Source organism: Ahaetulla prasina, chromosome 1 (assembly GCF_028640845.1).
Source record: "Ahaetulla prasina isolate Xishuangbanna chromosome 1, ASM2864084v1, whole genome shotgun sequence".
Taxonomy (NCBI): domain Eukaryota; kingdom Metazoa; phylum Chordata; class Lepidosauria; order Squamata; family Colubridae; genus Ahaetulla; species Ahaetulla prasina.
Window position 1 is genome coordinate 316696298 of NC_080539.1, and position 144179 is coordinate 316840476.

Consider the following 144179-nt stretch of genomic DNA (forward strand, 5'->3'; position numbering starts at 1 on the left):
CATATCTAAATGGTTATCCACTAGGACTCCAAGATCCCTCTCACAGATACTACTATTGAGCAAGGTACCACATATATGGTACTGGTGCATTTTGTTTTTTTGACCTAAATGTAGAACCTTACTTTTTTCACTGTTGAATTTCATTTTGTTAGATAGCGCCCAATGTTCAAGTCTGTCAAGATCTTTCTGTAACTTGAGCCTATCTTCTGGAGTGTTGGCTATTCCTGCCAGCTTGGTGTCATCTGCAAATTTGATGAGTTCCCCATCTATCCCCTCGTCCAAGTCATTGATGAAGATGTTGAAGAGTACTGGGCCTAAAACAGAGCCTTGGGGTACTCCACTGCATACTTCCCTCCATGTGGATGTAGTTCCGTTGAGGACTACACGTTGAGTGCGGTTGGTCAGCCAGTTACGAATCCATCTGGTGGTGGTGCTGTCTAACCCATATTTTTCTACTTTATCTAGTAGTAGGTTATGGTCTATTTTATCAAATACTTTACTGAAGTCCAAGTAAATTATATCGACAGCAGTCCTCTGGTCTACTAATTTTGTCATTTTGTCAAAGAATGCGATAAGATTAGTCTGGCATGATCTGTTTCTGACAAACCCATGTTGGCTTTTGGTTATTACTTTGTTTGCTTCTAGGTGTTTGGTGATTCGTTGCTTGATTATCTTTTCCAGAATCTTCCCCGGTATTGAGGTCAGACTGATAGGTCTGTAGTTTCCTGGATCTGTTTTTTTCCTTTTTTGAAGATGGGAACTACATCAGCTCTTTTCCAGTCCTCTGGCAGCTCCCCTGTGCTCCAGGATCTTTGAAAGATATAGTTCAGTGGTTCTGAGATCACGTCTGCCAGTTCCTTCAGAACCTTGGGGTGTAATCCATCCGGTCCTGGTGATTTGAACTCGTCTAGGGTAGATAGGTGTTCACTTACCATTTTCTTCCCTATTTTAACTTGTGTTTCTAATCTGTTTTTTGTAGTGCTGTTTTTGATAGGTTGGATTGTTTTTTCCTTTTGTGTAAAGACATATATATAATATAATTTGTGTGGATTCCATACTTCATGGTTAATCATCCAAACTATGGGACTATTCTTCATATACTGGGGGGAGAGTCCATACCTCCCATTAGAACAAGCTTGTTCTACACTCTTGTTTCTACTGTCTGGTTTTTAAAAATGGTGCAACTCTTCTGTGTCTTGTTCACTATAGAACAGAGTTTATTAATATTGTGATGAAATTTATCATCAGTGGATCAATAATTTTTCCCCATTGCATGTTGTTTTTCTCTTTCCCCCATTGTTTCCCATATATATTCATGGTAATCCACACTAATAGAAAAATTGCAGAAATCTGATGGTGTACAGAGGTTAAAATTCTCTAACACATATTTTTGTCCTCTTTAATACTAACCTAACGGCCAGAGGTTAATGCCCCATCAATGAGAATTTCATCCATAATGTATTTTCCAACACTGAGTGAAAAATATACTTCTTTTTTTTTTGCATAACAGTGATGAAAGAGCTTTCTTGGTCTTGGATCCTTTCCAATAATTGATACCTTGAATAGAACCAACAATATTTCTTATTATCTTGTTATATGAGTTTTGTAATTTTCTTCCAATATTATAACAGTAACTCAAACAGTGCTAAAGAATTTTCTAGTTCTCAAATCTTACTAGGGTCCTTTCAATAAGACATGGAATAACCAAAAAACCAAAAAGCTCTGACAGGTGATTTGTTTGATTTAGAGGATATTGCAGAAATTATCCTCTAAAACAGTGCCTCCCCCCACTTTTGCAGTTTGGTGGCCCAGCTGGGGGAGGAGAGAGGAATTGGGCAGCACGAGTGGTGGGCCAGCATGCACACACACACACACACACACACACACACACACACACACACACACACACAAAGAGCCCTTGACAAGTGGTAGCCAGTGCACCAGAGGTGGTATTCAGCAGGTTCTGACCATCCTGGAGAACAGGTAGTGGAAATTTTGAGTAGTTTGGAGAACCGGTAAATACCATCTCTGACTGGCCCCGCCTCCATCTATTCTCTGCCTCCCAATTCCCAGCTGATCAGGAGGAAATGGGGATTTTGCAGTAACATTCCCCTGGAGTGGGGTGGAAATGGAGATTTTACAGTATCCTTCCCCTGCCACACCCACCAAGCCGTGCCATGCCCACCAAGCCACACCCACAGAATTGGTAGTAAAAAATTTTTTTATCCCACCACTGCAGTGCGCATGCATGCAGCTCAACTTGCACAAGCAGTGGGCTTGCACGCACATTCATGAATGCCCAATGACCTGTCTCTTGCACAAGTTGACCTCCATGTGCACTCACATGCTCCGGACAGCCACCTATGCAGCCCAATTCCAAATAGGCCATAGGCCAGTAGTGGGTCGTGGTTGCGGGGAGGTTTGGAGACCCCTGCTCTAAAACATATACCAGCCTTCCCCATTCTCAGTGCCATGCAGATATCTGTTCTTCAACTGCCACAATGGACCTTGTGGAAATGGGAAGCACTGCAGATGAAGAGTTCTGCCGTGTCCTTTTGGTATGCCTTTGACTAAGAAATTAGATGGCCACCTATGTCTTCTGGGATAGATTATTTGATTGCAAATGGAGAAATATTGTATTTTGAAGGTTCTGCAAGCTTTAGATCCTGTCCCTAAACCATATTGAGAGGTCACTGAATCTGTGGCTAGATATCTTCACCCTATTATCACACTCTGCATAACATTAGAAAATGCAAAATCTCAAAAATTTCCAACCAAGGTAAGGTAGCACTTGCGGCAACTCGTCTTACAAGCAGCGCTCCTGTGATGGAGTTAGCAAGATCATCTGCAAAGCTGTTTATTACTAACCCTCAAACTCATTTCAAATATGGTACTATATTATTTGCAGAATGGAAAATAAGACTTTCTAGTATTAGACCCAAGACCCAGCTAATGATGTAGAAATGACACTCCCCCCCCCCACCCTCGCTTGTTTAAATCTAAAGCAGATTAAAAACACTTTTGGGTGAAAAAAGAATGAAAAGTTGTTTAGACTGGATGAAGAGCAGGGATTTGCACATTAAATATATGGATAATATCTCTCAAAGGCAACAACTGCAGTTTTTTTATTCCCTTGAATATTTTATACAGATGCTGCACAAGGATGTACTGTAGACTAATGCAATTTTTACCTAAGTTACGTAAGCATAAATCAGCCAGGACTCCAGAATTGTTTCAGCAATAGGAACATTTCATCAACATATTCTTTATTGCATCAAACCTTTATGTAAGAATCATCACAAAACATGAAGTCAGGGTATATACTTCCCAATCTAGTACCTCCAATCAATGAATGAAAAGTTTGAGTTGATGAAGTTACAACACAGGAACAAAAGTCTGTTATGCTGGGGCAAAAGAGGTAGAAACAGAAACGTGCCATGTTGGGTAAGGCAGTCATAAAACACTTGAATGGAAATAAATGTAGACATATTAAAATTTACATTTCATTTAAAGCAAAATTTGAAGCAAATTGGATCTGTGGGTTTATTTAAAAAATGTTTCTAAAAGTTTAATGAAACTTGAAGTAATGTAATGTTTTCTCTTCAATATTTTTTATTGTTCTTTTTAAATGGGTGGATCAAGCTGTACATTTTTTTTTAAAAAAAACTGCTTTGATAACATCTCTCTCTGGCCATTTCCTTGGCAAGATTGGATATTTTTCTGGCAATGAAACATCTGAAAACCCAAAACACTTTGTGGTTGTTCTGTTCCTTCTGCTGGACTAATCCCTCTTCTCTGAGGATTTTTCCACATGGCTTCTTTCAGCTCTCTGCCTGCTCCGCTGAAAAGGAAACTGTCTTTAAAAATGCCTTTCCTACTTTCAGGGCCTTCCTTTGCTTTGGTCATTTTTGATGGTCTAGTGTTCATTTACCGGAGACTCTGGTTGAATTCCCATACTTCTTTACTCCTTCTGGACTAGTAAAAAGAAAAAAAGAAAAGTTTCACCATTTACCCCATAGAAGGGATAGAAATGAACGAGGTAGGATTCTGGTCAATTTTACCTGGTTTTAAAGAAACACAACCAAGTAAGGTTTATCCTTGCTTTGTTTCATCAATGAACATATCTAGAAAGAAAAATCAACATTTCACTGTTCCTTAAATTTTCTTGTTTTTTACATTTATTTTTGTTGCTTTTAAAATAATAACTGGAGAAAATGGAACAAAAGGAACAAAACACAAAGCTATATACATTATCAAAAAATACATAACAAGTGTGTAAAAAATAAGTGGAAAATGTATCAGAAAAAAATAAACAATGGAATATAATATGTTGTGGAAAATGCTGCTGGTCCAAGCAATATTGTTAACAAATGATGTAGTTGTAAATATTGTCATTGAGTTACATGTGATAGATTATATTTATATCTTAGCACAAGTGACAAAATATTGTTGATATATAGCTTCTTTCCTATTATAATCTGATAAGCATCTCTCACTCCCTTTCTTCCTTCTGCTAAGTGTTAAACATGGTAGAACTCCAAAAATCAGATTTCTCCAGAACCAAGAAGAATATATATATATTTAAGATTGAAGGATTTGTTAGAAACGTTAGAAAATTGTTTTAAAAGATGCCAGTCAGAGAAGGTAAAACTACATCCATGGTCTTATTTCCAATGATATTACAAAAGAGGGAGAACACGGTGCATTTCTGATTTAACAGGACTGTATTACAATTTGTAATCGCTGAGGGAGGAAAAGGAGTTAAATCAAGGAGGCAAACAACTCAGGCAAACCTATGAACTTAATGTAACAGGCCTGAAAAGCAGATGCTGCTTTGAAGGTCTGGGAAGGTGCCTATATTCCTACCATACTTAAGTGGACCCCCTCATCCTAGACTAATCAGACTAGTACTTACCAAATATACACAACAGAAAATCTTTTGTCTGGAACCTCCAATGTATTAATCAGATTAATAGCTGACTAGTTATAATTATTATATAAACATTATCCCTGATGGTGATTGCCTTTTTCTTGTTACCTGGGATTACAGCTGACAGTTCATTTCACCTGCTTTTCCAAAGATGCTTCAAGGCAGTGGGATTGTGTGTTGTACAAGGACAATCCTCTTACATGGACGAGGAAGAGAGATTCTATATAAATGCTAAATAGAGCATTTCCTTACTTCCTTTACAGCTGAGGTGGGACCCTTCTATCTATTCATTTCATAATTCTAAAAATCAAATCCTTAAAATCAAATCCTGAAATTTAGTGCTAAATCACAGAAAAACATGCTTTCTCTTACTCATCTGTGGCTGAAAAACCAGAAAAAACGTAAAACCTTCAGAAAAAGCTTAATAATTTATTGTCTCAACCGCACTTCTCAAAATACTTGTTCATTACATTACTGTAATCTTTAACTTGCAGGGGGAGGGGAGTACAGCCTCCAACCATCAAAAATCCCCCTCCCCAAGTTTATATTTTTCATAAAAATCATGCTACAATTCTGAATTCAACAGAAGTCATTGATAAAGGATGTACTTCAAAACATATGCATAGTGCTAAAAAAAACTAAGTAATGAAATAGCATTACTCCAGACACTCACTATTTTTAAATCAAAAGTTCAAATTATAAAGAAAAATACAGGCTGGGAAAGCATCTTATCTACCTAAACCTTGAGGAGAGACAGAGAGACAACAGGAGAGAGAGAGAGAGAGAGAGAGAGAGAGAGAGAGAGAGAGAGAGAGAGAGAGGTAAAAAAGTATAAATATAATTTGGATACATGAAAAGAGTAAGTAAAAAGGAATATTAGGACAGATCAAATTTCCTGTCCCTTATCCATCTCTTGTCATTTGCCCTTCTGGTCAAAACTGCTCATTGGTGAACAGAGTTATGGTCATCTCCGACATTGAGTTTACCTACAGTGGAACTCTGTGGTAAATAACATACAGACTTCAATCCTTCCAAGTAAGCCTGGGAGAAAACAAATCTGCCTGAAATATTTGCCTGAAACCCTGAGAGAACCTTGCCAGATAGTATAGTAATGCTGAACTGAAAGGGCAGCTGTCTGTTTCACTTCCCATCAACCAGTAGACTATGCCACTACATCTGGGCTATAAAAGTCCAGATATCACCAGATGAAAGCCAGAGTTAGAGGGCGAAGTATATTTTCATTGCAACCTATAGTTGTATGGATTTTTACAGACCTGTTCATCCTCTAACACATATAATGTTTTCAGGGCAAGATGAACACTCAAGATGGAGTACAACTCCATTTATATTATGTGCTACTGCAGCATCTATATTTTTCAACAGACATATTCATCTTATTCCTTCTCTTTTTACCCATTTTGACAATCACAGCCATCTGGGATGTGCTGAGCTGCTTCAGTCTTTTTCTGCTTGCGGAAGAAATGATACACTACAATAAACATTTCAGTGTGCGGATAGAGATATCACTATCAATACATGAAAAGATGGCTAGCAACTGAAGATGTTAAGATTTCTAAAGAGTATTTTTAACACTAAATTAAGGTGACTAACCCATCTCACACCACTTGGTGGCAACACTTCCATATTTGATTTATTGAATCTTGTCAGTATTGCTGCTGTTCTGATAACTGAAAAAAAAGAAGTGTGGGCCCAAGAATGAAGTGCTGTACCACTAATTACAGCAGATATCAAAGATGTCAATCCCATCATAATGATTAGTCTTCCACTTAACCATCAGTCTTTCCCTCACCCTTCGATCCACGAGAAATAAATAACGTCTTATAACATCATGCTGCCTGGAATATTTTAATAAGATCTTTTGCTTCCCACAGAAGCCTCATTGAAAGGTTTGTTAGGTCATCAACACATCAGAAATAGGGACTTCAAATATTTTCAAGGTATTTAATTCCTTCTTTTTATGCTGCAGCCAAGACAAAATGATTAATAAATTTGGTGAGACTAGTTTTTTGCTTTTGTTTTAATGCCTTAACTTCATACAGAATTTTTTGCAGAGCAATGGAGGAAAGACTGCTGTCCAACACTTTCATGACATTTTCATTGTATAAGGTCTCACTTCCAGGCCTTGCAGGAAGAAAAACATGTCAGTTGATGATAGTTAAAAAATCAGGAGAGTGCCATCGCCTTTTCAGACTAGTAAATGCTATTAAAAGGCAAACATTTTTGTGAGCTACAGTTTATTTCATCAGATGTATGAAGTGGTCAAATTGATGCAGGATTTAAAGTGAGATGGGGGGGGAAGAGAAAGACAAGAGGGCTATGCAGAGGAGGTATATTGCACTTGTGCTGGCAGAGGAGTCCTTCTGTGGATCCTATCCAGAGGTAGGTTTCAGCAGGTTCTGACCAGTTCTGGAGAACCAGTAGCAGAAATTTTGAGTAGTTTGGAGAACCGGTAGTAAAAATTCTGACTGGTCCCCCACCCATCTATTCTCTACCTCCCAAGTCCCAGCTGATTGGGAGGAAATGGGGATTTTGCAGTAACCTTCCCCTGGATTGGGGAAGGAATGGAGATTTTACAGTATCCTTCCCCTGCCATGCCCATCAAGCCATGCCACGCCCACCAAGCCACATCCACAGAACCGGTAGTAAAAAAATTTGAAACCCACCACTGGTCCTATCATCCCAATTATTCCAGCTGGGGGGTCCAGAAGGAAGGCCTTTTCTGCTGTTGTTCCTGCCTGCACTCTGAGACATCTCCCCGCCCCCGATGTGAGGTTGGCCCAACCCTCCTATCCTTTTGTAAGGACCTGGCTCTGCCATTGGCCTGGGTCCCCAATGGGGGAACAGCACAGTGGAGGTGGTTGATCAAATAACAACAGATCTCACTTCCCCACATTCTGGTTCTGCCCTCCCCACGTGTGCTTAGATTTTAATCTTTGGGTTTAATTTATTTATGTTTTAATGTAGATGTATTTTTATGGCTGTAAGCCATCCAGAATTACCTTATGGTAAGATGGGCGCCAATAAATTTTATAAATAAATAAATGCTGATTCTGGTTACGTGAGAGACAGTTACAACTGATATAACCTTATCAGTTAAAAACCCATTGTGTTTATTGAGAACTTTTGAGATTGCCTGAAATCTTGTGATGTCCGTGAGTTCAGCAATCTTTCCTTTAAAGATACTGTTAACGTTTTGTTTTCCCGGGGGATTACTTTGAAACCTACCATATAGTGTCCAGCGAGATTGAAATGCTTTGATAATACTTTATACTTTGAGTCCTGTTGTCAAACCTATATCCTTTAATTCTTGCATACAACATTTGTTCCCTTTGTCCTATGTGGAATCCAGAAGGGCATTCCTGACAGATGATGATAGGGAGTAAAATAGAGGAGAAGAATTGTGAAGCCACTTTTAATCTTATGTTCATATTTGTTGGGGCCTATAAAGTACTATTGGTGCAAATGATAGGGCAAAGTCAAAATATAGGCTCTTAACAGGGTTTGGTTCTCATTTCAATATCATTATCTTTTTTATTGTTGCTTGTGAACATCTGTTTCAGGTTGTGGGGTTGTCTGTATGCAAATATGGACCTGCTATCCCAGCCTGAGAAAGTACAGTGTCTTTGTTCAGTATGGATTATAGCATATTGATGATGCATTTGAGCTGAGGTGTGAAGAATGGGTGGCAACCATGGTCTTCTGTAATTCTGCTTTTGTGCTCATTCATTTAAAAGGTCTTATTAGCTTGTCTATTTGATCTCATAGGATAGTTAAGTTTCTTGCCTTAATTCCATCGGTTGAGCATCTCTGTCAAGGGGATCTGGAAAAAATGTAGTTGGGACATAAAACCTAGTTATCAGTAATAGATTTGGAGGTATGTTTTGGACAGAAGCTTTAATTATGCAAGGTGGTTTGTGAGTTTCCAGTGTAATGAAGGTTTATGTGTCTATTGTGTTGTTTCACTGTGACCTCTGTATATAGATCAAGTCTGAGATTGATGGTGTGATGGGAATTGATGAGGTCATGATGGAATTTGATGAGAGATTCTTTTCCACAGGTCCAGGTGATAAAAAAAATGTCATCAGTGACATTTGGGGTTTCAGAAATAAGAGTTGAGAATGCTTTTTCTGTGTCAACACATTATGAAATCACGTGTATACTTGTGTTGGTTACACAGAGATTTAAAAATAATAATCCAGGAAATAATACAATACCAGGTCTTAATTTTTAATTCTGAAAAAATAGGAGCATTGTGAATATTTTATCAAGTCTGAAAAACTGATCTTAATGGGTATTCTTGTTAAATATACTATTATCTTGTGAATGCTTCTTGATTCATTATTCTCATTAAAAACCATTGTAACCCATGTAACTTGGAACTCCTTTGGATTTTTTGTTGTCAGTTTACATGGAAACATAAATTGGATTGTTATATATTATAAAAATGTCCCTACATTTTTTGAAACAGAATTCATCTTTCAAAATGATAGCCTATTTATCAAAATGGAACATTGTTTTATCAGTTCAAAATTACATATATTGACTGCCTATTTGCTTTCACGTTCGCATCATTACTGATCTTACTTTTAAAATCCTAAATAGTTTGGGAAAATAATCTGAAATTTTCACCTATTTTAAATTTTTTGAAATCTATAGTTTTCAGAATTTTTTGTTTTGCTGTTTGCCATAATTAAAGATGACTGCCGAATTCTATCTATGTGACATAAAACTACATTATTCGTAAAATTGTAAAAATGTTTCCACATTTATCACACGAATTCAGACAGCTAATCTGTCTGATTAAAGACTTTTCATATGAAATGCACAACTGTAGTTTTCCACTATAAAAGCTAATCTGTTTTATATCAGTCATAAATTAAGATTGAAACATTCATTTGTTTTTATTTTAAATAAAAATCTCAATTTGAAAACAAATCAGGTTTTGGAACATGGTCATAGTGTATTCTCATTAATTGTACTTTCAACAAGCCAGCATTTCCTGGATTCAGCAATCATAGGAAACTATAATTAATTTTAGAGTGGAAATTTTTGATCCCTTCCTAGGTGGAAAACAAGGGAAGAAAGATGTGTGTAATACTGAAATTTTAGATTATTTCATGGTGGTAAGGTGACCAAGCATCCTGCTTTAGGGAGGACATCCTTCTTTTGTAAATTCTATCCTCTCTCGTAAAGTGTCCTCCTACATGTCCTCCTTTTCAATATTTGAAGACTAATCTGTAAATCTCCATATTCAATTGATGCCGAGCTGATCCATTGCATGTGACGTGACGTATTTGTATTTGACATGATGAATCGTCAAGGCTCGGTACAGTGCGGTGAGACACGATTATGAGACGCATGCGCTCCACACAGGAGAATTGTTTTGAGAGAGTGCGCCAGGTGCAAGAGTGCACCACGCGCAAGTGGCTTTGTTTACTTCTTACTGAAACACAACACGGCACACACGGACACATTAGACTCACTTCTTTCTCAGTGAATATTCAATCATACATAGGTGAGCACAATAATTCACATTTTATTAATTCATTACCTATTTAATAATTTCCAAATATGTATAATTTTATTTACAAGTTTATTCACTTATGTTATTGTTTCAGTTTTAATAATTAATTTTATTTATTCATAATGAATGTGCTTGCATCATTTGTGTAGCTCTAAATTTTATTTTTAATTTTAAATTTCATTTAGGGATGGAAAAATCAAAAAAGAGGAAATGCAATTTCAATGATAAATTGAATAAGGAATTTCCATTCCTCATATCAAAGAAGGATAACATTTTTTTCTGCAATATTTGCAGCGGAGAACTTTGTATTGCAGTTGGGGGCAGAGCAGCTATTATGAAACACTTGACCACCAAGAAACCTAAGTAATCATCAGATGCATCTGCTTCCAGTTATAAAGTAACAAGTTTTTTTACAACTTCAAATTATTCTGAAGATGAAAAACAGTTAGCTGCAATGGAGGGAACATTTGCATTTCATACCATAATTCACAATTGAAGTTTTTGTAGTATGGATTGTACAACTAAATTATTGAAAAGTTTCACGATGCTAAATTTTCATGCGCCAGGACAAAATGCGAGGCTATTATTAAATCAGTATTTAAAAATTACTGTGATAAAATACTTGCAGAAGACTTGGAAACTGCTGCATTATCTGATGCATCCAATCATAATGAAACTAAATTGTATCCAATACTAGTAAGATATTTTAATATTACCAAGGGCATTCAAGTAAAAATTTAAAATTTAGAATCCATTGAGGGTGAAACTGCTGAAATTTTGTCAAGCCATCTATTTGTTGTTGTTGTTAGTTGCGAAGTCGTGTCCGACCCATCGCGACCCTATGGACAACATTCCTCCAGGCCTTCCTGTCCTCTACCATCCTCTGGAGTCCATTTAAACTCATGCCTACTGCTTCAGTGACTCCATCCAGCCACCTCGTTCTCTGTCGTCCCTTTCTTCTTTTGCCCTCAATCTTTCCCAGCAGTAGGCTCTCCAGTGAGTCCTTCTTTCTCATTAGGTGGCCAAAGTATTTCAGTTTCATCTTCAGGATCTGGCCTTCTAAAGAGCAGTCAGGGTTGATCTCCTCTAGGACTGACTCATTTGTTCGCCTTGCAGTCCAAGGGACTCGCAGGGGTCTTCTCCAGCACCAGAGTTCAAAGGCCTCAATTCTTTGGTGCTCAGCCTTTCTTATGGTCCAACCTTCACAGCCATACATTGCAACTGGGAAAACCATAGCTTTGACTATACGCACTTTTGTTGGCAGGGTGATGTCTCTGCTTTTTAGTACGCTGTCTAGATTTGCCATAGCTTTCCTCCCCAGGAGCAAGCGTCTTTTAATTTCTTGGCTGCAGTCCCCATCTTCCGTGATCTTGGATCACCGCAGATTTTCATTTATGCCACACTTGGAATATTGCATCCAGTTTTGGTCGCCACGATGTAAAAAAGATGTTGAGACTCTAGAAAGAGTGCAGAGAAGAGCAACAAAGATGATTAGGGGACTGGAGGATAAAACATATGAAGAACGGTTGCAGGAACTGGGCATGTCTAGTTTAACAAAAAGAAGGACTAGGGGAGACATGATAGCTGTGTTCCAATATCTCAGGGGCTGCCACAAAGAAGAGGGAGTCGGGCTGTTCTCCAAAGCACCTGAGGGTAGAACAAGAAGCAATGGGTGAAACTGATCAAAGAAAGAAGCAACTTAGAACTAAGGAGAAATTTCCTGACAGTTAGAACAATTAATAAGTGGAACGACTTGCCTTCAGAAGTTGTGAATGCTCCAACACTGGAAATTTTTAAGAAAATGTTGGATAACCATCTGACTGAGATGGTGTAGGGTTTCCTGCCTGGGCAGGGGGTTGGACTAGAAGGCCTCCAAGGTCCCTTCCAACTCTGATGTTATGTTATGTTATGTTATGAAATCCAAAGTTGTTGCACTAACAGCTGATATTACAAACATCAATTTTGGTGGGCAAAGACGCAAAGGGGAGAATAATGTGTATGTAAAATTACAAGATTTACTCCAAAAGAAAATACTAGGAATAGGTTGTAATGCACATATTTTGTCAAATGCAATCAACACGGCGTCATGTGCCACACTTGATGTAGAAGTAATAATAACTACAATTTATTTGTATTTTAGTCATTTTACCGTTCATGCGGCTACTTTAAAACAATTTTGTGAAGAAGTGAATGTTCAATACAAAAAACTTTTAAGCTATTCAAAAGTTAGATGGCTTGCTCTAACATCTGCTATAGAGCATGTTCTGCAATTATTTGAGCCTCTCCATTCATATTTTTTAAGTTTAGACAAATGTCCTAAAATCCTGGAATCGTTTTTCAATAATGAAATATCTGAGATATTAATGTATTTTGTATATAATCAAGCATCTATTTTTCACAAAACGATTCAAAAGATTGAAGGTGAACACATTTCAGCTACAGAAGTTAGTCTTATTTTGAATGACTTTATCCTTCAATATAAAACTCGATTTGAAGAAAAAAATTTTTCCTTTAGTTATAAAAAGAAAATTGTCATATTTAGAGGAATAAAATCCGGGCATAACGGAAAAGTTTATCAAAGAAGTGCAGAATTTTTACCAAACATGTTTTCAATATCTTGAAGAATGGTGTGAAACAAACATCACAAGAAATAACAGTTTTCAGTGCTGTTTTTTGACTTCATCGCGAGTATATTGGACAGATATTGAATCTTGTGTTGAGTTTTTATCAAAAGAAATGCCAGACATTAAAATAGACAACAATTGTCTCTTTGAAGAAATTAGAAGACTGAATGTATTTTTAAATTCTGAAAAATTAATACAATGGGAAAATAAACATGTTGAAATTGACAAAAGAGAGGTGGAAATATTCAGCCATTTCAAAAATGAACATATTCCATGTGAAAAGTTATTTATTCTTGTTCAATTTACGTTGCGCTGCCCTGAAACTAATGCAGCAGTTGAAAGGGTTTTTTCAATTGCTAATGATTTTTGGAAAAGTGAGAAATCGAGATTGAAAGTTGATACTCTAGCTGCAGCACTTGCCATAAAATTCAATATGAAGGATATTTCTTGTTCAAATATTTCCAATATATTGTTAGAAGATGATACATTGACAAAAAATATTCATTCAATGGAAAAGTACTCATTTAAATAATAATAGGCATGTAAGCATAATTACAATATAAAATGTTATTGTTACAAATGTTTTTTATTATGCATTTATCATAGTGTATTCTGTAGTATTGTTGCAATGAATAAAATGTTTCTTTTATTTACAATATTTTTTTTCTTCAATTTATTTGTGTCCCCCTTCTCATTGTAAAAAAGTTGATCACCTTAATAATAGTGGGAAACCATATCTTACCATTTTATATGATTTGGGACTACATATCTAACATGTTACTTGAAAATACGCATAATGAAATCTGTCAAGTACAAACCTGAATTTGAAGATGCCAGGAACAGAGGAGAGCTTAACGCTAGGCAGCCACAAAGCACATTTTCTATACAATCCCCCAATCCCCCAAAGGAGGTTTTTTTGGGGGGGAGGGAAGTGGGGTGTAACAAGCCCATTCACATAAATGGGGAGGCTGAAAAGACTTGTAAAAAAAAAAAGAGAGATGGGGCAAAGGGAGAAAGGAAATGCCGAATCACTCCTCCCTTTCCATTTCTCTGCACCCTAAATCAGCCTCTTCAGATATTTTCCATCAAAGAAGTCTCTTGCAATTGTCTTCTTTGCCCACGCTTGTTCCATACCCAGAGTAAATTGGTGAATTCCTCTTTGTGGCTGGCAGCTTGGTAATTAAAGGAAATGCAGGCCAAGGGAAGGGGGAAGTGTGGAGGGAGGAAAATGAGGAAGCCAGGAAACCATTTGTATTGACACTTGTTTTAAAACTAAGGACATAATTACCCTGTTGTGATCCGGTGCTGCAGAGAAAGCATCTTGTTGGGAACTAATTAAAGAATTATCCAATGTTTAGCTTCTCATAGATAAAGAAGCAGAAGCTTTGAAGCAGAAGTGTTTGCAGTGAGCTTTTGAAAACTCTCTAAAGGATGGGCTTAAGTCAGTTAAGCTTTTTCCTTTGCCAATTAAACAGCTTTTGAACCTTTTTTTTTTTTTGAGAACTTATGATAGAAGCTGTCAGAGCTTCTGAAATGTGAGCAATTTATTTCTTAATCTCCAGGCGGTGACAAACCATAGCATAATGCTATTAGGGCTGAAACTAATAGGTAGGTCAGGCAGGGCTATAGATGCGCCCTTTTGCCCTGCAAATGAGGGTGAAACAAGCCTTCTGACTCAGGATGTCCTTCCACTTTGGGCTTTCTAAATCCATGGGCTTAGGTGGCAGCCTGGGAATCAGTCTCTGAATAGGAAGGATTTCCTCCCCCAATAGGAAAACAAAGGGTGGGAGACAAGCTTAGGCATTATATTCCTCCTGCAATGATAAGCCACAGTATTTTATTATTTGCAAAAGCTGGGATTAGATATCCTGCAAGGTATGACAGAACCCAGAGATGTCTCCAGGATCAGAAGCTCATCTTTCTCACAGTGTGATAGTGCTCAAAGGGTCCTTCCTTACTATCTTACTATGGCACATGCCTCTCCTGGCGATATCGTTATTCCACTATGCCTCCATGACATTCCTTCATTTCATTCTCAGCCCATGTGTCATCTTAAATTGACCTCAGTTCTACAGCCTTTGTGTTTTCCCGTTAAGCAACAGCAACAAACAGCCGTTTCAAGGAGATTCAAATCATAAAAACATAAACTGCCCTGATGGAACCCTGCCCCATTTGGTCCAGGTGTTTGTTCTTGCAACAACCGACCAGTTGCATATGAAGCCCACAAGTCTCCTAGCAGATGGCCTTCAGAGACAGCCACCTTACCATCAACACATTGTTTCCGATGGCTTCCACTAATTGGTTCAAACTTTTTTGAAGCCAACCAAGGTGGTAGCTAGCTGGCCTCCACATCTAGAGGTATCTGACAAAAGTGCACCCCAGTGAATTATGGGAGGTGAGGAAAGCCCAAGTGTCATAGCCCTGTTGGACCCTGGTTTGGAGGAAGAGGTGGAGGAGGAACTGGGATCATCAGATAAGAATGACACGTCTTCTCTGGAACATCAGGAGTGTCCAGGGGCTGAGGACGATGCTGTCCTAAGACCCTCCAGCATTGGGGGAAATGGTCGACCAGATGGAGAGCTGCCTGCCTTCATAAATTCAGAGGATCAGCTGCAGTGATGAGAGACAACAGATCCTCTCTGACAAGCAACAGCTGCCTCCCCCACCTGAGCTGCAGGCACAGAGAATGGAGTGAAGAGAAGCTCAGAGGAGGTCTGCGAGGCTGCTTGTGAGGAGACTGCCCTGCCCCACTCACAAGGAACACCTGATTCAGGGTAATTTAACCAAAAGCCAGGGGAGGTGAGTTTGTACAGAATTACCATTTGTCTCGACATACTCTCTCTTGACATTTAGAAACCTTCATTCATGGACTTTGACTGTGTTTTACCCTTTGGATTTGCATACATAGCTTTGCAGAATCTGACTCTGGATTGTGGCTTATGGACCTTGTTTTGCAAACTCTGCACCTGGTTTGTGGACTTAGACTTTCTTTCTATTTGGGGTCTTGGTTCTGATCAGTAGTGGACCTAGCTGGTGGGACTGGGTTCCATTGACTGTGGGTGGTTGTTTTGTGGGGAAAAGAGTGGAGTGGAAGTTTATCAACAGCCCTAGAGGGCTGTCTGTCATGATTTACCAATGCAATAAAAGACTTCATTGGTGCCTGCATCTGCCTACATGTCAGCCCTTGTTTCCAATTTCAAATCAATGCAGGCAGCCCCCACCCCCTCCAGTCCTTGGGTATTTTCTTCTATTATTTTTTTGGTTATCATTCCCCTGAAACACTGAGGACATCTGTGGAGAAAAAAAATATTTTCTATTTATAAAATTAAGATTAACATAGCAGTAAATATTTAATTCTATCCTGAGACTAAAAGAAGTATTACTAGATTTGATGGGACAAAATTACAGCATTTTCAAAGTTAGCCATATAAAAATGTCAAAGTTAAGGAAACTAAATGGGAACAACTTCCTCAATGCCAGAAAAAAGTATGCCGTAGAATAATCCTAATAATACTAAGGAAGTAATTTTAGTATAGTTATCAATGATGGAATAAAAACATGGCCGAGTATTTTAATTAGAATTCACAAAGAACAAAACATTAACACTCCCTTTGTGTTAACAATGAAAAGTGATCTCATAAATTACTAGCTGCCACTGTTTGCATCTTGCTTTTATGTGAATAGTTTGCTATTGCTACCTCTAATTAGGATATACTGTAGAATGGCTGCCTGCTAGCTCTGAGTGAGCAGTATTGCTGTAGCTTTTTGCCCTCATCTTTTTTTTTAGTTTTTTTTAGTTTAGTTTACTTTATTGTCATTGCACCTCATACAACTTGGCTTGTGTTGTGTGGGAAGAAAGGTAATAAAAAGGTCTTCTGTTTATTTTTTTCTCAAAACAAAAATCTAGCAGTATGGAAGGATGGATAGGTGGCGAGATATATGATATGATATAGATATTGATGACATAGAAATAGATGAAATATAGATATACAACAAATGCGTGTATAGTCAAAGCGATGGTTTTCCCAGTTGCAATGTATGGCTATGAAAGATGGACCATAAGAAAGGCTGAGCACCAAAGAATTGAGGCCTTTGAACTCTGGTGCTAGAGAAGACTCCTGAGAGTCCCTTGGACTGCAAGGCAATCAAATTGGTCAGCGCTAGAGGGGATCAACCCTGACTGCTCTTTAGAAGGCCAGATCCTGAAGATGGAACTCAAATACTTTGGCACCTAATGAGAAGGAAGGACTCCTTGGAGACGAGCCTAATGCTGGGAAAGATTGAGGGCAAAAGAAGAAAGGGACGACAGAGAACGAGGTAGCTGGATGGAGTCATTGAAGCAGTAAGCGTGAGTTTAAATCGACTCCAGAGGATGGTAGAGGACAGGAAGGCCTAAAGAATAGAATAGAATAGAATAGAATTTTTTTATTGGCCAAGTGTGATTGGACACACAAGGAATTTGTCTTGGTGCATATGCTCTCAGTGTACATAAAAGAAAAGATACGTTCATCAAGGTACAACATTTACAACACAATTGATGATCAATATATCAATATAAATCATAAGGATTGCCAGCAACAAGTTATAGTCATACAGTCATAAGTGGAAAGAGATTGGTGATGGGAACTATGAAACGATTAATAGTAGTGCAGATTCAGTAAATAGTCTGACAGTGTTGAGGGAATTATTTGTTTAGCAGAGTGATGGCCTTCGGGAAAAAACTGTTCTTGTGTCTAGTTGTTCTGGTGTGCAGTGCTCTATAGCGTCGTTTTGAGGGTAGGAGTTGAAACAGTTTATGTCCAGGATGCGAGGGATCTGCAAATATTTTCACGGCCCTCTTCTTGATTCGTGCAGTATACAGGTCCTCAATGGAAGGCAAGTTGGTAGCAATTATTTTTTCTGCAGTTCTAATTATCCTCTGAAGTCTGTGTTTTTCTTGTTGGGTTGCAGAACCGAACCAGACAGTTATAGAGGTGCAAATGACAGACTCAATAATTCCTCTGTAGAATTGGATAACTCCTTGGGCAGTTTGAGCTTACTGAGGAATGTTGTCCATGGGGTCGTGATGGGTCGGACATGACTTCGCAGCTAACAACATCAAGATATATATGATGTGGATATGTTTTGCATAATTGCATTCAGAGCCAATTCTAAGTTTGATGGGATGGTTCCCTTTCTTGTCCAAATGCTGGTTACAACCACTTTCATTCATGTGTTCAGAAAAGGAAAGTGATTTTACCAATGTATTACTGTAGCCCACAGGAAAGTCACTTTTCTTTTTCTGTTGTGGGCCTCAGTTTTTTTCAGGGTTAATTTGTTGAAGGCCTGAGGCCAAATGGAGAAGGTTGCATCAAGAACCAGACCCATCCTGAGCTCATATAGCCTGGATAGGTTACCACACGTTTGGCAAAATGACATGTCCTCATGCGCCCATCTGGGAGACATAGCCTTAAAGACAAATATTGTTCACTTTTTGAGTACCTCTTTATGAGCAGCAAATTAAAAATTAATAAGTTCAGCTCTGTGACTTTAATTAGCTGATTGGTATCCTCCTTCCTGTGCCTGAAATTGACAAGATCTTAATCAGTCATATCTTAAAGTCTTTTGCTTCCAGTTCTAACACATTCCTGAGATTTTTTTGGAGGGGGGGAATCCAATCTTTCTGATGCTGGAGACAGTAATTTCATATACATGTGGTCTAAGTACTTTTTTGTAGTTTTATCATAATTTTTGTCACAGATGCCAAGAAATTTAACAGTGTGTCCTCCCCCCCACACACACCCATTTGTACTCCTTTCTGTGTCCTCCTTTGCCTGTTCAAGTATCTAGTAACCATAAACCTGGATCATCAACATAACACTGGTGGGTATCCATCTGCCTATAAATCTTCCCTCATTATCTCCCAGATTCTCTGATTTAACTTTTTGGAAAGGGTTTGTTTAATTTAGCAAAAGAAAAAAGAAAAACAAAGAAACGGTTTTAAGTATAATCCACATTTCTAATAAAACCTTCGCCCATCATAGATGCTAAAAGTATTCTGTGGAAAATCAGTATGGTAGCTATACATTCTATCTCAATATAACACATTTCCCTTTTCTTTTTATGCTGTGCATCTTTCTGACCCTCTTCTTTCTCTCCTAAGCTTACAGTGCCAGAGAAGGGAGAAAATATTCTCAGCAATCTAAACTGAGCATATGTGGATGGATTTGAAAATAAAGCAAGGACTATATGAAATTAGGTACTGGGCTTTGAGTGACCCTAGATTTCCAGCTGGCCTTGTCTAGCATAGATGTATAAACTGCATCCTTGGTAAGTAAGGATTATTTCTGGCCCAGCACAAACTCCCCTTCTCAGGCATATGTGCCTGGGTATAACATCATGTAGAATTTGAGTGTCAATCTCGCATTGTCATGGCATCATCATGTGACATATCATGACTTTTCCCCCCTTCATTAAACCAAGCATGGGTGTGGCCAATATGTGATGCATCTGGCCCGCGGGCCGCAAGTTTGACACCCCTGATGTAGAATAAAGATTCTTTTTGGTCATGTCACAGACATAGTAAGCACTATGCCCCATTTTAGTATTGATTGATTGACTGACTGACTGACTGACTGATTGATTGTTCTTACAAATAACTCAAGGTAGCAAACATATTCAACACACTTTCCTCCTATTTTCTTCACAACATGAACCCTGTGAGGTAAGACTGGCCTTAACCCAGGTGGCTTTCATGATATATTCTTGTTATTAGGACTAAACTTTCACATGTTAGGTGTGTAACATGTGACCGGTTGTTATTTTCAAAATAATGTTAAAATGTTAAAACAATTACTTTACTTTTAAAAAATAAATAATAATAGTAAACAACATTTAAAATTCTATTACTATTCTTTTCTCGTCAGAACATTACTTGGTGATTTAATAAAGAGGATAAAATGGGCAGTAACTGCTCTAAGGAAGCATTTTGAAGTTGATACTACTAAACACCTATTGTTTTACTAGATCTGATCATTTCAAGCTATAAATTAGAAATTAGAAGTAGCAACATGAGGCTCTCCCAGGCACTGTCTCCAGAGAGATCAAGTCTAGACTTGCTTTAAACCATTGTTAAGTTCTGTTGGGATTGTGCAGTTCACAGACTTTTGTGACTGAATAACAGGGAAGATTGAACAACCCATCAAAATGTGCCACCTGGCAAGTTTGCTCATGATACCTTATAATTACTCTAATACTTGTTGATCCTCTTGGAAATACTAGATAGACCTCTCCAACCTCCTGTTCTTCAGATGTGTGCAGATTGCAGATCCAGTGCCTCTGAATGGTTAATATGAGAGATAGGAAAACACCCAGTGCAGAACTGCTTATTTACATAATTCCATTTGGTAAATCATCATTTGATGACAAAGGAGAACTAGGCAAAGATCTCTCTCTCTCTCTCTCTCTCTCCCCCTCCCTCCCTCCCACTCTCTACATGTCTCTGGCTTTCAGAGACTCTTTTCGTTCTTTCAGTGTTTTATAACTCTATTTAATGTTTCCAGGATTAATCCTGTATTAGCCTGATGGTATCTATACTATGCATTCTTTGCCAGCCTCATTTGCTAGCATAACTGATTTTTCTAAGGAATTTTATTGCATGATATGACCAAAATAAGATCACCTTAGTTTGGTAAACTTAACTTCCAGTGATATTTCAGGCTTGATGTCTAAACATTGCTAGTTATTTTTGCTGTCCAAGGTACACGCAGTAGCCACATCCAAACCCAAAATTCGAAGGAATCTAGTTTTTTAAAATGTGTTTTATTATCCAACTTTCACAGCTACGGATGATTAGAGGAAAAACAATAGCATTTACTATTCTGCATTTGGTATTAAACTGATGTCCTGGTTTTCAAGATCTTCTCCAGTTAATAATTGCAATATACCCTAGTGATATTCTGCATTTAATTTAGGGGCACAGTGTCTTCTGTTTGGTCAGGAAAATAAAGCCCTAAACTAATTACTTTGTTTTGATTCTCAATTTTTATCTTGATGTCACTACAGCCAACTATTATCTTTACTTTAATATTCTTGATATTTAAATGTAGTTCAGTTTTTCACTTTCTGCCTTGTCTTTTAGGATATTACTTTTTAATCTGTTTTACATCGTCTTCATTTTCTGTGAGTGACATGGTGCCATCTGCTTATCTTAGATAGTTAATACTTTTGCCACCAAATTTTATTCAGATTTTTACTAAATTAAGATTCCTGAAAACTGTCTAGATTACAACCTTGCCTCTTAACTTTTCCTTTTTTATTTATGTTATTACTGAGAATTTTATATAACATAAAAGACAAATTTAAAGGAAAGAAAAAAAATAATGCAGAAAAGAAAAAAGTATGAAATGACTTCTGACATTCTCTTCATCAGATAATTACAATCTTATAATCCCTTCTCCAACTTAGATGTTTTACAAATCGCTTCAGGACCTCATTTAATCCACATCTTTTTAAATCTTTAAACCCATAAATCATTGTCTCATTTTTTTCTTCTTCCAGAAAAAGTCCATATAAGATTTCCAGTCTTTTAGGAAAAAAATTGTTGTTGTTTTCTCTGATCAAACAGGTTACTTTGTTCTCAGCAGATTCTGATATTTTTACAATCCACTCTTCCACTGTGAGAATTTCATTGTTCTTCCATTGTTGAACTTGCTACAAAATTGGTCTGCCATGGTTCATTTGTAATACATTGTCCATAAATCCCAATTTTAAAAGTTCACATTTCTTACTTTATCTTTGTCTTTGTCCCACTCTATGTCTCCAAAAGTTGTTTCATAGTTGTTGTTGTTGATGTAAGCCAGGGGTGTCAAACTCGATTTCATTGAGGGCCGCATCAGGGTTGTGTTTGACCTCGGAGGCCAGGATGGGCATTGCCAGCTCAACGTCACTTGTGTCAAGGGTACCTGTGATGGCCCGAGCCCTCTTCTAGCGAAAACGGGCTTGTGAACTCCTCTTTCAGCTGTGACGGCCTGCTGCAACCCTCTGCCAGCAAAAATGGAGCTTGGGAGGGCCAAGGGCTCCATTTTTGCTGGCAGAGGCACCACAGGTATTCCTTTGCTGTTTCCAGGGGCCAGATCCAGTGGTGGGATTCAGCCAGTTTGCACCACTTCGGGAGTACCAGTTGTTAACTTTCTGAGTAGTTGGTGAACTGGTTGTTGAAAGAAATCATTAGGGCAGAGAACCGGTTGTTAAATTATTTGAATCCCACCACTGGCCAGAACTAAGCACTCCGCGGGCCGGATCTGGGCCCTGGGCCTTGAGTTTGACACTCCTGATGTAAGCAGTTGGATGGAAAGGCCATCAGTTTCAGGGGCTTTTCTGTTTGGGCAGCAGGGGTTTGGACTGGAAGACCTCACCTTCAGCTCTGTTTTTCTGTTATTCACTGCCTATGTAACCTCATCTTCCAATACATCTGGCTATGCTTTCGGATTTCTAGTTATGTAAAATTTCTAAATGTATTTCTTTCATCTATTTTGTTGTTTCTGATAATTAGTTCTTCCTATGGTTTACGGATTGTATGCTTCATATGCCAGTTTTGTTAATTGTATTCCAGTGCAAAACTTCCAGAGCTGACAATATCAAGAATTGCACTAGAAAGAACAATATAGCAGTGATCATTGTGCTGCTTCTTCAATTGGAGCTAATCCCCTCCGTGGGATGATGCCCCCCTTCCTTAATCCCAATCTGCATATAAATATCTCTGGATGCAACAACTCCCAGATAAACTAGTCACTCTCATCTCTCATTTTCCTCCAGAGAAATCTGAATCTACTGTATAAAAGCCCTTGGCTAGGATCAAGGACCAAAATCTCTTATCTCATAGCTGTATTGAGGAAATTTACCTCTGTGGGAACCCAGCAGAGGAACCAAATAAGATATTGGCATTAACTAGAGTTGTCAGCATGAGAGAATTGCTGTACTGAGATCTTTTAGTTTAGTTGGTGTAATATTTCTTATAGTCTGCAGCTTCTGCTTTGCTCTAAGAGAAGCATTATTCTGTCTTCTTTCACAGAGTTTTTAAGCAGTGAGAAATAGAAGACGATCTGCAGGAATGTGTAACTCTTCAGTCAGGGGACACTATAACCACATCTATTAAAATGCTGTGTGCTTACATCTTATTTATTCAACCAGATGCTCTCTAGGTAGAGTGATAGCTCATTTTGGGATTAAAACAATGAAAATATGGCATATAAACATTATAAATAAAATAAACTATCAGAACCTATATTAAGCAATCCCAATAAAGTGGCTAGCAAAATGGAATGGTTGTTCTATGTTCCTTGTATTTTAGCTTGTTCCTCAACTATTCGTTTCCCTTTAAGTGATTAGAATGCTTTTTTTTCTATCAGCAACTGCTTTCCTGGTTTCCCTTCTCTGTAAAACTTTTCATTCTTCTTTCTTCTCTCCTTTCTTATAATCCTCTCTGCCTATAAGTACCTCCCTATCTTGTTCTGCTCTTTAACCCAATATCCTACTCCTCGGGGGTCTCTGTTCGGCAACTCTCATTAAATGTTTCTTCATTCATCAGAAAGGAAGGGATTACAAGAGAGTAAGCCAGCACAGTGGAAAATACATAGAATAGAATAGAATAGAATAGAATAGAATAGAATAGAATAGAATAGAATAGAATAGAATTTTTTTGTTGGCCAAGTGTGATTGAACACACAAGGAATTGTCTTGGTGCATATGCTCTCAATGTACATAAAAGAAAAGATACATCCACCAAGAATCATAAGGTAGAACACTTATTGATAGTCATAGGGTTTATTTATTTATTTATTTATTTATTCAAATTTGTATACCGCCCTATCTCCCTAGGGACTCAGGGCAGTTCACAGGCAAGTAAAAATACATATAAATACAGAGTAAAATATCCACTAAAAACTTATTTGATGTAGCCAAATAATTAAAAGAACAATATATATAATAAAACCCATTAAAATCTAGATTTAAAAATCTAAAAATCTAATCCAGTCCTGCGCAAATGAATAGATGTGTTTTAAGCTCGCGGCGGAAGGTTCGGAGGTCCGGAAGTTGACGAAGTCCTGGGGGGAGTTCGTTCCAGAGGGTGGGAGCCCCCACCGAGAAGGCCCTTCCCCTGGGTGTCGCCAGACGGCACTGCCTAGCCGACGGCACCCTGAGGAGTCCCTCTCTGTGAGAGCGCACGGGTCGGTGAGAGGTATTCGGTAGCAGCAGGCGGGGAGCAGTAGGCGGGTTGACAGGAATGCAGTGGTGCTGGCAGTTCCAAGCCCACTGGCAATCAACTGATTGTTCCCCATTGTGTGGCTACTTACTCTCTGTAATTTCTTACTCTCCAAACTCTCTACTCTTCAAGATGGTGGTAAATGGGCTAGCCACAGAATAACATGTACTGCTCATAATGGCAATTATGTGAGTGGGGGAATGCTGTGAAGTTTGCAAACATATGCCTTGGTAGCCCAAATTATTTTTCAGGACTGTCATAACTTCCAATGTTTGCTGCACAGTAACATAAATCTATTGTATTTTTATTGCCACTTGTAAGATGTCTAGAATACTTAAGGGAGTGGCTGGTCTCGATATTTAAGTGAGCCATGATGGCGCAGTGGTTACAGTGCCGTACTGTATCTATCTGCAATTTGGCAGTCAGGAGAAGTAGCCTCTCACCGGGCTTAAGGTTGATTCAGCCTTCCATCCTTCCGAGGTGGGTAAAATGAGGACCCAAATTGTTGGGAGCAGTATGCTGGCTCTGTAAACCACTTAGAGAGGGCTGTAAAGCATTGTAAAGCAGTAAATAAGTCTAAGTGCTATTGCTATTTAGAAATAAATAATAAATTGCCTATCACAGTAGTTCAAAGCCACCTTTCCTGAAATTTTAGAAGTGTTGAGAGTGTAATGTCCCATATAGAAAAAAATTGGACTACGATAAAATCCACAGCTTAGTTTATTGAGTCCTGCAAGATTTTATTTCATTCTACAATTTTTTTAAATAACACAAACACAAGTGGATAGGATGGCAACATTCCACAGTATAGATCAGTATCCAGCTCACCTGCCAGCAACAATGACCAGCATGTAGCCTGGCAAAAGGTTTGCCCTCCTGAGAGACAGTTGGGGAGCCAGTCACAAAATAAGATTAAAAATGGGCGGCAAATTAATGCACTTTTCAAAGCAAGCAGTAGTAGAAATAGTTACACCAAAAAGCAATCATGCAGGAATAGAACACAGTATTATTATTTTTTTCAAAAATGACATTTCTGAATTTTGTTTTTCCGCAAGTTCCAACCTTATTGGAAACACAGGGAGCACAGAAGAGATAAAAGTATTTTTCATTGTGTTATTTCCAAAATGTGTGTTAAGTTTAAAAATACAAATGGACTCTTCATATTAAGAAAGTGAAAGTGACCTTTTTGGACCTTTTCCCCCAACTTTTTTCTATAGTAAATACAATTTTTTTAAAATGACTTTGTACAAGACTTCAGTCTGGTGTGATAATTATTGATTGCATTTAAATTGATTATTAAACTAATCCTAGAAAGCTGTAATCCTGACAATTTAACAATGGGTGCAATGTGACAAACTTTTTGTAGTTTGAAAGAATTATCTTGCCAGTCCATGAAATGTAGAATTGAACAGTAGCCCTAGATGTGACTCTAAATGTTTAGTCATCATAGTTTATTTATTTATAAATGCAATTAAATTATTTCACTCTTCACTTTTGCCCAAGCACACTTTTCAAGCCCAATGGCCAAGAGGTGCCTTGAGTCATGACAAGAAAAAGGCAATAAAAGTACCTTTGGCTCTTCGACTATAAATATCCAAATGAACATTTTTTCCTGCTGATCCAATAACTTTCATTTGAGCTCCCCTATGACAATTTCTTAACAGAGTACTTATTGAAAATGCACTCAGAACCATTAAAAGAAATGTTTTTGCAATAATCTGGAAGTTAATCACTCTGCATAAATAAAACACAATGAAACAAAAATAGGTACATAACATTTCACTACCACACTATAATCACAGCCAATTGATGATCACACTAGTTTTTCAAGTTCTAAATTGCTTAGGCAGTTGAAGGGCTCAGCTACGATTGATAGATTTTTCCCCAAGTATAAAAAAAAAAAGCTGACACCTTTTACAAAAGATGTTACACAGAAATTGTTACCCAACTTCTTCTCTTTCAAGACATAAGCAGTCACCATCTAGGAATCCCCCATTATATGTGTCTACAGCAAGGTGGGAACAATACTAAAAATAACATTTAAAAAAAAAATAGGTGAATGAGAAAATAGGTCTGATTGCATAATCTTATGGGGAAATCATAAATGGGCTTGTCACATGTAAAAAATCTATTTCTTGAAAGAGAATGTAGGGTTATGAGCTGTGTGGTTTTTTTCCCTTTGAAGAAGCTTCTGTGGATCAAAGAGTTTTCTCCAAATGAAAGGAGACTGAAGGATGCTATGCAAGTTTCCTGACCTAGGCAAACAGGTCTTTGTTTTTCAGACATAGTAGCCTGGATTCCTACTTATTCCTAGTAAGGAAGTACTAAATTCCTAGTAATTCCTATATATTTTACTATATCTCTTCAAGGATGCATCGAGATGATAATGGATTCCTTTAAGGTTATGGTTAAATAGACTTGGCAGCTGGCAAAATAGGCCTCACCCATTTCCTGACCTTCTACAATTTGCTCAGATTGGCTTCCACTTCATGATCCAACTGTTCCCTTCCCAATAAGATGTACTGGGTAGCCTCGGAACAGACATCTTTTTCCATTCTTGAGACTTGAGACCTGAGACTTGGAACATTCTGACACAGAATAGAAATAAGCATGCTTGGGCTGATGCCCATCTACTCTTTCAAGTGATTTCTAGAAGGTTGGCTATCATAGTCTGCGGCAGTCAAAAAGAAACAAAAATCTATTATAGTCAACCGTATTCTATATCCATATCAATCTTTAAGATGCTACCAGATGCTTTTCATGTTTTTTAAAAATAAATACTATCATCTCTTGATTTGCAAAATCTCACTTTGATGCCTATAAAATTCTCCTGCCACAATTTTTCTTCCAATTATGAGCTCTTTACACAAGAAAGGATAAGGGGAAAATCGCTCACTAGCACAAATGAAAACAATTAGTTTTTAAGTCTATTTTGCACAAGCCAAATTTAAGCTGACTGTTCTTTGCTGAAATATTTTATACAAGAAAAACACATCACAAAGTCTCCATGTATAAAACTATGTGATCAAAGATCAAACATTCAAGGGAATATTTAAGAAGAAAAGGAATCATCATAGAGTGTCTTAAAATTCAGACATCAAATGCAGGCAGGAGAGCCTTGTTTCCTGAAATAAACAATTGTCATTTTGTTAGAAATTATATTGCTTGTACATACTGTATTATATTGCACAGTACATACTGTGTTGCTGAAAAAAATACTTTCAGTTGGATTTGGGCTTAGTCTGCACAATTCCTAAATATATTAGCTTTGTTCTGTGGCTCATGTTTTGGGGAAGTAACTTCCATGTCTCCAGAAGATACAGGTGATATTGTATCCTTTTTAAAGCCATAATAGCCAAAACTGAACCGAAAAGTTTAATTGGAATGAAAAGGAAGTATTAAAATGGAACCCGGAGGAAAGTATGGACACATGGAAGAACAAATACAGTCTCCATCACAATATTCAAAACATTGTAGAGACTACAGAAAAATGAGCAATTATCTTCAAAGGATTGAATTGCATTCATTCATTGCATATTTTCATAAAAACAATTTGTGTTTTTTTTTTGTCTAAGTGCATTTGCTGCTAAGTTTATTCATTAGAGGTTCTTTTCTTTGAAAAAGTGACATTAGAAGAAAGTATGTGCTTCATAATCTCTCTCTGTAAAACCCATGGCTTCAATGCAGGAATTTATCTGTAGCAAAGTGACATTTGGGACCACATTTTATATCTGTATTTGTAATCTCAATACAATACATCATGATAGCAACCTATATCCTGACCTCGTGCTGACAATACAGATCTATGAATCTTATCTTAAATATTTTCATAGTGCATCCAAGATTCGTGCTATATGACACTGCATATGTATAGCAACTGGAATATCCAATCTAACACATTATTTATTTTGCTGGCATTTCAAATCTTAAGACTGAATTGTAAGTCTACAGTTCAAAGCACACTTTCCTATGAGTTCCAAAACAACAGTGATTAGGTCTAAAATTCAGTTGTACAATCTTAGCCCCATTTATATAACAGATGCGAAATTTACACTACAACCAAATGCCAGTTTACATGCCATTTTCAGTGGCCACTGCAAATGCTTCCAAATATAACAGTTAAGAGCCAGCTGAACATGGCTTTCTATGTCTCTTCAACAGCTAGTTAGTCATCAAGCCCATCTTAACAATACACTCAATTGCTGGAGTTCAGTTTTTGTCACATACAATATGTGACTAGTGGAAGATCAGTTGAAAAATATAAAAATGAAAATGAAATTTGATTAGATGATTTCTTGGCATAGTTGCTCTTAGCTTGCCATCAACATTTCCCAAAGTTTGTAACAGGCAGGAGCTGGTGAGGCTGGCTAGCTATTTGCAAAACAGTTTTAAATGATAATAAAAATAATTCCCAGAGCTACCCCACAAAGCACTCTTTTTTTAAGAACACTACGGGTAGGTGCACAGTGGCTACCACTTCTGTTTGGGGGCTCTAAAAGGCAAAGTGATAGAACTGCTGTTGCTTGACTTGAACAATGCGGATAAAATCCAGGCAATTTTATGGCAAGTAGGAAGCTTCGATTTGGCAACGAGCCTGGCCAAAGAAGCCAATAATAGTCTGCAAGCAAAATGATGAGGCACACCATCAAATGCTCTGCACTGACACAATGAATTTGGCTCCTGACAAGTGTGCAGTTCTGGTTTGCATCTTGGCTTGCTGGTGTTGCTCATCTGCAACCTGCCAATGAGGATCCTTCGTAAAGTTCCTTTCACTGAACCAGAAAATGTAACTAAAGTGCAAATAGACTCAGTTTCCTCCAATTGTTTCAAATGTTTAGTATTTTTTATTACTAGTATTGCCATCTTCACCTTGATATCATATGAGATTTGGTGATACTCTTCATTCTGGGGGTTTTCTTCAATTCAAAGGCAAGAACAGAAGAGGGATGCTTTATGCCAAATAGAAGAGATTGGAAGCTGTCATGAGTACCATCATGGTAATATGCAAACATTAGGTAATGTCAAAAATAGTGCATTGAAGAATATCCGATAATCATAAAAAAACAGACCATGTAATCTTTGGATCTTATTGCTTGCAAATAGTCCGAAAATTATCATTATACAAAAAATGTATCAAGTCATTTGTAATTCAATCTTCACTGAGAACTGATTCTGTCTTTCCTGCATCTGCAATGAATAATTGAAGAGATGGTTAAATAGCCATGCAACAAAAAAGTAAATAAATTCATACACAACCCCTGCACAAAGTTAATCAGTATGAACATTTCATATGCTCTTTGATCATTTCTCTTATTTTTTTGTTGTAGAATAGTACACATAAAATTACAAAAACAATATAATGAAAACATGAAACTTTAACACACATACACACCAAAAAAAAACCTATCAGGAAAAATAAATCTAACCGTAAGTTAAGCATAAAACATGCATTTAATTCCACTTCCAAATTTTCTTCAGAATGCTTGAGCAAAGAGAATTTTAATTTAAGACTGAAAAGAGTCAATAGAATAGATTAGATTAGATTAGATTAGATTAGATTAGATTAGATTAGATTATTAGATTTTTTTATTGGCCAAGCGTGATCGGACACACAAGGAATTTGTCTTGGTGCATACGCTCTCAGTGTACATAAAAGAAAAGATACATTCATCAAGAATCATAAGGTACAACATTTAATGATAGTCATAGGGAACAAATAAGCAATCAGGAAACAATCCTATCATCTTTGAGAAGATATCTTTAAGTTAAGTGACATCACAGAAATGATTTATTTTTGTATACATGTAGCATTTCTCTGAACAAAGATACACAGAGAAGAATTTATTGTGAAGTTCTTGGTAAAGGAAGGATGGTATGAAAGGCATTCTTTGAGCTATTGAATTGGGGGGGGGGTCACCAGGAGGGGTGGGGGTTATTTCTATTTATAATTTTTATATTGTTTTTTTTAATCTTTATAAGCCACCAGGAATCACTGAGAGCTGGGTAGCCATATAAATTTTCTTAAATAAAAGAAATAAATATCTGAATCCCAGTCATTTAGGCATGACACAGGCATAGAACAGCCTACAGAAACTTGTTTCAATGTGTAGCTTGTATTTCTGGACTGGGCAAGGTGTTCTCTATGTAATTAATTCTGTGACATCAAAACACAGTAGAATGTGTTCTTGGAATACATGGGAGTTAAAAATAAATTCTCATACCAACTAAATTCCTGAATTTCTTTTTGGCTTCTGCTCTTTCCTCCGCATCGAAATACCACACAGTCATTGCATACCTACAAAGGGGAAAAAAATTCATGATCCATTACACTGAGGCTTCATTATATCTTTAGAAATAAATTTGCATACAATTTATTATGTTGCTTGGTGACTTTACATGGCAATAGTTTCAAATATGAAGATAGTCAGATAGTTACTAAACTATCTTCTTCATTCTGGCACCTTCAGCTGTGCTGGAACTGCAACTCCCGTTAGTCCTAACCAATAATGCAAGCCCAACCAAACTGGAGGGCACTAGTTTAGGGGAAACTGTTGTGAAATTTGTAAGTTCTCCTAAAATGCTTACATATTACTATGAAAAGGGACAACATCCGAAAGAAGCACATGGGCAGAGACCTTAATACATTTTCTAGCCAGGGCAAGAACAATTACTGAGAAAGTATCAGCGTTACAGATGCAGTAATGCTGAAAGCCATGGGTGCTTGTGACAAAGAAAAAAAATGTCTAAATTCCACGAAGGGCATTACTCACAATTTGCTATATGGATCAAAATGCACCTATCAAAATTTTACCAATTTTACCTGAATTGATGGGGGGGAAAAATCTCTCAAATGGTTTGTGTGTGCATGCATATGTGTATAGGTGGGTCCTTTAAACGAGGCTGAAATCTGGCACACGGAACTAGAAATGCCTATTGAGCCAGGAAGTTAACATTTTATTTGCATAACTGCATACTTTTTTTCCTTTCTGTTCAGTCATGTCTGATTCTTGGACATTGCCTGGGCAACTCCCTGCAGCTTTCCTGGCAAGGTTTTTGTGGAAGTGGGTTGCCATTGCCTTCTTCCTAGGGCTGAAAGAAAGTGCCTGGCTCAAATTCACACAATTGGCTTTGTACCCAAGGCTGGATTAAAACTGTGAATGACTCCCAGTTCCTAGACTGAAGCCTTAATCACTACATCAAACTGGCTCTTAACTGCATACTATGTATGTTTATGTTTATTCAATTTCTATACCGCCCTTCTCCCGAAAGACTCAGGGCAGTTTACAGCCAACTAAGAACAATAAATACAAAAATTAAAAACACATTTAAAAGAATAATTTAGATAGGCTGAATATACTAAAAACTATTAAAATCCCCATTAAAACTATTAGGCCAGTCCTGCACGATGGAATAAAAGTGTTTTCAACTCACGCCGGAAGGCCCGGAGGTCAGGGAGTTGGCGTATTTATTTATTTATTTATTTATTTTATCACATTTATATACCGCCCTATCTCCCTAGGGACTCAGGGCGGTTCACAGGCAAGTAAAAATACATATAAATACAGATTAAAATAACAATTAAAAAACTTATTCTACATAGCCAGATTATTAAAAAGCAATATAAATAATAAATAATAAAACCCATTAAAATCCCATATAAATTTAAAATCTAATCCAGTCCTGCGCAGATGAATAAATGTGTTTTGAGCTCGCGACGGAAGGTTCGGAGGTCCGGAAGTTGACGAAGTCCTGGGGGGAGTTCGTTCCAGAGGGTGGGAGCCCCCACAGAGAAGGCCTTTCCCCTGGGTGTCGCCAGACGGCACTGCCTAGCTGACGGCACCCTGAGGAGTCCCTCTCTGTGAGAGCGCACGGGTCGGTGAGAGGTATTCGGTAGCAGTAGGCGGTCCCGTAAATAGCCCGGCCCTATGCCATGGAGCGCTTTAAAGGTAGTTACCAAGACCTTGAAGCGCACCCGGAAGGCCACAGGCAGCCAGTGCAGTCTGCGCAGGATAGGTGTCACACGGGAGCCACGAGGGGCTCCCTCTATCACCCGCGCAGCCGCATTCTGGACTAACTGAAGCCTCCGGATGCCCCTCAAGGGGAGCCCCATGTAGAGAGCGTTGCAGTAATCCAGACGAGACGTCACGAGGGCGTGAGTGACCGTGCATAAGGCATCCCGGTCTAGAAAGGGGCGCAACTGGTGCACCAGGCGAACCTGGTGGAAAGCTCTCCTGGAGACGGCTGTCAAATGATCTTCAAAAGACAGCCGTTCATCCAGGAGGACGCCCAAGTTGCGCACCCTCTCCATCGGGGCCAATGACTCGCCCCCAACAGTCAGCCGTGGACTCAGCTGACTGTACCGGGATGCCGGCATCCACAGCCACTCTGTCTTGGAGGGATTGAGCTTGAGCCTGTTTCTCCCCATCCAGACCCGTACGGCTTCCAAACACCGGGACAGCACTTCGATAGCTTCGTTGGGGTGGTCCGGTGTGGAAAAGTACAGCTGGGTGTCATCAGCGTATCCCTGGGGGTAGCTCGTTCCAGAGGGCTGGAGCCCCCACAGAGAAGGCCTTCCCTCTGGGAGTCGCCAGTCGACACTGTCTGGCTGACGGCACCCTGAGGAGGCCCTCTCCGTGGGAGCGCACTGGTCGATGGGAGGCCATAGAATTCCCAAGCTATATATGACAACCGGAATATTTTTTCTTTCATCCAGCAAGCTTAAGAATGTATATTTCAGAAGTCTACTGGATTCACGGATCCTTTCTGAATCTGCTACCTGAAATCATTTTATTGACAATGCTGGAATTGTACATCTAACTATATATGCAATCTCTCACTGAGCAACAGGCTGCTGTCCTTTATAATTATCTTTAAAACCCACACCTAAGGTCTTTACCTTGTGGCATAGGAAGGCTGCACTTCATGTGGGTTTCTTCGGTCTGACCAGAAAAAAAGTAATCTGTCAAAGATGGGCTCGACATCAGCTACATAGGACCTGCCCTCTGGGAATATTCGTAGGATCCCCCCATGCAACTTAAACAGAAAGAAAAGAAAAACATTTTTGATTAGACAGGATAAGCAGATTTTAAAACAGCTTATTTTGTATATATGTGCATAAAAAAATAAGCCAGATGGGGAAATTTACTGAGGACCTCACTGGACATGAATGGGGAGGATGAAGAACTCACCTGCTGATAGCAATAACAATAGCACTTACAGCCCTCTCTAAGTGGTTTTCAGCATATTGCACCAACAATCTGGGTCCTCATTTTACCGACCTTAGAAGGATGGAAAGCTGAGTCAATCCTGAGCCGCTCAGAATCGAACTTCTAATGTGAGCACTGAACTAGTTTGCAACCACTGCGCCACCATGGTTCACAATGAAAAATTTGCCACAACCATAGAGGTCCCTTCCTCTCATTGTCCTTCAATGGAAGAACATAATTAACCCATAATCCCAGGGCTGACCTAAGTATCTACCATTTGTGTTGCAGTTCCTAAAGGGTCTTTGGATATAATATATCCAGGGGTCACCAACCTTTCGGACCTCAGGGACCACTAAATTCATAATTTAAAATCCCGTGGACCACTAATATGATCTGCCTAATGACTGGCTGGGTGGGCATGGCTAGCTGGTCATGCGACTGGGTGGGCATGGCCAACTCGATGTCACTCACATCGAGGGGCACCTCACTGGCCTCTATTCGCCCCTCTCAGCCACTCCTCGTCTCCCCACCTGGGCTCCTTAGGGCCCCAACAGGAGGCAGTTGCTGGAGTTAAGCAGCCACCATGAGAAAGAGTTGGCAAAATAACTGGCTCAGTTCAAATTGGATTTGGTTGAGAAGGAGGCTCAGCAGAAACAACTCACTGAGGACTACGAGCATAGGTTTCCAAGCAGAGGGAAGACCTGCGGGAGAACAAACCCAGGTACTGGCACCTGGAGGCTCAGCAGGCTGAGAGGGTCAGCCAGTTCCAGGCCATGATGCAGTCCCACTGGAATAAGGCCGTCTGGCTCTTCGCCACCAGCAGCGCTTCCCTCCAGCCTTTGCCCAAAGCCCCACACCAGGAGGCTGAAGCAGACCCCGAGTTAGAATTTCTGCCCCCCTCCGACCCACAAAAAAGACCCGAAGGGGGAGACTCTCTGCAGCAACACAAATGTTCATTGCACGTATCTTTCCCAGGGGGCGTAGTTTGAGGACCCCTGATTTAGTGCAATATAAAAAATGCAAATAATTTTTCTGTGGACCACCAAAATTTTTTCACGGATCACCGGTGCTCGATGGACCACCAGTTGGTGACCACTGGTTTAAACTCCTGCCACATTCTCTTTGCTCTACTATAATGGTGGACATTTTGACTGATGTGCCTGGAGACATCTAGCACCAATTTAGATTTACCTCTGCCAGCTGAGAAGCACAGCTTCCTAAATTCATCAATCATCCTTCCGGCAGGGGGGCAGTTGCATCATTTGTGAAATATTAATGGGAATATTAATGGGTAATAAATGGGCCAGCTTGAAGCACTGATCACTTCTTTTCCCTGGTATTTATATTTATCAGAATCCCAATAAATGTACCGTATATACTCGAGTATAAGCCGAGTTTTTCAGCACGTTTTTTGTGCTGAAAAACGTCCCCTCGGCTTATACTCGAGTATATACGGCTTATACTCGAGTTTTTTTTTCTTCTTTTTTTCACATTATACCGGATGGCGCAAACTTGGCGGGCTTTTGCATTAGCGCGGGGAAGCCCTGCCGGTGCAGTGAGAGGGCGGGGCGGGGGAGCCGCCAGCCTTCTCGGCTGAGGGAGGGAGGGTTTCCCCGACCGGTAGCTGCCTCATTTCCCACCCTCGGCTTATACTCGAGTCCCCAGTTTACCCCAGTTTTTTGGGGTAAAATTGGGGACCTCGGCTTATACTCGGATCGGCTTATATTCGAGTATATACGGTAAGTTAATGAATGCACTTTTTTAAAAAAGGGAAATCATGTCTAAGGGCATGATAGTTTTTAAATATAAAGCAAGTAAAAAGTAATATACAGATAATATTATTCTTTAAAAGTGCTTTTTTACTTAGCCAAATTAATTTGCCCCTTATGTTTATTGAACAAATCTTAAAATGAATCAGGTATTATTAATGAGGTGTTGTACTTTTTTTTTGTTTTGACAAACTTCTCGCTATCACATCCAGATGGAAAATATGAATCACTTTCATCCCCAAACTTAAGTGTTATATATATATATATATTTATAGTGAGAAAAATATTTAAAGAAAAAGAAAGTTGCATTTTCTGCTGGGAAATCCTGACTCAGTTTCCTTAACTGATGGACTTCAAAACCTTATCTGATTTCTTAATCACATGGTAAAAACACAGAAAGGGATGGGGGAATTACCGTATTTTTCAGAGTATAAGACGCTCTGGACTATAAAATGCACCTACCTTTTTTGGGGAGGAAAAAAGGGGGAAAAAAACCTGCCTCTGCCTCTGCCTCCCAGCAATTTGCCTCCTTGCAGTAAATGGGGCACGTGGCAATAGGCGATGGTAATCCCTGCAGCCTGAAACAGCTGAGGGTCGAGAGGCCAATCCAACCAATAATCCGGGATAGCTCAGGCAGTAGAGAAGCCTGTTATTAGAACACAGAGCCTGCAATTACTGCAGGTTCGAGCCCGGCCCTTTATAGCCTTCCACCCTTTATAAGGTAGGTAAAATGAGGACCCAGATTGTTGGGGGGGCAATAAGTTGACTTTGTAAAAAAATATACAAATAAAATGAGACTATTGCCTTATACATTGTAAGCCGCCCTGAGTCTTTGGAGAAGGGCGGGGTATAAATGTAAACAAAAAAAAAATCAACTGCTTGTGCTAATCAGGTTGTGCTGAAGCTGAAACGAGCTGTTTGCTGTTTGTAGCAAGGAGGTAAATTGCTGGGAGGAGAGGCCAAAGAGTGACGGCCAGCAGGTAGGCAGGGCTACATTCGATGTATAAGATGCACCCAAATTTTCCACTCTCTTTTAGGGAGAAAAAGTTCGTCTTATACTCCGAAAAATATGGTAGTATTTTGTTCTGCCTTTTCAGAAGCAGGCACCATAGTCTGACTTCATATAAAACTGTCTGTTCCAATTTATTTAAATGTAAACATTTGATTTGTTACAGCAATTAAAAATGTGCAGAATCCCTTGACAATTCTTCAGAGAACGCTTTAGTTAGCCATTTATCTTTTTTTTTCTTTACAAAAAGCTGGAAGGTTCTCGATACCTTTTAGTGTTGGTGGAAAGCAGTATCCAAGGATGCTGCACGATCAACAAGTAATCATTATTGTTATCTGTTATATTTATATCCTATCACCATCCTGTCTGTAATATTGATTGAGAGAGAATGTCACATTCCAAGTCATAGTTTCAGTGGTTGAGGGGAATCTTAAACCTGATATGGTTACCGTGTATATATCAGATTATGCCAAAAGTACTTTCGCCAAAATATTAACACTTCAAATTTAACGGTCCCCTTTTTCTATTTAAAACTTTCTCAGATCAAAATCTTGTTAAGTTTTAAGCTGCCGGTATTAGGTTTGCTGCTATGTTCAAACTCCTAGATTATTATTTTTCTCTTTTTTTTTTCTTAATCCACAATGAAGGATACCTCAACTGAGTATTTCTTTTTCTTTCCTGCTATTTCAAAAACGTTTCTTTAACTTTCACATCGTTGTATCCTTAAAGGCTCCACTGTGGCTATGAGCTAGATTTCTCACTCTCATTTCCCAGCCACTCAATTCATGAGTTGACCACAAGGATCTTCAAATCCTGTGGACTTCTCCAGAGGAGTGCAGATGGGCAATCTCTAGGTCACTCCTTATCTGGAGTCCACTGGCCTGGACTAGTTAACTGTCCACAGGCAGCACTGTAACAGATTATTTGCTCCCTTGGAGATGTCCTAGTTTGCCATAGTCTTCACCCAGAAGCTGGATGTGCCCAGACTTAATAGAATACTACTGTAACACGTCATGCATGCCATGTTGACAGTGAGGTCTGCAGCTTGATTATTATTATAATCAAATTTATATCTTTCTTATCCAGATGGCATCTGTGGTCTTTTATGCATTGGCTTACCACCAAATATATATTCATCAGAGGGCTGCAGTTAAAGAGTTCTTCCAGCATGCTTATTATATTGGCATTAATGTATAGAGTTTTAAAACATATAAATAATTTTCTTTACTTCTTGGATGCCTCCAAATGATAAGAAATGTCCCTATGTCATCTATTCATTCTGGTGTATATTTTAGAGAAAAGGAAAGAGTTGTTTTTATTTTCCACTCTGAGAAAAGTCTATGGGAACTCAGTGTCATATTAAAAAATAATGCTCGAGTGTTCCTAGGCATCCATAAGAATTGGACATGGTTTGAAGTGGGCAATCTTCTAGATTCAGGCCTTTGAGTAGCTGAAAACCGATGCTTTTGACAGTTAGCAAACCTAAAGGCAGAATGTCAACTTGCTTTTCTTTAAATATATCACAGCAAACAGCCTCTAAGCTCCCACACACATGTGTTAGCAAACATAATGCTTTTTATGAGGCCAAGGCATGGCAAACAGAGGGAGAAGTTTTCATGATCTTATACTGTACATAGGGTAAAATCAAACAAGTATTCTTTTTCAAAGGCGGCTTTATATGGGACAAAAACAAGACGACCACAGCTGAACCTGCCAATCTTCTGTTAAACTACCTCAGTTGTCAGAATCCATTCATTCCTTTACAGGCACCCATTTGTTTGCATCAAACTAAATCCTTTGTTACCTGTATCTTTAAATAGTGACAGTCACGCCAATGGCTCAAAAATTCTAAGCTGCTCCCATCTTCAATAAGCTGTCTATCCAATTGAAATTAAAAAATAATGCAACCATGAAATGGATTTTATCATCACATCTCAGGTACCCAGAAGCAATGGTGGTGCTGTATTCAGAAATTTCACGGTACTTCATAAAAAATGGAAGAGCAAGAAAACAGCTATCTGGAGAAGTATTGTTTCTGGAGTAGGCTCCTTTTGAGTCTGCATCGTAACAACATGTGAGGAGCTACATACCTTTGAATCCCAGTTCTTGTTCAGATAATAAATGCAGGTGATACATCGCCCATCTCCATTGGGATTGTCCACATGACGCACGTAACCAGTTCCATTCCCAGGATAGCAAGCTACCATAGCCTGGAAGATGATATAAGAAGAGAAAGAAAGAAGCTTAGTAATTTTTCCTACTAGTTTGGCAGTTTTTAAAATTTCTCTATTTGCTTTTCAGATGCAAATCAAAATACAATTTTAAACTATCTGTCTTGGAACTGAACAGTTGTAGACGCTGTTAAGTTTAGTCAGACATATTATATTCTTCAAAGTAATTCTGCTCCTACAGAATAGTACTTTTAAGGAGGAATGCTCCTAGCAAAGATGATATTAAATCTTCTTTGGCCTGATTCCTTAGCAAATGCAGGCTGGAAGTTAGAAGTCGATATTAAAAGTCAGTAATGGAATTGTGGAGGCTATGAATAATTTTTTAAAACGCAGCATGGTTTTGCTTTATTTTACTAACTTATTTGACCAATTTACATGGTTGCTCATCTTGCAGCTTAGCAACTCTATTTAAGAATAGTTGTCTCTTTTTAGATACTGAGCTGAACAAACGTATTGGTAAAGCGGCCACCACATTTCCCAGATTTACAAAGAGAGTATGGCTTAATAAGAAGCTGACGGAACATACAAAGATCCAGGTCTATAGAGCCTGCGTCCTGAGCACACTCTTGTACTGCAGTGAGTCTTTACGCATGGCAGGAGAGAAAGTTGAACACCTTTCATATGTGCTGTCTCCAACGTATTTTTGGCATCACCTGGCAGGACAAAGTTCCAAATAGCGCAGACCTGGAATTTCTAGCACGTATACACTATTGAAACAGCGACGTCTACGCTGGCTTGGGCATGTCATGAGAATGGCTGATGGTCGGATTCCGAAAAATCTCCTGTATGGAGAATTAGTGCAGGGAAAGCACCTCAGAGGGAGACCACAGCTACAATACAAGGATATCTGCAAGAGGGACCTAAAGGCCTTGGGAATGGACATTAACAACTGGGAAACCTTGACCTCTGATCATTCAGCTTGGAGGCTAAAGATGCAGCATGGCCTTGTCCAATTCGAAGAGACATTTTTGTTCGGCAGGCTGAGGCAAAGAGGCAGTCCCGGAACCAGCAAAATCTGGGGCTGGGCAGGGGACAGAATGTATCTGCCTTCAGTGCAGAAGGACTGCCACTCTCAAATTGGCCTTCTTAACCACACTAGATGCTGTTTCCAGAGCACGATACCATAGTCTTTTGAGATTGAAGGATGCCAATAGAATAGAATACAATAGAATGTCCACCACACGTCTGAAATGAAACAATTAAGTTATGAGTGTGCATACCATAAGGGCAAATGGTTGAAACCTGGTCTTAAGGTTCATTCCATTCCTACTGGACATAACCGAGAAATATATGTAGTATACCTTCAAATGTCTTCCTTCTACCACAAAACATGAGCATCTTTACAAATATGGTTTGGAATCTGAATGGAATTGCCTTCGCTATACTAGTTATCTCTCCTGGGCATTTTTACATTTATTTCAGATTTAAATTATTTTGCAGAAAAGATTGTATCTCGCTAAAGCGCCCTGCCTCGATTGGGTACCTTTGAAATGTGTTGGTATTAGAAATCCTGTAATTGTAACCCTAATCAGTTCCTACACTTTTGGAAATTAGCTGAGAATTTGGAAGCAAGTACTAGGAAAGTTTGCTGAGCAACCTTTGGTAAAATGAATGGTAAACAGCAAGCAGTATAGCTTTCATTTCATTTCACTGAACCTGTACAGGAGAACATGTGCTTTAAAGAAGTGTCCTTAAGTCTGTAGAAAAGTGAGAATCCCACTTTTTCAGGTACCATAATTCAGGATTTCCCCCTTATATTCCCATTAAATAAATATAATAAAATCCATTTTCCACCCCTCAGGATGTTTATATCTAATGCTTTGATTAAAGTAAAACTTAGATACTGTGCACAGATGTTTCATTTCTTGTCTATATGGGACTGTAAGGACCTCCCTGTCAAGGCTTAAACCCCAGAATTGGCCAACTGTGTTTCAGAAATAATTTCTTGTTTTAATATTTTCATGCCTGCTCATATAACCATCCTCATTTTGTGGAATTTTGTGGCCTTCTGCGCATGTCCAAGATGGCGCCGCCCTGCTGATCGGGGACGCGGCGACGGGCCTTTCCAGGCTCTTTTTGGGTCTGGGGGGGGGCCTTAATACCATCATAGGCCCCCGCCCTGATGGAGGAAGATCCAGCCACCCGTAAATAGGGTGGCTGGGCGCTGTGCGACTCCGCGGGGCGTTGGGAGAAGCCCCGGAGTCACGGGCGGAGTCACGCGCCTCAGAGGAATCCTGGCGGCCTAGCGGCTTGCCGAGCCGCCGCCAGCCTTTTTCGGCGGTTTGGCGGCGGCGGCGGCGGCGGGGGTAGGCGTTGGCAGCGCCCCTGGACCCCTGCCTGGAAGACTTGGCCAGTGGAAGTTGAGGTTTGGAGTTTGGGCGTCTCCGGTGGCGATGGGAGGAGCCCGGAGGCTGCGCCCAATGAAGATCTGGAGGGCCGCCCGGGCTCCATCGGCCTCTTGAACCTGCGGTGGCGAGGGCGGCGGCCTGGCCCTTCCCTCTCCGTCGGGCGTTGTCACTGGTGAGCCCTGGGTCTGCTGGCGGTTGGCGACGGGTGTCCCCTCTCATCTGGGGAGCTCCAGTGGCCTGCTCGCGGTGGCGATGGGGCGTTCCAGTGGCGATGGCCTGGCGGAGGCGGTGGCGGCGGCCTGCCCGGTGCTGAAGTGGCGGATGGCCCGATAGGCCCAGGGTGGCTGTGACCTTGCCCTAGTGGCGCGGATATGTGACAGCGCGGAGGAAGACCAGCGGGTCCAGCGGACACCCTCCACTATTTACCATCTTTATAACATCTTTACCATCGTTCCTCTCCCCTTCTTCCTTAGCCCACCCCAGGTCGTTTGTATGGGGTGGTGAACTGACTGAGTCAGCGGTTTTGTCATCTACCGCACATGGATTATCTCGAACTATTTCCCATCAGGACAGACTGGTCATGGTCATTTTACCATCTGTTATGACTTTTGCTGCCAACTTGACCAGCCCAGGATGGGCCTTGCCGGACCGTCTCAGTGATGCGAACATTTACTGCGGCTGACCTTCTTGCCCTGCGAGATGCCCCTCTCTCATGGTCTGGCCCTCAGATTATCGAGGCCCACCTTGAGGCAGGCTTTGGAGTCCCGAGAGGTGGCATCACGAAAAATAGGAGGCTTAGGGTTTTAATTGGCTGTTTTAATAGATTTTTAAGGGAGTTTTAAAGGGATTTTAAGGGGAAGGAAACCGGCGGGCTTGGGTTGGGGGTGGGAGGAAGGGGTGGGTGTTGGGGTAACCCGTCGGGGAGTCCAGTTCCTGCACATGCTCGTGGCGGGGTTGGTGGGTCCGAGGTCATGGGGAGTCGGTGTTCCATTGGTGGAGGTGGTGCTATTTCCACGGTAAGGGGAGGCAGATATGGCGGAAGTGGGGCTCATATCGTGTTAGGGGTGCGCGCTCGATGCTTACAGGCGATCGCGCGCCCGAGCCCTCAAACTTCTCCCGTTCCCGGATGGTCAGGATCCTCAGGGCCCTGGCCTTGGCTGATGTTATGCAATGCACGGTCCGTGGCCAATAAGGCCCCTAATTCACGATCTTATTCAGGGGTGCCGCGGACCTTATGGGCGTTACGGAGACCTGGTTGGGCCCAGAAGGCGTGCCCTTGTTCAGATGTGCCCACGGGTTTCCGAGCATTTCATCAGCCGAGGGCCAGGGTAGGGGTGGTGGGGTGGCGGTTGTGATTAGAGAGAGTCTAGAGCCGAGGGAGACCACTGTACCTCAGATTGCGGGTGCGAATCCCTCTTTGTGAGATGGGGTCATAGATGTCAGATGGGCTTGCTGGTGGCGTACCTGGCTCCTTGCTACGTGACAGCTGCCCTGCCCGAGCTCCTGGAGGTGCTTGCTGGGGTGGCAGTTGAGACCCCAGACTTTTAGTCGTGGGGACTTTAACTTGCCATCGTCCGGCTCGTCATCGGCGGTAGCTCGGGAGTTCATGGCTTCCATGACGGCCTTGGACCTGACCCAAGTAGTTGATGGCCCTACTCACGTTGGGGTGGCACTCTGGACTTGATTTTTGTCTCTGGTCAGTGGTTGAGAGATCTGGACTTAAAGGAATTAGTCATTGAACCTTTGTCATGGTCAGATCACTCTCTTCTTCGCCTGGACTTTCTGACCGCCATTCATCACCGCAGGGAGACGGAGCCGACACGTTGGTTCCGTCCCAGGCGCCTGATGGACCCGGAGGGGTTCGGACGGAGCTTGGGCCATTTCCTGAGGGTCTGGCACACGGCTCGGCTGAGGAACTTGTTGCGGCCTGGGAACGGGCCGCGGCGGGGCCTTAGACCGTGTCGTGCCTTTGCGGCCTCTGACCCAGCGCAGGTCCCAACCAGCCCTTGGTTCTCCGAGGAGCTGAGAGGGATGAAGCGCCGGAGAAGACGCCTAGAGAGTTCCTGGAGGTCTAGCCGTTCAGAAGCTGATCGGACACTAGTGAAGTCCTATACTAGGCTTACCTAGTGGCAATGAGGGAAGCGAGGCGTACCTCGCCTCCTCCTCATTGCATCGGCAGATAACCGCCCAGCCGCCCTGTTTGGGTGACCCGCTCCCTCCTACATCAGGGGAGCGGGATGACCCGCTGCAGGGACGTGCTGAGGAGTTTAACGGTTATCTATACGATAAAATCGTTCAACCGGGATGGTTTGGACCAAGATTGCGGTGATACGGGTGAGACGGCTGAGGGTGGTCTTGGTGACATTGTATGGGATGAGTTTGACCCTGTCGCTCCCGAGGACATGGACAGGTTGTTGGGGAGGCTGAATGCCACCACATGTTTACTGGACCCGTGCCCCTCCTGGTTGGTGCTGGCCACGCAGGAGGTGACACGAGGCTGGCTCCAGGCGATTACGAGTGCTTCTTTGGTGGAGGGAGTCTTTCCGGCCGCCTTGAAAGAGGCGGTGGTGAGGCCCCTCCTCAAGAAGCCTTCCCTGGGCCCGGCTGTTTTAGGTAATTATCGTCCGGTCTCCAACCCGCTCGCGGCGAAGGTTGTAGAAATATGGTGGCATATCAGTTTCCCTTGCACCTGGATGAAACTGTCTATCTAGACCCGTTCCAGTCCGGTTTCCGACCCGGTTACAGCACGGAGACGGCTTTGGTCGCGTTGGTGGATGATCTCTGGAGGGCCAGGGATAGGGGTTGTTCCTCTGCCCTGGTCCTATTAGACCTCTCAGCGGCTTTCGATACCATCGACCATGGTATCCTGCTGCGCCGATTGGAGGGATTGGGAGTGGGAGGCACCGTTTATCGGTGGTTCTCCTCCTATCTCTCCGACCGTCGCAGTGGGTGTTGACAGGGGGCCAGAGCCCGGCCCGGGGGCGCCCCTCTTGTGGGGTGCCGCAGGGGTCGATTCTCTCGCCCCTTCTGTTTAACATCTACATGAAGCCGCTGGGTGAGATCATCAGTGGTTTCGGTGTGAAGTACCAGCTGTATGCGGATGACACCCAGCTGTACTTTTCTACACCGGACCACCCCAACGGTTATCAAGTGCTGTCCCGGTGTCTGGAGGCCGTCTGGTCTGGATGGGGAGAAACAGGCTCAAGCTCAATCCCTCCAAGACAGAGTGGCTGTGGATGCCGGCATCCCCGTACAGTCAGCTAAATCCGGCTGACCATCGGTGGCGAGTCACTGGCCCGATGGAGAGGGTGCGCAACAGCGTCCTCCTGGATGAGCGGCTGTCTCTAGAAGATCATTTGACGGCCGTCTCCAGGAGAGCGTTCTACCAGGTTCGCCTGGTGCGCCAGTTCGCCTTTCTGGACCGGGAGGCCCTATGCACGGTCACTCACGCCTCGTGACGCCTCGCCTGGATTACTGCAACGCCTCTACATGGGGCTCCCTTGAAGGGCATCCGGAGGCTACAGTTAGTCAGAATGCGGCTGCGGGTGATAGATGGAGCCCTCGTGGCTCCCGCATAACACCATCCTGCGCAGGCTGCACTGGCTACCTGTGGCCTTCCGGTGCGCTTCAAGGTTTTGGTGACCACCTTTAAAGCGCTCCATGGCATAGGGCCGGGTTATCTGGGACCGCCTACTGCGACCAGATACCTCTCACCGACCCGTGCGCTCTCACAGGAGGGACTCCTCAGGGTGCCGTCAGCTAGGCAGTGTCGTCTGGCGGCGCCCAGGAAGGGCCTTCTCTGTGGGGCTCCGCCCTCTGGAACGAGCTCCCCAGGACTCCGTCAACTTCGGACCTTGAACCTTCCGTCGCGAGCTCAAGACACATTTATTCATCTGTGCAGGACTGGCTTAGATTTTAAATTTTATAGGGGTTTTAAATTGATTTTAATATTTATATTTCTATTTTTAATGATAGGGCATTGGAATAAGTTTTTTAAAGATTATTTTAATTTTGTGTATCGATGTTTTATATGCCTGTGAACCGCCCTGAGTCCTTTGGGAGATAGGGCGGTATATAAATTTAAATAATAAATAAAAAATAAATAAATAAATTAATCAGAAAACCAAAGATGAAGCTACCCTGCTTAAGAATCATAAGGGACTGCTATAGAGGATATGAGCAAAAGCATATTTAGTACTGGTTATGGAGGAAATGGGTTCTTCACAGTACGTACTCACTTATTCTGGGTTTTTTTTTTATTAAACGCAACTAGAACCCTGTCAGAGGCCTAAGGCTGCCATTCCTGATTATAGTAATCACCACCATTACCATTTAATGGAACCCAAAGCTCTATGGCCTGAGGAGGCAGATTTTAGTAGTCACAGCAGCATATTCCTCAACTCATTTTTCTTTTAGAGACAAATGGCATTACAGCATAAAACCACAGCCTAATGACAAGGCTGTGAAAAAGAAGTTATATTTGGTGGGACAGCAAAGCAATCATCACTCACAATTTATTTTATTTATTTTATTTTTTTGTCAAACACAACAATATATATAAATATAAGTATGAAATAACCACACAAATTGAATACAACCAAAGGGAACATTAGGACAGGAATGCTGCTCTTATGCACGCCCCTTATAGACTTCTTAGGAATGGGGTGAGGTCAACAGTAGACTGGTTAAAGTTTTGGGGATTTTGGGATGAGCCCATGGAGTCAGGTAGTGCATTCCAGGCATTAACAACTCTGTTACTGAAGTCATATTTTCTACAATCAAGATTGGAGCAGTTCACTTTAAGTTTAAATCTATTGTGTGCTTTTGTATTGTTGTGGTTGAAACTGAAGTAGTCTTCGACAGGAACGACATTGTAGCAGATGATTTTATGAATGGCTCGGAATTACTAGAACTGAACTGCTACATCTCTGTAGGGCAACAAACTAGGAAAGATCCAGGTTCTTTCTTCCCCCTTTCAAAGAAAATCCCAACAGAGTACTAGTTAGGCATTTTTTAAAAAATTCCTAAGTTACCACCAAAGACCATTTTACATTGCAAAAAGAAAGACAAAGTCTTACTTCAACAAATCATCTGTCATATCCATTTCAGAAACCTAGACTTAATGTAACTTTTCTTTAAAAAAAAAAGAGTGCCCCCTTTTCATGGAAAGCAAGACAGAATTACCAGCTCTTCAAAATTAAAAATGAAAAGAAAGATTACAAATCCAATTGTTCATCATCTGCTTTACAACTTTTTTTCCTCACAAGAACTTCAGTCCACCATTTACCACATGCCCTTGTGCATTTCCCCAAATTAATAAATTCTTGGCTCTGCACATTTTTATTGATCCAAATTTTTTGGAAGGCCAAAGCTTCAAGTCACTTTTCCTCCAATGTCACAACCAACTGTAAAAATGCATGTGGGTTAGATTTGGATGCCATATGCAACTTGGGCAAAGGTTAAATCAGAAAGGTAACCTATAAATAAGAGCTACCTGTTTTAAGGCAGGATTGGTCCTGCTAGAATATGTACACTTTTGTTGTTTCTGAAAATGATGCATGCAATCCATCTGAAGATTAGAAGGCTGAATGGAGCTGCTGTAGTATAATTATGAAAGCACAAATAAGAAATCTAAAATCCTCCAGGGATTATTAGAATCTAATTCTTGCTAGCTGCATCTAGACTGAACGAGACCCCCACTTCTAAGTCTGAAATTTAGTCCCAGGCATTATGAAATGGGAAAATTCAAAGCATCTGAAAGCCTGAAGAGCTACTTAAGGACTTTACTCATGCTTTGTTTCCTCACCTTTGAGAAAAACTTCTCATCCGAACACAAAAATGTTCTGCACATGAAAGATATATTTTCGCCAAGTATAGTTCAGTTTAAAAATGAGAGCAAAAAGGAATAGTGAAATATTATTAATTTCCTTAAACCAGCAAACAATTTGGATGGAGGTTTAAAGAAGAGAATTTTTCTGGATCTCCTAGGACTTATTGAAAGAAGATTATCAAAGTTACAGCTGGTATAATTCCAGCACAGATGAGGCTGGTTTCCATTAGAAAACTGGTTGTTAATGGCTTCTTTTGCATAAATTTAAAAGCAGAAAAGGAAAAAGACCAGAAGGAGGAGCTTAAAATAACTGAAAGTGGCCAAATCGATACAGATCACATCTTCCTCTACCAATGCCACAAATAACATTATACACTTTGCATTTTCATAGCTGTGATATTGATACATAAACACCCAGTTTATTTGAAGTCCTTGTTTCTATGCTTCATGCTGCTTTTTAAAAATTGCTTAACTCTATTACTGAAACACATCTTGGAATCCACTTTCAATGGTGACAAATGATACAAACTTATTGGAAACAAGCATATAAGAGAAAGAAGAAAGAGAAAGAAGATAAGTTTATTTATGTATTTGTTTTATTTGTCAACAAATACAAGAAAACAAGTAACAGAGTAGACACAGACATGGACATATGAAAAAAAATTGGCACAAAAAAAGAAAGGATATAAATCGGCAAAACATAGCCATAAACACATAGAATGATTACATATAATTGGGAACAGTAGGACAGGGATGGTAGGCACGCTGGTGCGCTTATGCAGGCCCCTTTAGGGACTTCTTAAGAAACATGAAAGGTCCATGGTAGACAGTTTACGGTAAAAGGCATGGGGACTAACAACAGGATCAGGTAGATTGTTCCAGGCATTTACTACTCTACTGCAGAAGTCATATTTCCTACAATTAAGATTAGAGCGAATTACATTGAGTTTAAACCTATCGATGGCCCTTGTATTATTATGGTTGAAATTAAAGTATTCATTTACAGGTAGAACATTTTGGTAAATAATCTTATGCACTAAGCATAGGTCGAAACGTAGATGACGTAGTTTGAGGCTTCCTAGACCTAAGATTTCAAGCCTGGTAGTATAGGTAATTTTATTTCGAGCAGAAGATTTGAGAACTCTCCTAGTAGAATATCTCTGGACCCTCTCTAATGTCATTACTCTAATGTAATGATGTCTGAAATACAATGAGTTGTAAATACCTTAATTCTGTTGATCTGAATCCAGAATGAGAGAGATTGATAACTTCCAATTGATTTGGAAATAATAAGTTTCTCTTGTGCAAGCTGGCAAGTGAAAAAAAATGTTATTCTAAATAGTGTTATTTTTTTTAATAACAAACAGTGTTGTTTATTTCTCTGTAAATTAGAAGCATGTTGGAAGTCTGTTTGAAACAGGCTTGGAAATGAAATCCTGGGATCTTAACAGCCGAACATAAAGTCAAGGCAGTCTCCAAAACAAGTAGCAGAATTCTTCACACCAAGCGCATGTTACCTATGATCTTAAGTCGCTTAGTGAGGGATTTCTTTTCATAGCACTTTTTCTCAAACATGCCTTTTTTATGAGCCTAGAGTGCATGGCGAAGTAGGAAATATTTATTTCCCGATTCCGGGCTTGAGAAACAATTTTTTTCACTTGCCAGCTTGCACAAGAGAAACTTACTATTTCCAAATCAATTGGAAGTTATCAATCCATCTCATTCTGGATCCAGATCAACAGAATTAAGGTGTTTACAACTGCAATGTTTCAATGCTGCAGACAGGCAACATCCTATTGAAAACTCCATCTCCAAAGCAGCAGGACAGTTTTGAGTTCACCTTGTGAGTCTTGCCTCTTCTGAGGATAGCTAGAGGTATGCAAAGTAATAATTCCATTTCAATGTGTCTGACAAATGTAATTTTTCCATGTAATAGTGTCAGCCAATTGTAGCATAACATCACAGATGTGCTCTTAATACTGGCTAACAGTTTATGTTACAACTTCTTATTCTCACCTATGTAGTTGCCTAGAAAGCCTCTCCTGATTTAACATCTCCAAGTCAGATGACATAAAGACTTCTTGATGCCACCTGCCTAATATTTTAAATTAGTAGCAGCTATTTATACCAGGGGTCTCCAACCTTGGCAACTTTAAGACTTCTGGAACTCTGGTAGTTGAAGTCCACAAGTCTTAAAGTTGTCAAGGTTGGAGATCCCTGATTTATACTATGTTGACCCTGGTTCTTGGTATTCATTCTTGGCTTACAACTTAATAGTGATTTTTATTTTGTTTTCAAACAATATAATATATTCGGTTATCCAGAACTAACAAATGATATACAGGTAGTCCTCAACTTAAAACCATTAATTTAGCTACCACTGAAAGTTACTGAAAAAAGTGACTTACAACCAGTACTCACACTTATGACTGTGGCAGCATCCCCAGGGTCATGTGATCAAAATTCAGATGCTTAGTAACAGGCATGCGTTTAAAATGGTTGCAGCATCCCAGGGTCATGTGATCGCCACCTGCGACCAACCCAACTAGTTTTCGACAAGCAAAGTCCACAAGGAAAGCCAGATCATTTAACGACCGCACAATTGATTTAATGACTACAGGGATTTGCTTAACAACTGTAGCAAAAAAGGTCATAAAATAGGATGTGATTCATTTAACAAGCACCTTGCTTAGCAACAGAAATTCTGGTCCCATTTGCGGTTGTAGGTCATGTACGGGAAAGTGACAACCTCTGTGCCATTTAAAAATCCCTTGTTCATTCATCTGTATTTTGCCTTTTCAATCCTTTGTTTTTTTTAATAATTATTAAGGTACTTTCTTTAATATTTAATTTTTTTTAAATAACCACCAGTGTTATGAATGAACAGACTGATTAGTCAATTTCTGTTTCATTTCCCATCAATCTGGCTATCACACTCAAAGCAGATGCCTATTACAGGTAGTCTTCAACTTACAACACTTCATTTAATTACCAAAGTTAGAACAGCACTGAAAAAATTTGACTTGTCACCATTTTCTCACACTAACAATTATGTCAGCATCCCATGGTCACATGATCAAAATTCAGATGCTTGGCAACTGGTTCATATTTATCACTGAAAGGCAACTTCTGCCCATCTTTTTCTGCTACCTATCAAAAAAAAGTTTTCTGTCTTATTTATTTATTTATTTATTATTTAAATTTATATACCGCCCTTCTCTGAAGACTCAGGGCGGTGTACAGCATAAATAAAACAAATGTACAAAAAAATTAAAATACAATATATATTTAAAAATCTAATTCCATAAGCCGAGAATTTAAAATAGGAAAATAAAATTATAAAATAGCCCCACTAAAACCCCACTAAAAACCCTCAATTAAAATTATCATTAGGCCAGCCCTGCTTGATGAAAGAAAAAAGTCTTGAGCTCACGCTTAAAGGTCTGGAGATCGGGGAGTAAGCATAGCCCCACAGGTAGTTCATTCCACAGGGCAGGAGCCCCCACAGAGAACGCTCTTCCCCTGGGGGCCACCAGCCGACATTGTTTGGCCGACGGCATCCTAAGGAGGCCCTCCCTGTGAGAGCGCACAGGTTGATGGGAGGCTACTGGTGGCAGTAGGCGGTCCCGTAAATATCCCGGTCCCATGCCATGGAGCACTTTAAAGGTGATGACCAAAACCTTGAATCGCACCTGAAAGACCACAGGCAACCAATGCAGTCTGCACAGGAGAGGTGTTATATGGGAGCTACAAGATGCTCCCTCTATCCCTGCGCAGCCGTATTCTGCATCAGTTGGAGCCTCCTGGTGCTCTTCAAGGGGAGCCCCATGTAGAGACCATTGCAGTAATCCAGGCGGGAGGTAACGAGGGCATGAGTGACCGTGCATAAAGAGTCCCGGTCCAGGAAGGGACGCAACTGGCGAATCAGGCGAACCTGATAAAAAGTTCCCCTGGCGACAGCCGTCAAATGATCTTCTAAAGACAAACGTACATCCAGGAGAACGCCTAAGTTGAGCACCGATTCCCTGGGGGCCAATGACTCGCCCCCCAAGTGTTAGTTCTAGCAGTGGGGTCCAATTTATTATCGTGCTTCATTTCATTATAGGCCTACACTGCCACATTATGTGGCCTTTAGCCAATGAAATTGATGCGAGTTCTGCCGTTTTCCTCTTTTATCATAAAATAAAGAACAAAACTGTGCTGCATATTTTTTTCTGTTTTTTCTTTTTTACTGATTCAGGAAGGGTAAAGAAGAATGTCAGGGACCATGTTGAACCTAGTTCAAAGAAAACTATGGGTCATCACCTGGCCAAAGTGTAGGAAGCTACTGAAATACAGAAAGGATTTTTGAAAACCAGCTTCATTTCCAGTTGATTTACTCGTAGGAGTCCAGCAGTTAAAGGATGCAGTGTGGAAAATTCATTAGAATGAAAACAGTGGATTTCGGCTGATGGGAATTTATATTTTAAAAAACAGGAGCCTTAAAAGGCTTAGCACCCCTAAGAAAAACAATCTTTGTAATTCTATATTACTTAACATTACTCTATAGCAGCTCTATAACAAATGCTTATAGCTGTTCATGCTTTTTCTGTCTTCAACCATATTGTTCAAACAGGAATTTTAATAAACTCTAAAGCATGCAACTAGTCTAAAATTTAAATTGGCCTAAATAAAGATATCATCACTATGTATTTTTCATTCTGATTCTTGTCATACATACTAGGTAGGACTAGTAATCTGATTCAGAATGAACTGGCTCAATATTTTATTTGGTTCACCAGTCATGGGATCAGATATTTTAATGGTTATTCCAGATGGCCTCCAGGAAATACAAAAGGTCTTGAGAAAGACACATTTACAACTGGTGAATTATTAACGCTGATCACAGTATATAAATCTCTACAGGAATTTTCTCATACCCCACAAGGTGTACCAAATTAACTCATGACTTGGGGTGGAGGTAATGAATGGGGAGAACATTGGTCACATTAGTTTGGAAGCAAAGGTACCCTTGATACAAGGGCCAGATCAAAATCAAATTAAATTTTACATTATGAAAAAGGAGAGAGGAAGTCACATGCAAAATTTGCCTATCAACCATTCTATCCACTCGGTTTGGCAGAGTTATATTGCAAGACTGAGGGTTAATTTTGAAGGTATAAATTAATGAAATACATAAATAAAAGCCTGCAATCCTCATTGTAAAACATTCTGTCAAAACAGGCTGCATTTTGTCACAATGCATTTTTAGGACAAAGCAAAACGCTAAAGGCTATGACAACAACACTGAGGCTGAAGGGAATTCGCTAGATAGAGAATCATAATTCTGCTTGCAATGAACACCCTCGTCTCTTCCCATTATCAAAACAATTAATCTTTCTTTTATAAGGAGGGTGTTACCTTGCTCTTTAGCCCCACATACTTCAGTATATACCGTGATGAATATTTATCTGTAAGCATCGTATTGCTCATATGCTTTCATTTTAGCTTTCCTGAAGTCCTGGCTCTTACACTTTTTTCTTTCCTTTTATAAAGTTAAAATTGCTGCCAGCGGATGTTCTCTTTTATGTCTACAGAAGCGCATGTAATTTCAAGAACCATCTAGACCAAAACACTGCCTGCTGAGAGCAGCCATGCCAGTGCTACTTCAAATGCAAAAGGCTGGAGTTTTTGGATTTTTTTTTAGTCAGGACAACCCAAGTTAGCTTCCAATTAGCAGAAATAAACATTCTTCTTGCATTGATGTACACACACATATATCAACTCTTTCGGTTTAGGAAGACTTCCTCAGAACTGCTGTGTGATCTGGCTCCTGGCCAGCCATATGATGGCTTAATGACAGTGCTACGTGCAGTGCGTGAGGCTATCAGCAATCAAACACTAACTTCGCTCCTGAGTACACTTCACAGAGAAACGGCTGAAGACAGGAAAAGCATATACAAAACATACAGAATTGATTCTTGCTGAATTCTTTCAGAAATCAGGGGGGAACGAGGATGGGGGTTGTTTGTCTTCCCTCTCCTTTTTATGACAAACACATATTCAGAACTTTTCTACTTGTTGTTTTTGTAGTTGTTGTTTGTCTCTCATACATTCTTTGAAACCTCAGCTCAGGAGAGTGGGCCAAGAGGGAAAAACATAGCAATTTGCTATTGTTCTTCTTTTTTTTTCTTTGAAAAAAAGTCAAAATTCTAGAGCCCTGTTTTGACAATTTCTAACTTTAATGTTCTTTTATGCCTTCAAAAAAATCACTGCCAGTTTTATTTCTCCTGCACATTAAAGGCTGTGAAATAAATTTTGTAAGAGAGAACACATTCACTATTGCTGGGGTTCCCAGCAAGGGGTGGGGGGGGACACCAGTTCCTCCTGAATATCTTCCTTGTGAAGGAAATAAAAGAAATTTTGAAAGACAGTAGGTAGAAACTATTTAGTTGAACATAAAACACTATTTCTTCCATCAAGGAGAAAGCAGCCGAGTTCAAGATGAGTTGTTTTATTAATGCTTTTCCAATGTCCTTTTAATGTTACTGATCTTAGGATCATTTCATATTTTTAAAGTAAGTCAGTAGAATTAAAACAAGACATGTGTAACTGAAAATTGCATTTAAAAAGGGAGTGGAATTTTAAAAATGAGTCCATCTGTTTCACAAGGGAAGGCATACCTCTGATCTGATAAAGGCACAGTGGCCACTGCAGATAAGGTCCTGCACTCCTGATAGATAACAAATAGAGAAGGTTTTATGGCAGAATTTATTCCTATGCATCCTAGAATTAAGGAGCAGATGTAAAAGAAATTTAAAGATCATCTAATATAATCCTTCCTGCAGTGTCAGTTCAGGATCTGCTACATAGGATAAGATTCTAGAATTCCTGCCAAACAACCATATAGGTGCTATTTAAATATTTCTAGCATAAGAGACCCAACTATCTTGAGACAATCTGTTCCATTGTCAGTTTCTCTAATGTTTAGCATAAATCTATTCCTCAGCTATTTCCACGCAAAGGTTCTACTTTTTCTCTAAATCAACAAATAAATCTGTTCATCTTCCACTAGGCAGCCTCAGGTATCTGAAAGGCTGTTATGTTTCTTCTTAATCTTTTCTCTTCAGGCTAAAGATATTCAGCTCTTTCAATCATTCCTTCTAAGATGTGGTTTCCAGACATCTCCACATCCTGTCCGCCCTCCTTTGGATATACTCTAGTGTGGTAAAGTCCTTCTTGGGGAAAAATAAACTGTCAGATACTTCAGTAATCAGCAAAAGATTACCCAAAAAACTGATGAAAAAGCTATGAAAAACAATGAATAACAGAAGGGCTCAACACAAAACAAACAAATACTCAAAGATAATTGGAGGGGAAAACCCTAAATCAACAGGGTGGGGTACACTGTATACTTCTTTTGGTTTAAATGCATATGAGCCATGCTGGCGCAGTGGTTAGAGTGCAGTACTGCAGGCTACTTCTGCTGACTGCCGGCTGCCTGTGATTTGGAGTTCAAATCTCACCAGGCTCAAGGTTGACTCAGCCTTCCATCCTTCCGAGGTAGGTAAACTGAGGAGCCAAAATTGTTGGGGGCAATATGCTGACTCTGTAAACTGCTTAGAGAGGACTTAAAGTGGTATATAAGTCTAAGTGCTATTGCTATACATTACTAATGAAGGTGAATATATGTGTCCCAGGATAATGTTACAGGATCCAATATGGTTGGTCACCTGAGGGTGTGTGGATGATGTGTGACTGTGCTGTTCAAGGGTTGTGTCAAGAAGCTTAAGTGTTGTGCCAGCCATTGAGCCAGATTATACATAGGGGTTTCTGCCAGGAGGATGAGCTCCAGGACAAGTCTGAAAGTTCGGAAAACTAAACCTCTGGTCTCAGTGACTGACTCAGATTGGATCCTGCATGCATTGCTATTTTAAATATACAATATACATTATGAGTAATGGGACATCCTAGTCTTCCAACTAGTTCTCATTCTGGGGCCCAACTTTAGGCTAACAAGAATATCCATAAAGTTACAGATGTCAGAATGTCCATTAGATAGATAGATAGATAGATAGATAGATAGATAGATAGATAGATAGATAGATAGATAGATAGATAGATAGATAGATAGATATAATTAGCTATGATATAAGCAGTAAGGGACAGTTAGTGACACCACTAACAGGTTATAGCAACAGGAACATGTGGGGACCAGTACTGTCTTGACAAAAAAGCAACATTTATCCAAGGACATCATTGTAAACTGACAAATAATGCTGCAGTTTATAAGCAACCACCAATAGCAATCTCCAAACATGCAGTTTGGAACAGCTATATTTGCATATATTGTGACCCGAAGGTTCTCTGGACTTGCAGCTCCTGCTGCATTAGCAGGTGGAAACCATGACCAGATCTAAACTCAGGACAAGATCCATCAAAGAGTGCCCAATGCAGTCAGTGTTAATACTTGGCATGAACAGAGAAAATGTTCTGTCATAAGACACATGGGACACTCAGCCTTGAAGGAATCTAAAAATACATTCTCATTATAGTCATATGAAACATCTTCCTCTTTTTCAGCATCAGACTGAAATTGAGACATGATTAACATAAAATAACCCAAGGAGCTTCATTTCAAGTTACTCTAGATAAAAGACTATGAAATATTTGAAACCAACGCTTGAGTTTTCTTCTCGTCCTTTTTCCTCCTGTTTCCTCCTCATCCTGTTTTTTTCTCTTATCTTTTTAAATTAAGGGCCTGAAGCAAGGCTGCCTATCTTCTTTAAGTCAATCCAAGAGCCCTTCAGGCTAAAAAGTGGAATATAAATGCTTCAAATAAATGCATCTGCATAATGATGGAGAATGGGTAGTTCATTCTGAAGTCCACATGTCCTGTAAGAGAACATGGCCAATTTTTTTTGCAGCCCACCAACTGAATGCAGAACATTGCAAGATGGAAAAGTGTGCTTGCTTCCTTTGTATTTGTACAAAAAAAGCTAAAGTCAAAAGGTTTTTTAAATTCCTCCTCTCTTTCTCCATTTTTCTGTCTTAGCTGAAATCAACGGAAATAATTTATATTATACAAATGGGTGTTCCTGGACTTGGTCCTACTCTAGTCAGGGCTATTTTTTCATGGATCTTTCACATATGTAATACCTCTCTCTCTCCCTCTCCCTCTCTCTCCATCTCTCCATCTCTCTCTCCCTCTCTCTTTCTCTCTCTCCCCATCTCTCCCTCTTTCTGCATTACTTGTTTTCAGAAAGTGAGGATATGTTTGCACTACCCTTTCTTTTATTTACTTATTTTGGTTGCTACTATATTGTAATTTTTAAAAAATTATTTGTCATCACCTCTTCCCCCTCTGCTCCCAAAAAATCAGCAGAGAAATGATTAAGTGTTACCATATCAGAAGAATTTCAGATCAAATCCTTCTTTCTAAGTCAATCTGCTACTGGGTGAGAACTTTGCTTGCTCTGGCAGTCTGTAGTTGGGCTCAATTTTCTCAGCAGGTTTACTCAGAAATAGAAATACATTTTGTGATGGCTGGATGTTGTGTCTTCCTCATATAATTTCTAGTCAGTAGAAAAAGGTAACTGTTTCAGGCAGATTCATTTCCACTCTGATCAATGGTACCTATGGAGATCATTAAACTCAGCAAGATGGTGGATGGAGTGTTAAACACTGCTCTTTTTGTACATGCATAAGTGTCAAAGATTCAAAGGGGGTGGGACTTATAGAGCACCACTTCATCCACCATCTGGTCAGTGGTACATGCAAATCCTGCAGAAATCTCAGTTTAATACTGCAATTTGCAACCTTTGTTCTTCTGAGTAATATTAGAAACAAGAAAGAGGTTCATGAACAGAAGTCTCATGGAAACAATGATTTTCAACCTATGAGAAGATTGCGATCTGCTGACAGAGAACATCTCTGAAATACTTTCAACTTGGTAGTTCCTCATATGAAATTAGTATGAAATTCTTAAGTACAGATTACACTAACCATGCACGGGGACAATAGTAGCTGGTATGAATGCACCTAGCCAATAAGAATAATTTTTACTTACTGACATGTCAATGTTACCTTAAAAAGTAACATGAGCATGATCAATGGATGCAGTGGTTCACGCAAGGGGGAGTCAACAGTAGTCTCAACATGAATAATAAACAGCCAGTCAAGATCGTGAGAAAGGAAGAAAGGACTTCATTGATTGCTACATTGAAGTGAGTCTCATTATACAGATATTCTGAAGGATCATGGCCACAGACTTCACAATTCAGATGCAGAGAGAGACAGAGCACCCAAATGTGAAAGTGAAAATGACAAATCCTAGAAACTCAAACCAGAAATCTTCAAGATAAGGATACAATATCAATACAAAACATGATTTATAGGTTTCCTAAATATAATCACTTCAGAGGTGAGAACCAAGTGGTTTTTTTAATAAGCAGGTAACAACAGCCTAAAAGTAAAGCAGAAATGGATTCTGGAAAGAATACTTGAGCCATTGGCAAGATTACTGAATCTATCCAAGCCTGATACTGAATTACACACTATAATACACCTGTAAGAAATTGTAAAACTTTTTTGTTTGCAATGTACACAAATATTCTGCCAACAGACTCTATTCAAAGAAACGCAGAGTGCATGGACACCCTAATTCATTCGCATTTTGAAAATTGGATGCAACATCTAAATGAGATTCTGTATATATACAATACGGGAAGTTACAACTGTAACACATATGGAACGATATACCAGGAAGGAACTGTGGATTGTCCTTCCCTTGCTTAACCCAAAAACACTTCACTATTTACATCTTTTCTTATATTAATGGTAAAAGCACATAAGTTTCTGGAGCCTTATTGTTTTTTACATCTCACTTTTTTCTTTTCCATTTTGAAACTCAGAATAGCCATCTTACATTTTCTGTTGATTATTTTGCTCATGTTGGTTTTTCCCCCCCCAATTTCTTATATTTATTCTATTCAGGTTTCCAAGATCAACAGTCCAATTAAAAAGTAAATTTCAAATAGATTTGTTTCAGCATTTTTAAGAGTACGTAGGAAGGGACCAATTTCATCTGATCTATTATAATATAATATATACATTATTATATACATATTGCTGGTGCTTAGTAAGATTAAATGTCAAAATATTAAAAAAATACAGAATAACAAGAGTTAGAAGGGACCTTGTAGATCTTCTAGTCCAATCCCCTGCTCAAGCAGGAGACTCTATACCATTCCAGACAAATGACTGTCCAATCTCTTCTTAAAAACATCCAGCATTGTGGACGGAGCACCCACAACTTCTAGAGATAAGCTGTTCCACTGATTAATTGTTCCCACTGACAGGAAATTTCTCCTTAATTCTAGATTGAATCTCCTTGTTAATCTTCCCTCCGTTATTTCTTGTCTTGCCCTCAGGTGCTCTGGAGAATAGACTTACTCCTTCCTTTCTGTGACAGCCACTCAAATATTGGAAGACTGCTATCATGTCACCTCCAGTCCTTCTATTTGTTAGACCACACATTCCCACTTCCCACACCATTCATCATATGGTTTAACCTCCATCCTCAATTATCTTTGTTGTTCTTCTCTGCATGCTTTCTGGAATCTCAACAACTTTTTGTATCGTGATGACAAAAATTGGATTCAGTATTCCAAGTGTGATCTTACCAGTGCAGTATAAACCAGTACTAACACTTCATGTGATATTGATTCTGTTAATGAAGCCTTGAGCTGCATTGGTCTGCAGCACACTGCTGGCTCATCCTTAAGTGATTGTCGCAGTGGCACAGTGGTTAGAATGCAGTACTGCAGACTACTCCTGCTGACCACTGGTTGCCAGCAGTTTGGCAGTTCGGGTCTTACCAGCTCAAGCCTTCCATCCTTCTGAAATCGGTAAATGAAGACCCCCACTGTTGGAGACAATAATCTGACTCTGTAAACTGCTTAGAGAGGGCTGTAAAGCACTGTGAAGCAGTATATAAGTCTAAGTGCTAAGTGCTATTGTCCACTAGGACTCCTAGCCCTTCTTACAGGTACTACTGTTGAGCCAGAATATTTTTTTGCCTGAATGTAAAACCTTACTTTTCTCACCACTAAATTACAATTTGTTGGATTGGACCCAGTGTTCAACTCTGGCAAGATCTTTTTGGTTCCTGAGCTTAAAAAGCGTTGGCTATTCCTGCAGCTTGGTGTTATTTGCAAATTTAATGGGTCCCCTTTTATGCTTTCATCTAAATCATTTATGAAGATATTGAAAAGTACTGGATTTAAAATAGAACCTTGAGGTACCCCATTGCTTGCTTCCCTCCATGTCAATGTAGTTCCATTGAGGACTACACATTGAAGGCAGCTGGTCAGTCAGTTATAAATCCATCTGGTGGTGATGCTGTCTACTGCTCCACATTTTTCTATCTCACCAAGAAGTAGAGTGCAGAGTTCTACTTTGTCAAATTTAGTCATAAAGGCACCCTCTTGATATAATGTGGCCACGAAAAAAAAATCTAGGATAAACATAGGCAGTTTAGGAAGACTGCCTACACATTTCAATTCTTGCAGTGACAACACTTTATCTCCTTCTATGTAAATGAATTATTGTCATTTATTCCTAGGATAAAAATTAAAATGTTGCACTTCAGATCTTCACCCTGATATTAGGTGGCTTGGCCCTTCCTAATGGGATCAGGAAAAAGCATTTCTTAGAGCTATATAAGATTTTCCACTACACACACACAAACATCATAACAATGGGCACACTGATAGTTAATAATCAACTTCAATTACAAACTGTACTAAATCTGTGCTATAAAAGCAGACTCTAGACCAGCAGACAAACCAGATAGGGGGGTCAGGTCTGTTGCTAATGCAATGAGATTTATATCAATGGCTCATTGGTGTTACCCAAGTAATCAATGAGAAATAAATGCCTTAAGATGTATAACCTACCATGGAGGAACCCTGATTATTTCCTAGTTCATCGATCATGCTGGAAACTGCTACACGAAGAAAGCAAGAGTATTAATCTCCTAACCCAAGAAGCAATGACACCCCCCCTTTCCCCACACCTTTTTCTCTTCAACAGATACAGCTTTTTTCCTCAAATGGAGATATATAAATATATATGGTTTGTCCTTTGGATATGGAACCTAGAGAGATGCTGCCACCATCTGACAATAAGAATTGTGTTTTAGATATTTAAGCTACAGTTACCTCAGTTTAGGTTAAAAACAGGATGTAGTAGAAGAGGCAGTCAACCACAGCATTTTTATATTAAACTGTCTATGAAGACTTTCTTACATTCTGTTTAAATATCAAGGTGACACTATAGCAAAAAAAAAAAAACCAAAGAAAAAAAACACCGATTCAGCCCTCAATGTTGAAAATATTCCTGTGAATACATAATAAGACAACACAAATGACTCCTCCTGGCTTCTGACTACATATGGGGGCCAAACATTGCAGAAAATAAACAACTGAATGTATTGTAATGTAATTGTACTGTATTGACTGCTTCTTTGTTTTAAAAGAAAAACTTTGTTTTCCAACCAGATTTTCATAATTGCACTAAAAGCACAAAAGCATCCAAGCGATCCACAGTCTGTCACCATTTAGAAAAGGACAAAACACACATTTCAGATGTTCTCCTTGTTTCCCAGAGTTACTTAAGCCCTCACTTCACAGAATAGCTCCTTGAACGCCTAAAGGGGACTTTTCAAAAAGCTCCAATTTTTGACAGGCAGAAATTTTCCCAAGGGCAGAAGCGCTTACCACATCAAGGCCTTACTCTGTAATACAGGAATCTGACAATTGTTGATATGCTTACAGAATCAGTCAGCAAACACAAGGCATTTCTATGTCCCTTTGTGCTGTGCTTTCTACAATATAGGCCCCAATCTATACTGCCTCCTAGAAACAGTATTCCCGAAAACAAAACCAAGCCTCTGTTTGGGGCTATAAAATTGTCCCTAATCTAAACTTAATGCTGCCAAACACCCTGTTGTAGCTAAACATTGTAATTACCGTATATACTCGAGTATAAGCCGACCCGAATATAAGCCGAGGCACCTAATTTTACCACAAAAAACTGGGAAAAACTATTGACTCGAGTATAAGCCGAGGGTGGGAAATGAGGCAGCTACTGGTCAATGTAAAAAATAAAGATAGAGCCAAGTAAAATAACATGAATATTTATTTGAACGAAAAACAATAAAAGTGCAAAAGGGGGAAGGAGGATTCCCAGCTCTAAACAAAGGAAATCCCGGAATGCCAGCGCGAAAGGTGGTGCTCGCGTTCCTCCTCCCTTGCCCAAAAGCCCCAACATGATATTGGAATTGGATGCCATTATATACCTGCTGAGGGGATAATTTGAATAACTTGAAAGATATAAAAGCTCTAAACATATTTGTTTAAAAATCTAAAATCTATACTTAAAATAAATGAATATAAAGTAATAAAGTTCTTTAAAGTTGTAATTCACTTTGCTGCTGAAAAAGAAAGGAAGCTTAACACCTTAAATGGTATTTATTAACTGAAATATCATCAAATCAAATATATAATGAGGTATATTATAATGACCTTTGTTTTCAGAAAGAAGCATGATGGAAGTTTTTCAATAAAGGGAAATATAGAAAAACTTAGTGTCATGCTCATATATCATCTTTACAGATGTTGTTAACACTATACTATGGCAGCATATGATGGTACAATGTTTCAATCAATTTCAGGATGAAAAACTCATCAATGAGGAGGAGGAGTATAATTTATTAACCTTGTATGATATCAGTTTCTCAAGGACTCTAGAAGGACCCGAGGAAGAAATCTCTGCCCCCTCCCCACTTTCCCTTTCCAACCCAGCCTTCCAAGGGGACCCGAGAGGAAGAAATCTCTGCCCCTCCCACTTTCCCTTTCCAACCCAGCCTTCCAAGGGGACCTTGAGGAGAAATCTCTGCCCCTCCCACTTTCCCTTTCCAAGGCAGCCTTCCAAGAGGACCTCTCGAAAAGAGCGAAAGCTTTCTCCTGGTCGCTTTACCACCACCATACCCTCCACGCCGCCATCCTAGGCTGGGTTAGAAACAAGGAGGGGAAGTTCAAGGACCACATCGATGGCACGAGCTCAGATTGCCGGCTGGGGATGATGGGCGCTGCAGTGCGATCTCGGGAGAGACTAGGGGAAGAAAGAATGACTGTTTCCCACACCCTAGGATTGGGAAAACATTGACCCCCTTAGTTGCGGGAGAAGGGTTGCGCTTCAAAGCGGTCGCCTCCATCCATCAATCCATCCTTCCTTCCTTCCTTCCTTCCATCCTTTTTTTTTCCCAGCGAGCGTGCGTGTGTGTGACATGCAAGCAAGACGCCTCACGGGCATGTGAACTGGGTATGTCTAGTTTAGGGGTGACATGATAGGAACATTCCAATATCTCAGGGGCTGCCACAAAGAAGGGGGAATCAAACTATTCTCCAAAGCACCTGAGGGCAGGACAAGAAGCATGGGTGGAAACTAATCAAGGAGAGAAGCAACCTAGAACTAAGGAGAAATTTCCTGACAGTTAGAACAATTAACCAGTGGAACAACTTGCCTCCAGAAGTTGTGAATGCTCTAACACTGGAAGTTTTAAGAAGATATTGGATAAGCATTTGAAGTGGTATAAGGTTTCATGTAAGCAGGGTTAGACTAGAAGACCTCCAAGGTCCTTCCAACTCTATTATTCTGTTTTTTTGTTCTGTTTTCTTTCTAATCTATCTATCTATCTATCTATCTATCTATCTATCTATCTATCTATCTATCTATCTATCTATCTATCTATCTATCTATCTATCTAATTAGCTAGCTAGCTAGCTATCATTATCTCGCTTCAAAAGACAAAACCTAAACACGAAGTTGTAGCTGAATAGCCCTACATAATTTAGCTTTTTCCAAGCTGGTGATTTCTAAAGGCTTTGAAATGCGACTTTCCTCATCCTCTGCCAGGATAAGCTGATGTGCTCAGAAGGCTGGGAATGGTGGCATTTCCTACATTTCTTGTGGGCAGAAGGTGGACCCCTTTGTTTCCTTGAAAACACCTCCCAATATTTATTAGAGTGACTTCTCTCCCCAGAAGAAAGGTGCGAGCGCTGTTTAACAATCCCGTCAGCTAAATCCTATCGAGTCAAAGGGGCCAGTCAATGGGGCTAGGATGAATTCTGGGTCACCAGGGACCCTTTTTTTGTGCCCGTTCCCCAACCAGGGCGGGCCAAGCAGCCGCTCTTTAGCGGCTCTGGAATGGATGTTGAGGTAACCCAAGAGGCAGCCTCTTTTCAACTCCCCGCCTTTTTTAAACGCGTCCTGCCGGGCGGCGACAGGACGCGGACACCAAAAGCGGCGCCTGCTCTTCTCCGCTTTTATTTTATTTTAGTATTCAATCGGCAGCAGAGGCTCGAGCCTTCTGGGCGCCGGAAAAGGAGCCGAGGAGCTGCAGCAACGTTGCAAGAGAGCCGAAAAGAGGGGTGGGGGAGAGAAGCAAAAGAAGAAGAAGCAGCAAGCTTTCCAGCCGACTTCGTGTGGCGCGAGAATCCGATCCACCGCCTCCTTCCCCGGCCGACAGGGCTGAACTGCCGCTGCACCACCACTTCCCAAAACAGATTTCCAGACTTGGAAGCAGCCCGCCACGAAAGGAGGAGGAGGAGGAGGAGGAGGAAGCGGCGGCGCCGGCTGCTCCTGCTGCTGTTTCGCTCTCCGCCCCTTCCAGCGCCTTGACGCAGAGCGAGAGAGCAGAGAAAGGAACCGCGCCGTCCGACCGGCTGTGTGTGTGTTTGTGGTGGGGTCTCGTCCCAGCCACCCACCCACTCGCTCCCTTTCCTCTTCGGAGCGTGGGCTGATCTTAGAAGCGCTGTCGGCGGGGCCGTCGCCTCCTCCTCTTCCTCCACGCCGCCTCTTGCACGCCTCAACCCCCATCCCCCACCCTCTCCGCGTGAAGGTCACCTCCTCCTCTTCCAGGCGGCGGCGGCGGCGGCTCAGCGGGCGCCACAGCCGGCAGCTCCGCTTCCTCCCACCTTCCTCCTTGCTAAAGGGCCAAAGTCGGCTCCCCGCCCGCGGGACCGAGCCAAGCGGTCGCAGTCCAGCGAGCGGTGAAAGCGACATGCCGGCGCCGCTCCGCTTTCACCGTTCGGCTGGACTGCGACCGGCTTGGCTCGGGTCGCAGTAACTCCCGCCAGGCTGTGCCGAAGAAACCATTTAAAAGCCCAACTTCTGAAGCACGGAGGAGAAGAAAGAAAGCCCTGGCGGGGCTTTTAAATGGTTTCTTCGCGCACAGCCTGGCGGGAGTTACTGCGGACCCGAGCCAAGCCGGTCGCAGTCCAGCCGAACGGTGAAAGCGGAGCGGCGCTCGGCATGTCGCTTTCACCGTTCGGCTGGACTGCGACCGGCTTGGCTCGGGTCCGCAGTAACTCCCGCCAGGCTGTGCCGCGAAGAAACCATTTAAAAGCCCAACTTCTGAAGCACGGAGGGAGAAAGAAAGCCCTGGCGGGGCTTTTAAATGGTTTCTTCGCGCACAGCCTGGCGGAGTTACTGCGGACCCGAGCAAGGCCGGTCCCAGTCCAGCCGAACGGTGAAAGCGGAGCGGCGCTCGGCATGTCGCTTTCACCGTTCGGCTGGACTGCGACCGGCTTGGCTCAGGTCCGCGCGGCGAACTGCTCAGCCTTGGGCAAATCCCGCCGGACGATCTCGCCGCCTCTTTGGCGTCTCCTGTGCGGGGTTCCCGAAGTACATCAAGACGTAGACTCGAGTATAAGCCGAGGGGGCGCTTTTCAGCACAAAAAACGTGCTGAAAAACTCGGCTTATACTCGAGTATATACGGTAGTGAAACAACCACAGTATTTCAACGACCATATTAACTGCTGTAAATGCAATTGATTTTTATTGTCAAAAAATTACTTTTGTTGCAACACATTATTACTCTGATTCTGTATAGGTTTGCAGGAATTTACTCCCACTCGTACAGAAGCAAGTGGCAATTTTTTTCAGCGAAACCTATTATGGAACAATGCCTGTGACAGCTAAAAGGAAGGATGGCCAACTACAAAGGGGATATCGACTTGGATCTCTAAACTACAGCAACTTTGTTATCATTGCCCATTAAATTCTGCATGCTGATGCTTTTGAGAAAACAAAAGGTAAAAGTAATGTGGAATTCAAATGTCATGATTTTCTGGATCAGTCAACCAGTTAAGATCTTTGCTGCATCCAATTATTAAAGTAGATGGGGCAGAAATTTGTGCAAAGGCGACAGACAGCTGTCCTGGGCAATAAAAGTGACCTTTGGCAAAAGTTTCTAATTTAAATTGCCAAAAATTCAAGAATTCAGCATCTGTTGCCTATACTTAATATAATATCATAAAGATAAGGTTGTTGGCAATAAATATGTTATATGAGATAGAAACTTAAGTTAATATGCTGGTCCAGTGAAGATTAACAGGAAGAATAGCAATATGACTATTTTTCTGGCCTGGGCAGATGTGCAGGCCAGAAAGGAGCAGAATTACAAGGGAGGGAGGGAAGGCGGCCTTTGGATCATCAGACTGACCCAGAGCAGCAGCAGCAGGGCGAGGGGCAGGAGCTACCAGCCAGGAGTGAGGGCGATTCTCACGCTGCCGCTTCTGGCCGGGAAGCTGGAGCAGAACCGCTGCCACCCCTCCGCCACCCCTTCTACCAAGGGAGCACGACTGCTTCCCGGCCGACGTGTCTCTTACCATGGCACCGGACAGAGGTTCCTCCGGTGCAGACTCAGCTCCTGTGTAGCCCCTGCTGCTGCTGCTCTTCTGGGGCGCACTGGCCAGGCACTCCAGACTGTGGAGGTGCATTGGTGCCATGGGCTGGAGGGCTGAGGCTGTGCAAGAAGCCTGCTTGGGGAGGGAGGGAAATCCTGGCCCGCCTGTCCTGGCTGACAGCCTAGGAAGCAACTACCGGGATCCCTTCTCTGTGTCTTTGGGCACGTGAGCTGGTCTTTGCACATGCCTGTGCACCAGAATACCAGACCAGGTGGCCAGCATGCATATGTGCGCATGCGCACACATGTGCTCCGGGCAGCTACTCTTTCAGTTTCTGATGCTCCTGCGCACTTGAAACCCAGCTGGCTGGTGCACCAGAACCTAGAAGAGCAACAGGTGATGGCTCTGCGTGCCACTTCTGGCACGCATGCCATAGGTTCGCCATCACGGGCCTAGGGGAAAAACATTACAAAGCTGAAGCAGAGTGTATTGATGTCAAAGTAAATGATTGATTAAAAATAAAGAAGAACAAACCCTTTTTGGTATGTTGTTAGTAAGGAAGGAATGAAATAGAAGAAAGCATTGCTCTGCCCCTCGGAATGGGGATTGTCTCTCAGACAGCAGAATACGGAATAAGTGTCCTACACAAACAAACACAAAAAATATTGGAATGGAGGCTTAGCATTCTTTGGAACTTGAGTCAACCTGACCTTCCCTTTGTGGGCTTTCTGAGGTTAGGATTTCTTCCAGATGTTAAAAAGAGCTGGCTCTTAGAATCTCCTTCTTCAAGGTCACAACCCTAATCTCCAGCTCCAGAGAGGGGGAAACAAGCACATACTATGTTCCTTGGGATAGTCTACATATATTCTTCAAAAATGAAAAACAACATGAGCTTACATACACCAGCACAATGGATTGACTGGATGATGACTAATGTAATTCAATACCACAGACTATAAATCATAGTGAGGGGTGTCTTCCGCAAATTTTCCTTTGCCTTTTCATATGAAAAGTCAACCTAACGTATTTGTAGTGTTATCAGAGGGTCGACCCAAGACATTTCAATCTCTAAAGACGAAAAGCAAATAGTAAACTCCCCATAAACCAAGGTACAAAGTATCTTAAGATTTGGCACTTGAAGCAGAATTCCCATAATGGTCAATCCCTAACACTAATTAAATAATGACAAAGCCACTTTCCTTAACCCCTACAGTCAGGTGATTGAGGTGAGCACCTCACTTTTCCTATGAAAGCCTCCTTAATCTGGTAGTGTGGAGTTTTCCAGAGATGACCTTGGAGAAATTGCACAGCAACAGTTATAAAAGCAGGTTTTCAGCCCCAGAAATGAATATATTAGAAAGACACTTAAACTGGCTTTGCCTTAACTCCCTAGGATATAAGAGGGAGAGAAAGAAAAACACAGACAGCTTTCAAGAGCCCATTACTAAAGCTTATCTCAATAAAGTATACTTTCAACCATTCTTGAAGAATCTGTTTCTTGACCTGATCTACCTGGAAGATATAATAATAATAATAATAATAATAATAATAATAATAATAATAATAATAATAATAATAATAACAACAACAACAACAGAGTTGGAAGGGACCTTGAAGGTCTTCTAGTCCAACCCCCTCTCCTGAGTGACTGAAAACACATGTGTGCAGCTAGAATACCGCCGTTCCAATGTATCTAGAGGCCTTATTTTGCTATACATATATAAAATATTATAAGCCAAGATTTACAATTCAGAATATTTTTTTAAAATCCTCAGATACTTACTTCTTGAAGAGTTTTTTAAAAATAATATTAAATTTAATAAATTCATACAGCATTAAAACTAGTAAAATGAGGCTTTACTGGTTTTATCATGTATTTTACTGATAACCTCTCTACTATAAATTCTTATGACAATGAAAGAGATAGGCTAAAACAAAATATTCATTTTTATATACTATCCCAAGTAAATAGTCAAAGAAAATATCATACTTTTAAATAATTTGCATAATGTCCATTCAGTCCAACTGGACTTTTTCTTTTAATTTTCAGCATTGACTTAAAAATTATTATGATTATCATACAAAAGCCATATTGGTGCACTGGCGCAGTGGTTAGAATGCAGTATTGCAGGCGAACTCTGCCCATTGCAAGGTTGACTCAACCTTCCATCCTTCCGAGGTCGGTAAAATGCGGACCCAGATTGTTGGGGGCAATATGCATATTTTGTGCATAAGAGCACAAAAGTGCCTACCGTTCCTGTCCTACTGTTCCCTTCATTATATTAAATTAATATAGTTGATGCATTTTTTTTACTTATATATATATATATATATATTCTTCAAAAATGAAAAACAACATGAGCTTACATACACCAGCACAATGGATTGACTGGATGATGACTAATGTAATTCAATACCACAGACTATAAATCATAGTGAGGGGTGTCTTCCGCAAATTTTCCTTTGCCTTTTCATATGAAAAGTCAACCTAACGTATTTGTAGTGTTATCAGAGGGTCGACCCAAGACATTTCAATCTCTAAAGACGAAAAGCAAATAGTAAACTCCCCATAAACCAAGGTACAAAGTATCTTAAGATTTGGCACTTGAAGCAGAATTCCCATAATGGTCAATCCCTAACACTAATTAAATAATGACAAAGCCACTTTCCTTAACCCCTACAGTCAGGTGATTGAGGTGAGCACCTCACTTTTCCTATGAAAGCCTCCTTAATCTGGTAGTGTGGAGTTTTCCAGAGATGACCTTGGAGAAATTGCACAGCAACAGTTATAAAAGCAGGTTTTCAGCCCCAGAAATGAATATATTAGAAAGACACTTAAACTGGCTTTGCCTTAACTCCCTAGGATATAAGAGGGAGAGAAAGAAAAACACAGACAGCTTTCAAGAGCCCATTACTAAAGCTTATCTCAATAAAGTATACTTTCAACCATTCTTGAAGAATCTGTTTCTTGACCTGATCTACCTGGAAGATATAATAATAATAATAATAATAACAATAACAGAGTTGGAAGGGACCTTGAAGGTCTTCTAGTCCAACCCCCTCTCCTGAGTGACTGAAAACACATGTGTGCAGCTAGAATACCACCGTTCCAATGTATCTAGAGGCCTTATTTTGCTATACATATATAAAATATTATAAACCAAGATTTACAATTCAGAATATTTTTTTAAAATCCTCAGATACTTACTTCTTGAAGAGTTTTTTAAAAATAATATTAAATTTAATAAATTCATACAGCATTAAAACTAGTAAAATGAGGCTTTACTGGTTTTATCATGTATTTTACTGATAACCTCTCTACTATAAATTCTTATGACAATGAAAGAGATAGGCTAAAACAAAATATTCATTTTTATATACTATCCCAAGTAAATAGTCAAAGAAAATATCATACTTTTAAATAATTTGCATAATGTCCATTCAGTCCAACTGGACTTTTTCTTTTAATTTTCAGCATTGACTTAAAAATTATTATGATTATCATACAAAAGCCATATTGGTGCACTGGTGCAGTGGTTAGAATGCAGTATTGCAGGCGAACTCTGCCCACTGCAAGGTTGACTCAACCTTCCATCCTTCCGAGGTCAGTAAAATGCGGACCCAGATTGTTGGGGGCAATATGCATATTTTGTGCATAAGAGCACAAAAGTGCCTACCGTTCCTGTCCTACTGTTCCCTTCATTATATTAAATTAATATAGTTGATGCATTTTTTTTACTTATATATATATATATATATTTCTTCAAGATATGTTGTTTTATCTATGACAATTGTTTGTGTATACTGTTGTGACAAAAAGAAATTTAAAAAAATATGCTGACTGTATGTAAACTGCTCAGAGAGGGCTGTAAAGCACTGTGAAGCAGTATGTAAGTCTAACTGCTATTGCTATTATGCTATTATGAAAAGACAGTGACTTTCCTTAGTGTCAGGCCTAGAAGCTTTATATTAAAATGTATTATTTTATCCCCAAAAATATAAAAGTAAAGAATGAATATATTTTTATTTTACTATATTCAGGTAGCATAAACAGCCTGCAATAAAATAGCTTTTTAGTTGTTTATTTTTACCATATTCAGAAAATCTTGCATTTCATACAAACCCCTTAAAAATGAGATGACAGAAAACTGCTCAATCCCTAGTACATCTGCCACATATGCTCAGTGACTTCAAGATGAACATCTCATATGAAACCTATGCTGAGACAATTTTTTCATATACTATTCAATTGTATGGTTATCTTGGATTATAAATTGACATCTCAAATTCATGAAAACCAGGGATTACTTGCTAGATTGTAACCAAATGATAGTCAGCTAACTATTTTCCCCACCCAAATATCACAGGCAGAACAGTTCACATTTAATTAAGATGCCCAACAAAGACATGTGGTAGGGGGAAAAAATACAGGGACATCTATGTAAAGAGATGGAAAGTTATTCCATCTTTTATTCTGTATATAACACATGCCTAAAACAACCAGAATGTAAAACAACAGAACTATTAATTTTCACTTGCTACTAAGACACAATTAACTGCTGTCTGACCTAAGATGAAAGATCTCTGCATAAACTGTTTCCTCTTAGCACATTCCAGATTTTTTCATTTACTTATGCCCATAAGCTTATGAAAGAAGAATGACATTTACTGAAGCAGCTGATTCAAGAAGGAAATAAAGATACCAAGGAAATTTGTAAACTCAATTAGACACCTGGAATTCCTTTTCCAACCAAACAGGTTTGCCTTTCAGCAGATACACTTGTTCACATCAATCAGCATAATGAACATCCATGTCTTTCCATTCATTAGGGATATTTTTCATGCATTATTCATTTTGAAAGCATTTCCGGGGGTGAAAAGGATTATAATAAAACATGTAAGCAGAAGTAGATTATCCCATACTTTAACAACCAATGTCCATCTCCTCTAATATCCTCCAGATGTATGGAGACTGTAACTCCCAGAATTCCCAGGTAGTAAATGTGCAGCACATTAATGAGGAATTCTAGGTACCAGGCACCACAAGGTTCTCCTCTGAACTGTGTGGGTTTCCACAAAGCTAAACCGTAAAATGATATCCCATACTTTAACAACCAATGTCCATCTCCTCTAATATTCTCCAGATGTATGGAGACTGTAACTCCCAGAATTCCCAGGTAGTAAATGTGCAGCATTAATGAGGAATTCTAGGTACCAGGCACCACAAGGTTCTCCTCTGAACTGTGTGGGTTTCCACAAAGCTAAACCGTAAAATGATATCCCATACTTTAACAACCAATGTCCATCTCCTCTAATATTCTCCAGATGTATGGAGACTGTAACTCCCAGAATTCCCAGGTAGTAAATGTGCAGCACATTAATGAGGAATTCTAGGTACCAGGCACCACAAGGTTCTCCTCTGAACTGTATGGGTTTCCACAAAGCTAAACCGTAAAATGATTTGTCTGAGTTTGGAGAATTTTAAGGCTCAGAGGAATACATTATATGAACGCAGACTTTTGACAAACCATGCTTGGTTATGTCCGTACTAAGTTGCAAACATCATTTGTTTCTTTTTGCATATTATGCATGCCCAACAATTTATCCAGCAACCATAGTTAAGCAAAATGTGGGTTATGATGAATGTTCACTATGCTCAATATGACTACACTTCAGCTATGGTATTATCCTAAATAGTTTCCTTTATGGAATGGAGAGAAATCTCTTCAGAAGGAAATGACACCCATACAGAATTTCATTCATTTCATTCCAGCTTAACATACCGTATTTTTTGGAGTATAAGATGCACCTTTTTCCCCCAAAAAAGAGGATGAAAATCTGGTTTCAGAAGCTGAAAGAAGCTTCAGAAAAGAAGCTCCCAAACACAGCTTCAGAGGCTTTTTTCTGAAGTTCTGTTTTGGAGGCTTTCAGAGGCAAAAAAAAGTTTTTTTCTGAAACAGAGTTTCAGAGGCAAAAAAAAAAAAAAAAGCAAGGCACAGAGCTCACAACCAAGGAACCTGTTGCTAAAATTCACCTCTGGGAATAGCTGATTGGGGGCATTCGGGGAGGCCAATCTACCTGCCAATCAGTTTTTTTCTTATTATCCTCCCGAAAAACTAATGTGCGTCTTATACTCCGAAAAATACGGGTAAATACTGTAAACCTATTTATATGGATCCTTTTCATGAATTCATTGTGTCAAAAATGACCCTAATCCTATGCATATTTAGTTGGATGTAAGTTCTTCTGAAAATATGACTTTTTCCAAATAATCTTTATTTTTTCATTGTAATGCAGACATCCGCATGAGCCAAAAGGTACTGGATGCAAATTCTGTATGCTGAAGGTGGCAGACAGACTAATCAGAGAAAGGAAGCCACTCACTATCTGGGAAGCAAACATCTAAGCATTGCAAAGATCAAAGATAAGAGATAAGCACAGTATGAAAAAGATGCCATTTGAGATGAACCCATTTCCATCAAAGTGCAAAAAATCACTGGAAACCCAAAAATGGGAGAAGGAAAACCTTAAATCTACCCAGGGAAAATCTGGAGTGATAGAGTGTCTTGTGGAGGAGAATGCTACATAAACACTCCATGTTGTAACATTTTATTATTGATAATGTAAGATTTTTAAAAATCACAACTGCTATAGAAAATATTTTGAAGACTGGGCAGTTTTCTTCCATTTGTGATACCAAATAATATTCCATTTAAATACACAAACTGCACATGCACAGGGTTATTTCCAACTAATTGGTTAACTTTTGAGAATTAATACATTTTAAACTGTTACATTATTAATTTCCTGAATGAAATCAGTAAGCCATTTTGATATATATATTGTTAACAAGCAAGGCCATGTTAGACGTCCATGTCCTCCAGATGTTTTGGAACTACATTTCCCAGAATTCCCTGATAGCAATGAGGAATTCTAGAGGCCGGAATATCAATGAGAAATTCTAGAGGCCGGAATATCAGACACCGGAAGACAAGAAAGGATTGTTCTATGCACTATGGTTCACACAACACTAAACCATAAAATACTTTGTTTGGGTTAGACCAGGAGTGGTCAACCTTTTTATACCTACCGCCCACTTTTGTATCTCTGTTAGTAATAAAATTTTCTGGTTCCACAGTAATGCACCATGTATCGTCTGTGCATGCCTCTCGCGCATCATGGATTGGGTTTGAGGGGAGGGGCGCTGACTACCAGCTCTGCTTGTCTGTTACAGCTGGGTGGTGTGGGGGGAGATGCGTGAGCTATTCTGGGACGAGGCTCTTTTGTTTGCTGTTGCACTATAGCGCCATTTAGTTTCACTTACGTAATGTAAACTAAACTCATGCATGGGCAATACAAATAGTATATTTTCAGAAATTTAAATTGTCACGGGGAATTTTATGAAAACCTAATGAAAATATTTTTAAATAATGCTATGAATTTTTTTTTAAAAAGTCAATTAAATTTTAAAAAAACGGAAAACAAAACCCCTACCGCCCACCATGAAAGCTGGAACACCCACTAGTGGGCAGTAGGGACCAGGTTGACTACCACTGGGTTAGAGAATGTAAGGCTCAGAAGAATGCAGCAAAATAAAAAATAAAATATAAAAATTAAGAATGGTTCATCAAAATTTCAAAAATATATTTCAAGGTTCTTTTAATGCTTCCTAACTATTTCCTCCTTTTCTTCTAAAAGTATTTGATGATGGATGTCACTGTTTTAGTCTCCACAGTAGGTTAATTTGCTTCTACTGAATTCACAGGAAAGGTTGCTTACAGAGTCAAAAACGTTGGTTCTATTTTATAGGAATAAGAGCAGAGTAATAACCAGTGGCAATACTGATTTACAAGCTGATTAAAACTAACCTGCTGCTATATTTTGATTCCAAGAAAACAAAATAAAAAGGCTGGTATACCAAGAATCCAGATAAAACCATAGGGCATTTAAGTGGCATGACAGATAAAAGAATCATTTATGGAGCAGAAGATGAGAAACATATAGAATGTGGGGCCCGTTAGACAATTAGTTCTCCTCAAATGATATCCATAAAACTGGATTATCAGTCTTCATAAAAGATTTTTCTATTTCCCAGCCAAAAGATTCACCCTCAGAAATGTGTACTCTACCATAGTTCAGGTCAAGACTCAGGTCAGGTCAATATAGACTGCCCATCTATATTGATCAATAATTTCTATAGCAAATGTCACTCTACAGTAACATTACATTTTAAACTCTGCCTTTTGCAAGGACATTATGACTAAAATATAACAGAGTAGTTGAAAAATTATACCGTTATATAGATCTTCCTGAATCCAAATTAAATATTCTAACTTTTGCATGAAGTTTTTAATAGAATGGGATGTTGCTTTTGCCACACAACTGGATGCAAGCATTTTCAAAACAGTGTTCTTATTTTTCCACATAATTCTAGAGCTAGGTCTCCTTGTTCACACTGCTTAAATCAAGTTAAATTAGATTGTTGATTAAGATGAGAGAATATTTTTCATAATCTATTTCTTTTGAATAGCTCCCTATGATAAAACTGATACCCTAATTTTAAATATAATAGCACTGTGATATTTAAACTATAACCACTGGCAATACATGGACAATGCATGATACACAGACACAATGAACTAAATAAATCACCTATGCTGTATTTCACTTTTTAAAAATGCTGTTAGAAAGATAATGTGAAAAGCATGTTTTCCATAAAGAAAACAAAAAACATAGAAGCCGGGGGGGAAAAGACAAAACAAAAAGAAATAAAACCACTCAAAAGCCAATACCTGAAAACAATATCAACTAATCTTGCTTGACAAAAACAATATAAACATTAGTTTTGATACAAAGCCACAGCAACCGTTCCGGGATCTCTGCCAAAGCTGAATTCATCTGATATTATAAAATGATTTTTGTGTTCTATTTACAATTCTAGTAATTTTGGTCCAGTTTGATGAACATGGGGCAATAACACGTGTCCTTAGTTAGAAAAAGAAAGACAAACTGTGTATATTTCTCCAGGATCATCTACTGTAAACTACTTGCAATGCTGCTTTCCAAATATGAAACCCTTTTGGGACTTACAATAAACAACAGTAGTTTCAAAGGTGTTAAGTCTTCAGCAGTGCAATAGTGAATCTTGTTCACATTGCCACTAAATTTTAAGCCCAGAAGAGAAACACATTCACACTTCTGAAGCTTACAGATCTTTGGGATTTAACAGTCACGGTAATTCTTCAAGATACGCATAACAGTCATTATGAGTTGGATCCAAAACAAGGTTTCCGCAAATTGATATACTGAAGTTGAGATGAGAATTATGACAATCTTACATTCATTTGATTCAGTGCAACTTAGTTGTCTTAAAATCTTGCTCACATCAGACCTTACCTATACTTACCAGAGGTGACTTATGACCATTTTTCACACTTACGACTGTTGCAGCATCCTATGGTCACATGATCAAAATTTGGATGCTTGGTAAATGGTTCATATTTATGACAGTCCCGGGGTCATGTGATCACCATTTACAACTTTCTGACAAATAAAGTCAATGTGGAAGCCAGATTCCAGTAACACTACCATGTTACTAACTTAACTGCAGGGATTTACTTAACAACTGTGGAAAGAAAGGTCATAAAATGGGGCAAAACTCAGTTAACAACTGTCTGATTTAGCAACTGAAATATGGGCTCAATTGTGATCATAAGTTGAGGGCTACTGTACTTTTCCTCTGACCTGGCAAAAGCAATGGAATTATATCAATGCAAGATAAACTATTAACTATTATGTGAGACGTTAGAATTTGGCAATTCTTTAAATGAGAAGTAAAAAGGTGCTGCATTTGCACCCTTGTACATTCCAAGCATCGTTTTAAAAACATTGTGTAACTTTCTAAAATAGAATTAGATTTCTTTAGAAACTCATGCAAGCAGGCCTTAATGTTCTCCTAGGATTTGTTAACATGCTAACATTATTTCAGTTAACGCCAAGTGAGAACTAACCAAAAGGATCTGATCCACCAAGTTTCACTTTTGATTGTGATGGGATATAAATGCAATAAAGCATTAAAATATACCTGCCCAGCATTTTTTTAAGCTAGTGTATAGCAGTATGTAAAGATGATGAATTATAAATTTAAGATTAGGCGATCAGGACACAATTATTTTGTTTTTAATTACTTTAAAGTAACTTTAAAGTACTTTAATAGGAAATGTTGACTTCTGTGCCTGTATAAAATGTTATCTTAGTCTGTTTCAAACTAAGAACAATGTGACGCTTATGCTTTCAACTATGCTTCTTAGTAACAGATATACTTGCTTATACTTGGTTTTTTGAAATGGAAAACATTACCATAATTACTACTTGCTAGTACTGGTTTTACATAAACACTCCAGGTTGGTTTTATAACTATGTAATGCCTGACGTACCTAGACAGAACTAAATCTTACCATGTACAAAGACACTTGTTCCCAAGATCATAGCTCATTTAAAATAATTATTTTAAATTTGCAAAATTTTGTAATTAAATACTTCTAGTGCAAACATAATAAACTTCTAATACAAATATAAAACCATCTTTGGTTGCAATGTACATTTGATTCTTCTTAAAATTCCAACCCCTGGAAATAGCTTTAAGCAAAACTTAGATATGTCTTTCAAATGTTGTTCATTAAAAAATTCTTGGATTAAAATAAAGTCATACCCCCTTATATTTTATAGCTGAGATTCTATTTAATATTTTTCCATCCTGCCTGAGACTTCTAGTTGTTATTCCAACACAACAAGAAGGCACCAGAAACTGCATCACTGTTACCAGAGGATATGACTAGGCCATTTCTTCAACATTCTAAGGAAATCAGGAACACCCTATGGTAATGTGCATTATTTGCATCATGGATGACGTTCTCTTCCCTTCCATTTTTAGGGCTAGCCAGCATGACAGGCTCTGCACTGTCCTTAGGCTATAATTAGGTCAATTGGATAGATGAAGTTTGAATTTACTATCATGGAACATTAATGTTTAGTTCCTACAAGGCAAAGATCAGCTATATACTATGACAGCTATATTTAATTTTGAAAGTGATTGGAGGAACATGAAATTTTCTGCATTAGGTATTACAGTACTATGGCAGGAGGATAAGCTTTTTATGTTTTTAATTATATGCACCTTGTCATTTGGGCAGCCTACAAGTTTAATATATTATTATTACTGGTTTGTCCCACAGCCAGTGTGTGTGTGTGTGACATAGTACCTTTTAAAATAATGGAGATTTACTGAAACATCTCATCAGCAACGTGTTGTGACAGATGGGTGAAATATTGCAAATAACCAAATCAATTAAACTGAAAACCAAATAACAAGAACTTGGCTTTCCAGACATTCAGTCAACCATTTTTTCAAGGTAAGTCGTTTTCTCAAGGTTTCCTGTGGGAATCTACTATATGCAAGCAGACTTTTTTGGAGGGGAGGGGGTTGGTTGGTTAGGAAACCTTCACACTGTAAATAATAGGTTGGGTAACCAGGCACATACTGTCCACAAAATTTCTAAGCACCTTTCATACTGAATTCAATGGGATCTAGTTCACAATAAGTGTGCTTACACCTGTCACTTTGGAACCTTAATTGTCAAGAAGAAGAAAAAAATATGTCTAGATAAAATTCTGATCAAGAGTTCCACCTGTGACCCTAAATAATGAAGCTTTAGAAAAGTTAAATTTTATATTCTGTATACTAAAACACTAAAAGAAAAAGAGCTGTAGAAATTCTGATTCATTCAGTCACTAGCAGAAAGAGACAGGCTTTTGAGTAGGATTTTGTTCAAAAATTTAAGTGACACAATTCAGTTTTCTACTTCTTTGCTTTGAGAAATTCTTTATGAATAAAGTTTGATACAAGGGGGAAATACTAGTATGGCTATTAAGGCAAGCCTTTCAGTTACACCAGTGTGATCATTTAATAAATTTAATAAGTTATTATTAATCTTTCTAAGTTAATAAGTGTTAACTGAGTGTTCTATGTCCGTAATCCTAAACACATTTACTAAGCGGTACTTATTCTGAGTAAACACCCATTGGTTCAGGTTAATAAAAATTTGAAGTGGTGTAAGAGTTACATTAAAGCAAACTTCAAACATTGGGAAGAATTAACTCTTGTGCACAAACATTCTGCAGTATCAATTAATTTATTAATTACTATGGATTTTGTTTATATATTCAGTTGTGCAGTGGACTCTATTGGAATATATATGCATAAATTAGAAAGGTAATAAAGTTAATCCCTCAAGACAAGCTAAAGTAGCTTGATAAATACTTGATATGTGAGCACAATAAGCAAAGTCAAGTTTAGTTGAAGCAGACTTTTGCAAAGTAAGGGTGCTGTCTAAAACAGCACTAGAAAACTTTTATAGATATATTACAGGGTTGGTATTATAATTGTTGTTCAAGAACTACTTTTAAAAACCCCAAACAGAAGAAATACTCTGATTTGTCCCAAACAGAAGAAATACTCTGATTTGTCATCCAGAGTAATATAATCTTACAAAACTTAACTTCACAAATTGTACATTCATTCATTAGTTTATGGAGTACTTTAAAATACAAAATTGTTAAACTGACTTTGACATCACAATGGATCTTATTTATATGATAAAGTTAAGTTCAAGATTTTGAAAAAATGAGAGAGAGAGAAAGACTGAAATGGCCCTCTATGTGGCACTTTAAGATCACCAATTATTCCAGAAGCAATAGTGGAATGAATGAAATAAAACCAGTAAGTCAAACATCCAATGTCTTATTTTTAAAGCTCTTACCTTGGACCTTTCCTTGACATAGTATTTACCCAATCTACTTCCACAAAACATCACCAGCCTATCTACCAGCGACAAGAGAAAGTTGATGGCCTCGCATCCTTCCTCGGTGCCTGCGATCCATTTTATCTGGTCTCCTCGCAAGTGTCTCTTGGAGATGCCCTGGCGCTGGCCGGCCAGTTGACCGTCCTGCAATTCCCCTCTATAATGCATCTGTTTCACACATTCCAAAACGCAGTCCCCTATTATCTCGCCCAAGAAATTGTCCAAGTAGCAAAAGCCAATATCGCGCAAACAAGGTACAATGTAGTCCAGGGCGATTTTCTCTAAATCTAATCTCATAATATCGCCCAATGGCATTTCAGTTAACGCGATTGATTTCTCACCTCTCAATAATGTCCGAAAGAGCAACCGAGCATTGGATTGGTCCCAGAGGCTGCTCGGGTATATCGGTTATTCTAACGAAACGAAGCGGCCGCTCGCTGAATGCGTATCTAACCCTTAGATGTCGGGATGGAGAACCGCAACCAGGCAGGAGTTGATCCGTGTCAGGGAAGCAACCAGGCGGAGCGCTCAAAAAGTTTTGCCGAAGTAATACTCGGGTCTTCCGTGCAGCCAGCGGTCACCGTCTCCGCTCCTCGACACTCCTGGCGACCCAAGCAAGGTTGGAGAATGGAATGAAGGGCGACTCCCCCACCCCGGGGCTACCTTCCAACTCCTGTAAGAGTAGCACCTTGGCCGACGGACAATTGCCGAAGCTCTTTGCTATCGGTGTATATCAGTGTGAGAAGTGAACACCACCACCACCCTTTTTTTTTTGGATAGGATCACTCCCCCTTTTGGGGAGCCACGTCCGGCAAACTCCTTTCCAATGTATTTTACCAAGGCAAGCAGATGGGGCCCCCTCTCTGATTTAATACGTCTGCTACGTGCAGGATGTGTTCCCAACTTCTACAGCCAGCGGCACGTGGGTGGAGCCCCGGCCCAGAAACAATCTCTGCCGCGCGCGCCCACACATCAACCAAAGGGAAGCGTGGACGCAGCCAATCAACGAAGAGACCAGGTGTGGCTTCGGACGGCGCTTCCAGCCACCCTTCTCCTCCCCCACCCCAATTTACGGCTGGAATTGCCGTGGGGAGGGCAGGGGAGTCGAGTCGAAGAGCCGCGTGGCTGTAGGAGGCGTGGCTTGAGGCTTGCCAGCCCTGAAGACCACACTCCGAGGGGGGCGTGGTCTCCGCCATTGAGGAATTCTACCCCAGCATGTACGCGGGTCACATACTACAGGCCAATGTAAACAAACGGGAGGGAAAGGGTGTAAGCGCGCAAGTGACAGGGGAGTTTCTTTTGGCAAATGAACCTAACCGAAAGCGGTTGAGTTTACAAGCGCTCAGCATTTTTCCCCCGGAAGGCGTCTTCCCCCTTTTTTTCCCACACTTGACTTTCTGCAGACAAAGCCTTCCAGACGCGCAACAATTATTTTATAAGCCACGTTAGTCGTATTTTAACGTTTTAAGTGCCCTAGTTGCAGATGATGCATCCAAAAGGCTCCTACGATTTTAACCGAATGGATACCTCATCTCACATATGCCATCAAAAAAAAAAAAAGTAAAATACCCCCCCACCCGATTCTTGCTGGGTAACAATATAAAAAATCAACAGGATGAAAACTTTTTGAATTAAAACTCTTCGAGATGTACCTCTGATCAAGTGTATTTGCATGTTTCCGAAAAAGTGAAATGAAAGAGAGAGAGAGAGAATTGCTCTTGATGTTGCGATAATACTACTCCTCGTCTGGTTCGGAAATCAAGCACGTGTAACTCGTAATATCTTGTGTGAATTCGACCCTTAAACTTGTATTTTACTAAACGAATGGATTAAGGCATTTAAAAGAGAAAAATAATGCCAAGACAAACAAAGATACAAGAGTGAGCAGAACGGCACAGCTAAGAGTTCAGACTCCAAGTGACAGCGAGATTAGAAACTTGGGGAAAGTTGTTGGTAGGAAGTGAAGAACAAAGTCCTGGATACTGAAACTACTAACCTTGTGTCTTCCTCTAATTTTGTAATGCCCCAGCTTCCCATCTGCGTACATGATGAGCTTATCCATTTTTTTCAGGAGGTAGCCTATGTTCTCACATCCTGGTTCACTGCCCTCTACCCACAAGATCTTGTCCCCGCGGATGGCTTTGTTGCTGCCCAGTTTCTGACTCGCCAGGGCTCCGTCCTGGAATTTGTCACTCAGGTGCAAAGCCAGGACTTCTTGGAAGATTTTCTCGGCTATCCGGGATCCCAGGAAATGATCTACAACGCACAAGCCATAGGCGTTCATGCAAGGCACTATATAGTGTAAGACTAGCCTCTGAGCATCTCGGCGGTGCTCTCGGACGGGCGCCCGCTTAGGCGCCGAAGGGCCGGAGGGCAAGCCGTCCTCGACCGCTCGCACTTCCCCCGAGTTTCCGGGAGAGAGGAGAGCTCCCAGGGAGCCCCTCGCCGGCCCGTCCGGCTGCTCCTTTCGCCCGGCTCGGTCCCCATCCTCGCTGCTTTCGGGGTGACCGATGAAAATCTTCCTCATGCTTTCTACTGAGTCGCCACTGAGCTCGGTCGGAGGCTGCCCGGCTGCTTCCCTGCCCGAGGCCATCTGCAGGCAAGTCAGATCCGCCTGGCGGCCGGCATCGCCTTACTAAGGCGACGGCATGCCGCTGCTGTTGCGTGTGGCCCTGCCCGAGCCGGCCCCGTGCGGGAAATGCCATGTTCGCCGCACACTACCGGATACCAGAGGACAAGCCGCTCGGGAGCGTGCACACGTACCAATGGGAGCGAGCGGCACATTGCCCTCCCGCCCTCCGCCTCCCTCGATCCCGCCTCCTTCTCGTGCCGCCGCCTCCTCCCCCGCCATCCCTCGGGGACACGGGCTGGGAACACGCGAGATCCAACGAAGCGCACGAAAAACTCCCGGGCAGTGCTGGACGTGCAAGGGAGAGGAGGGAGTCTGGGATTGGTACGTGCCCTTTCTAGTCGGGAACGGCCGACGTGAGTCACCCAAAAAAAAAAACTGGGAAGCGCGCTGGACCGATCTTTTTCTGTTCACCTGGATGTACCCGGTCTTCCTCCGAAAAAAATATATATAGCCCCCCCCCCACCTCCTCCAGACCCTCACTTCTTTCATCTTGTCCCAAGCCGGAGATCGTGAAAATGGTGGCTACCCCGTCAGTAGTTCCATCTGTTTGTTGGATGGAGCAATAATGCCGGGACTCTAGCGGCGCAAACATTTCAGGCAGTAAATATTTTTCATAATCCCTTCTTGAAGAAATCTGCTGAACCGAAGAATATGTAGTCCCAGTAAGGCCTTAGGAGATCATAGGAGCGTGCATATTCGCATAACTGGGTTCCGTTACAGCCTAGTTTTCCAAGATAGATAAATTCCTGTGGATAGTGCCCAGTTTGAGAGATCAGGTTTGGTGTAATAGTTAAGACAGCAAGCTAGAAATAGGAAGACTGAGTTCTAGTCCTGGCTTAGGGTGAAACTAGCTGGGTGATCTTGGGCCAGTCATTCCCTCTCAGCCCTAGGAAGAGGACAATGGCAAACCAGTTTGGGAAAACTAGAAAAACTACAGAGACTTGTCCAGGCAGTCACCAGGATTCAATATTGACTTGAAGACAGACATACACGCACACAAAACCACCCAGTTTAGTTTGCATCCAGTACACTCCCAGCCAGTCCCTGTATCCAGATCAGAGCAAGTACGCATGCTATTGAGCACACCTAGGCAAAAAATACAGCTGGAAGTTTCTTTTGGAAATATGAGCAAACATTAAAAATTGGACTGGGAAAACGGGATTAAAAGCAGGGGGGAATATTAGATATTTGAGATCTTAATACTAACTCTGGTTCTGATTTTGGTAGTGTGTCAGCCGGTCCTTCTGGACCTAACTCTTATCATATTCTTAGACTCATTTTCAGAAACCTGACTGCACACCACTCTGAATTAATTGTCAAGTTCAACCTCAGAATTATTTCAGACATCAGCAGTCTATTCTTTTTCATCCAAGTTATCTTGGCTTGGGCTTCTAGCATGATTTTTTTTTGATCCCAAGGTCACTGCCACTTTCAACACTTTATGCTAAGGCGGCTCAATTAGGATGTTTTAAGCCCTAATGAATATCCATTGTGTACAATTCCTAAGTGCTGGTTCAGCTGTCTGCTTAACAATGAATTTGAAAATACATGGATATGGTTTTGTGAATGTGAAGCTTTAGGGTGCTCAGGGGTTCTGGTTTCCTGATGAGCCCATATTTATTTGCTAGCTTTTTAAGTAACTTTAGCGTTTATCTAGTGTTCAAGAACGAAGAACGGGCTGATACATGTTCTTCAGAAAAGAAGTTATTTCTTTGTCTAATAATAGTTGGTGAACCTTACAAATGCCATTTTGAAATGAGCCTCAACAGCAGACCTCACTCTTTTATGCCATTTTGGTTTTTTAAAATAAATAGCAATAGCACTTAGACTTATATACCACTTCACGTTGCTTTACAGCCCTCTCTAAGCAGTTTACAGAGCCAGCATATTGCCCCCCCAACAACCTGGGTCCAAATATATTACCTTTTGGATGTTCAGGCAGAGACCATTTATTGGGATACCTTAATTTTAATTTTTGCACTGGACTAATAGCATAAGTAGCTATTTCCAATCATTAATGTGGGTACAAGAGAGGTACAAAAGTACTTCCTAAAGAGTACTTTCTCACTGATAGCATTGTAAGAAATATATCAGACCAAAGAAGGCGAAGAACTGCTTTCTGTCATTCCAGAGGTCAGGAGACAGAGTAATTAAATTAGCTTGCAGGAAGCCAGATAAACCAGATGAATCTGCTTTTATGGAACTTAAAATCAACTAGATATCTTTAAGCAGAGGCTGGACGGCCAAGTTCTGTGGAAGCTTTAGTTTGGATCCCAGTATTGGATGCATGCCTGCAAGGGGCAGGACTTTTAATATCCCTGTCTGTTACCATAATTTTCTATGAAAATAGTCATACTTTAAGATACTATTTTAGTTAGTCTAAGTAAAAGGATAAAAGATGGGGAACAGAAGATGGGGAATAGCCAAAACAAAGGAAGGCTGGTTTCTATGATTCCTGCAATGAATAGTTAGCCTTGAGGTTCAAGGGCAGACTTAAGACTCAAGTTATCGCCTCTGATTACATCACCCCTGATTACATCAACTGATTACTTGTTTCCTGTCTGGATTGTTCTACCTACTTGTATAATCTTTCCCTTAACCATGTAGAAGAAGCTAGTGAGATGGAGCTGCCCTTTCCTTAGAAAGAGGAAACTATCCCCTTTGGTTGCTCACTCTTGGAGTGTGGAGAATTAGTCTTCACCAACACACCATTCAGTTGCAGGGGGAAAAGTAGCTAGCACAAGGGACTATTGTTTTTCATTTCCAAGCATTCTTCACTGCCCAGGAAGTTAAGGAGTATAGGTTGTACTTTCTGGATAGCAGCATTAGGGGCCCAATCTCCTTTTCTATGATAGCCATGGTTTGTGAACCAGAAACAAAAAGGAGGAACTACGGTTGTTTCCTCGTCTTTGCACATTCCTGTCTATCTTCAGAACCAATGAAATTAAAAGCACCTTTATATATGAGAGCTACTTTGTACAAGCACCAGGCTAAAACCCAGGAGACCATGAGTTCTACTCCCACCTTAAACACAAAGCCAGCTAGGTGATTTTGGACCAGTCACTCTCTCTCATCCTGGAAAGGAGGCATCTGCAAAGCACTTCTAAAACCTTGCCAAGAAAATTGCAGGGACTTACCCAGGTAGGCACTAGGAGTCAACACTGATTACAGAGCACCTAAACAATATAAATAACAACAGCCCACCTGCTGTAGCTAAAGGAATAATCAAAGTGTTTTGATTATTGAATAGCTGGAGTGCAAATCTTCATTCAAATTAGAACCTAATGTGGAACAAATTGCACACTCATTTTCTTAACTACACAATTTACACTATACCTGGGAGTACAGCTCTAAAGTTCTACCACCTTCTCTATAGATTTCGCTGTAGCACTGCAGTGACTCTGCTAGTTCCATAATTTTTAGTCTAAAATCTGTTTAAGGTAAATCTTGTTTTTATTGTATATGGAGCTGCAAGGCTCAAATATTTAGAAAGACTATTCCTTTAACAGTGTTACTTTTCAAATACCTTTTAGATTATCTGTCCTGCCTACATTACAGGGTCCTATTATTCTAAATGTTGCTTAGACTAATGCCCAGCATGTGACAGGCATATCTCAAAACACTTTGATTAAATAGACATTCTTATGTATAATACAGTAGTATATTCCAAACATGAAAAGTATCAGCATTTAATAAGAAAGCTCTACAATTAATAACTCATGTCTTTTATGTAAATTGTGTCAATTTGGAATCTGAGCAACTGTAGCACAGTAAGTATATTTCCTTGTCTTTAAAGGAGCTTGCTGTCCTTTTGAATTTATAGTAGCAACTTGAAGAACAGCTCCCAGCACTTAAATTTGAGGAAAGAGATATAGAGATTTGCTATAAATCACTTTTGATTGTGTTAAGATTGAAGTATCTTTTTAAATATGTTATTGTTCAGTGCTATTCCCACTCCCCTTGTGCATGTTAGGAATTGAACTGAATACTGTTAGATGTATAGCATAGCAAATAAACTCTTTGCTGCGAGATATTCCTACCTTGCCAATGAAATCTAAGTAAACATCTTAGATAGCATATTGAAGTAAAAACTTACTAAAAATGAAGGTTGTTTCGTATCATTATTGGGTACCTTAGGTTTCTTTTTTCATTAAAATTCCATGTCTAAATCAGGTAACTTATGTATGAGAGAGATTCTCCAGTTACTTTTTAGAAAAGTAAATGAGCTAAATTTATATGGGTCTCTTGACTACCGGTATATTAATGTACTTTAGTACCACTAACTCAGGTACTGTCATGATAATTAAAGCAACATTCCAAGGTTAGCAAGTATGGTACAAATGTTTCGGGGTGCTCAGGGTGCAGTCACATAAGACAATAGATGTTGTTTTAACACATGTTCCCTACATTCCAGCGCCTTTTTCCCCCACTGAAAAGAATGTATGTTGAAACCACTTCCTCTATACATAGAACATTGCTCTGTTTTCGCACTTGGAATGACTGCAATGGAAGGCTGCAAATGTAATCCATCCCAGTATTGGAGAAGTATTTACCTGAAAAGGATACAGTGAAGAGCAGGAGGAGGAGGAGGAGGAGAGAAGGGGAAGAAGGAGAAGGAGAAGAAGAAGAAGAAGAAGAAGAAGAAGAAGAAGAAGAAGAAGAAGAAGAAGAAGAAGAAGAAGAAGAAGAAGAAGAAGAAGAAGAAGAAGAAGAAGAAGAAGAATTCTCAACTTCAGTTGAAACCAAACCTGGAGATATCCCATCCCCAGCCAATTCGTACTGGTTTGGGCGACCCCATAGCGGAGATCACAGGTGGGCATTCACCCACTCCAGCTCTATTCCATCCTATTTAGGCACATTTTCGAGGCTGGACGCTTGCACAGAAGGTGCACAAGCAAGCAAAACGCATGCATGGAAGGCTGGGCGCATGCACGGAAGACATGCACAAAGCGAGCGTGCATGGTGAACCAGTGGTAAGAATATTGGAAACCCACTGCTGCCCACCCTCCACTTCAGGAGGAATGTCCCTTCCCCCCACAAGAAAGGAGGTGGAGCAGGAGGTAGTGATAGTGGTGGTGATGTAAGACACAGGTAGTTGGATGCTGAAGGAAAGATACTGTCCAGAGTTGCTCTATGAGAGAGATGGGTAATCCCTATATACGAAGAATAAATAATATAAATATAAATAAACCATTGCTTCAGGCATTGAAAAAGGAGTATGGTGAAAAGTAAGTATCCATTGTTAACCATCAATTTTTCAGCTTCTGAGGCAAGGAATGAATCCTAGCCTCCCTGAAGATTATAAGAATTGTGTGACTCTGTTTACTCTTCACACACAGAGCGGATGCTAAGTCCAGAAGTGCATTTGAAATTCTCCAAGCAAGAGATAATGAAGGAATAATAATAATAATAATAATAATAATAATAATAATAATAATAATAATAATAATAATAATAATAATAATAATAATAATAATAATAATAATATGCAGTATTATAATCATTAGTTAGGTGTCACATTGTAATAATATAAATATCAAGAAATATCTACATGTTACACTGAGAAATCCATAGTAAATTCCCATTTTTTTTCTTTGTTAACTAAATAGAATTTTTATTGATTAAATTAAGTAAATCCTCTGCTGATCTCACATCCCGATTGCCTTTATCACTGTTGTTTCCTCCTTAAAATGCCTACATCATACCTGAATCCCACTTCTCCAAATAAATAACAGCTGTGGAGATTATTAAAATCAGGAAAATGGTATAGAGAAACTTTAAACATCCTTTCTTTACTTCCATTTCTATAAGCAATTGCCAATAACCCAATATTTACTTTATTTACAATGGAAAATCATAGAAAGTGAATTACCCTTTAGCACAGGGGTGAAATCTAAAAATTTTCCCTAACAGTTAACAGGGCGTGGCTTAAGTGGTAGGCGTGGCTTGGTGGTCAAATAACCGGTTGGGCGTGGCCAATAACAATAAATAATAAAAATAATAAAGTACACAAAACAATAAGAGGTACCAAGAACCAATTTTCACACTTTACACACACACAGCACAACTGACTCACACACAATGTAAAAATAGCTGCACCTCACCCAAAATTGCCCCTGCAACAAGCAGAAATCGCACACAGCCACAAAAAGCCCAAAAACCAACTTTCACATTTTACACACACACAACACAACATAACTGACTCACACACACACAAAATGCCACATAAAGCTTTGTGAGATTTTGTGTGTTTGTATAGTTAGAGTGAAACACTACAGAAGCACACCAAATCTCAGAAAGCTGCACAAATATTTTATTTTATTATTTTATTTATATTTTTAGATAAAAGCAGCTAAATTTAAAACTTCCTTAACTTTAAAACTTCCTTAACTTTAAAACTTCCTTAACTTTAAATTGCTATGTCTAAAAAAAAAAAACTCCTTAAAAAAACCCCAATTAACTATTTTTTAAAAAAACTTTTACCCAATTCAAGGGAAAAGGCAGGAAGATTGAGTTGCTCACCGATGAGATGGATTGCAGGCAAGCATATTCAGTTGCTAGCTGATGCAATTGATTGCAGCAACCGAAGCAAGGCCAGAATAGCAAGCGAGGCTGAAAAAAGCAGGAAGCTGCCAAGTAGGCAAGTGGGGACCAGGTGATTGGGTGGGCATGGGTGGGGTGGGGCAGGGATTTTTGCTACCGGTTCTCCGAACTACCCGCCCCCCATCGCTACTGGTTCACTTGATCCAGTTCTAACCGGTAGCATTTCACCCCTGCTTTAGGACTTTCTTAAGAGCCTGTAACAATAGGATTTGGCAAGCCCCAATTAATTGTACAGATAGTCCTGAATTCAGTAACCATTTGTTTAACTCCAAAATATAAATCATAGGTCAGTGTTTTTTGGAGATGTTGCTCTGTGCTTTGCAGCACTTGACTAGGGCATGTTAGGTGCAAAAACCAACCCACAATAAAACAGAGTTTTGATTCTGACCAAATGGCAGTGTCTCTCTCCATTTCTTTTTCAAAAAATTACATATCTCTATATTTCAGGAGTTAAAAACACGAATTTCCCAAATCCATAGTAAATACTTTTATAAGAACTAACCCTGACAGTAATGTTATCCAAATTTTATACTGAGAGAAGTTTGGTGAAGCCCCGCTATGACAGATTCTGCAGTGGCCTGTGCTTGGCCTTGTAACCCAGTGTACTCAATGGATCTGCTACAATTAATTGTAATGATTAAAGGCACTGTGTGGCCATTCGAATACGTGCTTCTCTGCACACATAAAGTTCTGAGAAAGGGAAAAATGTGTCATAAATACTTCCTCCACTGTTGCTTAAAAAAATTCTGTGGTTTCTTCACTTTTTTTCATGAATGGAGTCGGAACTGCTAGCAAAAAGGTCATAAACAATTAAGAGCTTCTCCTTTTCTCTTGGGACAATTCTAGAGCTCATAAAATATTCTTTCAGACAGGGTGAAATTTATTATCACAGGATTGTTGTGATATTGAACAGAAGATATTGTTATCTTTTAAGTGATGTAAATATTTTTGTGGATAGATAGCACCCACAAAGTTCTGGTTTATCGTTTACATTAAAATCCCACCTTTATGTTTGTATTCATGATTATTCCCGCCCCATTTTACTCCCCTAACAAATATGTAAGTAAGGTTAAAGATGCTGATTAGTAACCCAAAGACATCTGGGGCTTGATGCCGAATGCTGATCTGAGCTGAGATCTCCCAGTCCTAAATTAACATTGTAAGCCAATTAGGTGTCCTCTAGATATATTAACTGTATCTCCCATCATTCTGTCCTATAATTACTGTAGCTGATGGCAGGAGAAATTCAAATCATAAGAAGTTGGTGTACTATCATGGCTGATATTTAATCATGTATCCTTTTGAGCAAAGAACTAGGTTGTCTTCAAGATGAATCTATATTTGTGAAGCCAATTAACAAAATTATTCTGTAAATATTATGTAAATATCTAGTCATATATCCTCAGATACATATATAGGATTGCCACTTAAGGTGTTAAAAAAGATGTAAACAGAGAGACATAGGGGGATATTTAGTTCTGCATACTTCAATTTCTTTCTTCCAAGTAGCATGGCTGTTTGTCTTGCCCAAACAATTCTGGGTGGGGTGCAGATTTTAAAATTAAAACCACGGTGGAAATAAATATAAGCGGGTGACAGAAAAATAAAAAGGCAGCTGAGAATACCTAAACACACATATATAAACAGCTCTCTACCAACAGAAAGCTGCCAAATCAAGAATAAAAGTTCAAAAGTAGCCTTTTGCTTACTCATTTCTTATTGCCTGATTTATTAGCCAATTTTATTCATGCATTTTTTTAAACCCAAGAGAATATTACCAATCAAATGCATGGGAATACCTACTGTTTGAAGCAATGCAGTCTATTTTCCTACCTCAGCATGCAATCCTTTCATTCTGATAGATGGAGACCAGATTTCAGACAGTTGTCTGTGCGTTAGGCTGTTACATTTTCCACCATCTATTGTAAATGGGGATCAATATGGATACTAATGGTTGTTAATATGAGCAGCTAACCTTATTAATCACATAAAAGGAATTCAATGGGTTCAAATGACAAAAAGTGTTAGTTTTGAAATTAAGCAGCATTGAATCCACTTAATGAAGAGACTGATGCCCTCACATAATAGTTAGTTCTCTGTGATGTGGCCAAAATTCCTAGCTTGGAAGAAAGACATCATTTCTGCACTTCAGAAAATTCTGCTGTTGGCCACCCTACTGTTCATAAATGTGATCTCTGAATAGCCATGGGGCTCATTCCCTTTTCTTTAATCTTTTCTTGTCTCAAGAGCCTTAACAAATTGCCCTATTAGCAACTGAAATCAATTGGTTATTAGATAATTACCATAAGTAAAAAGCAGCATGCACTCATGATGAGTATCACGCATATGCAGCTTTCAACTCCTGCTGGGCAAATATTACTTTAAAAAAAACCAAAGCAACAAAGAAGCTTTCTAAGTTCTTATCCTAATGTTTAAACAGTTTGGAAACAGCATTAGAGGGTCTAATATTTGGTTCACAGGCTGTTGATTTTCAAGATGATGTCACCTTTCAGTATTCAGGCTATGGTTACTTTGAGAAATAATATGCTTTGAAGGTATTTAAAATGCTACTTTCATAATTGGACCCCCCAAAAAATCCATTTATTTAATACTTATTTGTCTGAACATGTGAATAAAATGGAATTGTAGTACATGTGAGGAAGTAGGTTTAAACGATATTCCATAATACTAAATATTATTGTCTCTTTAACACTTTGGTGAATAGGAAAATAGCATAATTTTTAAAATTGATCTGAACATTCCTCACATTATTCATTTGTGAACAAAAATTGAATATTTAGAACTTTTTAGTTTTGAGAGATAGATGTCTATGGAGATTCTCAGTCATCTAGTTCATGGTTGTCCTAAAGGTGTTTTCTCGAAAGGCAACTGGACTTTGTTTTTCCTTGAAGACATTTCGCTTCTTATCTAAGAAGCTTCTTCGGTTCTGACTGAATGGTAGAGGATGGATATATTCCTTGCAATCATATCATTGTTAGCTCTCTTTTGAGAAATAAGCAGGTAGGGGAGAGACACAATAAAGATTGATAAAAGTCTGCATGATATAAAGACAGTAGAAGGTGAAATAATTTTTATTTTATTTATATGCTGCCTTTATTATTTTTATAAATAAGTCAGTGAGCACATACAATACTCCTTCCTCCACCTGTTTTCCCTAAAACTACAACTCTGTAAGGTGAATTGGGCTGAGAGAGAATGACTGGCCCAAAATCACCCAACTGACTTTCTTGCCTAAGGCTGGATTAGAAATTATCTACAGAATTTTGCTATAGGTGATAATAATTCCAAACACAATAGCTTTAAGAGGCTAATTCAGACAGTATGCAGCTATTAACAGTCAAATGTCCATTTCCAGGAGCAAAAGCAACATGCCTGATACTAAGCAACAGTGTGGAAAATGATTTTATCTATATGTCCTGCTCATGGCATTCCAATAGACACTTGCACAGCCACTTGAAGAAAGGGCACTTGGGCTACATACAATAGAGGTTTCCTCTGAATCGGCACTGCTCTGCCTTATTTTTTAAGTGTAAAGACTTATTTATGCCTTTAATCAGTAGCATTTCTTTTCATTAAAAAAATTGTGCTGAATATATTAATAAAATATATGCATATATTCTGTGGAAAGACTTATGTGCCATGGCAATTATGGCACATAAATCTCCCTTTTCTGTCCCTTTTCCTTTTTATAGCAAAAGCATTTAGGCTTATATACCGCACCATAGTGCTTTGCAGCATTATCTAGGTCAGGAGTCTCCAACCCTGGCAACTTTAAGCTTGGTGGACTTGCTGGCTGGGGAATTCTGGGAGTTGAAGTCTGCCAGCAGTGGTGGGATTCTATTGGTTCAGACCAGTTTGGGTGAATCGGTAGCTCCGACGATCAGCTGGGAGCAAACCAGTTTGCCCTGACAGTCAGATAGGCCCACCTGCCTGCCTGTGCTATTTTCCTACCTTTATATCCTGAGCTGATTGCCAGAGCTGATTGCCGTGCGAATCAGCTGTGTTACTCCGAAGAAACCCAGAAGTGAAGATTTGTTCAAATTGTGCATGCGCGCAAAGCACGAGGTCACTGAACCAGTTGTTAAGCCAGGAGGATCCCACCATTGTCCACCAGGCTTAAAGTTGCTAAGGTTGGAGACCCCTGATAGAATAGAATAGAATAGAATAGAATAGAATAGAATAGAATAGAATATTTTTATTTATAGACCGCTCTTCTCCCAAAGGACTCAGGGCGGTGTACAGCCAAGAATAAAATACAGAAAGAAAACAACAATACAAAACTAAAAACAACCCTTAAAAAACCTATTTGATATGGCTAGTTATAGATAAAATATTACCCTCTAAAATTTCCAAAAAATTTAAAACCCATAAAATCAATTTGATAATTTAAAATTTAAGCGTGATCTAGGTGGTTTAAGTGCATTTGCATATTGCTCCCAACAATCTGGGTTCTCATTTTACCAACCTTGAAAGGATGAAAGGCTGAGTCAACCTGGATCTCCTCCAGGAAATGAATTCTAGGCTCTGGGCAGAGTTTGCCTGCAATATGGCATTCTAGCCTCTGTGCTATCAAGGATCATTTTTATCTTTTAAGGGACCTGTCCTTGAAGACTGGATGAACCATTTTGTTTTGTTTTTTCCAAAGAAGGGTCAAGTATGGCAGAGTAGAAAGAAGGGAGAAGAAAGGAAGAGGAGAAGAGCTGGAAAAAAGAGGCAATGATAGAATTGTGGAAATTAGAATGGGGCAGCCTGAGCTGGCGGCAGCAGGACAGCATTCAGCCCCCATTGAATGGCCAAGAACACTGGCAATTGAGAGAAACCTTGAGCACCAGTCTGCAACCTAGGCACTAGCAGAGAAGAGGAGATTCTGGATACTAGCTGCCATTACACTAGGACATCCCAGAGCAATGATAACGGTCTATCAGACTGTTAAAATGAGTTGGTGATCATAAACGCCCAGAGAACTGACAGTGGCATAGCCTGGAGCTGATAGAGAAGACAAAATTGCTGACCTACCAGGGTGAGCTTCAAGGGTGAACATTGGTAGCATTCTGAAGACCTGAAGCATGAACAGCCCAAGGGGCATTTGAGAGGAAAAAAGGAACAGTTGCAATTCCCTCCTGATGCTCTGGTTCTGCTGATGTGTCAAGTGGTTTTGACCAGGGTTGGCTAGGAGAGCAGAAGTTATATTTGAATACAGAACATACGCAAAACAAGAATTTTAAAAAGCTGATTTGAATTACTCTATAGGATACTGTTTATATAAGGTACAGAAAATGTTACGTGTAATGCTAAAGATAGACAATAATAAGATATATCAAGCACTAAGCAAGATAGGAAGTTGTCTAAAATCAAATGAACCTGGCACCTCAAATTTAATAATATAAAATCTACCGTTTTCCCCCGAAAATAAGACTTCGCCGGATAATAAGCCCCATTGGGCTTTTGAGCGCATGTGCTAAAATAAGCCCTCCCTGAAAATATTTAACTGCATGCATATCTGGTCCCCGCCATTTCCTCTGGTTAGGGTTAGGGATGTCGTGTCCCACTCCTCCGCTGACGACCGGGTCAGGGAAATCCGAATCAGGCGTGCCTCTGCAGCTCTGCCAAAGTCCTAGCAAAGTTCTCAAGGCAGGCAGGAGACCAGAAAGTTACTTCAGCAAGATATGTTAGACTTTGCCTGACTCAGAGAATGCCAGAAAGCAGATCCTTTACATAGGCCATGGGGTGTGGCTCCATGACTCAGCACTTATCCAGGCCTGCCCCTCCCTTCCTTCTATCACCGCCGCCTATCAATTCTTCTGAAGCGAGGGTCACTCCAGTCTGCAGCTGTTGGTAATTGATCTTCCTCAGGCTCACATGCTGTGGGGGAGGGGGAGGGATCTAGTTGCTCCGTTTGCCTGGGCATGGAGCCAGAGCTGGGGCCGGGAGGCATACTAGGACATTCCTCAGCGTTCGGAAGCAGATAAGAAGGGCCCGGCTGCGGTGAAAGCGGGCGAGACACAACAAGGGAGTTGGAAATCAGGTAAGATGACAAGAGGAGCCCCGTCTTGCTCCACCCACCCACCCCAAAATAATAAGACCTCCCTGGAAATAAGGCCAAGTGCTTATTTTGGGGTTCAAAAATATATATTTGGGGGAAACACTGTATATTTTGTGTAGCTTCTCTAATAGAGGACCTTGGTACATATGCATGTTAATTTCTTTAGCCAAATCTTCACGCTCCCAAATACTGGTTTTGAATATCTGAATCTTGAGAATACAGCTTGTCAGAAAAATGGTCAGAGTCTAAAATATACGATGCCAAATATAATCACCCTTTTTTTTTGTTTCTAAATCTGAACCAAGTTACTCAGTTTCTGAGAAAATTATTTATTTATTTATGGAAAGCCACTCACTCCCGAATGACTCTGGGCAATTTATATTGTTAAAACGAGAAGAAAAATAATAAAAGAAAATAAAAAAGAAGTATATATTTAAATATCCTAATAAAAGCTTCTGTTAATTCATTATGCATAGATTGATTTAGCATGGATCAGTAAAGGTCAAATAGAGAAAAAAAGTTGTATCGTTCCTGATCATTTCACCAGCTGAATATATCCAACATTTAATGCCATGCTTCTAAGACAGATCGGGCAGGGCTGTTTTTGACATTCACCTTTGCATTTCCAATTTCCTTGATGATAGGTGAAGAACTGGGAAAAACCAAGAAGAGTTTGGATCTTTTCTGCACTGTTCTAACTTGCATAAAACATCAAAGTACCATCTATGTACTTTGAGAACAGAATGAAAATGCAAATAGACCTCTGCCTTGGGGCTTGTAGTGAGGGAAGCCTGCCACCTTGCTTATAGAAGGCACACATGTGTGCTTCACATTCTCTTAGGCCACACTGTACAAAGAAGCAAAATGTCTGAGGATCCAGGGAGGTATCTGGGGGGAAGGAAGAAAGAACATGCACGTGTTATCTTAGCATGTGCCCATCCAAGGTTGGGCATGCAAAAGAGGGATTAGAGAACATTTTCTTCAGGCCAAACATTCCGGCACATGCTTGCATTGAGGGTTTTCCCTCTCATAGTGTAGAAATACTGTAACAACGAAGTGCTCAATAGTAAATCTGCTTCCTGGACTCTATTGTTGGCATTCCTCATTTCTGATCCCATTTCCACTCTTTCTTCCCCTCCCAATATTCACAAAAGTTAACTGAAAGGCCAAAAAATGTCTGATCTATCAAAATGCTATCCTGTTTCTCATATACAACAACATACATCGGGGACAGGAAAAGAACTGAGTTATGATTCATCTGATCCAGAGGATTACTTTTCCCGAAACCAAGATGTTTCCTTCTTCAGTTGCATCTTCATTTGGCAACCACGGCTAACAAGAAATTATTTGCATTTTTGCAATTATAACATTCAACGTTTTCTGTACGTTTCTAGCTTTGTCAGTAAATAATTTTAGATTTGTATTGAGCAACATTATCACTGAAACACATTTTAATTTCAAGCACAACCCAGAGCAATTTCCTTTTGCATCCCACTGGTTTTGATGATAAAACATAGCTGTTTTAGACTGTAAATCCATTTATTTGTTTGTTTGCTTGCTTGTTTCTTCAGTTTCTATAGCTGCCCATCTCAATCAATGACTCTAAGTGGCTTACAATTCAAAAAATACAATCAAAATATTAGAAATGGTGTGGCATCCTCGTCGGCTCGGGAGTTCATGGCTTCCATGACGGCCATGGACCTGACTCAATTAGTGGACGGCCCTACCCACATCGGGGAAGGCATTCTAGATCTGATTTTTGTCTCTGGCCAGTGGTCGAATGATCTGATTTTAAACGATTTAGTTATTGAGCCTTTGTCATGGTCAGATCATTCTCTTCTTTGTCTGGACTTTCGGACCACGACTCACCACCGCAGGGAGACGGAACCAATGCGTTGGTTCCATCCCAGGCGCCTGATGGACCCAGAGAGGTTCCTGACGGAGCTTGGGCCGTTTCCTGAGAATCTGGCCCGCGGCACGACTGAAGAACTAGTCGCGGCCTGGAAACAGGCCGCGGCTGGAGCTTTGGACCGTGTCGTGCCTTTGCGGCCTCTGACCCGGCGCAGGTCTCAACCAGCTCCTTGGTTCTCCGAGGAGCTGAGGGAGATGAAACGCTGGAGAAGACGCCTAGAGAGTGCTTGGAGATCCAGCCGTTCTGAGGCTGACCGGACACTAGTTAGGTCCTATAGTAGGACCTACCTAGTGGCATTGAGGGATGCAAAGCGTTCTTACGTTTCCTCCCTCATTGCGTCGGCAGATAACCGCCCGGCCGCCCTGTTTCGGGTGACCCGCTCTCTCCTTCAACAAGAGGGGCAGGAGGACCCATTACAAGGGCGTGCCGAGGAGTTTAACAGTTATCTATAGGATAAAATTTTTCAGCTTCGGGATGGATTGGATCCAAATTGGGTAGATCCAGGCGAGAGTTTCGAGACTCGTCTTGTTGAGACTGTTTGGGATAGTTTTGACCCTGTGACTCCCGAGGACATGGACAGGTTGCTGAGAAGGTTGAATGCCACCACATGTTTACTGGACCCGTGTCCCTCCTGGTTGGTGCTGGCCACTCAGGAGGTGACACGAGGCTGGCTCCGGGGGATTACAAATGCTTCTTTGCGGGAGGGGGTCTTTCCCACTGCCTTGAAAGAGGCGGTGGTGAAACGTCTCCTCAAGAAGCCCTCCCTGGACCCAGCTGTTTTAGGAAATTACCATCCAGTCTCCAACCTTCATTTTACGGTGAAGGTTGTAGAGAGTGCGGTGGCATGTCAACTACCCCAGTACCTGGATGAAACTGTCTATCTAGACCGTTCCAGTCCGGCTTCCGGCTCGGATACAGTACGGGGACGGCTTTGGTCGCGTTGGTGGATGATCTCTGGAGGGCCAGGGATAAGGGTTACTCCTCTGCCCTGGTCCTATTAGACCTCTCAGCGGCTTTCGATACCATCGACCATGGTATCCTGCTGTGCCGGTTGGAGGGTTTGGGAGTGGGGGGCACCGTTTATCGGTGGTTCTCCTCCTACCTCTCTGACCGGACGCAGACGGTGTTGATAGGGGGGCAGAGGTCGGCCCCGAGGCGCCTCATGTGTGGGGTGCCACAGGGATCGATTCTCTCGCCTCTCCTGTTCAACATCTATATGAAGCCATTGGGCGAGATCATCAGTGGCTTCGGTATGAGGTACCAGCTGTACGCTGATGACACCCAGCTGTACTTTTCCACCCCAACAAAGCTATCGAAGTGCTATCCCGGTGTCTGGAAGCCATACGGGTCTGGATGGGGAGGAACAGGCTCAAGCTTAATCCCTCCAAGACGGAGTGGCTGTGGATGCCGGCACCTCGGTACAGTCAGCTGCAGCTGCGGCTGACTGTTGGGGGCGGGTCATTGGCCCCAATGGAAAGGGTGCACAACTTGGGCATTCTCCTGGATGGGCGGTTGTCTTTCGAAGACCATTTGACGACCATCTCCAGGAGAGCTTTTTATCAGGTTCACCTGATCTGCCAGTTGCGTCCCTTCCTGGACTGGGATGCCTTATGCATGCAACTCATGCTCTTGTTACTTCTCGCTTGGACTATTGCAATGCTCTCTACATGGGGCTCCCCTTGAAGAGCACCCGGAGACTCCAGTTAGTCCAGAATGCAGCTGCGCGGGTGATAGAGGGAGCGGTGCGGAGCTCCCATGTAACACCCATCCTGCGCAGACTGCACTGGCTGCCTGTTGTCTTCCAGGTACGCTTCAAGGTATTGGTGACTACCTTCAAAGCGCTTCATGGCTTAGGACCCGGATATTTACGGGACCGTCTACTGCCATCTTCTATCTCCCAGCGACCAGTGCGTTCTCACAGAGAGGGACTCCTTAGGGTGCTGTCAGCCAAGCAATGTCGACTGGCGGCCCCCAGGGGAAGGGCCTTCTCTGTGGGGGCTCCTACCCTGTGGAACAAACTTCCCCCTGGACTTCAACAATTACCTGACCTCCGGACCTTTCGCCGCGAACTTAAAACTTATTTATTTCGTCTTGCTGGACTGGCTTGAATTTTTAAAATTTTTAATTGATTTTATGGGTTTTAAATTTTATTAGTTTTATAGGGTTGATATTGGGCCAATTGAATAAGTTTTTTAATGTTTGTTTTTAGCATTGTATGTGTTGTTTTTGTATTTTACTGTTGGCTGTAAACTGCCCTGAGTCCTTCGGGAGAAGGGCAGTATACAAATGAAAATATTATTATTATTATTGTTGTTGTTGTTGTTGTTGTTGTTGTTGTTGTTGTTATTATTATTATTATTATTATTAAAAATATTTCAAAACAATAAAAATGATAAAAACAATAAAACATCCAGATTTAATATACATAGGAGCAAGAGACTTGGCCAGATACAGACAAGAAACAGGGCCACCTTCACATTCAGCATCCCAGTCACAGAAACATAGCCAGGGTATTAGGGCCTTATGAAAGTCTAACAACTTGTGGCCATTCTGATCTCCAAAGGGAGGATTTCCATAGAGCAGGGGCCACTGCATTAAAGCTGGTCTTCTAATCCCCATTATTTGGCTGATGGGATCTGCAACATGCCCATTCTGCTAAATCTGATTGGACAAAAGTTGCATTTGGAAACATGTAATCCCTCAGGTACCGTAGTCCCAAGCCATGTAGGACTTTAAAGATCCTTCACCAGCACCTTGAATTACATCCAGAAACAACTGGTAACCAAGGCAGCTCACGTAAAAGTGGCAATACATGTGCCAAATATCTGGCACCATTTACGCAGCTGCATTTGCAACAATTGAAGTTTCCAAGTATTATTATCATATGTGGTGGACGTGCCCAGAAGCTAAAAACTATTGGAATAAAATTAAGACATGGTTAGAAGAAATGAAACAACAACATTTTTATTTAAAACCAGAGCTGTTCCTATTGGGTATCCTCCCAGAGAAAATTAATAAAGAAAATATTTACTTGATTATACATGTAATAATAGCAGCAAGGATTGTTTTTGCACAAAATTGGAAAGCAGAGAAAATACCTCTGGAAGGGGAAGTTATTAAAAAAATGTTAGACTGTGCAGAAATGAATAGATTAACTTTAATGATCAAAGAAAGAGAGGAGTCAGAATATTTTAAGATATGGGATCAATTTTATCATTGATTAGAAAAAAGATATAGATAAGCAAACTAATAAGTAAGAAAATGGTATAATCAGAATATTGTACTTGTGGAAAAAACTGTAACAGATTAAATGAAAATGAAGATAGAAGAAGCAATAAAAAGATGAAGTCAAGGAGAATGTCACATGGAAGGAATGACTGATGTATTAAATGTTTGTTTGTATAAAATAAAATAAAAGTTATTCCCCAAAAAAAGAAGTTTCTAAATGATCTTCAGGATCACCCATGTAGAGGGTGTTACAGTAGTCTAAATGAGAAGTTGTCTATACACTTGGGGTTTTTTTAAGTGTTAATAAGTCACATAATTAATTCACCACTGCAACATGAATAAAATACACCTCTTCTTGCAGGTAAAAATGGATTCTTAGCATACAATTTCTGTTCATTTGACATCTGACATTTTGTACCATGTACTTTTCTATGTTAATACTTTATATTTTCAAAATGCTATTCATAATTATTTAGATCACATATGATATATTAAAGATCTATACCTGATAAATATTTGTTAAGGAATGTTTCTTTAGGTAGAAGAACAAATCTGAAATATTAAATATTGAATTAACCTCAAAAATACATGATATATTTTAAATCTCAAAATGCATAATTCATTAGGTAATATTTCTGATATCCAGTGCTTAAATTTCCAGTTGTCTATAGCGCTCTGTGGGGGGGGGGGCGCACGCATGTTTGTCTTAATTTGTAGCAGAATTATTAACACAAGTTCTTTGCTTAGATAGAAAGCTTGTTTACCCAGGTATTCCTGATGGAAATAGAACTGATGAATTTAGAATTATGCAATATGTACCAAGACAGCATTCTAGATTATTTCATTTGTAATATTAATGTTTGAATTTTAAATGAAAACAATTAAACTGAGGCTGTAGAATTTCATCAAATGGAAAGGGAAAGTTTTGGTCATCATATAGTGATCAAACTCTATTGTTTTCTGAAAAGTGCAACGCTAAACCCAAATTACAGGGTCTTTTGTTTTCCAATACACGCTATTCTTCATAATTACTCCAGGTAAAAATGTTTGTGTGTATAGTTGGGATGTGTGAGTTCAGTTTGATCCATTGCTTGACTCAATGCCTATTGATTTAGAAATATGCCTGAGATTCAGATTTGCCATTTCTTTGAAAACATAAACAAGACTACTGTATAACCTTTGATTTTACGGTACCTCAAAGAAGACAAATTAGGCCTTGGGGATTCAGTCAACTAATTAGTTAAACTAATGTATGTTATCAAATATTACATTGGCTCCAATCCATTGGATGGCAATTTTAATTTTTATTATTCATAATACATCCTTATGAAACCTTGAAAAAAGTGTCATGCCTTTAAGTTTGGAATATGCAACTAAGGTTGATTCACATTTCCTAGACACCTGGGAAGTTCACTGTGTGACAATTGCTCAATCCTCTGCCATTCTCACAAGATTATGGGAGAGAGGTTTGGAGAAATGTTATGAATTCTGTCTCTAGGTCTTAGGGCAATATCAGTCAAAAATAATAATAAATGTAGATCGGTATAAATTTTGTGCCTTGCCATTAAACCCATATAATGGCTAAGCCCATCTGGCATAGTTTAGATGAGACTTTCTTAACCATTTTATGCTGGGGAAATCCTTGAAATAATTTTCAAATCTCAGGAAACCCCTGCATAAAAATCACACAAAAATATTAAAAGCTTCATAAGCATTGTTCAAGACAATTCAACCATGATCAAGATTCTGTTGTCTTGTCTGATCTTTCCCTTCTTCCAAAGCTGGCTCTTCCTAGCCATCCTCCTGGATGGCATCATGCTTGGTCCTGGCATTAAGCTTGAAGGTTCATTCCAGCAACCCTGAGTGTTGCAAATTTGCATATACCATGCTATTGGTCAAGAGACCAGCATGCTCAGCATCAGTGGTAGGTTTCAAAAATTTTTATTACTGGTTCTGTGGGTGTGGCTTGGTGGGCGTGGCAGGGGAATGATACTGTAAAATCTCCATTCCTTCCCGATCAGCTGGAACTCGAGAAGCAGAGAATAGATGGGGGGAGGAACCAATCAGAGGTGGTACTTAAGGGTTCTCCGAACTACTCAAAATTTCCACTACCGGTTCTCCAGAACTGGTCAGAACCTGCTGAAACCCACCTCTGCTCAGCATGCATCAAGATCCTACTCCAGGAAGAATCACTACTGAAAGAGGTGAGACTAAGCAATGGTACCTCAACCTTGCCAAAGTTGACTTGAAGAAAGTTTGATCCGTTGCAATACCAAGTACAAAGACTGTTGAAGAAGAGTCCCATCCCCAAGAGAACAACTTCTCATATTGATTTAGTGGATAAGCCTGACTTGCCCATGCTAGATGGATTGCTACCAGACTACATTCTGCTTTGCTTGGACAAACCAGCAGTGAATGTCTCCAGGCAGAAGAGAAGTCCTATCTGAATATGATAATTGTGTTAAAATGGGAGAAACTATCTAATTTCATTAATTATTTTAGGAGTCATGGCTCCACAAAGTGTGAAAGCTACTGTCATTTGAGTTTTTCTTTTCATTTGTAAATCCTCTGTGTCAGAATGAGCAACTTCTCTTGACCAGATAGCCACACTAGAACTTCCTGGATATATCACATACTCCAAAAATGAATGAGGGCAGGAACTGCCTTAATGGGCTAAATGGGTGCCATACTGCATGTCTCAGTAAAGCTTACAGAATCCATATTCTTAACCTCCACCCATCCACTAGTTGAAAAAATGGGGGAGAAAGGCACTTTGTTGACTTCATCCTTTCTATGAGAACTCAAAGCTCATAAAATTATGTTGGCAGGCTGAATGCAGTTTCTTGGACACCTTTTTCTTCTTTTCTTCTATAGGTTCTATACCTTCTTCTGAAACAAGCTTCATTTGATTAAATCCAACATTACTTCTCCATATATTGATGATGTTGCAACTTTCCTATCTGTATGTTCTTTTGACATGTCCCTCTAAACTATTTTTCTCCAGGTCTGGGGAAGACAGGCCCCAGTCCCTTGCAAAATAGCATCATGAGTGACATAGTCATACAGGTATACAGGTCTCACTTGTTGCCATTCTCCTGAGGTTATAATGAAAAATATGCTCATTTAATGAGAACTTGTTACCACACCTTATAGGTTATCATTTTTTTCCAGGAAAAACAAGAGGTCCTGCCCTTTTCTAAAAGCTGAGGTAGCAAAGTACATTTCATACTATGTGGACGTGTGACACTGCCAGCAACATTTCTATGAGTTGACTCATTGCAAATTACTTCCGAATTTCAGTTTTCCATTGTAAAATGTGTGGGTGTAAGTGAGAGAGAGGGAAGGAAAGTGAGTTATGTCAAGGAAAGAAATTGGCTGTCTCTTCAGAAACGTTCCTTAAAATTTTTGGTCTTGGGGAGAGTCCTAAATTCAAACCTTGATGCCTCTATGGAAGTTTTTGTTGGGTATCCATAAGTGGCTGTAGCTCTGCAGGATGCAATGTCTCCTAGAGACTTCTTCTTACCATCAGGGTAAGTTGAGGGTTTTTTTGCCAGACTTGGATTTGATACAACTCATTTTTTTCTTTGGAATCAATATGAAGGAAAGTTAAAAAAGAAAATGGTTAAATAAAAAGAAAATATAAGCAAACTGATAGGTCACTGTTAAAAATATATTTCTCTTGATCCTTTCCTCTCCCTCCCCAATAGGCTTGGTTATGTTTAGTTCACCCTTAATAGAAACTGGTACATTTTTTTCTGGTAGATTGCTACAAAAATGTTGATGTGTATATAGTCTATTAAAAACCTCAGTATACTAGTTTATATAATGACTCCGTGGTCTCATCCCAAAATCCCCAAAACTTTAACCAAAGACTGTCTACTGTTGACCTCACCCCATTCCTAAGAGGTCTGTAAGGGGCGTGCATAAGAGCACCAGCATGCTTACAGTTCCTGTCCTAATGTTCCCTTTGGTTGTATTCAATTTGTGTGGTTATTTCATGTTTATACTTATATATATTGTTGTGTTTGACAAAATAAATAAATAAATAAATAAATAAATAAATAAATAAGCCATACTGTCTAGATCTGAGGTTATCAAGCTTTTTCATGTAATAGAATATCCTGTCACATCTCTCTCCATCTCTCTCTCTTTCCCCCCCCCTCTCTCTCTTTCTCTCTCTCTCTCTCTCTCTCTTAGAAACTCTATTCAAGAGGCAAAGTTTTAGTAATACAAAATTAGATGTGTTTCAGTGAATGTTTTTGCCTTTAATTTCTCACTGGACTCCATCAAATTCTTGCAGAACTATAGGACTCCATAGAACACAATTTTTAAGGCATATGGAATAAAGAGAGAAGGATTGTTCCTTGTTTAATACATTTTGCAGTACATCATTTTTTGCAGAACCTCAAAAGCAAGGCTGGCATATCATTAAAGAATTTGAAGATACCAGATGATAGTTTCCTAACTGTTAAGATGGCAGGTGATTGTCGCCTAATGGTTCTCTTCAGATGTAAACCAGACTGTACAGTATATGTAGTACAACTTGCCTTTGATTCTCTAAAATAATGGGTTATCTATAATGTCTCAATGGTGCTTTTTCAAGAGGCAACTGGACTTTCTGTTTTTTCTTTGAAGACATTTCATTTTCATTCAAGAAGCTTCTTCAGCTCTGGATGGATGATAGGAATGGAATAATTTATACTCTTGAAGACAGCTGGTCATTTGCATTCTTTTAGAGAGTCATTGAGGCAACCTGGAGGTTTATCTGTATCACCTGAGTAGTGCAAATGGATGAGGAGCCTTCTTGGAACTGTTGAAAAGACTGTGTTATAGACTGGAGATAGATGATGATAATAATAACAATAATAACTTATCATATTTGTATACCGCCCTATCTCCCTAGGGACTCAGGGCGGTTCACAGGCGAATAAAAAAGTACATATAAATACAGAATAAAATAACTGTTAAAAAGCTTATTCTACATGGCCCAATTTTTTAAAAACAATATAAATTATAAAACCCATTAAAACCAATATAAAATTTAAAATCTAATCCAGTCCTGCGCAGATGAATAGATGTGTTTTAAGCTCGCGACGGAAGGTTCGGAGGTCCGGAAGTTGACGAAGTCCTGGGGGGAGTTCGTTCCAGAGGGTGGGAGCCCCCACAGAGAAGGCCCTTCCCCTGTGTGTTGCCAGACAGCACTGTCTAGCTGACGGCACCCTGAGGAGTCCCTCTCTGTGAGAGCGCATGGGTCAGTGAGAGGTATTCGGTCACAGCAGGCGGTCCCGTAAATAGCCCGGCCCTATGCCATGGAGCGCTTTAAAGGTAGTTACCAAGACCTTGAAGCGCACCCGGAAGGCCACAGGCAGCCAGTGCAGTCTGCGCAGGAGAGGTGTCACATGGGAGCCACGAGGGGCTCCCTCTATCACCCGCGCAGCTGCATTCTGAACTAACTGAAGCCTCTGGATGCCCCTCAAGGGGAGCCCCATGTAGAGAGCATTGCAGTAATCCAGACAAGACGTCACGAGGGCGTGAGTGACCGTGCATAGGGCATCCCGGTCTAGAAAGGGGCGCAACTGGCGAACCAGGCGAACCTGGTAAAAAGCTCTCCTGGAGACGGCCGTCAAATGATCTTCAAAAGACAACCGTTCATCCAGGAGGACACCCAAGTTGCGCACCCTCTCCATCGGGGCCAATGACTCGCCCCCAACAGTCAGCCGTGGACTCAGCTGACTGTACCGGGATGCCGGCATCCACAGCCACTCTGTCTTGGAGGGACTGAGCTTGAGCCTGTTTCTCCCCATCCAGACCCGTACGGCTTCCAGACACCGGGACAGCACTTCAACAGCTTCGTTGGGGTGGCCTGGTGTGGAAAAGTACAGCTGGGTGTCAGCTGGTACCTCACACCGAAGCCACTGATGATCTCACCCAACGGCTTCATATAGATGTTGAACAGAAGGGGCGAGAGAATCGACCCCTGCAGCACCCCACAAGTGAGGTGCCTCGGGGCCGACCTCTGCCCCCCTGTCAACACCGTCTGCGACCGATCGGAGAGATAGGAGGAGAACCACCGATAAACGGTGCCTCCCACTCCCAATCCCTCCAACCGGCGCAGCAGGATACCATGGTCGATGGTATCAAAAGCCGCTGAGAGGTCTAATAGGACCAGGGCAGAGGAACAACCCCTATCCCTGGCCCTTCAGAGATCATCCACCAACGCGACCAAAGCCGTCTCAGTGCTGTACCCGGGCCGGAAACCGGACTGGAATGGGTCTAGATAGACAGTTTCATCCAGGTGTAGGGGAAACTGATATGCCACCATACTCTCTACAACCTTCGCCGTGAAGCAAAGGTTGGAGACTGGACGATAGTTACCTAAAACAGCCTGGTCCAGGGAAGGCTTCTTGAGGAGGGGCCTCACCACCGCCTCTTTCAAGGCGGCCGGAAAGACTCCCTCCACCAAAGAAGCATTCATAATCGCCTGGAGCCAGCCTCGTGTCACCTCCTGAGTGGCCAGTACCAACCAGGAGGGGCACGGGTCCAGTAAACACGTGGTGGCATTCAATCTACCCAACAACCTGTCCATGTCCTCGAGAGCCACAGGGTCAAACTCATCCCAAACAATGTCAACAAGACCACCCTCAGACACCCCATCTGAATCGCCCAATTTTGGTCCAGACTGTCCCGAAGCTGAACGATTTTATCGTATAGATAACCGTTAAACTCCTCAGCACGTCCCTGCAACGGGTCATCCCGCTCCCCCTGGTGAAGGAGGGAACGAGTCACCCGAAACAGGGCGGCTGGGTGGTTATCTGCCGACGCAATGAGGGAGGAGGCGTAGCAACGTCTCGCTTCCCTCAGTGCCACTAGGTAGGTCCTACTATAGGATCTAACTAGTGTCCGATCAGCCTCTGAACGGCTAGACCTCCAGGAACTCTCTAGGCGTCTTCTCCGGCGTTTCATCCCTCTCAGATCCTCGGAAAACCAAGGAGCCGGTTGGGATCTACGCCGGGTCAGAGGCCGCAAAGGCACGACACGGTCTAAAGCCCCAGCCCGTTCCCAGGCCGCGGCTAGTTCCTCAGCCGTGCCGTGAGCCAGACCCTCAGGAAACGGCCCAAGCTCCGTCCGGAACCTCTCCGGGTCCATCAGGCACCTGGGACGGAACCAGCGTAATGGTTCTGTCTCCCTGCGGTGTTGGGTGGCGGTCAGAAAGTTGTATCCCTCCTCCTATGTTGAGAGAGGGCTGCTCAGTTTTGACATAGATGGCCTCTTTGACCCCTCTTTCAAACCAGTAGTACTCTCTGTCCAAAATGTAGACTTTGCTGTCTTCAAAAGAGTGGCCATTGTCTTTTAAATGCAGATGGACTGCTGAATCTTGTCTTGATGGGTTTGTTCTCCTATGTTGTGCCCTGCTTTTATGAAGTGCTTTTGTTTTGTTTCTCCAATGTACAGATCTGCACATGGCTCACTGCATTGTACTGCATATACTACATTGCTCAGTTTGTGTCTGGGTGTTTTTTTTGGGGGGGGGGGTTTAACAAGCTTCTGCCTTAGCTTATTTTTGTGTTTGAAGTATACACATATGTTGTGTTGGCTGAAGATCCTCCTGAGCTTTTCTGATATTCCTGCAACATATGGAATGACAACATTGCTTCATTTATTGTTCTCTTCATTGTCTGTTATGGAGGAGCTCCTGTGAGTTCTTTTTTTTTTTTTTTTTTTTTTGAGACTTGATGAAGACCCACTTGGGATAGCCACACATTCTGAGGGCTTTCTTGATGTGTTTCAATTCTTTTTCTTTCCCATCTTTGCTGGTGGGTAGGCCTTCAGCTTGGTGGTGTAAGTTTCTGATGATTCCTATTTTGTGCTCCAGTGGGTAGTGAGAATCAAAATGTAAATATTGATCTGTATGTGGGGGTTTTCTGTAAACTTCAATGTTAAAGCGTCTGTCTTCCTTAATGTGTATTGCACAATCCAGGAAGGCTAGATTATTTTCCTTAATATCTTCCCATGTGACTTTGATGTATCTGTCCACAGGGTTGATATTTGGTGAACACTTCAAAGTCCTATGATTTGGTCTGGACCCAAGTATCATCCACATACCTATACCAGTGAGTGGATGGAGTTCCTATGAAGGAGTCTAGGGCTTTGGTTTCTACCTCTTCCATATAGAGATTGGAGGACACAGGTGAACCCAGGGCGCAGTCATGTTTTTGTCTGTAGAAACCTTAATTGTATTTAAAATAGGTAGTGGTCAGGCAGAGGTCCAACACGACACATATGTGATCTGGGCTGAGGTTAGGTTGATTCTGTCACCTAAGGTGCTGCCTTGTAGCAGTTGTTTCTTCACTACTGTGACAAGCTTCAGTTGTTGGAATGCAGATGAAGAGGGAAGTCACATTATAGGAAACCATGGTCTCATCCAGATCCAGTTTTATTTTCCAAGCCTTGCTGGCAAAGTCCTGTGAATTGTTGAAGTGATGGGTGGTATTGCCAACTAGAGGAGCTAATAAGGTGGTTAGAAGTTTTGCAATGTTGTAGGTGACAGAGTTGATGCTGCTGAGAATTGGTCTGAGAGGAGTTTTCTCTTTGTGGATTTTGGGGAGTCCATATTTGAACAGGGTGGCTTCCCCAGGGTAAAGACGGTAATATTGTGGCTTGTCGATGGCATTGTTCTTCAATAGGTGTTACAATAAATCAGTTACCTTTTTCTTGTAACTGCTGGTGGGATCTCTTCACAGTCTCATATGTACAGTGTCCTTCAGAAGATTGTTCACCTTGGCCTTGTAGTCATCTGTGCTCAGGATGACTGTGCATCTTCCTTTATCAGCTGGCAGGTGGGTGATATTTGGATCTCTTCCTATGGATGTCAATGCTCTCTTGAATTGTGAGCTTGGAAGGGGGTGTTTTGGTACTGGCAAGAGTTGTAGGTACCTTCATCCTTAATTGTTCTTCCTCTAGTTCTCCCAGTTTATGGTTTTTGATGGCTGATTCTGTGGTAGTAAGGAAATCTACAATTGGCAGCTGTTCTGATGTTACTGCAAAATTCTTTGGTATTTTCTGTTTGGGTAAGCTCTCTGTTAGACAGATTTCTCACTCATTGATCAGTTTTCTGAGACATGCCACTGTCCATATGGGTTGGTTTTTCTGTTTTGTATGTTTTTCCTGTCTAAGCTGTAGGGTAGAAAATTTGTCTTTTTGTCATTCTTTGCTCTTGGTGTGTTGTGTTAGTTGTGCTTTATAAATCCTGTGACCTGTTCCAATACTTCTGTTGGTAAAAGTGATTTAAGCTCTTGGAGTTTGTGTTCCACTCCCTCTTCAATAATAAAATTAATCTATTTTATGCTTTCTGCAGGAAGTTTTCTGCCCTGTGTCCCTTTACTGTTGAGCACAGGCACAGGCTGTTGGGGATGAGTCTGTGTTGTCTCCATCTCAAAATGAAGTACAAATGTTTCCTGTAGTCTGCAAATTTTCTGAAAATCTATTGATACTCCCGCACAGTGGTGAAATGCTACTGGTTCGCACTGGTTCGGGTGAACGGGTAATGATAAAAACTACCGGTTTGGGTGAAGTAAAAAAAAGCTATCGGTTCCTCCGAACCAGTATTTCTGACAAACAGCTGTGCCGCATGATTTAAAATAGCTAGAAAGCAGGAAATCCTGCTTTCTAATGAATCTAAATCGCGCGGCACAGCTGATCCCCTCCCGCTGCTCTACTTACCTTCCCAAGCCTCCTTTTGGTGGATACTGTTCATGTGTGTGTACGCAACATGCGTTTGATTGCATGCACATGCGCACACAGTGCACATTTGGCTCAAGGTGCACATGTGCAGCCAGCAAACCGGTGGCACACCATTGCTCCCGCACCATTCAAAGGGTGTTCCTCCCAAAAGCACCTTTGGGACAACCATGACCTGGACGACTAAGAATCCCCATAGAAATTTCGCTATAGTGGAAATTATTAACCTATCGGTAGTATTGATGAAAAATTTAGTAAACCACTGTGAATGGGAAAAAAGATAGTGAATAACACCTTTTTAGCAGCAAGTCTGAAACATGTCTCTTGGATTCCATCTTGTAATGATAATTGCCCTGACAAAATATGTAAAAGTTCAATATACAGCTATCTGAATGTATAATGAAGACAATTATGAATTGTGGTCCTTCTAATCCAAATCAACAATCGATCTGATGCTGTTGCACAAATGCCTTCTGTCCTATTTGATGATGAATAAATGGTGCATGCATGCAGGGTCTTCAGGGAATAGCCAGAACAAATTGACACTGAGGAAAAGTCACTGGTGTGCCATAGGGGTTAATGTAAACTTCCACCCAAGACAGTTCATGAATTCACATGGGTTAAAGGATCTATGGTTCCAGTAGAAAGGCCACTGTCATTCAAACTGCATTTGAACTTTGGAATTGAAACAGCACTGACAGGGTAAAAGTCATGAATGTTAAACAAGACTACTGCTTCCTTCAGCTGCTATTTTATTTCACAGTATTGTCCACCAGTAGATTCTGGTTCTGCCTGAACTAAAGACTAAAAACTATAGCTTACTCTGGGTGAGAAAAAGTAACAATTCAAAAGCTTGCCTTGGTTGTGTTAAGACAGAGAAATAGTACTAAGAATCTGGACAACTACTAAAGGGAAGCAATAAGGCACATAAAAAACATCTAAAAGTAAGATTGTATTGTCTTAATTTTCAAGAATTAGCAAAAAATTAACCCATGTTATTCTCCATTTGCAATAACTAAGGAGTTCATTTCTTTCTCTTTTAAAAAATAAAAAGAACTTGGGTTGATTACTTTAATAAATGTGACAGAGAACAAAAGGGTTAAATCTTGATCCTTGTAGAAGGCCAAGGGCAGTTTCTGCATGAATGCTTCCAAGTGTTACTTAAGCACCAAAAGCTGTGGGTAAAAGATAAACTTTATGGATAATTGATCTACACTATCTTTAATATTCTCAATGAAACTGTCTTTCACTGTGTTTCTTCCAGACTAATAGATGGGTCTCAGTCAGGGGTGAAATGCTCCCGGTTTGGACCGGATCATCCGATGCAGTAGCGATGGCTGCGAATGGTTCAGAGAACTGATAGCAAAAATCCTTGCCCTTCCCCCATGCCCAGCTGAGCCGTGTGATCATCAGAGGTTTTTTTTATTTTTAAAAACATTTTTTCTTTGGGTGAAAAAATGCTTTTAAAAGTTAAAAAAAAAGCCTCTGGTGATCGCGCGGCTCAGCTGGGATCCTCAGAGCCTTTCAAAAGCATTTTTTCTACAACCTTTTCGGCCAAAGAGGTTGTAGAAAAAATGCTTTTAAAAGTAAAAAAAAAAAAGTTGGCCACGCCCACCCAGTCACATTACACACACATCCCAAGTCACGCTCACAGAACCAGTAGTAACTAATTTTACATTTCACCACTGGTCTCAGTGACATTTAGATCTTGATTCATTCAAATCTGGACAATCTCTCTCCTCACTGGTTGCTTCCATGCTATTTGAGCAAAGGGAGGATAATAAAACAGGAGAGTTATATGCAAATAAAGTCTTTGCAAAAACATACAAATAAGACCACTCACTTTTTGGCAGACAGAAAAATAATGGTTTCCTTCCTCATTCATCATCACAATTCACAGTCCATCTGCTTTAAACAAAACACGGGACTTACGAAATTTTAAGATCCTGGACGAAAGGATTGCATACCTTTTTGAACCTGGTTCAATATATAATAGCTGATCTTCAAAAAGGATAGGTTATGAGGCAGAGAATAATGGTGTTGCTCTACCAGCATGGTAAATTAGCTCTGTGGATAATGAGAATAAGGGCAAGCACTTAAACCTGTTATGCACTGGACATAGAAACAAGGAAAACAAGCAAACTGACAGAGGTATTTCTAATGGTAATCTAAGACAGAATAGGACATGGGGGAAAATTTCATGTTCTTCATCCAGGAAACACCACTCAGAATTAATGGAAGATACATGAAGATGCCACTGTAAGTAAAAATATTATTTTTTTCAGGGCAAGGGGGAAAAACAAGATGATGGCCTTTTTGACAAATTAGTTATTATATGGAGTTTGTATTTTATGGATCATGTGCAAATCAGGGTTATGCAAAGCACCTGGGTACTTCAATGAGCCACTAGAATGAAAACACTTAAAGATATGTTTAGTTCTTTGCAATAGTAAGTCCAATCTTCACCTTATCAAGAACTTTCTTTTTAAAGAAATTTAAAGGAACCAAACACTTTGTGAAATTTTGCATCTGCAAAACAAAAAACAAACAAAACAAAAGCCTATCAAGTGCTATCATGATAGCACTTACAGACATATGTGAAACTTGCAAGTTGTACCATGTGTCAAGGTTCCAGAAATACCTCTTCTGCGTAAAAGAAACTCAGAGACATTTCTTTTCCAGAGTTCTTTACTAGCATGAGGAGACTGGCACACGATGAGTGCAATTCCAAAACTGAAGTTCCGGATTCTTTTCCCCAGTTATACAAACCCCAAGAGTCCCACCCCCCTGACCCCTTTGATGGTCACATGGTCCCACGTTCTCCCAGTCCATTCGAATATCTTCTTGCCACTCTTCCTGCAGATGTGAACCCCATCCGACCTTGACCGTCTAAAGAATGTTACCATACCCCTCAGCCCCCCTTCTTCCCCTCAGGGGAAAAATGTGGCAGCGGCTGGGAACCTAAAGTCTAATATGGTTTCCAGGCCTGACAGGCGTCCCCTCTTGGAAAAGAAGCTATATCCTAGGAAAGAAAACAAAGAGTCGATAAAGAAGAGTGTCAGTGGTCCACACTTCCCTTCTACCCCCCCTCCCCTCTCCAAGAGGTTTCTTAGGTTTGTCAGGGAAAGTGTCGTGAAATTGTTTAATCAAATTGTCCGCATTTACTTTCCAACTTTTGACCCAAGTAGATTCAGATAATGGATATCCCTTCCAGTGGACTAAATATTGTAATTGACCTCTATATAGTCTAGAGTCAAGGATTTTCTTGATTTCATAGTGGGTTTCACCTTGGATTATCAAGGGTGGTGGGGGAGCGGCAGGTTGAGGTCTCAGACCAGACTGTCTAGCAGGTTTTAATAAGCTGGTATGGAATACCGGGTGTATTTTCCCCAACATTCGAGGGAGCTTGAGTTGGACGGTAACGGGATTAATAATTTTTACAATGGGGAAAGGACCCAAAAATTTTGGACCGAATTTTCTGCTGGGTATCCTTAATCTTAGATACTTAGTAGACAAAAAGACTTTATCTCCAATGCGAAAAGGGGGTTGAAGGGAACGGTGTTTGTCAGCTTGGGCTTTGTAATTTCGAGCTGTCACAGCTAAGGCCTTTTTTGTGTTTTCCCAACCTTTCTTCAACGAATTCATCCAGTCCGTTAGGGAAACTGAAGTGGGGGGTTGCACGGGGAGTTCAGGCATTGGAACGAAGTCCATGCCGCTGGTTACTTGAAAAGGGGTTAACCCCGTGCTGCTGTGTACGGCATTGTTATATGCAACCTCTGCAAATGGTAACAAGTCGGACCAGTTTTCTTGTTGGCGGGAAAGATCAATTGGAGGGAGGAGTTGCGATTCCCCCCAAACCCCTGGTGCCGCCTGAACTCTCTGCCGTGTGAAAGAGGGAGGGGGGGTCCTCCTGCATTCATTGGAGCGGCTTCGAGCTTCAGTAATTTCTTTCTCTCTGGTGGGAGGGAAGGTGAATTTAGGCTGAGCTAAAGGCTCTCGAGGTCTCACCTCCAGCCGCTCAAAAGTTTCAGGGAGGTCTAATAGCGACTGGGATTTCAGGGGGTTTCTCAGGTCCCAATCCAGTGACTCTCCCGATCCTCCAGGTTTATTTGTCCTCCAGTGAGGTTGAGAAGAGGGAGGGGGCTCTCCATTCCGCCCCGGGGAAATGTTTTCTCCCGACTGGCAGCTTACCCATGAATCAGAGTCCTTGGGCCGTGCTCCAAGCTGACATGCAGGCTCTACCACTTCGGGGTTCCGGGTCCTCTCGTCAGGTGGGAAATAGGTGACTTCAACTAAATCGTTAAAATCCTGTTTCGCCGCTCCTTCTAAGCTTTCAACTTGCTGCTCTTCCATCTTCACTGGGTCTTTGCACCGCTGTGGAGGTTGCGGAGACTGGGGCCCAGCACCCCTCTAACGGGCCCCCTCTGAGAGGAGGAGAGGGTACCGTTAGCAAAAGAAAGTTATGAGTTTTGGAATAATGTCAAGGTTCCAGAAATACCTCTTCTGCGTAAAAGAAACTCAAAGACATTTCTTTTCCAGAGTTCTTTACTAGCATGAGGAGACTGGCACACGATGAGTGCAATTCCAAAACTGAAACTCCGGATTCGTTTCCCCAGTTATACAAACCCCAAGAGTCCCACCCCCCTGACCCCTTTGATGGTCACATGGTCCCACGTTCTCCCAGTCCATTCGAATATCTTCTTGCCACTCTTCCTGCAGATGTGAACCCCATCCGACCTTGACCGTCTAAAGAATGTTACCATACCCCTCAGCCCCCCTTCTTCCCCTCAGGGGAAAAATGTGGAAGCGTCTGGAAACCTAAAGTCTAATATGGTTTCCAGGCCTGACACCATGTAGGTTTGGAATACATTAGAATACATAACATATAGCAGTGCTCCTCAACTTTAACAACTTTAAGATGTCTGGACTTCAACTCCCAGAATTCCCCAACCAGCATAGCATAGCTGGCAGGGGTGACATTCAAAATTTTTCCCTACCAGTTCAGTGGGCGTGGCTTGGTGGGCGTGGCAGGGGAAGGATATTGCAAAATCTCCATTCCCATCCCACTCTGGGGCCAGTCAGAGGTGGTATTTGCTGGTTCTCTGAACTACTCAAAATTTCCCCTATCGGTTCTCCAGATCCTGTTAGAACCTTCTGGATTTCACCCCGATAGCTGTCTAGATTGATGTCACGAGTCCACAGCAGGGGTGTTAAACAGATGGCCGTGAGCCAGATGCATCATGCGCAGGCCACGCCTACCCCAGCTCCGCAAAGACAAAAAACATGTTGTGATACGTCACGTGAGTTTGACCCCCGTGTTCCATAGGGCCTGCTGAAGACCAATACACCTGAAAGAATTAGTGAACTTCTTTACTGAGTCCTCCCTTTCTCTATTGCAATATGCCTATACACCTCTTGTTCTGCACCTCTCTCCTTCACAAAAAGATTGGCTATATGAATGGCATTGCCTACTAGCTTGTTGGCCCTTTCTTATTGATGATGAAGAGTGACAGCAGCTGCTGGTGTCAATGCAAACATACTAATGGAATGGAAAACCTGCTGAGATTGTCTTGCTGAAGAATCATTCAAAATTTTGAATTGGCATATAGTTCAGTCTATATTTGGATTTTAACATATGTGAGATTAGGTTGTTGGTTATATGACTTGGCAAAAAACAATATATGATAAATTATAGTAAATGAAGATGCTAGAATTAACACCATCCTACTGATGGACCAAGGGACGCAGTAGCTCAGTGACTAAGATGCTGAGCTTGTCGATTGAAAGGTCAGCAGTTCAGCGATTCAAATCCCTAGTGCAGCATAACGGGGTAAGCTCCCATTACTTGTCCCAGCTTCTGCCAATTTAGCAGTTCAAAAGCACGTAAAAAATGCAAGTAGAAAAATAGGGACCAACTTTGGTGAAAAGGTAACAGCGTTCCATGCGCCTTTGGCGTTTAGTCATACCAGCCACATGACCATGGAGACATCTTCGGACAGCACTGGCTCTTCAGCTTTGAAACAGAGATGAGAATCGCCCCCTAGAGTCAGGAATGACTAGCACAAATGTGTGAGGGGAACCTTTACCTTTATCGTACTGATGGACCTGAGAATGTTATTTTCTGTTTGGATTCCTGAGGACAGATTGAGAAACAAATAATTGTTAAAAATATAAATTTAAACTGTTATTTGAATCAAGGTCCATCTTTGGATCGCAGAGTTAGGACTCTTTGTAGGGAAAAAATAAGAATGGATATTAGGTATCTTTTATATAAACAAGGAAAGCCACTTTGGTGTAGAGGTTAAGGCAGCAGACTAGAAACTGGGAGACAATGTGTTCTAGTACCATCTTAGGCTCAAAGCTAGTTTGAGTGACCTTGAACCACTCATTCACTCTCAGCCCTAAGAATAACTTGCAATGGCAAACCAGTTCTGAAAAACCTTGCCAAAAAAATTGCAGTGACTTGTCCAGGCTCCCTCCTAGAATTGGACATGGCTGAACAACAAAAATACGCAATCAAAGCCAGAAATAATTTCAGATGGAATGATTAATAATAATACCAGCCTTTGTATTATAGTATATACCTACAGTATCATGCATAAGTTTTGAAGATTCTCAAACACAAATACTAAAATAATGTAATCCCCCAAAGAAAAATACTCATAAATTAAATCTGGGGTTGTTTTTTCCCCCTTCTTTTACCTGAAAAGCAAGATCTAGTGAATTCTCCTCCATATTAAATTATCATACATTTTTAATTAAACTGTCCCTCTTTTTTCCTCTTAGTCTAGTCTCTTCTTTTTTGCCACTTGCTTCATGTTATCAGTTAAAAGATTTTTTTTAAAAAAAAAAAACCCTGAGTAATGTAAAGAGAAAAGGGAAATATAAGCAATTGTCAGCACATTCCTATGTGAATATATGCACGTACACAGACTCAATCACTTGGCTTTAGTGTTCATTTAATGATTCCTGTAATTATTTTAAATGGTATGACTAGCAAACTCTTTAAAAGTATAGCATTGAAACACACCATTTTAAGTCTTGAAAGTATTAGTTGTAATTGTTGACACTACTAACAAATAACTAGGGTAGATACTATTTATGCATATGTCCTGGTTTTTGAAATGATTTTTATACTTGGACAGATTCCAGAAAAAAAAAATAAGCATGATTAAATCCAATGAAGATGATTCCTACATGGTTACATGCTTTTTACTACCATATTGCAAAATAGTAGGTATGAGCATCTCTTACAGCAAAAACAACAAAGCCTTGTGGCACTTAAAAAACAGAACAATTTTAATGTAGTAAACATTTTAATGGGACAGATTCTATTATGCAACTCATAATATGGACTTTTTAATGACTCCATAACATTGTTTGCGTCATCCCATGTTTCTTTCATGTTTCAACTTCATAAATTTTTTCAGTTAGGGAATATAGTACATGATTAAACCTGTTCTACTAAAAAAAAATGAAATTCCCTTTAGGCTTTGCTCCCTCTAACAGATTCTAATGATAAAAATCTGTAAATGAAAGAAACATTTGACTATTGATCTGGGATTAAAATGAAAGCCACTTACCTTTGATCAATAAATGACCTCAGTATCAACCGTTTGTCTGTCTTTCTTAAACGTGGATTCCCCCAGCACGATTTCCCTTAATACCAACTAGGGCTGAGTAGAGCTCTGAAGTGATGATTTGATTCAAAGGAGATTAGATGACTCACCTCTTTAAATCAAATCTTCAAATCAATCTAAGGTGTCAAATAGAATCAGGTTCCTTTGAATCCCCTCAGAGAGATGTGAAAGTGATTCAGAGAGTCTGTGAAGTTATGAACCTTTGGTGGGTCTCAAACACTGGGACAAATCTCATTCTGTACATGGCCAAAAAGGGTGGAAAGGGGACAGAGGTGGCACTGTGTGACATGATGGGCTGTCTAAGACTGGCAAAATTAATGAGTATTTATCAACTTCACAAACGGTCTCTCACAACATTTGGGGAATTGTGTTATACCGTTTGTGTCTTATTCTGCTAAAATCTGAATAGAAAGATTTGCTTGGAAGGAAAAAGAGAAGCAGATATATTTTGTTCGTGTTTTTTAATCTGGCTTGCTATTTTTTTATGATTCTACTACTCCCTTTTCCCAAATCCATATCCTTTTATCCTTATCCTCCTTTCATCCTTTCTTTGTCTGACTTGAAGTCTCACTTTCCAGTTTATCTACAGTTTTCAAGGCTTTCGATCTTTTTTTCCATTTTTCCCGATATCCCTTGAAAACAATTCCTGTGTTTTCTTTTGGCTATTTGTCTTTTGTTCTGAACTGAATGAATATGTAACTGAGTATGAATAGGTTTGAAATAATGTATTTTCTGTTGGCTTATTCTGTGTAACGTATACTATGTATTTCATAGTGTGTTATATATACACAAATATGATAGCACATATATTTCCCAAAGTTTTAAAAAGTTTTTTTACGTTTTTTTTAAAATTGTATAAATAGTAAATAAGTTGATCATAGCCAGAAGCTAACTTAGCCAATAAGCTAAATTAATTTATGTGTCTACAAACTTTATTATGCTGTCCTAGAAAAGCAAGTGGTCGCTTCATTCTTAAGTACAAGATATTTCTCTTTTAAAAAATCAGTCTAACATAGATTGTCTATAGGCTCTTTATTAGACAGTTTAGAGTCTGCTGTGTTATACTGTATTTCTCAACTCTGCTCCATAAAAAGGAAATGATTAATATGTAAAAAATGTATTGCTGGGAAATCTTTGAAGTTATCTGCCTGAAACTTTGCAAATTTAATGTCTTTTAAAAGTTTATCATTTCTGTTGTAGACATCTCATTTGGCCAAAATGAAGCAGCTGCAATACATTATTTGATATTTTCCCATTTTATTCTGTAGCTGTACTTTTAATCAAACCTTGGTTCTGAGCTTAATTTGAATCAACCGTCACTGAAATGTCAGTGTTCACTTTTCAAACGTATCTTATTTGCATTTACCACAGATTTTCCACACGGACATATAGTGTCTTAAATTTCTGGGAGAATTTGGGGAGAATCTTATGGGTGGTTTCAGAGAATGATGATGTTATACTTGCAGTGGGCAGTTTTTGTTTATGTCTTAGTGCTTATCTTTTACTTGGACATATATTTAAACATTTCAGAGGACCACGATTGACTGTAAGCAGGTATTTGGACTGCATTGCTGGTATTAGTGGTGGATTACTACTGGTTCACCACAGTTCGGGCAAACTGGTAGCAAAGGTAAGTGAAATCCACCCCTGGCCAGTATGTATTTAGAAAGGAAGAGTATATTGGTTTTGGATAATTGCAGAATCTGATAAGGTTGAGTTGCGTGCAAGTGTAAAATTAGGGCGAAGACAGGTAGTAAGTCTTGAATCTCAAGGTCATCATTGACTAATGCATTCTTGGACATTTTGTCAGAAGTGAACTTTTACCAAACAATGGAAAAAACCCAAACTGAATGTTACTGAAGCAAAAGCCCTCTGGTGTACAGAGTGGCTTAAAACAAAACCCTAATTATACCAAAACTCTAAGATGTGAAGTTCACTGTTATCAGGAAGTGATGAGCAAAAACAACAGTTAGCAAATGCTTACTGGGACATGCAAAAGAGTTCTGTCATGTAAACAGGGATAATTACATGGTAACTTACAGTTCCCACAGAGGAAAAGACTATTCCTGGAAAGCCCATTAATCCCTATACTGCAGGAAGATTTCACTATGACACTAATCTAAAGGATATGAAATCTGAAATTTCAGCAGATATGTCTGCTAACTCTTGCAAGACATCTCAATATCTTTGGACTTTGAAGTGCCTTGGTATCTTTTTGGCACCAGACAAAGATATTTTTATTCTCCCAGGCTTTTAAAATTAATGGTGTGTGTGTGTATTTGTAGGTTTTCACGGGTATAGGTATGTAAGTCTTGGCATTTTCGGGTCTTTTCCCATGTAAGGTTGAGAGTATCTTGGCGATGTTTCAAAGAAGTCTCACTCATCATCTTCAGGCTGGTGTTTTTGGCTTCATGCTTCTGTGAGCAAAGCATGGTTGGAGCTGCCATCTCTCTATAAATACTGGTGGGGAGGTGGGGAGTGTTGCTGTGAGCGGGTTGGTTGGCTGTGTGGTTGCATCTTGATTGGTAGATGGAGTGGGTGTTTGCAGATTGGTCGGCTGTTTCGTAGCATCCTTAGTCTTTTGTTCCTGAGCTTTGGTGTTGTGGCCTCTGGAGTTTTGTGATGTGATGTCTTGAGCAGATGGCTGTGATGCAGCATCTCAGGTTTTGGTTTGGCTCCAAGTCCAAGGTCTTGTCATGTGTTCCTGGCGTGTGTCAGCTTGCTTTGTGTGGGGATCAAAGAGGGGTGCAGCAGCCAGTGGTGCCAGCATGGTCTGGCTTCTGGATGGTGGTTGTGTTTCGTCTGTGGGATGGGTTTGGATTTGAATCTGGTGAGGATGATTGGAGGTGGCGTTGTGTGTTATCCTGGATCCAGTGTCAGTTTTCGTGGCTGGGACTCGTTTGTTGACTAAGGTTAGTTTCCAGATGTCTGGTAGGCAGGAGGTGTCATCCTGTTTGTTCATGTTGTGGGGGTGTTTCTCTATTTCGATGGCTTCCATAATTATTCTCTTGTTATAGTGTTCAGTTTTGGAGATTAATTCAATTCCTTCAAAATCAATTTCATGTCCTGTGGTTTTAAGGTGCTGGAAAAGGGAGGAGGTTTTTTCTTCTTTTCTGACTGTGTTCTTGTGTTCTGCGATGCGTGCATTTATTCTCCTATTAGTTTGTCCAATGTATGTGGCTGGGCAGATTTTGCATAGTATTTCATAGACTCCTTGGTTTTCTAGATGGATCTTGTCTTTGGGGTTTCTTAAGATGTTGGTTATTTTTTTGTCTGTGCAGAAGGCTGTCTTGATATTGTGTTTGTGGAGAATTTTGCTGATTTTATCTGTGGTGCCTTTGATGTACGGGAGGAGGGCGATGCCGTTGTCTTGTTCTGTGTCTTGGTTCTTGGGTGGTGTCTCCCTTTGGATTAGGTTGGTAATTGTGTTTCTTTGGAATCAGTTGGAGATTAATATGTTTGTGAAAGTGTGTAATTCAGTTTTCAGGTAGTCTTTGTCGGCTAGGCGTTTGGTTCTGGAGATGAGAGTCTTGGCTATGGAGTTGATCTGTGCAGGGTGGTGATGTGATTGTGCATTTAAGTAGCAGTTGGTGTGTGTTTTTTTCTGGTAGATGGTGTGTCCTAGGGAGCCGTTGAGTTTTTTGTAGATTAGGACGTCCAGAAAGGGGAGTTGGTATATGGAAATAGAAGCTAACAATCAACTCCCCTTTCTGGATGTCCTACACACAAAGCAAGCTGACACATGCTAGGAACACATGACAAGACCTCGGACTTGGAGCCAGACCAAAACCCGGGATGCTGCATCACAGCCATCTGCTCAAGACATCATATCACAAAACTCCATCTCGACCAATCTGCAAACACCCACTCCATCTACCAATCAAGATGCAACCACACAGCCAATCAATCCACTTACAGCAACACTCCCCATCACCCCTCCACTATTTATAGAGATGGCAGCTCCGATCATGCTTTGCTCACATAAGCACAAAACCGAAAACACCAGGCTGAAGATGATGAGTGAGACCTCATCGAAATGTCGCCAAGATACGCTCAACCTTACACAGGAAAAGACCCAAATATGCCAAGACCTACATATATATATGTAATAATAATATGTAATTATTATTATTATAAGTGAATATTGGTCTTATCAGCAAAGCTCTTATGTTGCTTTAAGTTCTCACATGATATTGAAGAGTGGACCAGGTGGATGTTTGGGGCTGCTGAACACACTGGGAATTTTGAGAATATTCACAAAAATATACCTGTTGTGACTTCCTAAATTTTGGACCAGGATCAAGGAGAGTCAGGTTCTAGTTTGCCCACAGCCAAAGATGACCCTTTTATGATTTGGGGACAGTCACAAACTCCAGTAAACCTACTGGGTTTCATTATAGGGAGGGAGTACTATATACACTTTGAGCTCCTAGAGCAAGGGTGTCAAACGCAAGGCCCAGGGGACGGATCTGACCTGAGGGTACTTAGATCTGGCCCATGGGGCCGCCCTGGAAACAGCAAATGACCGTCCTGGGGTGCTTCTCCCAGGAAAAACAGGCTCTCAAGCTCCGTTTTCGGCTGCCATGGCTTCCTGCAGCCCTCTGCAAGTGAAAACAGAGCTCGGGAGCTCTGTTTTCACTGGCAGAGGGTTGTAGGAGGCTGTAGCAGCCAAAAATGGAGCTCGAGAGCCTGTTTTTGCTAGCAGAGCACTCGGGCCACCACAGGCACCCCCAACAGGAGTGATGTCAAGCTAGCCACACCCACCCCAGCTCCTCCCCACTTCCGAGGTCAACACAACCCTGATGCAGCCCTCAATGAAATCGAGTTTGACACCTCTGTCCTAGAAGATATAAATCCAACAAATTAAAAATAAATTTGCCTAATCTCAAAAAGGTACCTTGATAGGCATGGCCAGTCCCCAAACATCATTTTGTAGAAGACAGATGATAAAAGTTCTTATCTACCATCTTCTCTAAAGACTGGGGTTTATCTAGTTTTAGATAATCTAGTTTCAGAGTGTGCTTTTGACTAGCTGTTTTTGATTTGGAGGCAGATGTACCTATATGCAAATCAAGGCTGGGAGGTTGCAGCTGCTCATCATTTGTCTTACTAAGAATGCCTATAGTGCTTTTGTTTCCCCTACAGCATTTTTGTAAATAAAGAATAATGTGTTGTTCCTCAGCATTTCTGCTATCTATTTATTGTTTAATTAAACAAACCTTTAGGAGCAGGGAGTTGGTGGAAGCATATTGATTACTTTCATCATTGGATTGTGCTCCAGGTATTAACTAATAGGAGGGGGCAATAAGAGGGAGGTTAGACCTTGACAGTTTTTCCTTAACAACTTGTCTTGTCTTTTTAGCCCCTTCTAAACTTCTGCATCTCCTTTGATTTGAATAAACCATGTGCCTGAGAAAGATGTGGGTAGCGTTTGAATCAATGGCCTCTGCTACTGAGTAGGAATATCAGAAGGTCCCTTTTACTGGACCAGAACATGTGTCCATCAAATTCAACATTGCGGATGGTGATATGCAGCAAGATTTCACTCAGGGATATTTTTCCAATATTCTATGGAGGTGCAGGAGATTGATTCTTGATACTTCAGAAAACAAAGCATAAGTTCAAACATTGAGTTTTCCTTCCTTCCTTCCTTCCTTCCTTCCTTCCTTCCTTCCTTCCTTCCTTCCTTCCTTCCTTCCTTCCTTCCTTCCCTCCTTCCTTCCTTCCTTCCTTCTTTAAGTACGAATCTGCCTACCTATTATTTCCAAACCCATGATTCCAAACCCATGATTCCAAACCCATGATTCCAAAAGGTTCTACATTTAGGCAAAAAACCCCAAAATGCACAGGTACCATATATGTGGCACCTTTCTCAATAGTAGTACCTGTGAGAGGGATCTTGGAGTCCTAGAGGACAACCATTTAGATATGAGCCAGCAGTGTGCAGCAGCTGCTAAAAAAGCCAACAGAGTTCTAGGCTGCATAAACAGAGGGATAGAATCACGTGAAGTTTTAGTGCCACTTTATAATGCCTTGGTAAGGCCACACTTGGAATATTGCATTCAGTTTTGGTTGCCACAATGTAAAAAAGATGTTCAGACTCTAGAAAGAGTGCAGAGAAGAGCAACAAAGATGATTAGGGGACTGGAGGCTAAAACATATGAAGAACGGTTGCAGGAACTGACTATGTCTAGTTTAATAAAAAGAAGGACTAGGGGAGATATGATAGCGGTGTTCCAATATCTCAGGGTCTGCCACAAAGAAGAGGGAGTCAAACTATTATCCAAAGCACCTGAGGGTAGAACAAGAAGCAATGGGTGGAAACTAATCAAGGAGAGAAGCAACTTAGAACTAAGGAGAAATTTCCTGACAGTTAGAACAATCAATAAGTGGAACAACTTGCCTGCACAAGTTGTGAATGCTCCAACACTGCAAATTTTTAAGAAAATGTTGGATAACCATCTGTCTGAGGTGGTGTAGAGTTTCCTGCCTGGGCAGAGGGTTGGACTAGAAGGCTTCCAATGTCCCTTCCAACTCTGTTGTTATTATTATTAAATGTCATGTCAAAAAACATGTATCCCCTTTACATTTCTTGAAGCAACTATCTGAATCTCTGACACAAGACCTAAGGTACAAGTATGTTATTTTCACATATGTTTTCTGTTATTGTAACCATGCCAAAAAGCCCCCATTTAAATAATTTTGGCATGTTCTTTAATTAATAGAATATTTATTTTGTTGAACTTTTATGCTTTACAGCTGGGAAGGAAGTGTTCAAATGACTATTATTTCTCTCCTGTACTACAATTAAAGGTTTTTTTAAAAAAAATTGTTTTAATACATTTCCATTTTTATCCCCTTGTACACATAGAAGATTAGAAATATGTCAGAGAAATTGAAAACAATCCCTCATGGGCCAAAATATGTTTGATTACATGAGTTCAATAATAAAGGGAAAAAAATAAAATGTTCTGTAATTAGTTGATGATATCTATGTTAGATTGTCCCAGCCCTTTTCACTCCCAGAATATAAAGGGCAGCATTGAGATCTCTGATATCACAGTTTAATTAAAAGGCAAATAAAGGTGTATTTTTGTAATGTTATCTACATGAGAAAATGGTCAGCACAGAAGTTTGCCATGAAGAAATATTGAATTCTTAAAATGGAATTGTGAAGTGGGTATTTTTTAAAAAAAAACATGCATAATTAAAATTAGACTCCAAATAAAAAATAATTACATTATTTCCTAGTCATGTTTAGTTTTCATATAGAAGACAGTGTTTCTCATGCCTTGGGAGTAGTTATATGTTAAGAAAGCAATCTGTAATTTTAATGCCTTCAAAGTTAAAACACAACATTCAGTTTTGAAACATTTTTTGAGTAGCACCCAACAGTTTATTATCCTGAACAAACTACATTTTGTAGATTGACATTAAAACTTATTTAAATAACAGAAAGTTAACTTTTGCTTTGGGACTTATGAAAGTAATACTAGCACATAGAAAGTGTGAAGTATTCACTTTTAGACCTGCGGTATTTATTAGTCAATTGAGACTTGCCTGGAGTGAGAAATGCCATCACAATCAGATCATTTTTTTTCTAAACTGAAGATGTTTATCCAAGAAGTCTGGCCATTAGAAAAATATAAAAATCTGTATTAGGAAACTAGCCCAAAATACATTTTGAGAACGTAATGTCACAAACATACACGTATGCAGCCAAACATACAGATTCTCAGAAGAATGCACGAGCTCATGATTTTTCAAATTCCATTTCAAAATTGTGATTTTTTTAAAATGATGAATTAATATTAATTTGGAAAAATTATTCAGATTTTCATTTTTAAACGTTTAAGAACAGTTTTAAATATCTGTTTCCCTTTTTATTTTGCACTATTATTTGAAAACATAAGGGACCTGGTGAACCACAATGCAAAAAAGGTCAATGTTATTAACCATCTATATCCGCCTTTTGCAACCTGGTGTCCTTTAGATATTTTGGTTGTCAATTCCCATGATTTTCTAGTTAGCATAGTCAATAACCATATTGTTTGAGGATTACCAGAATTTAATCCAAAACATTTAAAGGGAATCAGGTGGGGAAAGCCTGGTCTTTATCAGGTATTAAATTGCAACTATTCTGTATCTAATATAGTATAAAATACTTTCCCTAGAGAATTAAAGCATGTTTTCAAATACAATAGTCTTTATTCTGTTGATAATGTATATTTGACTTCACAAGATTTTTTTTTCAAATACCAGAAATTTGATTAATGGAAAAATTAATATAGGCTATTATTATCCAACAATTGTATATCTCTAATCTTAGATAAAGTTAAAGTCATCAATATTTAGTCATTTAACTCCTAATGAGCAGCATCAGTGGGTTGTTTAAAAGCAAACTGGTATCAGCCACCCACAATAGACCTTGTGATGGAAGCCATATGGAACTGAGTCGTCCAAATGAGTTCCAAAGAAAGATTAAATAATGGCTTGCTGAAAATCTGCCACAGAATCTAATTATTCAGACAATTATGTTTAGTGAGTAAGTAAGAAGAACCACTCCATTATTACAGCTCATTGCATAATGATTTGCCAAACAAACTTTATACAGAAAGTTTATCCACATCAACAATGCCAATACCTTAAGTGATGTTCCTTCTAGAAAGTCCAATAAAAAACTGCATTTGTCTGAAACAGATTACATCCAGGAGTTAAATTGTTCAGCAATGCAAAATTACAAACATATTTTCGGATATCCCTTTTGTCTCTGAAATATTCAGAGGTCATTCCACAAAAGATCCTCTTGAATAGTTCAAGTGTTGCTGACTTGCCTCATAATACCTTTATGTATTAAGGGTCAAATATTCTTTAAAATTGCTGCTGTGAGATGAAAGTAGGAGAGAATCTCAATACAATATTCGTTGAAGCCTGTTGCTTCTCATTTAATCACTGAAACTCCTAAGGTTCAGATATTATTAAGAAAAAAATATCACTATGTTCTTGATATCAGCCTATTCTGATAGAATACGCTAATGTATCACTTGGACAAGGCAGAATTATGAAGCTATGGGCTTTTGAACCAAGATACCTCAAAATGGACTAATTTACAGAATGCGTCCAAAATCTGAGACCCATAGCTCTTGAGTGGATGCTTCAGTATTACTGGTTGCTTCCATGTTGTTGGGCTGCTACTGTGGTTGCATTATCTTCATTTTTAATGTTCCATGATAGTTTCCCAGCCAATTTTGCAATACCTGGCTCCCTCCCTACGCAATAGCAGCCACTTACCTGCCTTCTAGAAAGTAAAGTGGAGTGGAGAGGAAGGAAGGAAAAAAGGAAAGAAGATTTGTGATGCTCCCTGCCAGATTCCCTCAAGGAAATTCAGTGGGGAAGCCATAAGGAAACCGGAAATTGGTTCTGATTCCACTGCTTTTTTGTCTGGTTGTGGTCATTTTGTTTAGATAAGAAACTGTCACTGAAATTATGACTCAAAAGGGCATTGTTTGTCATAAATACATACATACATATATGTAGAAATGTATGTAAATGCACACACAAACACACACACATGGTAGCACGGTGGTTGGAATGCAGTATTGCAGGCTAATTGAGCTCACAGTCTGGAGTTCAATCCTGACTGGCTGAAGGTTGACTCAGTCTTCCATCCTTTAGAGGTCAGTAAAATGAGGACCTAGATTGTTGGGGGCAATAGCCGACTCTGTAAAACCACTTAGAGTTTGCTGTAAAGCACTATGAAGTGGTATATAAGTCTAAGTGCTATTGCTTTATATGCACACATACATGTACACATACACACACATTATGTATATATTCTGACTATTCTGCAGGCCTTGAGATTAAAGTGGATAGGTTTTGTTGTACTCATTCTAGAACAGCGATGGTGAACCTTTTCGGCACCGAGTGCTGAAAAGGTTGTATGGAAACCATGCGCGTGTGTGCGGACCCACCAGGGCTGTACTCTGGAAAAGCCGAACTTCCGGGTTCTAGCATGCATGCATGCCCAATGATCAGCAGGCCAGTTGTTCACTGCCATATGCGTGAAGAGATCACACTCCAGAAAAGCCGAACTTCTGGGTTCTAGCGCGCATGCCTGTCTAATGATCAGCTGGCCAGCATGCATGCACAGGCCAGATTTTGGTACTGATGCGCAAGTGAAGGACACACATGCGCACCAGAAATCCGGAAGACAAATAGGCAAGGCTGCGCATGCCGGGTGATATGGCTTTGCATGCCACTTTGGGCACACGTGCTATAGGTTCACCATCATGGTTCTAGAAGCTCATTTTTAAATTGCTACGATCTGTTTTAATATTTTAAGCTGCCCACAGTTCTTATGGAGTCAGGCAGCTATGCAGCTTTAATAAATAAATAAAAATCCTTTCAGAATCCTACATCTAGAATACCTCCCACTTGCTTGTCTTTTTGAAATTTTACCTCATTTTCCATCACTGGTATAAAAAGTATACACAAATCTTAGCCTAATTTATTTATTATTTACAAATAAATAAATAGATCCACCTATTTGCTACATTTTCTTTTGAAAATAGTATCTTTATCATTTTAGTAGTTGGTTTTAAAATAAGATGTGATATATGGCCCAATGACTGTTGTAATACATTTAAAGGCAAAACATAGTTCAGCTTGGGGTTTTTTTGTAAAAAGTTTTTTATTTTTTATTTTTCTTATACACATATTATAAATGTACATTTTCTTATTCATAGATAATCATACATATTCTCTCTAAAGAAAGCACAAAAATAAAACCTTTTAATTACATTTGGAGTTGCTCTTCTATCCTTTCTTTCCCTCCGTTTTCTAACAAACCTGCTTCTTCTCTTTTCCCTCCCTCCTTCTCCTTTCCTACCTTCTTCCTCCTCCTCTCCTTCCTTCATACCTACTTTCCTTTCCTCTCCCCCACTCCTCTTCCCTTCCCCTCCTTTCTCATCTTCTCTCCTACTCTTATCCCCTAACTTATCTTCCTCTCCTTCTCCTTTTCCTTCTCTCCATCCCCTCTCTCCTTCACCTCCTCTATCTTATCTTGTATTCCTCTCTTCTTTCTTTCTTCTTTGTTGTATAATATTTCCCTTGTTTGGTATCTGAGCAACTCCAATCTTCTGATAATATATACTTTCTTTTTGTTTTGTTTTCTATTTTACCCAATCCATCATTTTATAATTGTACATTTATATCTATAATCTTCTCTTATGAAAAAGCTTGGTTATAAATAACAGGGTGTACAGACACTTTCTAGTTCCCATGTTGTGTACCTATGTTGCATTTTAGATTTTTAAACTGTATTTATGGCGGTAAGGATTTTTTCAACAGGAATTGTAAATGCTATTCCATTCCTTTATATGATTATATTTTCATAATTCCTGAGGAAACATTCTGGGTTTCTTTTTGACAATTTGCTGATATCCATATATGCAGCAACAGACACACATAAATGACGGTATTTGATCTTCTTCCCTGTTCTTATTTCTGATACCATTTTTTATGGTGTTTTATCTCATCAACCAATAGAGTAAAAAGTCAAACTAGATATTTAAAGAGATGAATACAGCAAAGCTTTTAACTCTTTAAAAAATGAAAAGAAACCCTAAAAAACCAAATTTGTTTACAAATAAGGAAGATGAAAGCTGCTTAATCTTTCCCTTATCGAATCTTTTCCCACTCAATACTTCATCCACCAAAGCTGCTTTATTTCTGGTAGGTGTTTATAGAAGAAGGAAATGATTCTTCAGCTGAAAACTGTAACCTCCTAAGATTATATTTTATTTTTCAAAATATTGGGGCTTTGTTAGCCATATTAATATTATATTTATAGGTTGGCCCAGAGATATCCATTGAATAGTGTTTTGGTTTTGTCTGTTTTTCAGATTCTTTATCACTGATGGGGTATAATTGAGACCAAAGGTATCTATTCCGAAAATAACTTTCTGAATAAATTTTCTGATGCCATATGCATACAGGTCTATGCTCAATCAGCCTTCTCACCTTCTATTCAGAACAGCTAATAAAAATGTGTCAAACTTTGTCTTATTAGTCACTCTGAAACTGGTAAGTAAACAGTGAGTTTATAAGAGGTGCAAATCATCAGGGGATCATAAAAAAAGTGTTGTGTTTTGGAAGCATATGGAGAAGTATAGGGTGTGGTAAGATAATAGTTTCCTTCAGTGCCTTGGTGAAAAGTGAGACTAATTTCTTCTCTCTGTTTTTCCAGCACATTTTAGAACCCAAATCTCGAAGGGAATTTGCTTGAGTCATTGTTATTTACAATATTAGATGCCTATTTGGTTACTAAGGGTGATTTTTTTTCTTTCTCTTCTTGGTGCCCTCTAGTGATGATTTGGACTTTTCTAGCCTATAGCAGTTATAATCTTATTCAGGAGGTGGTTAACTGTTACCTTCTTTTAGATAAAGGATGGGTCTTTTCTTCACGGTCTTTGTGTTTTTTTATTTTCAATGTATCATCTTGATTTTAATTTCATATGTACCTGATAAATTTTAACAAAGGAATACAATATAAAACAGAATAGTCCACCATTATTATTACTAGTGTGGCCCTTTCTACACCAGTATCAGAAAAAAGAGAAAGAGAAAGAGAAGGGTGGAGGGGAGAGGAGAGGAGAGGAGAGGAGAGGAGAGGAGAAGAGCGGAGAGGAGAAGAGCGGAGAGGAGAAGAGCGGAGAGGAGAGGAAAGGAAAGGAGGGAAGGAGAAATAAAGGAAGAAAGGAAGGAAGGGAGGGAGGGAGGAAGGAAGGAAGGAAGGAAGGAAGGAAGGAAGGAAGGAAGGAAGGAAGGAAGGAAGGAAGGAAGGAAGGAAGGAAGGATATCCACTAGATAGCAGCAATGAGATACAGAAAAAAGCTAACTCGGTGCTGCCATCAACTGGCTATCCATAGCAGCCCAGACCTGGTAGCTCAAATTTGAAAACCAGTCAGTGTCACATGATTATTATTCTAGATGATTATTATTCTAGAGCTGATTCCGAACAAATGCAAAGCTCTCACATAGGTGTACCTTCCTCCCCCCAAAAAACCATGTGTTTTTTCTGCCCAAAACCATTTTACTTTTATAAATGGTCATGAAAAAACTTTTTAGGATTAAAAGGTAATGAAATATAAGTATACACACTGATACTTTTGAAAATTGAAAACATAGCCTTTATTGTTTTCCCTTTCTCAGGATAGGTCTACTCAGAGCTGTAAATGTACAGCTTCCCCCAAATAGATCTTCATATCTATGAAATTTCAAATGAGTTCTGATCGAGAATTTCTAACAAAAATATTGGCAAGGTGCATGGGATGTCATTAATTGTTCCTTCCAAATATATATACTGCATTGTATATGCATTTCATTTTTTCTGATAGATTTGAGACGCTATCAGACAAAATGAAATCTTTCTCTCAGTAGGGACAGCATGATATGTGCAAGCCAGCACTTCAAATTTTGATCCTATGATAAATGCAAATGTAAATGTTCTCTCAGAGGCAAACTGATTTCTGAGTAAGGTAAAGCTTTGTATTTCAAAAGGAAGCTTTGATCTTTCTTCTCAGAAAATCATTCTAGAAGATAAAGGGATAGGCACTGTGCTCCTATCATATATTCTTTTAATAGATATAGGACTATCATTTTATTTTCTTATGAGCAGTTTACACAAAATGTTCACACTTTCTGGAAATCTGATCTGCTCCATCAATATTGTGAAAGAGGTTAAATAAATTTAAAATCTTACCAAGATGATAGTTTGTTTTAAGCTTAGCATCAAAGGAGGCTATATATACATTATTTTCAATAACCCAATTAACATCTTATTTTTAGAAGATTATTCAATTTCAAGGAGTTGCTTAATTGTGTGTACCTACCACAGATTACTGAGCTCTCAACAGAAGCAATTTCTGCGGTTTCTGTATCTTTCAGACTGGATGATGCAGGTTGTAAAATACATATATAGTTGACTCACACATTACACTAGTCCTATGGAACAAACCAAACAAAAAGTAGAAGCCTGTGTAATTGTTTTTGGCTCTTAAGTTCAGCAAGTTCATTACCAATTACAGAATGAAATTGCATCGATGGTTTTAAACATTTCTTTTTCAGTTTTCAGTGTTGAAATAGTTTGTTTTATGGAAACATTATTTTAATCAGGATTTCCAGTATACTTATACATTAATTCATTCATTCATTTGATTGATCGATCGATTGAGTTCTATAGCCAACTTCTCAAAGCAACTGTAAATAAATATAAAAGTGAGCCATTTAATGGAAAACTCTTGTGCCCTCAAAAGTTCACAAACGTTACTTCTGTTGCTTTATTTTTACAAATTGTTCAGGAAACAGATAGTGTTGAAGAGCAGTGAGCACCATTGGTGCTAAAATATTACTTACTATGTTGCAAATTATGAAAAATTGTCGAAGTGGTTTTTATGTGGTTTTGAGGACTGAGAAAGCACAACAAAAATTATTACAATATTCAGACAGGGCTGACAATAACTACTATAGATCTCTAAGTTTAGTTTGGTAAAGATTAGTATTGAATGGAACAATCCACAAACTATTTTAGAATAGAATAACAGAGTTGGAAGGGACCTTGGAGGTCTTCTAGTCCAACCCCCTGCTTCAGCAGGAAACCCTATACCACTTCAGACAAATGGTTATCTAATCTCTTCTTAAAAACTTCCGGTGTTGGAGCATTTACAACTTCTGGAGGCAAGTTGTTCCACTGATTAATTGTTCTAACTGTCAGGAAATTTCTCCTTAGTTCTAACTGCTTGTTTCCTTGATTAGTTTCCACCCATTGCTTCTTGTTCTACCCATAGGTGCTTTGGAGTCTAGTTCGACTCCCTCTTCTTTGTGGCAATCCCGAGATATCAGAACACTGCTATCATGTCACATTTTAAAGTAGAAGAGAAAGGCTGCATATGAAATACAAACTAAACAGGTAGAAGAGAATATAACTGTATTAATATTATTGCTACCAGTATTAACTGTGTCTTTAAAACAGTTATTTCTGTGAGGTATTTAACATCAGTGACACAAAAAAGATTCAAAGGCAAATGTAGGAAAAAATAAAGATAAAGTACTCTTTGTCTACAGGATGTATACACTTATTCAGAGTTTATTTATTTATTTATTTAATTTTGTCATAAAAATATGCACAAGCATAACACAAAGATTATGTAATATATAAACATACTGAGTGGAGGAGTTACAATATAATCAGAAAAATATGTACTCCAGAAGAATAACCATCTACAGTATGATATCAAATATAAGAATGTATTCTGTGAGCAATGTTAACCTAACTCTAAACTGATTTAAACTTGTTTTTAAATCATTCCCTTTGAGTACAGTAAAGTGGTAATATATTTATATTTACTCAAAAATGTGTTTTAATGCCCCAATTGTTCTAGATCATGGGTGTCAAACGGGTGCCCATGGGTCGAATGCATCATGCACAGACCATGCCCACCACAGCTCCACAAATGGGAAAAATCTCAATGTGACATGGCGAGAATAATCAATTATGGAACACTCTCTCTCACTCTCTCTCTCTCTCTCTCTCTCTCTCTCTCTCCCTCCCTCCCTCCCTCTCTGTATCTCAACACTGATAACTAGTACATACAAATACACTCACTCAAAACATTTGAAAAGTCAATCATGCTGGGAGTGATTGGAGGAAAAAGGAGCCACTCTAGTACTCATTGGCTGGACACTATATAAAGGATGACTTTGGGATGACCTTGGTGTATCTGAATGAGAGGTGCAAGGCAGAGGGGCATAGTGAGTGCTGATCCATAAAGTGACTGAGGTTCGGACACAACCGAATGTCTAACAACGATGAAGACATATAAATGTGATCTAGTAATAAAGACATTTCAAATTGTCCACCACATATAAAAAAGATGTTGAGATTCTAGAAAAAGTGCAGAGAAGAACAACCAGGATCATTAGGGGACTGGAGACTAAAACATATGAAGAATGGTTACAGGAACTGGGCATGGCTAGTCTAGTGAAGAAAAGGACCAGGGGAGACATGATAACAGTGTTGAGGGGCTGCCACACAGAAGAGGGTTTCAACCTATTTTCCAAAGTACCTGAAGATCAGACAAGGAATAATGGATGAAAACTGATCAAAGAGAAAGATTCAACCTGGAAATAAGGAGACATTTTCTGACAGTGAGAACAATCAACCAATTGAACAGCTTGCCTTTGGAAGTTGTGGGAGCTTCATCACTGGAGGCTTTCAAGAAGAGATGGGACTGCCATTTGTCAGAAATGGTGTAGGGTCTCCTGCTTGGATGTGGGGGTTGGACTAAATGACCTACAAGGTTCCTTCCAACTCTGTTAATCTGTCCATAGTCTCAAACCCAGTTATTTTCAAAAGAATTTAATTCACATATAGTATTGTTAATTGAAATGATGAGAAATAAAATAGTGTAAATAATTTTATGAACTAATCCTTCATGTCTGTTTCCTTAATCCATCCCCTTCAACAGCCCAAAAAACAAAATGTAATGTTAAAAAGAGTGTTATTTATTTTTAAACTATGGCATACAATCTTGCTTTTTTAAAAAATTGATAAAACAAACTGATATTATGCATTCATTGTTGTCAATCAAAGTACGGTACTGATTTCTCATTATTTTCAGTTGCATATCCAATTATGCACAAATAAATTTTACTATTCCAATTTCATGCTCTGGACTAAAATTAATCACAAGTGAATCTCTATTGTCCTTGACTGTCCTTCTAAGATTAAAAGGAGTAACGCTAAGACTGTTTTGGCTTGTGCCTATCATTTGAAACAAAATACAATACCTTTCGAAATGCAAAAAATAATAATAATAGGTTTCAACTTTGCCCAAATAACAGCATACTTATCTTCATATTGAAGTATTTGCAAAGCCATTTGGACCTTTTCAGAAACGCTGGAAGAAGAAACTGAGAATTATACAGCTGATAACCCTCTAAGCTTTATTAATTTTATGTCAAAGTTATCAGATATTCTTGTATCCTTTGCAGATCACCTTTTCATACAAAAAAAAAAGGCAACAGCTTATTCACAACCACATCAAAGGTGCATGCAGAACTCACATCTACTAAATAAACACTAATGCCCAGTGGCAGTAATACAGCTATTTATATTCACTGCTTGATTTAACCAATAGAATTCCTTTAATACAATAATAAGCATGAGTGCTTTGCTGTGCAAAGTAAAGGCTTGTGTATTAGTGGTATTCAGGATTGTTTTTAACATCATATCAAAAACTGACATTGGTTGGTCAAATCATCTTAGATACACTGATTGTCTTTCCATAATGATAAAATAGAGCACTTAAACTTAAATTAAGTCTTTCAAGGTTGGCATGCACATACTCTCCAATTTGAAATTTATATATATATTTATCTGGGTTTGTGCTCTCTTTTGCCTCTTGCATTCTCTCTATATATTATGCACATACACACAAACACACACATAAATACACACAGACAGTGAGCCAGCAATTACTCATCTGACACACAGAAAAACCTGGCATCTCTTTAAAAATATATAAATCATACAGAACTTATTGTTTAAATTGTGCAATTTACCATTTTGGGACCCACCACATTCCCAGTTATGCATTTCCCTGTTTCCAGCACTATGAATCATCCAATGGATCATCAGCTATGTTTCCTTATCTTGAATTCATTTTTTTTTCTCAAAGACCAAACCGTTTTGTCTTTATGTGAATGCATGAATGGGTATAACCATTGTTTATTTTTATTACAGAGCAGGTTTTGGACGGGTTGTACATTATTGCTATGAAATTTTGAACAACTTGATCTTTCACTGATAATTGTGAACTTCCACAGATATTGTACGAAGCTCAGTTGATTAGTGACTTGGCTTCTTCCCTCAACCTTTACCATATCTAACATTTAGCCTTTTTTCATTGTTTACATTCTTGTGAACCATTCATAATGCTTAATCTGATTTGGATAAAGATTTTTCTTCTATGGTACAGCTGTGCCATAAAATAGCAGAATTCTATTTCCCAGTCTTGCTGATAAGGCCAATTCAGCTCAGACCTGTGGTTTTGACTTATTTTCTGATTTGCTTGATAAAGAGCAAAACTTAACACCCTAAAGGAAGATGAATACATATAGAGGCAGAATAACAATGAAGAACATTGGGGCATTTAGTACGGGGATTTTGTTTTGAAAACCACATATACTATTATCTGATTCAAAAGCTTTGAAAAATGTCAGCTCATCCCCTCCCTTTGCTGCTATTCAAGATTTGTTAGGGGGAAAATGTAAGAGTTATCACTGTTATATACAACTTTGATGTTATTTTAAGACTTAACACCTATCTCCCAAGTAATGATAAAGATATTTTCTTAGTTATTTGAGAGAAAGGGAGGAAAAGCTGGTGAATTTGAAGGATGGATTTATCTCCTTGAGAATATGGGAAAGTTGCTGCCTATATTTCTGCTGTCTGTTTACAAAACAATATCTGCTGATTCTGATCTACTTGGTTGGAGATAGTTTGACATCATATTACTGTCTTTCATAACATAGTTAAACAGCAGCTCACAGAAATTCTACAAACTGCTACCAAACTGATTTGTGGTAACAGTACTGCATTGCATACAATGCTGTCTTACAGACAGAACCCTTTTATGGCAATAAAATCAAAGCAAAAAAGAGTTGGGGCAGAAATTCATTTAAGAATTATAATTACTTCATCAACAGTATAAATAAAGCTTTCTTCAGGAGAAAAAAATCCTAGCTGTTTTATCTTAAAAATAACTCCCGGTGTAGTTCTTGTTTACTGATTGCCTTGTCTAGCAAGCGTTCAAAATTTTAATCATGGCAAAACAAAAAAGTTTTGTGATCAGTCCTCATATTTACTTTTATATAATATGAAATATTGACAACTTATATTTAAAGACCTATTGTCATGTTTTTAAATCTTATTAAAAATAAAGAAATGATTTAGAGACAATAATGATGGTTGTGGAAGTAGCAACTAAATCCTGTAAGAGAAATAGTTTTCAGCAGTAAAAGAAACTAATGTACAGCAGCAAGGATTGTTTTTGCACAAAACTGGAAAGCAGAGAAAATACCTCTGGAAGGGGAAGTTATCAAAAAAAAAATTAGACTATGCAGAAATTTTTTATTTATTTATTTTATTTATTTATTAAATTTGTATACCGCCCTTCTCCCGAAGGACTCAGGGCGGTTCACAGCCAAGTAAAATAGACAATACAATATAAATACAATTAAAATACAATTAAAAAACTTATTAAAATTGGCCACAATTAAAATTTGAGACTAAAACCCATTAAAAAACCCATAAACTTAAAAACTAACCCAGGCCAGCGCAGATAAATAAGTAAGTTTTAAGCTCGCGGCGAAAGGTTGGAGGTCGGAAGTTGGCGAAGTCCTGGGGAGTTCGTTCCAGAGGCGGGAGCCCCACAGAAGGCCCTTCCCTGGGTGTCGCCAGGCGACACTGTCGCTACCGACGGCACCCTGAGAGTCCCTCTCTGTGAGAGCGCACGGGTCGGTGAGAGGTATTCGGTAGCAGCAGGCGGTCCCGTAAGTAACCCGGCCCTATGCCATGGGCGCTTTAAAGACGTTCACCAACACCTTGAAGCGCCCACGGAAGGCCACAGGCAGCCAGTGCAGCCTGCGCAGGATAGGTGTCACTCGGGAGCCACGCGGGGCTCCCTCTATCACCCGCGCAGCAGCATTCTGGACTAACTGTAGCCTCCGGATGCCCCTCAAGGGAGCCCCATGTAGAGAGCATTGCAGTAATCCAGGCGAGGCGTCACAAGGCGTGGTGACTGTGCACAAGGCATCCCGGTCTAGAAAGGCGCAACTGGCGCACCAGGCGAACCTGGTGGAAAGCTCTCCTGGAGCGGCCGTCAGGTGATCTTCAAAGACAGCCGTTCATCCAGGAGAACGCCCAAATTGCGCACCCTCTCCATCGGGGCCAATGACTCGCTCCCGACAGTCAGCCGCGGACTCAGCTGACTGTGCGGGATGCCGGCATCCACAGCCACTCCGTCTTGGAGGATTGAGCTTGAGCCTGTTTCTCCCCATCCAGACCCGTCGGCTTCCAAACACCGGGACAGCACTTGATAGCTTCATTGGGGTGGCCCGTGTGGAAAAGTACAGCTGGGTGTCATCAGCGTACAGCTGGTACCTCACACCGAACCACTGATGATCTCACCCAGCGGCTTCATATAGATGTTGAACAGAAGGCGAGAGAATCGGCCCTGCGGCACCCCACAAGTGAGGCGCCTCGGGGCCGACCTCTGCCCCCGTCAACACCGTCTGCGACGGTCGGAGAGATGGGAGGAGAACCACCGATGCGGTGCCTCCACTCCCAATCCCCAACCGGCGCAGCAGGATACCATAGTCGATGGTATCAAAAGCCGCTGAGAGGTCTAATAGGACCAGGGCAGAGGAATAACCCTATCCCTGGCCCTCCAGAGATCATCCTGCGACCAAAGCCGTCTCAGTGCTGTAACCGGGCGGAAGCCGGACTGGAGCAGGTCCAGATAGACAGTTTCCTCCAGGTGCAGGGGAAACTGATATGCCACCATACTCTCTACAACCTTCGCGCGGCGGGTTGGAGACCGGACGATAATTACCTAAAACAGCGGGTCAGGAAGGCTTCTTGAGGAGGGCCTCACCACCGCCTCTTTCAAGGCGGCCGGAAAGACTCCTCCAACAAGGAAGCACTGTAATCCCTGGAGCCAGCCTCGTGTCACCTCCTGAGTGGCCAGCACCAGCCAGGAGGGGCACGGGTCCAGTAAACACGTGGTGGCATTCAATCTACCCAACAACCTGTCCATGTCCTCGGGAGTCACAGGGTCAAACTCATCCCACACAACATCACCAAGACCGCCTCAGATACCCCGCCTGAATCGCCACAATTTTGGTCCAGACCGTCCCTAAGCTGAACGATTTTATCGTATAGATAACCGTTAAACTCCTCAGCACGTCCCCGCAACGGGTCATCCCGCTCCCCCTGGTGAAGGAGGGTGCGGGTGACCTGAAACAGGGCAGCTGGGGAGTTATCTGTCTGTGCAATGAGGGAGGAGGCGAGCAACGCCCCGCTTCCCTCAGTGCCACTAGGTAGGTCCTAGTATAGGATCTAACTAGTGTCCGATCAGCCTCTGAACGGCTGGACCTCCAGGAACTCTCTAGGCGTCTTCTCCGGCGTTTCATCCCCCTCAGCTCCTCGGAGGACCAAGGAGCCGGGTGGGATCTGCGCCGGGGCAGAGGCCGCAAAGGCACGACACGGTCTAAAGCCCCAGCCGCAGCCCGTTCCCAGGCTGCAGCTAGTTCCTCTGCCGTGCCATGAGCCAGACCCTCAGGAAGTGGCCCAAGCTCCGTCCGAAACCTCTCTGGGTCCATCAGGCGCCTGGGACGGTACCACCGTAATGGTTCCGTCTCCCTGCGGTGTTGGGTAGCGGTCAGAAAGTCCAGGCGAAGGAGAGAGTGATCTGACCATGACAAAGGTTCAATGACTATTTCCTTTAAGTCCAGATCTCTCAACCACTGACCAGAGACAAAAATCAGGTCCAGTGTGCCTCCCCCGATGTGAGTGGGGCCATCCACTACTTGAGTCAGGTCCAAGGCCATCATGGAGGCCAAGAACTCCCGAGCTACCGTCGATGACGAGCCGGCAGATGGCAGTTAAAGTCCCCATGACTAAAAGTCTGGGGTCTCCACTGCCACCCGGCTAGCACCTCCAGGAGCTCGGGCAGGGCAGCTGTCACGCAGCAAGGAGCCAGGTACGCGACCAGCAAGCCCATCTGACATCTATGACCCCACCTCACAAAGAGGGATTCACACCCGGCAATCTGAGGTACAGTGGTCTCCCTCGGCTCTAGACTCTCTTTAATAGCAACCGCCACTCCTCCACCCCTACCCTGGGCCCTCGGCTGATGGAATGCACGGAAACCCGGTGGGCACATCTCGATCAGGGGCACACCCCCTTCAGTGCCCAACCAGGTCTCCGTAACGCCTATAATATCCGCGGCACCCCCCTGAATCAGATCATGTATTAGGGGGGCCTTATTGGCCACGGACCGTGCGTTGCATAACATCAGACGAAGGCCCAGGCTCTGAGGGTCTTGACCATCCGGGGAACGGGAGAAGTCAGGGGGATCGGGGCACGCGATCGCCTGCAGACATCGAACGCGTGACCCCCTATGTCGATACGATCCCCCCCTTCCGCCATATCTGCCCCTCCCACTTACCGTGCAAATAGACTCACCCTCACACAAAGGAACACACAAAGGAACACACAAAGGAATAGATTAACTTTGATGATTAAAGAAAGAGAGCATTCAGAATATTTTAAAATATGAGATCAATTTTACCATTGGTTAGAAAAAAGATATAGATAAGCAAACTAATAGTTATGTAAGAAAATGATATATTTAGAATATTGTACTTATGAAAAATGTAACAGATTTTATGAAAATAAAGACAGAAGAAACAACAAAAAAGATGAAGTCAAGAAGAAAACACCTAGATGTCACATGGAAGAAATTACTGATGTATTAAATTTTTGTTTGTGTATAAAATAAAAAAACTTTATTCAAAAAAAAAAAAGAAGACGAAACTAATGTTGAGATTCTACCACAAATGACGAAATGTCACCCAAAATGTATGCTCATATAGCTGTACATGTTTGAGTTTCCCTCTCTCCCTCCCACTCCTTGCCAATACCATGCTCAGCACATGAATTCCTGTAAGCAGCACATCCCTCAGGGCAGAATGACAAAACGTAGCCTCACTCAGCCTCCGTTCTTTAACCTGTAAAGCCTTTTCCGTTGTCACAATCAGGAATGAAGTTTTTTGACTTGAAGGTAGATTGTACCTTGCTCAGTGAAGCAATTCTTGATCTTGTATCTTTCATTTCAAACTGATTCCGCAATGTTAAAGATAATTCTTATTCACCATGATGAACAAAGAACTGAGGAGAGGGTGGTTGCTCAGGTGTTAACTGGGAACAGACGGGTGTCCGGTGATGCTGGTTAAGGAAGCAGTGGACATGGAGGAAAGTTTACCTTCCTCATTCAGGTTTGATTAATGAACCAGAAAACTCCAGAGACTCTAGAAATACCCAAAGGAGCCGTGGTGCAGAACTTTTTTTTCTTTTGTGATTTCCCTTTTTCAATTAACTTTGACATTTTTGAGAGTGTGCTTGGTTACAGACCATCAATTTGTACTTGAAAGCCAAAAAGGAGACAAAACTTTAATAAAATAAAAAGAACAAATGAACACTGAAATGTCATGTTGAATATTACACTCTGTTGTTTAGGTCGCTGCATCATGAGTTCGCGAGAAGTCAAGTTTAAACAATTAAAGAGAACTGAAACTTAATACCATAAGGCAGAGATGTCACTAGCTTCTCTAAGCTCATCCCACCCCCCTGAATACTATACTTTCAGGAATTTTTTCAAAGCACCCCTCCTTCAAAAAAAAAAAGTAAGAGCTTTTTTGGCTTGGGAAGTTATAGATCTTTTTAAAAAGAGAGTAAGAATAAAGTTGTGGGACTTTAAACAGGTAGCCGTTGCTGCAGAAAGCACAAAGTGACAAGTGTGTATCATTTTGATGCCAAATGCCGTATCGGTGGCCTCAGTTCATCAAATTGGAATAAGCTGTAAATGAGGGTAGACTTTGGGGAGAAACCTGTTCTCAAGGTACGTGCTAATTGCACAAATAAAACAAACATGTTATAAAATAATGAGGCACATTTTCTTCCTGGAAAATGTTCCACTTCCTTCCTCCTTCTCCTTTCTGTCCTATTTAAATTAACAAGTATAAACTTCATTGAGCTGCTTGGTTTACTCTTTAAGGATAGACTTACTAATTAAGAGAAGCTTGGGGATAAAATATTGGTGTGCTTTAGCTGGGAAAATGCATACTAATTATGGGCTTTAATCACTTTAGATAAAGTAAATCAAATTAATAAACATGCATGGCTAAATAGAAACGAGGTAGGGAATCAATTTCTGCACTCTTGGTATCAGCTTTTTTTTTTTTTAATTTGAACTGTTACTGTAAGTAAACATTTTACTAGCTGCTACTGTTCTGTAATGTGCATCCAAGGAATTAAAGAAGCATTTCACTGACCATGAAGTTGAAAGAAAAATCTTTGGACTGAAAAGAACTTTTGGTCCTTTGAATCAGATGGGTTTATATAAAGCATGCATGTTTATTTCTATAGTTAATACTTTATCATAATCTGCGGCTTGAAAGAAATGTTAGAAATCAAAATCTTGCAATCCAACCTTATAAATAATGGGATATGCATTTAAAAAAAAGTAATTTATCTGTGAAGTTATTTGCTTTAGTAGAGTAAGAATAAGATTAGGACACACAAAGCTAAATCCGCACCAAGATTTTAAAAATGCATTATTCTTTAAGCAGAAAACTACTACAGTTACAATTTACAACAGTTCATTTAGTGACTGTTCAAAGTTACAACAGCACTGAAAAAAATGACTTATGGCCATTTTTCACACTTAACGACTATTGCAGCATCCCTGTGGTCCCATGATCAAAATTCAGATGCTTGGCAACTGACTCATATTTATAACAGTTGCAGTGCCTGGGGGTCATGTGATCAGCTTCTGCAACCTTCTGACAAGCAAGGTCCATGGGGAAACCAGATTCACTTAACAACCGCCTTACTAACTCAACAACTGCAGTGATTCATGCAAGAACTGTGGCAAGAAAGATCGTAAAATGGGGGGAAATTTACTGAACAAATGCTTCACTTAGAAACAGAAATGTTGGATTTAATTGTGGTCATAAGTCAAGGACTACCTGTGTAGGGCACAACAATTTCAATCCAATAAGAAGTCAATATCCCATGAGTTTGATGCAAAGATGCTCAGCCCAGGTCCAATTTCTATCCATCCAGTTCCTTTCTCTAGAACCAAAAAGTGAAAGAAAACATCAAACCTTCCGATATAGCAAGACACACACTCCTCTTCTTGATCCCACTCTAAGCATATACAGCGTTCTCAATTATTCCTGATAAAACTTTCACTTGCATATCTCTCAAGACGTGCCCTCGCTTGCTTGTAATAAAAATGCTCGCTGCATTGCACACTGGGAAACCAGTACAGGTCTTCTGCAGCTGCTTCTTGAACCTAGTAGAACCAGACCAACCAAAGGCTATGAAAATTAAATCAACACATCAATCCCGTGTAATGATATATCTACATATTACTTCCAAATCACCTTCAGAAGAGACAACAAACAAAACAAGCTATTCCACGGTATTCTGGACACATACTGGTTCTCATTCTCAGGCAAGAACATATCGTATTGCAAGGAGTTGCTGTATAACTGAAATATAGGCCAGGTTAAGTGAAAGGCTTTTCAGAAATAGTTTGCTTTTTTCGTTTTTAATTGCAAATATTGCCAATGTTTTTATTTTAATACTTTATGCAATTCATAATAGCAATATATAGCATATAGCCTGTTTCTTCCAGTGGGTTGAAGATCTGATTGCACTTGGCACCTATGAGCATGTTGCCCTATAGAAGTAGACTTTAGAGCACTAGCACTTAGACTTATATACCGCTTCATAGTGCTTTAAAGCCCTCTCTAAACGGTTTACAGAGTCAGCATATTGCCCCCCCCAAATCTGGGTCCTCGGAAGAATGGAAGGCTGAATCAATCTTGAGCTGGTGAGAATTGAACTCCTCAAATGAGCAGTGAGTTAGCTCTGCGGTACTGCATTCTAACCACTGCGCCACCACAGCTCAATTTCAATCTGTGGTGCTAAATGACCATAGTGATGAACTTACTTCTCTGAAATCCTCTATCTGGCCACATTAGATGGTCTGCTTAACCTTAATATTTTGGAAGGGGAATATATATATATATTTCTGGCACATCTCCCAGAACCATTTCCACTAATACCTGAAATGATATATTCTATTGTGAATGTTTTTTACATTAACTGTTTCTAGAAAATGTACGTTTTGTCTATAAAGTGAAGCTGAAATCATCACAGTGTGATCCTGCCAGAAAAGAAATGAGAATCCTTACTGTCGTATCAGGAAGCTTATATATGAGAGGAGAAAAGATGACCAACATCCTGAGAAAGGGGGTTCATAGCATCAGATTACTCAAACTTTTGGGGTCTCTGTGCCTTATTTCAAAGAAAACTAAGGAAGAGCTAGGTCATTTGTCTACTGGTAAGCCTACAAAACACTGTCAAGTAACAAATTGTTTTAGTGTTTAAGAAAGGAAAGAAAGAAGAAAGGAAGGGAGGACATAATAGAAGAACACAGTTGGAAGGGACCTTGGAGGTCTCTGAGTCCAACCCCCTGCTCAGGCACAAAATCTTACACCATTTTAGACAAAGGGAGGGAGGGAGGGAGGGACAGAGGAAGGAAGGAAGGAAGGAAGGAAGGAAGGAAGGAAGGAAGGAAGGAAGGAAGGAAGGAAGGAAGAGGAGCAGTGGTGAAATCCAGCCAGATCTATCTGGCTCGAGCAAACTGATAGTGACGGTTGCGGGAACCTCCGCCCACCTTCCAGGACATTGTTATGTCATATTTTTGACCCTCTGCGCATGCTCAGAAGGCTCTGGGCATGCACAGAAGAGGTGCACATGCTCACATTCCCAAACCGGTAGCGAAAGTAAGTGCATTTCACCGCTGAAGGGGAGGCATATGTAGTGCAGCACTATCCATCTGTTCACTGTGTTGATAATTGCCATGCTTTTTTGTGTATGAGAACTCTAAAGGGAGGAAAGAAGGAAGGAAGGAAGGAAGGAAAGAAAGGAAGGAAGGAAGGAAGGGAAGAGAAGAGAAGAGAAGAGAAGAGAAGAGAAGAGAAGAGAAGAGAAGAGAAGAGAAGAGAAGAGAAGAGAAGAGGCAAGATTCAAGCCAAAGTTAAAAACTGACAATTTACTGTATGTTATGAAAGTTGTAATTGTAAGAAAATTGTAATTGTGTAATTGTGATCCTATTTCTCTTACTATGAATGCCTGATTAAATGGTTTAAGTTTTCCTAAAGTAATTATTTACATCAATAAGCTGACAATACATGGTTTATTTTGAAGCGGTGGGCAGCAGCTTAGTTTTGAATTATTTTTATTGCTTTTTAATTATAAAAATGCTTTAACAAAAAAGTGAAATACAACAAAGAGAAAAAATAGTAATAATAAGTCATTTTAACAGTAAACAGTTACCATTCTAAAGATAATCTAATGTGAAGATCATTCAAATATGTATATATTTCTAATATATCATAACATAAATGGATTCTCTTTACAATTAATATAGCCAAAAGACTGATATTGCTGCATTGGTGCATATGGCCTGTTTCATCCAGTGGGTTGAAGATCTGATTGCACTTGGCATCTATGAGCACGTTGCCCTATAGAAGTAGACTTTATAGCATTAGCACTTAGACTTATATACCGCTTCACAGCCCTCTCTAAGCGGTTTACAGAGTCAGCATATTGCCCCCAACAAACTGGGTGCTCATTTTTCTGACCTTGGAAGGATAGAAGACTGAGTCAACTTTGAGCCCTGTCAGGATATTTATTACATTCATTATATTTATATGGAGAAATATAATGAAATACATGGACCATTTATACAAAATACAATAGCTTAAAAAAAACAACCTGTTAGCAACAGATTGAAATGCCTGTCTAATTGCATTGGCAGAAATGATTCGGGTCTAAAAGTATCTCAATGCAGAGCCAAAGTTAGATGCCTGCAGGCAGCAGGAATATTGAACTGAAGGGATATGTAGATAGGGAATATTCCACAAGTCTAAACAATCTCCTTATACAAGAGTTGCACTATGTACTTCCTGATTGCATTATATAAAACATTTACTGTACAAGCTGATAGTTTTCTCCTATTATTTAACAAGCTGACTGCTTGGGCTCTCTAACAGATGGCAAAAAAAAGCAACACCTTGTTTTTATTAAGAGCATTATTTTAGTATTTTACAG

The 144179-nt window shown here is 40.2% G+C and overlaps 1 protein-coding gene across 6 annotated transcripts; it reads right to left on the reverse strand.

Annotated features, from left to right (window-relative positions):
* Positions 1–25056: 25056 nt before the first annotated feature.
* Positions 25057–81084, reverse strand: EGLN3 (egl-9 family hypoxia inducible factor 3). 6 transcript variants are annotated; one of them, XM_058162239.1, is made up of 6 exons: positions 80326–81076; positions 38416–38535; positions 33238–33374; positions 31316–31430; positions 30563–30636; positions 25057–29528 (listed from the first exon to the last, which is right to left on the reverse strand). In XM_058162239.1, coding segments are annotated over exons 1-6 (1044 nt in total). In that variant the 5' UTR covers positions 80923–81076; the 3' UTR covers positions 25057–29527. The 6 variants fall into 6 exon arrangements, with proteins under 6 accessions (XP_058018222.1, XP_058018224.1, XP_058018223.1 ...); XM_058162241.1 differs by lacking the exon at positions 80326–81076 and adding an exon at positions 78288–79513; XM_058162240.1 differs by lacking the exon at positions 31316–31430 and having other exon boundaries at positions 80326–81068.
* Positions 81085–144179: the final 63095 nt, after the last annotated feature.

Bases quoted from the DNA above. Each gene is read 5' to 3' on its own strand.
- EGLN3 (XM_058162239.1), bottom strand. From the start codon at position 80,922: ATGGCCTCGGGCAGGGAAGCAGCCGGGCAGCCTCCGACCGAGCTCAGT. The intron at 33,375-38,415 runs GTATGTAGCTCC...TTTCTGTTTAAG, and splicing joins ACAAGAACTGGGATTCAAAG to TTGCATGGGGGGATCCTACG. The intron at 30,637-31,315 runs GTATGCAGTTAT...TCCCCTTTGTAG, and splicing joins CTGAACAGAAAGGAAAAAAA to GTATGCAATGACTGTGTGGT.